We start from the raw sequence: 144,179 nt of genomic DNA on the forward strand, positions 1-144,179 counted from the left end.
GGTGTTGGTGATGGTGGTGCTGGTGACAGTGGTGACAGTTATGGAAATGACAATGATAGTGATAATGGTGTTGACCACAGTAAAACAGTGATGATGATGATGCGATGGTGACTGTGGTGACAGTGGTGGTAACAATAATTATAGTATTCTCAAAACCTCAGCCTTGTCCTGAAAAAAACACTTGCCTCAAAAGAATATACCCATTCAGAAGATAATTTGGTGAAAGACTGAGAAAGTCAAGCCTATTCTAATAAGCCAGCTGATCTCAGACACAAAGACACCACTGCTGAACCCAAGTCTAATTAAACACATGAACTTAGTATCTTTCCCACTGGTTAGTTCTCGGAAGTTGGGGCTGATGTCCAGGCACTGTGTAAGTGAAATCCTGCATAAAATGTGAAGAAATCATAGAAATTCAAAACAGAACCCACCAAATAAATCCAGAGCACCAATATGAAAGTGCACATGCATCTCAGAAGGAAGACCTCAGTGGTCTGTAGCCATGCTCAGTTCCGCATGAACTGCTCTGAGCTCATTGCTACATGGCGAGCCTCTCCGGCAGGCATGCAGGAATGCTTGGGCTTCCCCCAAAGCACCCTAAGTTTTGGCCACGTGCTTCTCCATCCTCCCAGTGATTGGGCAGACTCCTCCTGCATTTAGCATGTAATTTGTGGTGGAGTGGTTGCAAAAACAGACCCACACATTCAGCCACCTGTATTCACATCACTTGCAATATGGCAGCCTCTCCCACCGGCGTGGGATCTGCTCCCCACCCTCGAAGTCTGGGTGACCTTGTGAATTCTGTTGGCCAACTGGACGTACTCCTTTGCCACTAGAATGGGGGAGCATGGCCTGCTGGAGAACAAGACTCAGAAAACTGCAGTTGTCCCCACTGAGTCTCCCAAAACATGACCGGTCAGCCACGATGAGCAAACCCACCTCACGACTCTGCAGCTGACTCCTGAGGGTTGGATGATGCCCAGGGCCAGCTCATGTCAGCAAAGCTGGCCATCCAGGAGGTCCAAGGGCCCAGGAGCCTATGACCATTGCTGTGTACCACTCAGCTGTGCGGATGTCTGTCCCCTAGGCAAGGGCTAGAGCTGCCAGCATGGCCTTCTCCACCTCTGTGCACTTACACCGTGGCAGGGAACAGAGAATAAAATACACGTATGAATGTGACTCACGGTGGCAAGTTCTGCCGAGAGAACAACAGGTAAGGGAGCAGAAAGTGAGGGGCGTCTCCATTTTGGATAGACGGCTGGGGAAGGTCTGGAGGAGCGGCCTTTGAGCTCAGACCTGAACGAAGGGAGGAGAGGAGGAAAGATTCCAAGGAAGGGGCTCCCACAGCACCTCTCGTGGGAGGAGGGCGTCACCCACATCACCAGCCTCTTCCCAGGTCACGGATACACTGCGTGCCTGCTGACCGTGAAGTGGAGAAGCTCGGCTCCTATGGGCTTACAGGTGTTTCCAGGGAGACCCAACAACCAGGTGTCTCCCCGGTAGAAAAATGCCCCACCCCAGTTAACCACCTGCAGGTGGCCTGTCAAGCTTCCATAGAGAAGGATATCGAGATTTGAGACTCTAGAAATGCCTTACAAGCCTAGACCACCTACCTCTGACCTCGTGAACTGCTTTCCAGAATCTTCCATCATTCTTATTATTTAGTGTTGAAGGAATCATGCAGACCTGGAGTTGTTGTTGAGTGGCCTCAAAACTGCCCTTCAGAGGAGGGACTGACTCGCCCTGGGGGCGGGGCTCACCACGCTGGGCGCTGCGAGGGTCTCAGACCCCCTTCTTCTTGAAGTCACCTTTCCCAGCTCAGGGCACTTATGATGAAGCATCTGCACGCATTTACCTAATTACTGTGTGCATCCCCAAAATACTGGCAGGGCTCCCACAGTCTGACCTGCACCCCACCTGGGACCAGCAGACCACAGGTGCTCTTTGGAGCTTCGTGGAATGACGTGACTGGGCTGTCATCGTGCTAGGTCCTGTGCCACTCCCCTGCCTGTCAGTGAGTACCCCCCAGCATGTTTGCTGAAAAAATAATGAGTGAACGAGTTTGAAATCAGGGATTATATCCATGTGTGACCACTGTCTACCATCTAGTGGTGGAAGAGGGCAACTTCAGGACCACCACCATTTTGGAAAGCAATCAGGAAAATTGGAATATGGTCTCAGATGTTCCCTGATTCCTGGCTGGGCAGGCACCTCCCTCTGTCTTCCTGTAGCAGATATTCTGAGAATTCCATGCCAATCTGTGCATGTCAGGTGGTAAGGTTTGAGGGGCAGCCCTGCAGGGCCCCTGTGCCTGTGACGCTGTGGGGTCAGATGTGCACAGACGTGTCCTCTGAGGACACAGGAATGTGGGGCTCACATTTCCTCAGTCACCACAGAGAGAACTGGGGAGAATTGAAGTAAACTGAGAAGAGTGGAGACTGTAGAACAGGGCGGAAAGGCAGAGAAAGGCAGTAGAAATGAAGGAACATTCTGGTGCGAAGCCTGGAACATCACATTTCTTATGTAACAATGATACAAACACGTACTGAAACTGAATCACCAGGGGACACGGGCATTAACAAGAACGTGGGGGCTGGTGTTGTGGCTCGGTGGTAGAGCGCTTGCCTAGCACATGGGAGGCACTAAGTTTGAGTCTCAGTACCACATAAAAAAAAACAAATAAATAAAGTTGAAGTGTCCATCTACAACTAAAAATTAAAAAAATAATAATAATTTAGGACAACATGGTCTCTGAAGGGGTTTCCAAACTTCAGGTTTTATGACTCTGATTTTAGAGGTAACATAAGGAACATCCTAGCAAAAACCTGATTGTGTGTTTATAAGTGCAAGGGTTTTAGACACTTCTTTGCATGGTGGTTGTGTTTTGATGGTGGGTGGTAGTCCCACATCAAGATGATGTGATTAAGAATGTGGCCAACAGAAGCTTCTAGAAAGAGAAGAAGACACAGAGATCCCAGAGAGTGGACACTGCAGAGTGGGCCTGGTCTCCAGCACAGAGCAAGCGAGGTCCCACAGGTGGCCTACAAACTGCAAAGCCGCACAGCATCGTGAACAGCGCTGACGATGCTTTCCCACCTGTGTGTTCTGAGTCCGCCTGACTTCGGGCGATGAGGCCTGTGGGACGGGAGCCAGTTGCTTCTCTGGAAACCCGTGGGCAGCAGCAGGCTCCTGGGCTCTCGCCCTGCTGTGTCCCCTGACACAGTGACCTTTGCTCCATCACCATCTAAGGCACACGGAAAGCCTCTGGCCTGTCTGCCCCACTCTCCCTGCACTCCACTCCTCTCTGTGGTAGCAAGGACGGTTAAACCAAACGCAGGGCAAAAGCCTGTGTCCACTTAAGAATGTCCAGGGAAAATCTGAAGCAGCTGAGGACACTCTGGGTGCTGGAAAGAGCCAATAATGTGACTTGCAAAGGACTCAGACGATACTAGACTCTTCCTGCAGGCTCCTGTGAAAGTCAACGAGGCTGCACCCTGGGCCGGCCACCAAAGGCAGCAGGGGTGAAGATCCCAGGAAGCCCTGTGGGGTGCCTTCTATGGGCGACTCCCTCCCAGGAACCACAGGCAGCTCTTCTGGCTGGGCGTTAAGTAGCAGCAGACACTGTGTTCTCTCACTGGGTCACCAGCCCTCTCCTTGTGTTCCTGAAACCTGCACCTTTGTGGCTATGACATGAACTGGCTATATTTGGCAGGTCAAAACTCTTTGAACAAGGGACGACTTAAGTTTTGCATATCACAGATATTAGAAAATCCTGATTTTTAAGGGTAATAGTGTTTCCTAAAGGTGGCATCTAAAGATCAGGCCACTTAATGATAATTTTATAGGATTCAAAGTAACATTGTAACTCCAATTTCTCCTGAGTAATTCCAACTTACATTTGTGTATCACACTGAAGTTTGCCAATTGTACCATAAAGTGACCTGCCCAGGCCAGAGGTGGGCATGCCTGACGAGTGAGCAGGAGCTGGGGGGTGCGTGGGTGGCCTATGCACCTTTGGGAGGCCTGCGCTGGTTCACCATGGACCTGGCCAGGGAGCCCGCAGAAATGAAATCGGTGTGTCCACTGTCAGGTGGTGGACCTTGGTCCCGGAGGAGATGGTGGACAGGGTTTTTCAGTTTCCTATGGTGTAAGAAGTGCAAGATACACAGACTGAACACCTGGTGTGCACGAGGCCAGAGGGGAGGTGAGTGCCCACTCTGGAACAGGAGGGACGAGGTGCAGGAAGAGGGTATGGCCAGGGAGGGGTTGCCGCTCTTCCAGCGCCCTGTGACGTGTCAATCACGGAGCAGGACCGTGAGACACCCAGGGCAAACCACAAAGGCCAGCCAGGAACAACTGCAGCTGTTGAGTCTGCATGGTGGGCCACGTCTGGCGGGCAACTTTCCACTGAAAAGCCAAAATGAAATGTGGAATAAAAGGAGAAATAGCCATTACAGCTAACGACCTTGACACCCCGGCGGCGACAGGGGGACACAGGACGAAGGCTGCAGGAGCTGGATGGCAGCTGCTCTTGGAGGGTGTGGAGGAGCCGGGACCCGGAAGGGCACAGATGGCAGGGTGTGGTCAGGGTGCCTTGAGCACATCCATGTGAGCCAGGAGGTTGCTCTGGAGGAGACACACGGGGACCAGCAGACAGTGGGTGCTCAGGTCCACAGCCAGCCCCTGGACCTCACCGCAGGCCTGCAGAAAGGCCAGCCTTCCCGCCCCAGGTCAGTCCAGAGCTCACACAAGGGCACCTCGGGCAGCCTCAGTGCCTCTGGGGAAGCACGCCACCATCTGAGCCCGTGGCTCCGACCCGGGGTGGCCCAGCCCACACCCAGAGCAGGCTGACGGTGCCTTCCCCTCCCGCCTCGCAGGGCACTGGGGCCCAGGGTCAGCCTCGGGGGCAGCCCTGTGTCACTGGGCACCACAGCCACCTGCACAGCAGCAGAGGTCAGGAGGCCCACAGGCCTGGGCTCGCAGCACCCCTGCTGACTTCAGGTTCTCTCCTGTACAGTCGAGTCCTTGGCCCAGACCTGGAGCAGACCGCGTGAGATGAGGAGCATCTGAGTTCCCAGCATGTAAGTGGCCTTGAAAATGGCAGTTTTGTTCTGCTTCTCCTTCCCTCAAGCCTCAGAGTCACGTCTCCTGGAGGTGCGCGGAGGCCACTGCCACACAGGCCTGTGTCCACCATGACCTTCCTGTGCAGACTCCTCTCAGCTGCGGTCCTAACGACACCTTCACACCTGGCCCGTGTCTCAGATCTGGACCACTCTCATCCACCCCTGGCTCTCCTCTGCTTCCCTGAATTTCAACAGCAGACACAACCTCCCAAGCACGTGAGGTCAGCTACTGTGCGGCCACTACCCCAGCGCCACCCACGAATCTGGGCAGCTGGTAGGCGTCCCCCCGCTTGAAGGTACGTCACCGAGGAGCAACTGGCAACGTCCCTGTAGATCCGGCAGTTCACGTTCCACATACACCAGGTAGCTGGCCGCACCCAGATCCTTCGGACTTTTCTCTCCTTGGAGATCATCCGAGCCGCTCAGTGTGACCATCAGAGGGCAATCACTTCAACTCCAGGTGACCACCCCCATCATTGGAGCAAAGGCTTCAGGTTGGCGTCAACTGCTCCTGGTGGCACATGGGCACTTGATTTTATTGGATCCATGACCTCTGCCCCACGTGGACTCCATCCTCTTCCACCTATGTCCTCACCAGGACCCGCCTCCCTCTGGATTAGGTCCTCACTCACCCTGTGAGCAGAGCACATGTTCCACACTATTCCTTTCCTGGCCAGACCCAAAGTGGGTAGCATGTGACCTGTTAGGCAGATTTACATCACCAAACACCGTCTGCATGATTTCTATGATTTTAAGGAAGCCTGTAATCCTTGAATAAGGTGAGGCTTACACGTTTCTGTGAGCAAGGACTATGATCCTGCAGCCTTCAGGAAGGAACGGAAGTGGAGTCAGAGCTTGGCCCTCCCGGGGCCGTTCTGCACAGGTGGCTCTTTCCAGCACTGAGCCGTGCCGTCAGCACATGGCATCCGAAGGACACGTGGGCCCAGACATTCCACAACTGCTCACAGAGCTTCCTGTGAGCCCTTCTTCAATGCCACCTGTCTGCTGACCCCAGTGACCCTGTCCTGGGAACACTCTGGCATCAAGGTCCCCTGGTGATTTCCAGGGGGAAACCAAGCACAGCATAAGGCTGTGGAAGCAGTTGAGAGGCCAGAAGCTGTTCTGCTGCCAAGGCAGGACACAGAGGTGCCTCACCCGCTACAAGAGGGCACTGTGGGTCACCAAGCCAAGGCCTCAATCCTAGCAACGCGAAGGCCTTGAACAGAGACCTCCCTGTCCTCTTCAGCTGAGGAAAAGGAGCATTTTCTATGGTCTGCACATTCCCCAGACTCAAGTTGAAACCTAGAGTCCACTGGGCTGATACGAAGAGGGGGGCCTTTGGAGGTGACCAGGCCGCGAGGGTAGAGCCCTCCTGAAGGGGAGCAGAGCCCTTATCAGAGAAGCTGGCGGGAGCGAGTTCTCCCACCACGTGAGAACGCACGAAGGGGCAGCAGTGAAGCAGAGAGCTAGCTCTGTCACCTCACCCTCGGACTCCCAGGGCCAGACCGAGAGCAACACATCTGTCGCTTCAAAATCACCCAGTCTGAGCGGCTGGCGGGACCAGGACCCTGCTCTGCTTCTATCTCTGTCTCACTGGAAGAAATGCTTCGCTTCCTTTCCTCTTCCTGTAAATGAAGGCACAGAAGCGAGGGTCGTTCCCCGGCTTCCCACAGGATTCCCCTCCTTGGGTCCAGCTATGGCCTTGTGAGTCCACTGGCAGAGAGGGAAGCAGAGCTGAGGAACCCAGGGCGATCCGTGGTTCTGCTGGTGGTTCTGCTGGTCCCTGAATAGAATCCACCTGGTTTTCACAAAAGCGAGTCTGTCGTCAGTGACACATCAGCACTGCACACTGCTGACGCAGACAAGCCGCGTCACAGCGCACAGACCTGTGGATGCACTGCCGTCTTCCTCAGTGTTGTGTGCACACACCTGAGACCCAGGCCCCACCCAGGTCCTGCGTCCACGTCAGACACAGTGGGCACTCAACCGCGGTCCTCCACCCAATTCCCCACAGTGCCGGGGGCCCCTGAGCTCGCCCAGTCCTCACCCATAGGTGGCCAGGAGGCTGACAGGAGCTGCCTTCCTGGGGGAGAGCAAGGCGGCCGGTAGGCACCCCACTGCTGGGCCGAGGGTCGTCTGGGGTGTGAACACAGGGAGGTCAGTGCCCTGAGTCAGCTCCTGGGGGAAAGGACAGAGATCCAAGCCGGGTCTGACAACCACCGCCGGTGCCGTCACCTGAGTTGGCCAAGTGGCTGCTCTTAAGGAGTTTGGGTTGACGTTTCCTCATTGGTATCTCCCCCTTCCAGGAACCAGCGACCACGAGAAGGGGGCCTGGACACGCTGGTCACACACTTGGCCTGCACTGTGCGGCCGTCTGCATAATCCAGGGGCCTTTCAGAAAATCCCTCCAATGGCAACTCATCTCAGTGGAGCAGGGACATGCCGGGGGCTCCCTGCGCACAGAGGGCCCGGCACAGCCCACCCACGCTAGAACTTCCTGCCCTGGAACGTGCAGAAAGCCCCGTCCGGGTTCCCACCCGTCCCCTCCTCCGCGCACAGAGACACACACAGGCCTTCAACTCCACTCGGGCACCTTTCAAGGTTAGACCTGTCTGCCTCTGGTGGCCTGACAACCTTGCTTTTGTTCTCATCAGCGAGCCGGAGCCCCACCTTTTGGGACAAGGGTCTCACCCAGGGAGGTCGGCTCTGCATTCCCTTCGCAGCCGCTCCTGGGGCCTGCGGGCGGCAGGCAGGCACTGCAGCCCCGGTGTGCTCCAGGGGCAGAGAGGTGGGCTGGAAGGGGCGCTGGGGGAGAAGACACCAACATCTTCCCTCCAAGCGAGCGCCGTGTGCGCCTCCCCGGAGACTCGCAGTCACACACTGGTTATCCTGGATTCTCTTCAGGTGAATCACCTTTCCAACCTCCTAGAACTATTCTGCTGATGTAAATAAGGAACATTAACACTGTGGTCTGTATTCGGCCAACAGAAATAAATAAACCCAGGTCAAGACAGGCTGCTGAATGACTTAAGCCACCTTCTGAAACAGGGGAAAAGGTCTTACAAATCGCAAGAACTCCAAGATGTTTTTATTTATTTCAAATTCCAATAGAATGAATATGTTTTATCTAAATATTTTTATCACACAACTGAAACACTGAATTACTTTTTCAGAAATAGAGTTAAATACATCAATCTAGTTACAAATTCTAATATAAAGAGTACAAAATATAATGTTATAAATTGTATTTTAAAAAAAGAAATACAAATTCTATGGTCTTTTGCATTTTACTGTCTCCAAGTACAGTCAGGAAGTTGATGAAGAACAATGCTTCCCTTGGCGGGCGGCCCAGGGTGGGTCCCTCTGTGGAGGCGAGTCAGGGCTCTGGAGTGTGCGAACCTGGGCAGGCTAGGACCTCGCCACGCCGTAAGTCCTCACCTGTGATTTCTGTTTTCTTGCATAGTGAATAAAACATTCTGCAACTACAAGTCACCAAAGCTAAAAGCAGTGAAACAAACGTTGCTTCGGACACTGTCCAGGTGGGAAGGGGAAGCGCCCAGGAGCAGCCCTCTGTCCTGGGACCTCCTGGGGGCCTGGGCTGCGGTTCTGGAGGGTGTGACGAAGCCTCTGGTGCTCCCCTCCAGGCAGGCTGCGGGCACCGCCTCTGACCTGGGACAAGCCCCACTCGCTCCTCAGCTGCCCTCACTCTTCAAGAACAGGGAGCGACCAGAATCACCACCCAAGAGCCACCAGCGGAACCCAGGCCAGCCGCCTGCTCGCCCCAGAGGGCTGGAGGCCATGGGCACTCCAAGCACCCACAGAGACGCCTGGGCCTGCGCCCAGCAGGGTGGCTCAGAGGCCAGGCAGAGGACGCAGCGTGACAGCCTCAGCCCACCACATGGTCTCCCGCAGCTCCTGCGGCTGTGTCCTGGAGCACCTTACTTTAAAAAAAACCAGTGTTTTCCTTGGGTTAAAAAATAAATAAGTAAATATCGGGGGGACGTCTTAAAACATTTAATACTTTTTAGAACCAAAAAGGAAAAATCCACGTGGCTTCGAACTCTGTCTTGGTTGACGAGGGTGAAATGCACCCACCTAAGATTACAATAAGACTTTGCTGAAGGCAGGCAGGAATGTGGACAGTCACAGGGGCCAAGTCCCCAGAGAGGACAACTGGCATCTGCCCTGGGGAGGAGCTAAATGTTCATTCTTTGAATTAAGGACTACGAGTGAATAACCTGAAGGATTTTTAGAAGCTCATTCTCTGTGTGTTATGTGATTTCAAAGATGAGGAGGAGACTGAGTGGGGAAGCAGAGGGTCACGGTGAGCTGGACGCGCGAGCAGAGCCAGGAAGCAGCAAGCACGCAGGGCAGGCCAGGGGACACAGAGGAGCGGTGTGGCCTGCCGAAGCCTCTACTGTCGCACTAGACCCACACTGTAAAAACCTGTTGGGACCAAGGAGTCGGAAGGGGCAGAGGTAGTAGAGAGTTGAACAGTCAGAGGCAACTTACAGGAGCATATCGTGGGAGACCATTGTTCAGACAAAGTGAATCAAAACACAGTGGCTAAATAAATAAGAAAACATAAATCATATTAAATACTATGGTTGAAATGACATCCACAAACTCACAAACCAATACAATACTGACGATCAGCAGAAGGGAGCCAGCCCCCAGGCCCACCGCGCTGGCGGCCGAGGGGCTGGCCCGCGTGACTAGGGGAGAGCCTACTCTTGCACTCACACGCCTCATCCTGCATGCTGCTGTCCGCACGCTGCTCTCCCTGAAGCCAGACGCGGAGGCCGCGCAGCCACGGGAGCCCGGCACGCCCCTCTCCCCACCAGACCGATGGGAAGGAGGGCGAATCTGCGCTTCTCCAGGCCGCTCTGAAACAGGAAGAACGCAGACGACACCTGTGTGTCACTTTGGGTACAGAATGTCTTTTAATAACTAAAACACAGAGAACAGACAGGACCAGACTGCTAGTCCCTAAACGTCCCTGTCATCGTTTACTTTCAGCTGAGAAAACAAAAGTCAGAAAACGCAGAAATGATCACTTTGGGGAAACTATGGAAATGATCAGACATAAACCAACAGATGGGTGTTCTGACGCCTTGGGTGGACAGAGGAAAGTGCCTCTGCAACTCTGCTCCAAGTAACTTCCCAGAACCACCCGTGACGTCGCGGCACGGTATCTGTGCGGACATTCCTAAAGCACACCAACAAGACAGGTCGTTCCCGTACGTATCTGTGTAAGATTACCAGGAAAAAATAAGTAAAAAAAATAATATAGATAGATAGATATAAGCTAGCAGTTACGCTGTTTGCAAGTGTGGCAGTCACCTGAACTGTCAAGTAATTTAAACTCAGTAACAAATAGAATCCAGAGTCAAACATGAACTAACAATGACAATAAAATAATAATAATATAATAATCCAACAAATCACTAGAACAGGAAAGCACACTTCAGGGGTGTGTGTGTGTGTTTAAACAAGTCTTTGTATCAGAAGCCCATTTTCTACAAAAACTGCACTAATCCATTACTGTATTAAGTAAACTGTTGCTCTCACCAGTATTAAAGGTTAGGATAATTTCTGTACATGTAAAATTATTGCTTTTTTGAAAAATATATTTAGCATGCTCATTTTACTCCATTTTCCTGCCTTTACAAAATTTCACAATTAGAAAAAAAACTAGTAAAGCTTTTGCAAAAAATTTCACAGAACATTTTCATTCAAGGCAGCAGTAACTTTTGATAATGCATAAAATCATATGTGCAAAAATCTGAAACTTTCAGAAATATTACCATCACACATAGTGTCACGGCAATAGGAAAAGAAAATATTTATATCTGTGAAATACGATTAAGTTGCGTACACTGCATGGTCTAAGGTCCTCCGTCGTGGGCCTGAACCCCCACCACCGACCCTCGCAGTGCACCACGAGGAAGAGGTATATAGAGCGTCCCCGCCCGCACTCTGGTGACCCCCCTGGACGTAAGCCACGTTCCTCGCCCTGTGGAGGTCACCAGGCCCAAGAGGAAAGACACCTACTTGCTGGGGTGGTGCAGGGAGCGGTGGGGTGGGGGAGGGGAGCAGAAGGTTGCAGAGGCCCCCGCCCTAGTGCCCAGGGGCCCCGAACCTGCTCAGGGATTCTTCTGTCATTACTACAACAGGCCCAGACTGGGAGGCGTCGGTGGCTAGGTAACGGGTTAAGACGTGCAGCCCTCCTCTGTGAGCAGTTTGCAGAATGTAGCCCTGTTACAAAAAGGTCCTGAGATAAACAAAGAGGCCTGCCTGTCCTCGCGTCCCACTCGCTCTCCTTTCCAAAGCAGAGCGCCATGTTCCAGGGACGTGTTTCCTTTGCTGGACTCAGCAGAACAGTGGACAGAGCGAGCGCGCGGGGAAGGCGCTGGCCCGGCAGGTAAGGGGCCAGGCCTCTGAACGGCCAGAACCCCGCCGCCCGGTCTCCACAGCACCTGAACGCCGCCTCCTTCCTCTCGTGCTCACTCGTGTCGGCCCCACGAAGACAAGGAGAGGCAGCAGCACCAGCTCCACGGGCCTCAGCTCCACCTGGCCCCACGTCGCCGCGCCCCGGGCTCCTCCTCACTTCTCTGCTCCATCCAACACACAAGTATCTTTTTTCCAGTGTCTCAAACTTGTCTTGGATGTGCGGGTGCCTGGAGTCCCCACGGTGCCCGGGGCACCACGCTTGCTGAGGGCCGTGCGGCAGCGGCGCGTGTGCCATCTACACAGGCCTAGGCTGAGCATCTTCGCCTCCTAAGCATCCAGCGGGAAGAGGCCTCGCCACCAGGCTCCACTGCAGCGCCCAGGACTGAGGTGTCTGGTCGGGAGGCCTCCGGCTCTTCCTCCTGTGGTCACGGGCGCTGCGGGGAGGCAGCCAGGACGTTGGGGAGGACACTGTTGAGGGCGGCCACAGGGCACGCGGGTGCTGCAGCATGTCCTAGGTTCCCTTCCTGAGGGGCACTGTCTGCACGGTGCCTGTGTGAGCGTGGTCTCCACCCTGCACGAGAGAGAGAACAGAGCAGCTCAGTTCGGCCTTCCCGCTCCTCACCTGCTCTCTTCATACAGTCTTATCAGCTCCCAGGACAAAAACTGAGCTCCGAGAGCAAGAGGCCAGGCGGGCAGGGTCAACGAAAGTACCAGAGGCTGGGGTGGGTGCAGCGTGTGGACAGCAGTGTACCCGAAATGTGGGAAGCAGAAATCAAACCACCGATGTGCTGAAACTCCCCTAAGTGGCTAGTGAACTTCCCGCGGGGACGGAGGAAGATGGTCTAATTTTTGCACAGCAACATCATGCTGAGAGACCCCCTGGGGGCTCAGTGGGGTGTTCACCATCAGTTGGGTCCAGAAGGACCTAGTTCTGGGCATACTCACAAAGGGAAGTGGTCTCTGTTCGCTAACAAGAAAACTGGCATGCTAGCTGGGGGTCTGGCCTTGAAGACCTCCCAGGAGCATCTGTATGTAGCAAACAGACTTGTCAATGACCCCACGAAGAGGCAAGTGTGTGGATGAACAGTGTCCATGTGTCTACACTCTGTACAGACTGCAGCCCCGGCAGCACCTGCCTGCAATCGCCTTTGCACGGACCACAAAGACTTGCACTGGGCAGAGAAACAGGGACAGACAGTGAGCACCAACAGCCCCCAACAGATGAGACAGAAGAGGGGCTGGGATGCCAAACTGCAGCGCTCAGAGTTCTTAAAATGTGCATCTTAGGTCTGCAAAGCCTGGATAACCCAACAAGATGGCTAAGTTGTGTCCATGAATCCAGATGCACAGGTCCTGTTTCCTCTTTATAACAAGAGACATGTTCCCATGCCTCATTTTCAAGAGTCATTTTAGGTAACTGATCCATTGAGGCCACTGTTTTATTATTCAAAACAACACTGAAGGGTTCTTAATGAATAAAAGACAGAACCCCAGAAACGCCTGCATGAAGTGACACATTGTAACATTTTGACCACATGCAAGCTGCATTTTCCCCTCTGAGGGAAAACAGTGGCAGAGACCAAAGCAGGCTGTTAGGAATGTGGCTTTGCTTCTCTGCAGCTGTGCACTGTGGGCTTCTCGGTGATGCTGACGGACCTTTCAGGCCCTCCCGTTGCAGGGATAGACACGGACTTCTGCAACTCCGTTAGGTCTGGTTTCTACCCCCGCTCTCCACAAAGCAAGGGTATGGACCAAGGCGTGTTCCCAAAGAAGTCAAAATGCTCGGGGCACACAGGAAGCCCTCGGCCTGAGGGACAGAGACTGCATGGGACACGCAGGCATGAGCCCAGGCTCCCGACCAGAGCGCAGCAGAGCTTGCGGGTCAGGACCTCTGCACACCACACAGCCCATCAGCAGGGGCTCTTGACAAGGTGACAGTGCTGTGCATGACTTTTGGCAGCACATTATACTTAAGAGAAAGCAGAAAACAAGTCCTAAGATGCTCGTTTGGTTTTATGAATAAGAAAAATTTAAACAAATGACCTGCACTTTGAAATGTGATACATGAGGCTGAGAACCTAAAAGTGATACTGAAAACAGACTGCACTTATATTCAAATACACAAACCTACAAGATTCTCCATCTTTGCAATATAATATCCATAGCTAAAAATGAGACAAATTAGGTGGCCATTTATTTTTTCATTTCCTATTATTTTGATAATGGAATTATTACTCCAGCTTAACTATTTTACAGTAACATTTAGAATAATAAGAAATACAAGACTTCATGTTTCAGCAGTCATTCTGGTCTTTCAAAGTCCAGAACCAGCGGGATGAGGGGGTCATTTTCTTGGCTTCAGAAGGCATTTTAGTCCTTTATGTTTAAGGACAACATGATAATGATAAAGCAATTTTGCTGCAACAGTAAAAAAGTCTCCCAGTTTTATTTCTGCGTCCACAGGTCCAGAACACCTCGCCTAACCTCGGCGAGCCATTTCAGAAAGTGTAATCCCCAGTGCCTCCTGGGACTACCAGGGCCTATTCTCTGAGGCAATCTTGTGAAAGGGGAAATGCTTCTTGAAGAGCACTCCGGATGAACACTTCCTCTCACTGAGAATGTGGCTTCGGGATCAGCTAGCCCTGCAGACAGGTCCGTCTTCACCAAAAATACAACAGGCACCCAGTTGGTGAGGGTGTCCACTGGTTTGGAGGAGCTGCCCACAGTCACATGTGCCCACAAAGGAGCCGGCTCTTTGCTGCCAGCACCTAAATACGTCTAAGTCTTTCTAGTTCTTGTTTTCCTCCCCCACAATAAATTCAAAAGAATGAGAAGTGCAGGCAATAGGCACTGTAACCATGAGCTGCCTCCTGGAAACCCCATCTCTAACTCCAGAGCCCGAGCTGCCCCTTCCACACTCTGCCCATCAGTGGGATTCACGCCAGTTCTGGTGAAGTCCAGGCCTGTCACGGAGGAGGCTCACATGGGGCCACTGCAGAACAGAGACTGCTCCCAGAGAGCGACAAAGGACATTCTGTCACTTCGAAGTCCACGTGAGTGCTGGTGAGCACATGGGTTTTGGCCTGTGACTGACTACATCACCTGGAGCTCACACCTCCTGGACTATTCCACTGGAGATGCAGTGTGTTATTTAATTGTTAATTGTTAATTGTGAAAATTTTTTATAATTTTCAGTACAGAAAACACCAACACTAACACAGAAAGTTGGCAGCTGTTCTGTGGCTGGACACGCAACACCCAACAGTGGCCGTTCTCAACCAAGGGACTTGTGAGAACCACAACCAGGAGCAGGATCCATGTTGACAAAACTCTTCCCAAACTGGGTTTCCTCGTATCCTGCCCATATAAACAACTAGCAAGCAGTCTCTTACACGAGACACAAGCACACCTAGCCAGGTGGACCCTGAGAGAGCGAGGACACCGGCAGAGACCACAGGCCCCCGGGGGGTCCCAGCACCTGCTGGCGGCTGTGCAGACGTGGGCTCGTACAGACACGCGCTCTCGCGTCCCGTGCGCTCGTCAGTGACGCCGCCTGTGAGTGCTCCCGGGTTACCAGGACAGCGGCTCGTCTGCAGAACTACAGAGGAGACCTCGCCGGGTGTGCCGCACCTCTTCATTTACCTTTCGCAGTAAGTGTGCCATCACTGTCCCACAGGAAGGAAACCCAGGTGGGGTATCCAGGTAAGGCCAAAGGTGGGCATCAAGGAGAAGGGACGATACCCTAATGACTCACACCCACAGGTCCCTGGGTGGAAGTGGCTCACCTTGAATGAACTCCGTGCTGAACGCTGTCCAGCAGAAAGAGGCTCATCCACCACGGGGCATCCCCTGCCTGCTGGACATGCCCTTCTGGCTCACCAAAGGGGAGCTCAAACTTGAAAATCGCTCTGGAAAGGTCCGCCTGTTCCTCCCTCCAGGCTCTGCCTCACAGCAGCTGCTCAGTCAGAACGCTGGGCAGGGGCCTGGTCCCTTCCCTTCCCTCGTGGTTGGACCCCTGCACCCCACCTCCTCCCCAGTCTTTCCTGAATCTTCCCTTCTTTTCTCCAGCCCCCCAAATAGGCTGCCCGGTCTCTCACTGGGCTCACCCCAGGGGCCTCCGAAGGGCTGCCCAGCCCCCTGCCCAGAATCTCCACAAGTCCAGTCCCAAGGCTGGATCTGCAGTCGCCAGCCCTTAGCCTCCAGCTTCCAGGACAAGCACTCTGTGTCCCGGTGTGGAGCCTTGTCCCTCACTTCTGCCCGCCTGCTCCGATGTGCCCTCCTCCAGCCAGGCTCGCTGAGCAGACAGCTCCTACCACAGACCCTGCTCTTCCATTTCAGGTCTTTCCACGTTCCTGGCTCTCCTCTGGGAACGTCCACCCTCCACCCCAGCATGACCTTGCTGTTTCAAGGCAATGCACCTGAGACCTTGTCTAAACCTCCTGCAGGAACTTAAGAAGTGCCAAACAGGAAAAGCATTGGCCGCAGGTTGGCTGCTGTGGATACCTGGTAAGCACTGTTCATGGGGAAAGAGAGGATGACCAGAAAACTCAATTTGCAAGTGCTGTTTCAACTGGGCAATTCAGCATCTACTACGTACACACAAAAACATGCGTCACCTTGTGTCACAGCACATGATCTCTACATGAATACACAGCATCATGTGATCCAAAAGAAAACCCCTGTGATCTACAGTCCATAAGCTGCAAGAAAAGAATTTGATCTAAATATTAATTAATGTTAGTAAAGTACTCTAAACCTAAAAAAGGAAACGGTCAATAAGTATAATGAAGCATATTCTACACATAAATAGCTACCAAAATGTCATGGACGTCCATGATATATCCTTTATCTAACACTGCAGCTGTGATTTCTATAAATAATGAGAACGCAGAGTAGAAAGAAGAACCCTCACATTTAAACCTCCACCTATTATTGATGTGCTTTCCAATTATTCTGGCCCACAAGTCTCTATGGGACTTCTTAGAGACACATTTCCAAAGTATCTTAAGGAAAATGGAACAGACACAGAATACTCAGCAATGGATCAACAAAAGTACTGTCAAGGTGAGGAAAGACAAGAGGCACCACAAAAGGCCATGACCTCGAGTACAGGTCAACCCAACTGGCTGGCACAGAGAGGCATGCTAATTGAGCTCGGACTTCATGCCAAAGGCTGTGGTTCAAATGGAAAGCAAGCTGACTGGCAGGGGTCACAGCCCAGAGCTAATGCAATGACCGGGACGTAATCCACACTAACCAAGGCCACGGCACACAGTATCCGTAAACCTGATACCAACGAGGTAAGCAGCAGTAAGTATTAACTAACAGCAGGTGAGTTCACAAAGACAACAGTATAAAGACTTCTATCAGAATCAAGCAGGAGTAACAAATTCTGGGCATAACTATACATAACACAGAAACAATTTAAACTACAATCCAGTGATCTGCACTTTTGACCTACTTCCATTATGGAAGTTCTTAAAGAGGCAGAAAACAGCCAAGCATGGTGGCTCATGCCAATAATTCCAGCAACTGGGCAGCTGAAGCAGGAGGATCGAAAGTCTGAGGCCAGCCTCAGCAATTCAGGGAGACCCTGTTCAAAAAAAAAAAAGAAAAACAATAGGACTAGGGATGTGGCTCAGCGGTAAAGCCCTTCAGGTCCAATCCCCAGTGCAAACAAACAGGCAGAATTCCCAGGCAGCAAGTCAATGGAAACATGTTCTGAAGAATTTCACTGGGCTGTCCCTAGATCTATCTGCCTCAGGCTCTCCACCCTCTCAAACTTATCAAGAGCCAGGTTGGGTCAGGGCTATAGTTCAGCGGCAGAGTGCGTGCTTGGCACGTGTGAGGCCCTGGGCTTCGTCCTTAGCACCAAAAAAAAAAAAAAAAAGGGAAGGAAGAAGAAAGAAAGAAAGAAAAGAAAGCCATGTTGAGTCCGGTGGATTCAGGGGACAGTCTGTGTAAGCAGGCCACTCTGGATTATTCCTGCTGTGAGCACAGCATGTCAGTTTCTGACTGCATGACCACAAACACGGTGCAGTGGTTATTCTGTGGCAAGAGGCATTTATTTGTTAAAAGGACAGTGCTACTCATCCAAGTTGCAGCCACATGTATTTGGAAATCTTAACTCAGTGAGAAGTCATATTTATTCCATCCACTGTCGTAGCATCATGAAATTACGCTTTGTAGTCACAACTACAGGTTCCACTGAGAAGCCACTGATAAGAAACTGCCCCAAATGGCGTCGTGTCACTGACACCTGAAGTACAGACCTTGAGCAACAGACAGCATTCCAACAGAAGCGAGAATCAACACAGCCCTCGATGGCCAGCACTGGCCCCGAGCCCAGCCCCTTGGTTAGCCAGCAGCAGCCCTGATGGAGCCAATGAGTGAAATGAACCAGAAGAACTTGGCCTTCCCTGAAGTCCCCCTGGTCATGGGATTCATGGGCTCCCTGGGGTCTCGATCACGTCAGAGCATGCTCTCCTGATCCCACCTCTGATGGGGCTTGGGACATTTCCTCTGGACCACAGGACAGAGTCTGCAGCTAGAGACTTCGGGGGCAACTATCGGAGGGCGGGAATGTCACGTAGAGAATGCACATGCGCGAACGAGACAAGGGGAGGCAGAAAGGAGACAGGAGCCCTGAGAGTACCTGCTCTGCCTCCCGGGGGTAACAGGAACTCGGGGAATGCGCCAGTACCTTGGAGCAACCCCAGGAACCAGGTCACACAGGGCCCTGCCATTTATGCACACACCCACTGGCCCCTGTGTGAGAGTCACGAGCCAGCAGCAGCATACAGGTGCACACAGGTGCACATAAACAGGTGCATGCATGGGGTGCACACACAGGGGCACACCCAGGTGTGCATGCACACACAGGTACTCACAGGTACACACAGGTGCACACGGGCACACACACAAACAGGTGCATGCATGGGGTGCACACACAGGGGCACACCCAGGTGTGCATGCATACAGAGGTACACACAGGTACACACAGGTGCACACGGGCACACACACATGGGCATGCACACAAGTGCACACACAGGGGCACACATGCAGATGGGTACACACACTCAGGCAACACACAGAGGCACAAATGAGTGCACACACACTCGGCACATGCACGCACATGGGTGCACACGGGCACACATACATGAGTGCACACACACTCGGGCACATGCATGCACATGGGTGCACACACACATGGGCACACACGCACAGGGTCGCACACACAGGTATCCTAACACACCACCACCATACCAAGCAGTGCCCATAGCACAAGCAGCGAGGCACATGCCCTGCAACACCACGCGCACCACACTGGGCACAAATGCTCCCTACGGAGGAGCACAGACATTTTCAAAGGAGGCTGGATGTGATTCATTCTAAAGCGAACTCAGACTCCAACCACTTGGGAAGAACAACATGAATTTCTAGTGCTGTCCATCAGCCCCAGTCTCGACCAATCCCATCACCCCAGCACCACGGCCGCCCAGCCCTGTGCCCTGACCTCTTGATGCTCGCCCATCACCTGGGCCCTGCCTGAAGTGGGCCCTCAATCGAGGCGAGCGGAATCATCACTCCCTCCTGAAACAGCCTGGGAGCTTTGGTGCAAGTGTCGCGCTGAGCACTCTCCAGTGCCATGCTGAAACCCAGACGCCCGATTGTGAGTAGGACCTACTTGTTTGGGAGCATCCGTGGAGGCGGCGTGAACTTCAGAACCTCGGGGACCGTCACACTCAAACACCACTGTGGGAACAAGGTTTCTGTTAGAGGCTGGGCAAGCTTCCTGAGCACACACCGACTAGTCCTTAGGGATCCAGCACTCACAAAAGACACCAGCGCCTAGCCTTGGGCGGAAAACACCAACTTACTGCAACACTTACAGCAAGAGACTGTGATAATGGCTGCCTGGGGCCACTGCCCTCTTTAATTCAGACTCTGCTACAGAAGAAAGCACTCACTGACAATGTTCATTACCAGCACGTGTGTGAAGGGACCCTCCTCCTGCGTTATTTAACATCTGGCCCACGTCCCTTTGCATGAGGCTGGCTTATGTGTGTGCCCTTTTCCATCCTGATGAAGCACACCCCCATCTCTCTAATGTGTCTGCCCTGTCTTGACACTGTCTGCTGCCCCGTCGGGTCTCCAGCAAGCTCTCCACAGAGGGTTGAGGGCTCTGCAGGACACTACTGGCCATCCAGAGGACTCTAGGCCTATCCACAGTCCAGCCATGTCTGGCCACGGCTGGCCCGGTGTTGGGTTGGAAGGGCATTCTGATTTCCATTTGTGCTGGGGGCAACGTAATTCATTAGCATATCACTTCTGAAGCATCTTCTCTAATTAAAAAAGAACATTTGTAAACAGACTTATCTCACGTCAAACCGCATTCAGCTTGGGATGCAAAAAAAAAAAAAAAAAAAAGGAAGAAAAAATAAGAAACCCCTTGAGGTGAAAGAGGAGCACGCGCCTGCAGAGGCTGAGCCCTCCACACGCACACGGTGGACAGGCTCTCGACTGGTGGACGTGCTCCCACACCATGCTTCCCTGGGGCTGCAATACCTGTGTGCGCCCGCACGTGGGCCCTGAGGTGGCTTGGCTGGTGGAAGCTCTTCCCGCACTGGACGCACACGAAGTCTCCCGGGCGCGCCTGTGTCCGCAGTGTCCCTGCTGTGGCGTGGCGTGGCGAGGCACAGCACATTTGGTGTGGTTGGCATGGAGGTGAGGCATGGGGAGGGCAGAAAAGGGGGAGAGGAAACATCATTAGTCTGTCGAGCACGGCAGCGCGGGGCTACCTCCAGGCCCTGGTGACGACGGCCGGCCTTCATCTCAGCTCAGCCTTCAGACCCGGCATGCTCAGGACCGCAGCAGGAATTACAGGGAACTCAGAACCACTCCCAGGACAGGACGGGGACCAGGAGGCACCGTGAGCTGTGGTGGGCACGTGGCTCCGAGCAGCTGGACCCATGGCCAGGTCAGCACTCAGCTCACCAAGCAGCACATCTGTCGGGCAAATCAGAGTGACATGGGTGTGACAGAGATGATGCGTGTAGACAACAGGAAGTGACCAGGACCAGAGCCCAGCAGTGCCCCTGGCTCCTGCCCGAGTGAGCCCAGCCATTAGCAGCCATGCCCTCTGACTCTCCTTTCTACCTGCCCCTGTAGAGAGGGGACAAGAGGGACCCCCCAAGCTGGCAGCCAGAGGCAGACATACTGGGCCCAGGAGCCACGGTGAAAGGCGCCAACACCGGCCTTCCCAGGAGACCACTGACTCCCCGGGCTTCGTGATTCCTTCAGAGCCAAAGGACTCAGCTGGCTTTGGACAGGGACAGGAGTCTGCTCTCTGCACCTGTCCTGCCTCTGCTCTGGGTGCAGAGAGCCTGCTTTCCATGGAACGGTAGCTCCAAAGCATCTCCCGGTCTGCCTCTGCCAAGCTGATGGGAACGCAGCTCAGAGGAGGGGGAATACTAACTAGAGAAAGTCATGCCTGGAGCAATAAATTCTTAAAAGGACGTGTCATTTAGCTGAGTGTTTCTGCCTTCAAGTCTGACGTCTGAATACGAGAGCTAATGCAGAGGAAGACAAGGACCCACGGTCAAGTGGGATGAAAGGCCGTGCTTAGCCTGCTTTTCCTGCCCTAATTCACAGTGGCTCTGTAGACAAACCAGCTCAGAGTCACCTGATGTTACATAACACTGGGGAGACCGAAGGGAGGGCATGGGCGGCGCCGCAGGCCTTCTCCAACCTCTTATTTTGATGAACCAAGAGAAAGATTCTTAGAGAAATCTGAGAACTCGCCCGTGAAGCTCGAGATTTCCCTCTGCCTTGCTCATCAGGAACAGAGACAGCACGGGGAGAGAACTTCTACCGGTACTTGTCTCGGCAGCCGGAGGCCACTGCCCAGCGGGGACGGATGCTCACTCATGGCAGAACCTGAGTGGCGGTTCTGGCGGGGACCACCTGGGAGTCCTGGGAACCCGGGATGCGCTGCTTCCCAGCTCCGTTTCTAAGGCTTTTGGTCTGGGCGGCAGTTTGGTTCGGTGGATATAACCCCCAAAACAGAGGCAGCCAAAGCAAAAATGCACAGATGGGATTGCATCTAACTAGAAACGCAGAAGCGAGCCAGGGAAATGAGGGAGGCGGCAGCCCGGGAGCGGAGGAAGGTGCGGGTGTGCATCTGCAGAGCGCTCGTGCCTGACACACACAAACTCATGCTTGTTTGTTTGTTTGTTTGTTTGTTTCCAATGCTGGGAGCAAACTCAGGGCCGGTGTGTGCTGGCCAGGTGCTCTGCCACTGAGCCGCATGCCCGGCCCCGAGGAAGCTTCCCGTCGCCCGACAGGCCTGACGCTCACAGCCAGGGTTCTCGGACCCCACACCCGTGCGAGCCCCTCGGCCTGTGGGTAGCCGACTGATGCCAGCTGCTCAGGAGTGCCTGACCTTCCCCTCGCTCCCGACCAGGAGAGCTGGACCAGCGACGACTGCACTCCCCACTCAGCTTCCCCATCAGCACCCTGCAGGCGGCTGAGCTCCTGGGAAACCACCCCTGATGAGCACCCGGGTCCTCTGGGTTTTCCCTGGAACAGTCTGGATGACATCTAAGGGAGGATCGTGCTATGAGCTGCACAGCACACCTGCTGGTGAGGAGCCCCAAGTCCTTTGTGTCCAACATTCATGACGCCCAGAAAAGGTGACATCATTATTTTCTATATTTTAAATGGAAATTATTTCTTACCCAAACCAACAACAGAAAAATCAGCGCTTCTACAGCCCACCTGGAATTTCCTGGAATACGCACGTGCGCATGAGTGCGCCGGCCACTGATCTGCCTTCCCAGAACACCTTCTCTTCACTCCTAAAGAAGGGGGCTTGTCCTTCGCGGACACCAAAACTATGCGAGGGCTACGCCAAAATTCCGAGCTCATCCAAAAGGCCATCAACTTCATCTGAATGGAAGACTGGCAGGTGAGCCAACAGTTTGGACATGCTGACCTCGAAACTGCAGGTGTATGAAGAATGTGCCCTTGAAGCGAAGGAAAGGCCCAGGCGGGCCTCAGGACACGCAGCCGCATCCCGGGGCTCCGGTCACAGGGACCATGCCACCAAGGGGAGACAGGAGATCAGGACATCTCCACACACAGAGATGGAACTGCTCAGGAAGCACACACAATCGTCATGCTAATGCATCCTTGGTATGAGAAGTTTTTCTAAAGATACAAGAAGACCTTACATGTTATTTTATCTAGAATCATCTCATTTCATTACCTTCAAATTTCTATTCTGAAATCCACATTATCATGCGACACAGGCGGGCCTCTTGGCCTGGAGAGACGCACGTGGCTCGTTATCTTACTACTGCTGTATCAATAAATCACTACACTGCACTCATGCTTCCTGACTCGGTGGTCACACTGCAGCAGACCTCAGAAAAGGCAGCGGCTTTTACACCTCCTGCTCCCTAGAAGACGAGGACAGGCGCTTCTCTCTGTGCTCGGGCTTCCAGAGGACTCGTTCCTACAGAAGCATCACCCAGGGAAACCCGTGCAGGGAACACCTCTGAGAAGCAGCCTCCTAATGCCAGAGAAGAATGCGATGGCCCAGGGGCACCGCGGCACATCCTCTGCACACGTGACCCCCACTGGCAGGCCCACCACGGCCCTCGGCGGCCTAACACACAGCAGGCAGCGTCTGTCCTTTCAGATGCCAGGGTGCACTTCTGCCTGCCCCGCCTGCCAGGTGCTGCCAGAGTTGGCATCCAGTGGCCCCCTGCAGGGAAGCCGTGAGCATACATCTGCAGCAGACACCAACGAGGAGACACCCAGCAAATCATCAGGAGACGGAGGAAGACTCTGAAAGCACTGGTACACCCAGGCTGTACATCGGGAGGACTCGCTGACTAGGAATGAACAAAATCACGTGGATACGACCCAAACCACCCAGACCCACACGCCACCTCCACCCACTTCCATCAGAGGCCTCGCTCCTGAGCAGAAGCAGGTGGGAAGCAAACCTCAGGTGTTTTCAGTGCTAGGTGGCAGGTCCGTAATGCGCCTGCTCTGGCTGACTGCACCTGAGGCCCCCACGACAGACACAGAGCTCCAGTGGGAAGCGTCCACACCCTGCTCACCTCTCAAGGGCACCAAGTCTGCCACGCTGCCTTCTGGCCATGGCACATTATGAGCTTTAGAAACTGTTAACAAGGAGAAACCAAAGGCCCAGCTCGGGGGAGAGCAGGAATAGCAGGCTCAAGGAAAAATGGGAGTGGGCCAAGGGCACAGAGGACTGTCACGGGAGCCCAGCTCAGCTTGTGAGCAACCCAGGGACGCATGGCCCCACTGGAAGCACCAGAGCTCAAGTCACTGGGGTGGCGAGTCCTTCCACTGGGCATTTGACTGAAACTGGTCCGCACCTAGCAGCAAGAGATCAGAGACCTGGGTGAGCTCATCTCCGCTCCTTCTCCAAATGTGGGAGCTAGAATCCTAAAAATGCACATATTAATAAGTGTATTTAAGATCTAAAAGTCTAAACCACTTCTCCTTAAGAAACCCAATCATTTCAGAGGTTCAGGAGGCTGAGAAAGGAGGACTGTGAATTCAAAGCCAGCCTCGGCAATTTGGCATGGCCCTAAGCAACTTAGTGAGACACTGTCTCAAAATAAAAAATAAAAGAGGGCTGGTAATGTGGCTCACTAGTTAAGTACTCTGGGTTCAATCTTCAGTACCAAAAAAAGAAAACAACAACAACAACAACAAAAATCGGGGAGAACTTGAGGACCATAAACTTGCAGACTTAGTCCTGCAGTTCAATGTGCACATTAGAAGAATAAATAATCTGAGAACACACTTGCTCTATGGACTAGTAAGTATTTCGCACATTGCAAAGATAAATATTTAAGCTCTCTCATTAAAAAAAAAAGTCCTTAAAACCATTTTTCTTTAAACTTTTTAAGGAAAACATTTGAGGTCACTCACACTTCAAATTCTGTCATCTGAAGACCTCAAACCTTAACTTAGAATTCCACTTCTGTAAGAGCAGGAGGTCCTTCCCTGGCCCGAGCACCAGGGCCTTCTAACAGGAGGGCCTGCCCTGCCCGCCCCGGAGCTCGCCTAGTTCAACGACTTACATGAGGAGTCTGGCTCGCTAAGTGGAAGTCCTTGAGACAGACCGACACCCAACTCTGCAGGGAAGGACCAGGACAGGGTGAGCGGCTGCCGAGACCTGCGTACCAGCAAGGTGGCCCTCTCACCTGTCCGGAAGCTTCTCCTCTGTAGGTTCTGAGGAAACACACCCTCAAAACCAAGGGTGGCCTCCCACCCAGGGCCAGCCACAGCTGTCACTGCCCTGACAGCAGCCATCTGCAAGACCACACAAGACTGACCTCTCACCTAACTGCACCTGCAAAGGGATGGCGCTGGGCCCGGCCCTGCTGGAAGGACCCTGTGTGCCAGGGGTCTCAGTCCCCTCTGGAGGGTCAGACAGGCACAGCTGCCCTCTCCCAGGCTTTCCCTGCAGACCCACAGAAGTGGCCAAGGTGTGGGACTTTTCCCCTGGAGGAGGACCACTCCACTGCAGGAAGCACACCTGGATCTGGGAGCGCACTGACCCATGCACGGGCACCTGGCAGGTGAGCCCACATGCCTGCCAGCACCCATGCCCCCTCGCACGGCCATGCCACGGACTGGGAGGCCTCTCAGTCGGTAAAGATCGCCAGGCACAGGGCCACGGCCCCTACGGTGCTTCCGACTTCCAGGAACCTGAGGCACTGGATGCAAAAGGTCATTTCAAATGCTGACCTACTTTAAGAGACTGCAGGTCCAGACAGGCGTTCTGCTGGGAGAAGCACGGCGCCTCCCGGGTAACCAACTGAGAGCGCCACAGAGGCTTCACGCGCTTTCTCTTTTAATAGGGTCTAGATTTCCCAGTGTTCTGGATGTTAAGCGAGAGTGACCTTTGATTTACATTCAAGAACAAGAGTTTCTATCCAATGGGGCATGAGGAAAGTCTAATCTGAAAATCCAAAATCTGAAATGCTCCAATATTCAAATGTTTTGAGTACTCACATGATCCTACAAGTAGAAAATTCTACACTTGACTCCTGACGGGTCAACGTACACAAACCTCGTTCCATGTACAAACTCATTAAAATTACTATAAATCATGACCCTCAGACTGTGTGTATAAGGTGCACATGAAACAATTAAAATTTGTCTTTACATTTGGGTCCCATTCCCAAGATACCTCATTTTATATGTATGAAAAGATTCCAAAATCCAAAATCCTGAACACTTCTGGTCCCACCAGAGGCTAAGCCAGCATTCCGTCAGCTGTCCACACGGAGGCCCCAGAAAGAACGGGCGCGGGGTGCAGAGCAGCTCAGTGCCCCGGCTCCCTACCGCATGGGCTCCTGCAGGCTGGGCCACTGCTCCTGGAGGGCTGCTCAGCTGCCTGAAATCAGTGTGCAAAACTCACAGGGCCACTTCAAATGGACATCCTTCTCTGAGAAACAAGGACAACAAACTTCTACCAAGGCTTTGTCTAAAATGACAGAAAGGGGCCGTGGGAGCGATCCACCTGCCCACTCCCATCGGGTTCAGTGTGGAGCAAGGTGGCCAGTTTCCCAACAAACATCAGTAGGGAGCTGGGTCGGACGCCGCTGCCCCGGCTCCGTCCCTGCAGTGCCACGCGGGGCCTGGGAAAGCAGCTCACATCCTCCAGCTCCCGGTGGCTGGGGCCAGGAAGACAGCAGCACCGCCGTGAGATGGCACGCCGTGGCTGCCCTGACTCCCGGCAGGCAGGCAGGCACATCTGCGAACCTTCCTGGTGGCCAGGGAAGAGGGAGCCCGCAAGTCTTACCTCTGTGCTCCGGCCCGGGGCTGTTGATGCCCCAGCCCTGGTAGAGCGAAGCAAAGTCCTTTGGAATGTACGTCTTAAAGATGTTGAGGATGTCCAAACGCTTCTCGTGGCCCTCGGCTGCGGACTCCTGTTTGATGGAGTGTAAGATGGGGGCTGCCCCCGCCATTCCTGGCTGGGCCTGCAGTGCTGCGTCCCCTCTGGACCCTGCGGCACCGGTGGCCAGAGTCCTCAGCTCCTGGGCTGCCTTTGAGGGGGGCTCCCGGGGAGGTAGTGAAGGGCCACCTTCGCCTTTCGCAGGAGGCGGGCCCTGAGGCTGGGGGCTGAATTTGGCTTTCAGGGAGTCGGGGGCACTGTGCTTATTTGAAGGGGCCGAGCCAGCCCCCACTGAGGGCGCACCATGCTTCTCCGCCGGCCTGCTGTTGGTCAGTGGCTGGGCACCCACCCGGGTTATGACAGAGGGCGTGGGGGTGGCACTTCTGCCAGGGGCCCCACTGCCCGGGGCAGGCGCTGGCTTGGAGCTGGCCTCCAGTCGGGGTTTGGCTGGGGGTCCCTGCACTGCAGCACTGGGCGGCTCCTGACCGTGGCCGGGCTTGGTCTGTCGATACCCGTCAGGACCAGATGCCCACAGTGCGCAGGGGCCCCCAGGCTGGCTCTCCTTATTCTTAGGCATGCTAGCGGCTTTCGCAGTGGCTCCCAGGGGAGAAGAGCTGCCTTTGGGTCCGGGCGCACCCCCAGGCACCTGAGTGCGGGTGAAGCGAGCAAGGAGCAGGGGCTGGCACTCCTTGCCCCCAAGGGCGGGCGGGGGGCCCGTGCGTCCATTCCGGGTGAGGAAGACCAAGTTGCTTCTTATGCTCTTGTGGCCACTGGGCTGAGTCCACTGGGGGGCCATGGCATTGTAGCTGACCCTGTGCCAGATACGCTTGTGCATCCACAGAACCTCAGGGTAATAGGTCTTGTGGCTGCAGTAAGGACATGGGTGAGTGACCAAAGCAGCGTGCAGAGAGGGTGCCGCCTCCTTACTGCCCGGGTCATCCCGGGTCGACCTCATGCTCAGATCTAGCGGGATCAGGTCTGCCGTGGGGGCCCTCTTTCCTCCCCCAGAATGCTCTCTACTGTGCAAATCGGACAGCTTTTCTTTAGGGTGGCCAGCATGGCTCTCCAGTGCAGGCTGTAGGTCAGTTCCTTCCATAACAGAGGGGAAATCCACTCCGTCGCTAGAGCCGGGCACCTCCTGCTTGGGGTGAAATGCTGGCATCTTTAAGTCAAGAGAAAATCTATGTTGCTCGGGGCGTTTGGAAGTCTCTCTGCTACTGCCTTCAAGTATGGACACAGAAGCTGCGACCCCCGCCTTGCACTCGCTGGTGGTTTTTTCTGGAGGATTATTTCCACGTTTGTGACTCTGGTCTCCGTTGGAGAGCACAGTCGATGCTGCCTCTTCGGAAGAGCAGCAGCGCCGCGGCTGTCCCCCTGGAGGATGCAAAATGTGAAAGGGGAGGTTACCATTTCCAGAAATATCAGCAAGACAGGAATTCCAACAGTCAGAGCGCTCGGCCGGGAGCCTGGCCTCGCCCTGGCGTGGGATGGTGCCTGCAGCAGGACCAGAGGCTCCCGCATGGGTCTGCACCCAGGAACCCCGCAGGAGCCCGCCAGACAGCAGGGTGGCGCCGCGGGAGACGAGGAATACGACAGCCGGGCACCCAGCTGCATGTTCCTCCAGGCTGCTAGCCAACGGAAAGTGACGTCTCCTTCGCCGCGGGAGAGAGAGCCTAGTGGCCCACAACCACGGGGCACTTCCGTGGCTTTCAACCAAGGTTCACCAGGGCGTGTGTGGCGTCCATGATCACCCTGACATGTCAGGGTAAGAACACCAGAGCAGTTAGCCATAGGCACTGGTTACACGGAAGTAGGACTCAAAAGGCTCAGTCTGTCTGGGGACCCAGGACCTGCCCCCAAAACTGCAGCCTAATCCAGCAGCAAGTTCAGTCCTAGGAACCTCTTCCACGAAGGCCGTTTCCAAGTCCTAACCTGGACGCCACGTTCCCTTAGGAGGACTGTGAATGAAGAGGTAGCCACTCTATCCTTCTCTTCCGTCACCCATGGGTCACCCACCCCAAGGAAACTGGGCACGCCTTGGGTGCAGTGCTAAGCTCAGCGCTCCTGGAGCCGGGGCCAGAGAGCCGGGGGGAGCGCAGCCTGGGGAGAACCCCTCCTGCCGTGCTGGGGTCTGGGGCAGCCACCCTCGGCTTACGGGCAAGGGCTCCATGCTGCTGCTCGCCGCCACCTCAATTCCAAAGCATCTCTCTCCACAGCCAGGCGAGACGCACCACAGCTGGACATGTCACCACTAAACATGGAGTATGAATCTGCATCTGTGACCCTGGATTTATTTGCACCTGGAAACCAAATTTCACCAGAAGGACAATGTTCTGGAGATGGTGAAGCTTCCTGAAGCACAGAAGGTGCGACTCTGCATCCCCAACGAGCCCGCAGTGCCTCTTCCTCCCACAGCCACGCCACTCAGGGGACGATTAAGACTTGGGAGTCTGTTCTGAGACGCTCCAGTGCTACTGGTATTTCAATGAGATCTTTTGAGACTTTGACATTCTGTGGAACATAGGTATCTACTCACTGAGAACGTTCTTTCAATACGTCCTAGTTGTTATTTTTGTAGGTAAGACTTAGGAATTTGATCTTATTAGTAGAACAATCCACCCCAAGCTCCTCGTCAGGGCAGGAATGCCCATCACAGGAGACGCTAGCCCGGGGTGAGATGGGAACAAAGGCCCCTTTCCTCCAACAGCAGCTGGTGAGCCTCTCACAAGCCTTTTTTAAAAGGATGATGCTCACGTAAAAGAGGTGACCAGGACGCGGTGACCAGCAGATAGGGAGGAGGTGAGACGCAAGAAGACAGAACAGTCTGCCTCCAGTCACTCTGGGGGGCTGGTGTCGGCACAGGGCCAGGTCCATTTGTCTGTCATGGGCAGAAGCAGCCACTGCTCAGAAAGCAAAGGGGACCCAGGCAGCTTCCTGAGGACAGTGTCTTAACTTGGATGTCAACGGGGAAGGGAGGGCTCAGACTTGCTGGACGCAGGTGCTCAGAGCATGCTAAGTTCATTACTAAGCATTCACAGAGAGGAACACGTTGCAGGGGGTCCCTATGTTAAAAGGAACAGAATTTATGAAAACATAGGCCAAAGGCCACAAGTTGATTCCTACGTGGAAACAAGAGGCTGTGGAATCCAACACCGCGCAGGGGGTACGTCTGGAGCACCAGGGTTCAAGCCCCCGCAGTGCAGGCTCCAAAGAGGACCCTGGACCATGGGACAGAGCCGCCAGTACCTCTGCCAGGAGACGAAGTAATGAGTTAAAACCCAACAACATAACCCTGAGCAGATAACAAGACCCTGAGTCCTTAAACTCAGGGATGAAAGGAGACTAACAAAATGCCTCTAAGGAACATCGGCCCGGACTTGGGAGGAGCGCCCAACACACGTGGACCCACAGGGAGGCTGGGAGAGGCTTGGGGTCCTCACCGAGGTCTCCACTGCAGTGCACAGAGGCCGTTCCAGGAGGCCTGACACGAAGGACTGACTCCTCTCCAAGGGTCCCTCGTGGGAGGACCACAGGTGAGGAAGTGGATAGTCTGAGACGGGCCAGTCAGAACCAGGGCAGCCAGGGGCTTCCCACCCCAGAAGCAGGGGGCACCACACAGGGCCAGCAGGACCAAGGCCCAGGTGCCCAGGATCACTCACAGTGAGCACAGACAGACCACGTCCCCCCAGGACTGGGTCCTGCAGCCCTGGTCACCAACCAGCCCTCAGGGCCCTTCAGGGGGCCCTTCAGACACCGAGCTATCCAGGAGCTGAGGCACAGCAGACAGAGCTCGGCTACTCTGTCCCAGCTGTGTGCCATTGAGGCCAGGTCAGAGGAGACCACTGGCTCGACCAGGCCAGGACGCCACCCGGCACACTGCAGGGTCTCAGCCAAACACCCAAGCTCTGGGCACCAGCACAACCTCCCAAGGACACGCTGGGCGCGGCAAGACTGGAGGCGGCTCCTGGTTACGGCACGGCAGGGGACCCTCGGCCTGTGCTCCTGGACCCCAGCAGAAACAGGACAGGGACATGGGCCTCATCCCCGCCTTCCTAGGTGGTCTTAACCCTGAACATGGATCAGGCTTTGGCGGGCCTGCCTCTCCGTCCACAACCATGGCAACTTCACACTGAGCTCCCAGCAGCCCCAGGGGCTCAGAATTGCTTGTTTGAAGTCCCTGAGGACACCTCTGCAGCACAGGGCCACTAGGGTGAAGTCCCTGAGGACACCTCTGCAGCACAGGGACACTAGGGTGAAGTCCCTGAGGACACCTCTGCAGCACAGGGACACTAGGGTGAAGTCCCTGAGGACACCTCTGCAGCACAGGGACACTAGGGTGAAGTCCCTGAGGACACCTCTGCAGTACAGGCACACTAGGGTGAGGTCCCTGAGGACACCTCTGCAGCACAGGGACACTAGGGTGAAGTCCCTGAGGACACCTCTGCAGCACAGGGACACTAGGGTGAAGTCCCTGAGGACACCTCTGCAGCACAGGGACACTAGGGTGAAGTCCCTGAGGACACCTCTGCAGCACAGGGACACTAGGGTGAAGTCCCTGAGGACACCTCTGCAGCACAGGCACACACTAGGGTGAAGTCCCTGAGGACACCTCTGCAGCACAGGCACACTAGGGTGAAGTCCCTGAGGACACCTCTGCAGCACAGGGACACTAGGGTGAGGTCCCAGAGGACACCTCTGCAGCACAGGGACACTAGGGTGAAGTCCCTGAGGACACCTCTGCAGCACAGAGACACTAGGGTGAAGTCCCTGAGGACACCTCTGCAGCACAGGGACACACTAGGGTGAAGTCCCTGAGGACACCTCTGCAGCACAGGCACACTAGGGTGAAGTCCCTGAGGACACCTCTGCAGCACAGGAACACACTAGGGTGAAGTCCCTGAGGACACCTCTGCAGCACAGGGACACTAGGGTGAGGTCCCTGAGGACACCTCTGCAGCACAGGGACACTAGGGTGAGGTCCCTGAGGACACCTCTGCAGCACAGGGACACTAGGGTGAAGACCCTGAGGACACCTCTGCAGCACAGGCACACTAGGGTGAAGTCCCTGAGGACACCTCTGCAGCACAGGGACACTAGGGTGAAGTCCCTGAGGACACCTCTGCAGCACAGGGACACTAGGGTGAAGTCCCTGAGGACACCTCTGCAGCACAGGCACACTAGGGTGAAGTCCCTGAGGACACCTCTGCAGCACAGGGACACTAGGGTGAAGTCCTTGAGGACACCTCTGCAGCACAGGCACACTAGGGTGAAGTCCCTGAGGACACCTCTGCAGCACAGGGACACTAGGGTGAAGTCCTTGAGGACACCTCTGCAGCACAGGCACACTAGGGTGAAGTCCCAGAGGACACCTCTGCAGCACAGGCACACTAGGGTGAAGTCCTTGAGGACACCTCTGCAGCACAGGGACACTAGGGTGAAGTCCTTGAGGACACCTCTGCAGCACAGGGACACTAGGGTGAAGTCCCTGAGGACACCTCTGCAGCACAGGCACACTAGGGTGAAGTCCCTGAGGACACCTCTGCAGCACAGGCACACTAGGGTGAGGTCCCTGAGGACACCTCTGCAGCACAGGCACACTAGGGTGAAGTCCCTGAGGACACCTCTGCAGCACAGGGACACTAGGGTGAAGTCCCTGAGGACACCTCTGCAGCACAGGGACACACTAGGGTGAAGTCCCTGAGGACACCTCTGCAGCACAGGCACACTAGGGTGAAGTCCCTGAGGACACCTCTGCAGCACAGGAACACACTAGGGTGAAGTCCCTGAGGACACCTCTGCAGCACAGGGACACTAGGGTGAGGTCCCTGAGGACACCTCTGCAGCACAGGGACACTAGGGTGAGGTCCCTGAGGACACCTCTGCAGCACAGGGACACTAGGGTGAAGACCCTGAGGACACCTCTGCAGCACAGGCACACTAGGGTGAAGTCCCTGAGGACACCTCTGCAGCACAGGGACACTAGGGTGAAGTCCCTGAGGACACCTCTGCAGCACAGGGACACTAGGGTGAAGTCCCTGAGGACACCTCTGCAGCACAGGCACACTAGGGTGAAGTCCCTGAGGACACCTCTGCAGCACAGGGACACTAGGGTGAAGTCCTTGAGGACACCTCTGCAGCACAGGCACACTAGGGTGAAGTCCCTGAGGACACCTCTGCAGCACAGGGACACTAGGGTGAAGTCCTTGAGGACACCTCTGCAGCACAGGCACACTAGGGTGAAGTCCCAGAGGACACCTCTGCAGCACAGGCACACTAGGGTGAAGTCCTTGAGGACACCTCTGCAGCACAGGGACACTAGGGTGAAGTCCTTGAGGACACCTCTGCAGCACAGGGACACTAGGGTGAAGTCCCTGAGGACACCTCTGCAGCACAGGCACACTAGGGTGAAGTCCCTGAGGACACCTCTGCAGCACAGGCACACTAGGGTGAGGTCCCTGAGGACACCTCTGCAGCACAGGCACACTAGGGTGAAGTCCCTGAGGACACCTCTGCAGCACAGGGACACTAGGGTGAAGTCCCTGAGGACACCTCTGCAGCACAGGCACACTAGGGTGAAGTCCCTGAGGACACCTCTGCAGCACAGGCACACTAGGGTGAAGTCCCTGAGGACACCTCTGCAGCACAGGGACACTAGGGTGAAGTTCCTGAGGACACCTCTGCAGCACAGGCACACTAGGGTGAAGTCCCTGAGGACACCTCTGCAGCACAGGGACACTAGGGTGAAGTCCCTGAGGACACCTCTGCAGCACAGGCACACTAGGGTGAAGTCCCTGAGGACACCTCTGCAGCACAGGGACACTAGGGTGAAGTCCCTGAGGACACCTCTGCAGCACAGGGACACTAGGGTGAAGTCCCTGAGGACACCTCTGCAGCACAGGGACACTAGGGTGAATTCCCTGAGGACACCTCTGCAGCACAGGGACACACTAGGGTGAAGTCCCTGAGGACACCTCTGCAGCACAGGGACACTAGGGTGAAGTCCCTGAGGACACCTCTGCAGCACAGGCACACTAGGGTGAAGTCCCAGAGGACACCTCTGCAGCACAGGGACACTAGGGTGAGGTCCCTGAGGACACCTCTGCAGCACAGGGACACTAGGGTGAAGTCCCTGAGGACACCTCTGCAGCACAGGGACACTAGGGTGAAGTCCCTGAGGACACCTCTGCAGCACAGGCACACTAGGGTGAAGTCCCTGAGGACACCTCTGCAGCACAGGGACACTAGGGTGAGGTCCCTGAGGACACCTCTGCAGCACAGGGACACTAGGGTGAAGTCCCTGAGGACACCTCTGCAGCACAGGGACACTAGGGTGAAGTCCCTGAGGACACCTCTGCAGCACAGGGACACTAGGGTGAAGTCCCTGAGGACACCTCTGCAGCACAGGCACACTAGGGTGAAGTCCCTGAGGACACCTCTGCAGCACAGGGACACTAGGGTGAAGTCCTTGAGGACACCTCTGCAGCACAGGCACACTAGGGTGAAGTCCCTGAGGACACCTCTGCAGCACAGGGACACTAGGGTGAAGTCCTTGAGGACACCTCTGCAGCACAGGCACACTAGGGTGAAGTCCCTGAGGACACCTCTGCAGCACAGGCACACTAGGGTGAAGTCCTTGAGGACACCTCTGCAGCACAGGGACACTAGGGTGAAGTCCTTGAGGACACCTCTGCAGCACAGGCACACTAGGGTGAAGTCCTTGAGGACACCTCTGCAGCACAGGGACACTAGGGTGAAGTCCCTGAGGACACCTCTGCAGCACAGGCACACTAGGGTGAGGTCCCTGAGGACACCTCTGCAGCACAGGCACACTAGGGTGAAGTCCCTGAGGACACCTCTGCAGCACAGGCACACTAGGGTGAAGTCCCTGAGGACACCTCTGCAGCACAGGCACACTAGGGTGAAGTCCCTGAGGACACCTCTGCAGCACAGGCACACTAGGGTGAAGTCCCTGAGGACACCTCTGCAGCACAGGGACACTAGGGTGAAGTTCCTGAGGACACCTCTGCAGCACAGGGACACTAGGGTGAAGTCCCTGAGGACACCTCTGCAGCACAGGGACACTAGGGTGAAGTCCCTGAGGACACCTCTGCAGCACAGGGACACTAGGGTGAAGTCCCTGAGGACACCTCTGCAGCACAGGGACACTAGGGTGAGGTCCCTGAGGACACCTCTGCAGCACAGGGACACTAGGGTGAAGTCCCTGAGGACACCTCTGCAGCACAGGGACACTAGGGTGAAGTCCCTGAGGACACCTCTGCAGCACAGGGACACTAGGGTGAGGTCCCTGAGGACACCTCTGCAGCACAGGGACACTAGGGTGAAGTCCCTGAGGACACCTCTGCAGCACAGGGACACTAGGGTGAGGTCCCTGAGGACACCTCTGCAGCACAGGGACACTAGGGTGAAGTCCCTGAGGACACCTCTGCAGCACAGGGACACTAGGGTGAAGTCCCTGAGGACACCTCTGCAGCACAGGGACACTAGGGTGAAGTCCCTGAGGACACCTCTGCAGCACAGGGACACTAGGGTGAGGTCCCTGAGGACACCTCTGCAGCACAGGGACACTAGGGTGAAGTCCCTGAGGACACCTCTGCAGCACAGGGACACTAGGGTGAAGTCCCTGAGGACACCTCTGCAGCACAGGGACACTAGGGTGAAGTCCCTGAGGACACCTCTGCAGCACAGGCACACTAGGGTGAAGTCCTTGAGGACACCTCTGCAGCACAGGGACACTAGGGTGAAGTCCTTGAGGACACCTCTGCAGCACAGGGACACACTAGGGTGAAGTCCTTGAGGACACCTCTGCAGCACAGGCACACTAGGGTGAAGTCCTTGAGGACACCTCTGCAGCACAGGGACACTAGGGTGAAGTCCCTGAGGACACCTCTGCAGCACAGGCACACTAGGGTGAGGTCCCTGAGGACACCTCTGCAGCACAGGCACACTAGGGTGAGGTCCCTGAGGACACCTCTGCAGCACAGGCACACTAGGGTGAAGTCCCTGAGGACACCTCTGCAGCACAGGCACACTAGGGTGAAGTCCCTGAGGACACCTCTGCAGCACAGGGACACTAGGGTGAAGTCCCTGAGGACACCTCTGCAGCACAGGGACACTAGGGTGAGGTCCCTGAGGACACCTCTGCAGCACAGGGACACTAGGGTGAAGTCCCTGAGGACACCTCTGCAGCACAGGGACACTAGGGTGAGGTCCCTGAGGACACCTCTGCAGCACAGGGACACTAGGGTGAAGTCCCTGAGGACACCTCTGCAGCACAGGGACACTAGGGTGAAGTCCCTGAGGACACCTCTGCAGCACAGGGACACTAGGGTGAAGTCCCTGAGGACACCTCTGCAGCACAGGCACACTAGGGTGAAGTCCCTGAGGACACCTCTGCAGCACAGGGACACTAGGGTGAAGTCCCTGAGGACACCTCTGCAGCACAGGGACACTAGGGTGAAGTCCCTGAGGACACCTCTGCAGCACAGGGACACACTAGGGTGAAGTCCCTGAGGACACCTCTGCAGCACAGGGACACTAGGGTGAGGTCCCTGAGGACACCTCTGCAGCACAGGGACAATAGGGTGAAGTCCCTGAGGACACCTCTGCAGCACAGGGACACTAGGGTGAAGTCCCTGAGGACACCTCTGCAGCACAGGCACACTAGGGTGAAGTCCCTGAGGACACCTCTGCAGCACAGGGACACTAGGGTGAGGTCCCAGAGGACACCTCTGCAGCACAGGGACACTAGGGTGAAGTCCCTGAGGACACCTCTGCAGCACAGGGACACTAGGGTGAAGTCCCTGAGGACACCTCTGCAGCACAGGGACACTAAGGTGAGGTCCCAGAGGACACCTCTGCAGCACAGGGACACTAGGGTGAAGTCCCTGAGGACACCTCTGCAGCACAGGGACACTAGGGTGAAGTCCCTGAGGACACCTCTGCAGCACAGGGACACTAGGGTGAAGTCCCTGAGGACACCTCTGCAGCACAGGGACACACTAGGGTGAAGTCCCTGAGGACACCTCTGCAGCACAGGGACACACTAGGGTGAAGACCCTGAGGACACCTCTGCAGCACAGGGACACTAGGGTGAAGTCCTTGAGGACACCTCTGCAGCACAGGGACACTAGGGTGAAGTCCCTGAGGACACCTCTGCAGCACAGGGACACTAGGGTGAAGTCCTTGAGGACACCTCTGCAGCACAGGCACACTAGGGTGAAGTCCCTGAGGACACCTCTGCAGCACAGGCACACTAGGGTGAAGTCCTTGAGGACACCTCTGCAGCACAGGGACACTAGGGTGAAGTCCTTGAGGACACCTCTGCAGCACAGGGACACTAGGGTGAAGTCCCTGAGGACACCTCTGCAGCACAGGCACACTAGGGTGAAGTCCCTGAGGACACCTCTGCAGCACAGGCACACTAGGGTGAGGTCCCTGAGGACACCTCTGCAGCACAGGCACACTAGGGTGAAGTCCCTGAGGACACCTCTGCAGCACAGGGACACTAGGGTGAAGTCCCTGAGGACACCTCTGCAGCACAGGCACACTAGGGTGAAGTCCCTGAGGACACCTCTGCAGCACAGGGACACTAGGGTGAAGTCCCTGAGGACACCTCTGCAGCACAGGCACACTAGGGTGAAGTCCCTGAGGACACCTCTGCAGCACAGGGACACTAGGGTGAAGTCCCTGAGGACACCTCTGCAGCACAGGGACACTAGGGTGAAGTCCCTGAGGACACCTCTGCAGCACAGGGACACTAGGGTGAAGTCCCTGAGGACACCTCTGCAGCACAGGCACACTAGGGTGAAGTCCCTGAGGACACCTCTGCAGCACAGGCACACTAGGGTGAAGTCCCTGAGGACACCTCTGCAGCACAGGCACACTAGGGTGAAGTCCCTGAGGACACCTCTGCAGCACAGGGACACTAGGGTGAAGTTCCTGAGGACACCTCTGCAGCACAGGGACACTAGGGTGAAGTCCCTGAGGACACCTCTGCAGCACAGGCACACTAGGGTGAAGTCCCTGAGGACACCTCTGCAGCACAGGGACACTAGGGTGAAGTTCCTGAGGACACCTCTGCAGCACAGGCACACTAGGGTGAAGTCCCTGAGGACACCTCTGCAGCACAGGGACACTAGGGTGAAGTCCCTGAGGACACCTCTGCAGCACAGGCACACTAGGGTGAGGTCCCTGAGGACACCTCTGCAGCACAGGGACACTAGGGTGAAGTCCCTGAGGACAACTCTGCAGGACAGGGACACTAGGGTGAAGTCCCTGAGGACACCTCTGCAGCACAGGGACACTAGGGTGAGGTCCCAGAGGACACCTCTGCAGCACAGGGACACTAGGGTGAAGTCCCTGAGGACACCTCTGCAGCACAGGCACACTAGGGTGAGGTCCCTGAGGACACCTCTGCAGCACAGGGACACTAGGGTGAAGTCCCTGAGGACAACTCTGCAGCACAGGGACACTAGGGTGAAGTCCCTGAGGACACCTCTGCAGCACAGGGACACTAGGGTGAAGTCCCTGAGGACACCTCTGCAGCACAGGCACACTAGGGTGAAGTCCCTGAGGACACCTCTGCAGCACAGGCACACACTAGGGTGAAGTCCCTGAGGACACCTCTGCAGCACAGGGACACTAGGGTGAAGTCCCTGAGGACACCTCTGCAGCACAGGCACACTAGGGTGAAGTCCCTGAGGACACCTCTGCAGCACAGGCACACTAGGGTGAAGTCCCTGAGGACACCTCTGCAGCACAGGCACTCTAGGGTGAAGTCCCTGAGGACACCTCTGCAGCACAGGGACACTAGGGTGAAGTCCCTGAGGACACCTCTGCAGCACAGGGACACTAGGGTGAGGTCCCTGAGGACACCTCTGCAGCACAGGCACACTAGGGTGAAGTCCCTGAGGACACCTCTGCAGCACAGGGACACTAGGGTGAAGTCCCTGAGGACACCTCTGCAGCACAGGGACACTAGGGTGAAGTCCCTGAGGACACCTCTGCAGCACAGGGACACTAGGGTGAAGTCCCTGAGGACACCTCTGCAGCACAGGCACACACTAGGGTGAGGTCCCTGAGGACACCTCTGCAGCACAGGAACACTAGGGTGAAGTCCCTGAGGACACCTCTGCAGCACAGGGACACTAGGGTCAAGTCCCTGAGGACACCTCTGCAGCACAGGGACACTAGGGTGAAGTCCCTGAGGACACCTCTGCAGCACAGGCACACACTAGGGTGAGGTCCCTGAGGACACCTCTGCAGCACAGGAACACTAGGGTGAAGTCCCTGAGGACACCTCTGCAGCACAGGGACACTAGGGTGAAGTCCCTGAGGACACCTCTGCAGCACAGGGACACACTAGGGTGAAGTCCCTGAGGACACCTCTGCAGCACAGGCACACTAGGGTGAAGTCCCTGAGGACACCTCTGCAGCACAGGGACACTAGGGTGAAGTCCCTGAGGACACCTCTGCAGCACAGGGACACTAGGGTGAAGTCCCTGAGGACACCTCTGCAGCACAGGGACACTAGGGTGAAGTCCCTGAGGACACCTCTGCAGCACAGGGACAATAGGGTGAAGTCCCTGAGGACACCTCTGCAGCACAGGGACACTAGGGTGAAGTCCCTGAGGACACCTCTGCAGCACAGGCACACTAGGGTGAGGTCCCTGAGGACACCTCTGCAGCACAGGCACACTAGGGTGAGGTCCCTGAGGACACCTCTGCAGCACAGGGACAATAGGGTGAAGTCCCTGAGGACACCTCTGCAGCACAGGGACACTAGGTTGAAGTCCCTGAGGACACCTCTGCAGCACAGGGACACTAGGGTGAAGTCCCTGAGGACACCTCTGCAGCACAGGCACACTAGGGTGAAGTCCCTGAGGACACCTCTGCAGCACAGGCACACACTAGGGTGAAGTCCCTGAGGACACCTCTGCAGCACAGGCACACTAGGGTGAAGTCCCTGAGGACACCTCTGCAGCACAGGGACACTAGGGTGAAGTCCCTGAGGACACCTCTGCAGTACAGGCACACTAGGGTGAAGTCCCTGAGGACACCTCTGCAGCACCCCATGGCCCACGTGACTTTTCCTGCAGTGACACACATTGACAGATACCTGCCATCTGTACTAAGCTTACATCCAGCACCGGGACTGCTGGGTGCCATCCTGGTCTGCAACATCCCGGAATCAACTGCAGTTTGGCCCATGTCCAGCTGCTGGACACCTGCCAACCCAGACCAGAACCCACTCTGGAACCCGGCCTCCTGCAGCGGGCCAGCCCTCCACAGGCTCTGCGCCCACGCAGTCTCACTCCAGGACTTGTGGTGCTGGGTGGGAACAATGTGCAAACCGGAAGATTCAAAGCGGGACGAGTGCAGCAGCCTCCTGTCTCAGGACCCAAGTTCAGGTCTGTTTAACCCAAGCAGATGTGTCCCCACCAGCACTCCAACCAACACAGGACCCCAAGGCCACCCCGGAGCTTCAGGCCTGATTGCGTCAGGACTTTCTGACACCTGACCCTACTTCACTTCCTGGACCCCAACACATCTGCGAGCTCACAGAATAGCACAGTGGTTGTCTGCTGACACATCCACAGGGGTGGAAACACACCTACAGTGCACCTGCTGGGAGCAGGCTGGGTCCACTCTGTGCAACTCGGTGCTCTGGCTTCGGAATCATGGATAGTTGTAAAATGCAGCATCCCAGGCTCGTCAAATACAAAGATATTTTTAGAAACGCAGTATGAGTTCCTTCTAGTAGAGGGTTCCTAGCCAGGATCTCGGGCAGAAGAATGTTAGATGTGGCAGATGTGGAGATGAGAGGAGAATGTGGCCCAGCTCAGAGGCAAGCGGGAGCCGACCTGCAGCCCCTGCCCTGGAGTGGCAACTCCCAGATCCACCAGGACAGGGGAGCCGCTCAGAGGAACGCTAAAGCAACATCCTCCTGTGAGCCCACTGTCATTTTTACTGGTGAACGAAATGAGGGAATGAGTGTGGACCATCTTGTCAGACCAGGGCTGACCTTCCTCTAATGACCAGGACTTTCCCCGACAGCAGAGAGATTAGAGATGAACAAACCTGGAAAGTAACAAGATGAAAGCCCCTGGGGACAAGTACATATAAAGAGAACACAGTCCATGTTAAGAGATGAGCCACAGAAATGACCCCAAGCTCAGGGTGAGTCATATGGTCCCAGACTCAGATCAAACGAAAGAGGTTGGGTCACAATCCTGAAAAACAATCCCAAACACCATGATCTCCAATGTTAAAATCTGAAAGATCACAATCTCTAAAGTCCTAAAATCCTCAAAGCTCATAATCCTGGAAAATATTAATTCTGGAAAAAATAAATTTCAAAAATTCTTTAAGAGATATTTGTTAACATTCTAAAGGGGGATTTATCTGAGAAACATAAAAACAAGAGAAAACTAACACACAACCAAACAGGTCAAGGTGGCAGGTGCATCTTGATAAGCAGAAAGGCCTAGGTGTGCTAAAGACACTCACACAGGAGTGTAAGGTGTGAGCGGACCTCTGTGTTTGCAGACAGCAGGCCCAAAGGTGGAGCCCATGAAGGCAGGTGGCTGCAGGGCCCACTGGTGAACCTGCTTTATGACTGCAGTCACCTGATGCTGTGCAGGGTGAGAGAGCCTTCTGACCAAGGCCACCACAAGGTCACCACCATAGGCTCAGATGCCCAAAGAGCACGGATCTCAGGAAGTATCACCTTTTGCAAATGCAGATGTACAAAAAGGACTCCCCACATGCACTGGGGAGCATCAGTCCTCCCGTGGCGCCAACACGCCACATGAAGCCACCATAGCGGTAATGCAGTTTTGAGAGTCAGATTTGCAAAAATGCATAAAACAAACTAGAACTCTCTACAGGGCTTTGTACAATTTATACTCCCAACACTGAAAACAAAGCAAAGATGAAATACACAGCACTGCAGACTGTAAAAATATAATGCCAGCAATTTAAAACCTTGAAAAAGAACTAAAAGAGGAAAAATGCAAAAACACTAACACTGAAACGAAAGTCTGAGAGATGCAAAAGCAGGTTCCCGGAATTATGGGCAGCCGCACAGGGCGGGGCTGAGGGATGACCCACTTCAGAATCACTGAGTTTTGAAATCCTGTGCTGGTGAGGAAGCCGCTTCCCTCCGAGGGCCGGCTCACCTCTGATCAGGTTCAACTGCTCTCACGAGGTCTTCCAGTCATCTGTGCAGGCTCCCTTGCGGAGTGGGTGTGCTCCTGCCCCGGGGGCCGCCAAGCAGCAGGAATGCCTGCCCTCGAAGGGCGCTGGAGGCAGAGCACTGCCGAGCTGCGGGCAGGGCAGGGGAGGCTGCTCCTCCTCCGCCTGCTTCCACTGTGGGCTGGGAACTGCCGGGCTTGCATCTGGACAATCGTCCCGTCTACAGCCTGCGTGAGTGCGTTGCCCGCAGGTCTGCTCGCTGCCTGCTGCAGCCACGGAAGCATTTCTGTTTCCACAGTCCCAGGAACAATCCTGTCCTTCGCTCAGTGTCCAAGAAACCTCCCGTGGCACAACCATCCTGCTCGCAGCAGAAACACACCGACCCCTTCCCAGAATCTGGCTTTTTCCTCCCATGAGAATCATGCTTTCAGGAATTTGGTTTTGAGGATCTCGATATTTAGGATCTTAATCTTTCTATACTGTGATTTGGGGAATTTTAGACTTTAGGGATTTGGATCTTTGAAATTTCGACACAGGGATTATGATGCACAGGTTTGTGTTTTTGAGAGTGAGATCAGACCCAAAGCAAGCACGCTGGGCCACAGTGGGGGCAAGGCGGGTGGCAGGCCTTCCACCCCGGCCACGCAGGCCTCGTCCAGCTCTGGACCACACGGAGGGGCAACGAGTGCACACAGCTCATCCATCAGGCCTGGCAGTGGGGTCAGGGCGGTTCCAGAAGCCAAGTTACAGGAGGATGAGGCAACCGGCCGCCCCTCCACACGTGCGCTGGCAGGTGGGGCAGCCAGAGCCGTGACACTGCTCAGTGTGTGAACAAGTGGACAGAGACACGGGCTCCTCCGGGCAGCCCCAGGGGCACATCAGTGTGACCTGCCAGGAGCCTGGGCCATCACAGGCGAGAAACTACCATGGCCCAGGCCAAGAATCGGCCTCTGGGGCAGCGGCCAGCACAGTCGTGTCTTCTAAAAACTGCCTGGAAATTCACACTGCAGCCAAGACCAAGAGCACTGGCCACACAGGATGGATCCACAGGAGCCACGGAGTCTGGCTGCAGGGGAGGCCAGGGAGGAGGCCAGGGATCAGCAGGATAGGGCCAGGTGCATCAGTCGCCCTCCCACCCGTCCCTGGAGAAGTCAGGTGCAGGCTGGGTGGCAGCTCTGCAGAGGAGCAGGATGAGCCTTCCAGACACCTGGGGGAGGTGCCTCCATCCTCCCCTCGATCCCGAGGTTCTGAGTGACGTGCCGAATCCACCCACTAACCGCCCCAGAAACCAGGCCTAAGTGTCTGAAGCACTCTTCCTCAAAACCAGGGGGACGGCTGAGCCTTCATTTCTGCAGCAAGCCTCGCTCTGGATGCTTGTGACCCTGCGTGACTTTGTTCTCAGGGGCGATCACAGTTCTGCTCCTTTGTCCACTACGTGGGATGCCCACTAGGGGACGCAGCAGCACGGGAGCCCTGGGGCTGTCCATCGGTGGTGACTCTGGCCTATCTCCAAATTCTCACAACAGTCAGCAGGGCTGTGAACAGAGACTGCTGATTCCGACAGGAGATGATCCCAGTAAGAAATCACCAGCTGCAAGTGACACAAAGAACTGGCGGAACCCAGCGCGGTCCACTGGTCCTGCAGCACACCCACGTCATGCTTTCCCATGGCTGGCATTTCAACAGAGGCCTCAGGTGCACACGCTGGAGCTGGTAGGTGCCAGGCAGAGGCCCGCATGGGAGGTGAGAGGGCCAGGAGCGGGGACTGAGCACAGCAGCAGCGTTCGCCAAGACTGACAGGGGACCAAAGGGCAGGTGCCAGGCGCCTCCCCCAACCACCCCAGAGGCTTGCAGAGGAATGAGGAGCCGGCAAGAGTCGGGCCTCCTGCCATCTGGGAGAGCGGAGGCAGGGTCTCAGCCCGTGCACACCTGTTCTGCATGCAGAAGCCCAAACCACCTCGTGCTGGGTTTGCCAGGTGCCAGGAGTCACTCGAAGCACTCCCATCCGTGACCCATGGCTCTCAACAGCTCCAGAAAGTGAATGTTGCTGTCCCGTTTTGTAGATGAGGAAACTGAGGCACAAGGCAGCTCAGGGAGGGCATCTGGCTGGCAGGCAGTGGAACCTGTCCTCAGCCCGTGGCCACACCTGCCACACACTGAGGCAGCCTGAGGCCCCCTGGAGGGCGGGAGGAGAGGGAGGCTGACCCAGCAGGTCACTGGGTGGGGCTGGTCTGCAAGGAGGAACCTCTAGGGAAGCCACAGGCTCTAAAGAGAAAAGAAGAGTGACAGGGAGAACTCTGTCACAGGCGACAGCCAGGGCGAGCCGGCCAGAGCACGCCCGCTGCTGCCCAGGGACCTGGCACACTCCGGAGCCTGTCCCTGCCAGGCCCGCGGTCGGCGTCCTGGGAACTGAAGGCTCTGGCTGAGCTGCACCCACTCCTCAGCAGGGGACCTGGGTCAGAGCGGCTGTCCCCGAGCAGTCACGGCGGAATCCCCAGGCAGACGGAGACAGGTTCCAGCCTCCCCAGACCACAGGACCTGCGTTTCAAAAACAAAGGGAACAGAGGTCTCCACAGGTGGCCAGAGGCCAGACCAAGGACCACACGTGCAGGAAGACCCGGGTCCCCCACTCCACTGGGCCCTCCCGCGTCCAGACAGGCGAGCGGCACTGCGTGGGGCCAGGAGAGGACAGTGGAGTCTAGTGAAGACTCGGCCAGGATCCCAGGAGACGGCTCGCAATGGGCCCCTGTGGCAGTGGCAGACGGACCTCTCCTCCCTGTCCCTGGGAGTGGACAGGCTGGCAGGACGGGGCAGGAGCATCTCTGGACAGACAGGGAAGACTCCGTTTCCCAACTAGACTGACAGAGACGAACCGTGACGTGAGAACAATGGCACCACCAACACAGCCACCGGTCTGGACCCTCCTGTGGGCCGCGGGCTCCGGGGCTGGCGACAGTGCTGCTCTGCGGAGTGCTGCTCATGGGGCTCCAATGCGTTCCAGGGGGCAGCAGCTCCCCGGAGAACGGGGGACCCCGGGAAGCCGCTAAGCAGAGACTGAAACCGGCAGGTGGGTGGGGAGCGTGCAGCAGAGAGAAGGTGGGTCACAGGGACTGGCCCATCCAGTCCCCACAGCGTCCTTCCTAACCGGCCTTGGATGAGCAGAGGAGGGGCCATACTCCAAGGCTGCATTCCAGACCCGTCTGCTCCGCGTGAGCCAGCTGGGTCCACAAGGCAGGGTCTTACAGACTCTGCCACTAAGTCACAGAGCGTGCACGGAGGGCCAATCACATGCTAAGGGAACACATGCTGGGCACAACCAGACTTGCCGCTTTCATCTGGCATCTCCAGGGACCAGTGGAGCGAAGGGGCTTCCAACTTGAGAGTCCTGCCATGTCTCAGGCCCTTTGCATGCACAGCTTCCTCTGATTTGTTTCCAAGAGAGCAGGAGGCCTCACGCCCCTGAAGACCCACCCCAACCCCCCAGGAAGCACACTCTGCACCAGCTCCCAGCACAGCCGGCACACAGCAGCTGCCCATCGATGACGACAGGGTCACGTGCTGCAGGCCCACCGCCTGGAAACCCTGGGCTGGAGCTTGCTTTGGGCTGCCTCACTGGAAGGCCCACTCACACCTGGATGCCCGACACCCTGCTGCGGCCCAGGCGTCCTGGACTGTCCGACAGCACCCTCACGGGGACCCCCAGGCTACAGGAGCAGCCCTGCATCCTCCTAGAAACCCTGCTCCTGACTCTCCCTGTCCTCTGTTGTCCTTCATCCCCCTGGTGCCTGGGACAGGAACCTGGACGCCCATGCGACTGAGTTACAGGACCATGTGCCAGCTGACCAGACCATGTCACCGCAGCGACCCAGCAGACTGCTCCAGTGAGCTCCCGGCTGCTGCCGGATGTGAGGCGCACCACAGTGCTCCTTCAGTGGCACGCCCTGCCACCAGGCCGCCACTGTCGGCTGAAGAAGCCACCGGGGTCTGAGAACTGGCAGGGTGCACAGGGAAGGGCCATGGAAAGCACCAACGTGAGAGGAAGCAGGTGGCTCTGCAAGTGTCCACAGGGGTGGACGGGGTGGCCAAGCACAGGGACTCCAGCAGGGCACCTGGAACAGCTCCACACAAGGACCGTCTCTCCAGAAGGCTCCAAACGCCCACAAGGTGGGGCACCTCCATCATCACCTCCCACGCTGGTCACGCCCAGGCAGCCGAAAGGCCCGCCCACCCAGCCCTGGTCCAGGGCAGCAGAGGCAGACGCACCACAGCCCGCTTCCCCCGGGGGACCCCCGGATGCAGGTATGACATCCTGCTGGCAGTCGCCCCTGGAGGCCAGTGCTGCCCTAGGGTGGACAGTGCTTCCCTCTCCTGCCCTCCTAGCAGTTCCCTGTACAGAAGAAAGGCAGGTGCGGGGACGGGCAGCAGACAGGACGGAGACAGGAGCAGGCAGCCTCCGCCAAGTCGGGCTGGTGACTTCAGCCCTGGACGTACAGGAGGCCCTCCTGATGCCAAGGCCCAACACGTGTGGAGGGGCCACAGGTGAGAACTCCGCGTTACAGATAATCTCAAGCTCTTCGCGGCTGAGTTTAATGTCTGCGAATTCCTAGTGACGTGTGTGACACACTGCTGATTTCTGGGACACTCGATCTCAGAGCAAGACCGCCGGTTTCTAAATAGTCCTTCTCAGGAGAGCCTTCTTTGTTCTTCTCAGCCTGCCTCAAAAGCTGGCAACCAAAATATAACTGGGCCCAGGAAAGGAACTCGGGTCAGGGACCAGGGAACTCCCGAGGCTGAGGAGTCCTGGAAAGAGGCCCGGGACACGTGGAGGCAGCGCAGCCGGGAGGACATGGCGCTGTGCTGGCGAGCCCGGCAAGGAGAGCGAGGGCTCGGGGCCGGCGGGCCTGGCTGCCTGGAAAAGGGCAGGAACACACCTGGAGACCAGCCGGCACTGGGGTGGAGCAGGGCGCAGGAGGACCTGCTCAGCCGCACCTCGAGCCGGCGGTCCCAGCCCCGGGAAGGAGAGGCCAGCGAGGCAACGCCCGCGCTGAAGGCCACGGCAGGGCGGCCCAGTGAGCTGGGCGCGCTTCCTGCAGAACGAGGAGCTGCGTCCCAGCCCACTCCATTCCCCGGCCAGTGACCTCCACCAACACGTCCCCAAAGCACGGCTGGAGGACCACAGAGCTGCGCCTGTGCGCACGCGTGCGTGAAGTACGGTGGAACCGGCCAGGCCCACGCCCGCAGCGACTCCCCGAGACCCCGCCCAGGGCAGGCGCCTTCACGCCCATCCTCCCCCTCCTTTTCCCACATGTTTGAATACATGGGTCTCCATTTATGTTCTAGGTGACCTACTAGCATAGATAACTTGCAAAACTAACTTATTCGTATTAGTAGACAAATACATCTACATCTTGGCACTCTGAAAGCCATATTTTGCTGTTTTAAGAAAAGCAATTCCAGATTGGATGCAGGATTCCTGACTAGATAAATTTACCATGCTACATAAGACGATTTAAAACTTAACACTTAAGGCAGAATTACTTTTCAAAAATGTGCTTCATCAGGGAGTACAACATCACCAATTTCAAGGTTACTAAAATACCCCACCTTCCACAACCACTCAGTCACTAAACACAGCGTGTCGCCCTGAAACCTAACCACATTCTAGAAACCTAGAATTTACTGACTGCTCCCTCCTTAACCCAACAGTGCAAAAGTCACCCGGTGTGTTCTGTTCTGTTTTAGACGAAATCCACGCTAGCGACACCTCGGATACTCCTCCCTCCACCCCCAATCCTAATGGGTCACAAGACCTGGCCACCTGAGAATAGCCAACAAGGAAAACTAAAAGGAACTTCTGCAGAGGTGGACACACCACCCGACAGCGCGACGCCTGCCTCGTCACCTGCGCCAGGGCGGCCACCCATCCCCTCCAGGCCTTCCTCCCAGCAGGGTCCCAGCCACAGCTGGACGGGGCACTGACGCCAGGTTCAGGCCAGGTTCAGGATGAAGACCCACGAGGCCCGGGAGTGCCGGCAGAGGCAGGACGCCCCGCCCACCGGGCTCTGGTCATCCTCCTGCCGATGCCGTCTGCCTCCCGAGGGGCCTGAGCTGGCAGTCTCCTCGCCCGCTCCCTACAGAGCATGCACTCAGCACAAGCCACCTGCACACAGAATGCTTCTCGCACAAAAAATGTCTTAGGAGACAAAAGGTAATAGGACTTCAGAAGCAAAGTCACAGAGCACACTTTCTCCAACACAGAGGAGTAAATACAGCATTTACGTGGCTTAAAAAGCATTTTGGATGTGGTGACACATAATCATCCAAACACAATATCCAAATTCAGTTTTATAAAGAAATGATGATCCCTTTTAGTTTTGTTTTAAAAAAGGATTATTGTTAGTAGAATCTTGAGATTTAAAATCCAGCACGTGTCTGACGAGCAGACAAAGGCCATTTCATAGCACAAGAGGTCTATGTTCCCCAGACACAGGACAGCGGCTCCACTCAGCAGCCGCCTGTGCCGGCGCCCAGCGCGACGTGTGGGACACGCCACGAGAGGGCGCCTGTGTCCGATTTCCAGCCTGCGGCTGCCCGGATGCTCATGTGTGGTCCCTGCCTCAGACCCGGTGGGAGCCTCTGCCTTTGAAGACAGGCATTTATTAGCTAAAGCGCATCAAGAGCTTGTGTTCAAAGATCCTTAAACATGTCTACTTCTTTTGAAACAGCTCTGACAGTGCAGCAATGCATCGTATGAAAAGTACTTTATCCGAAGCTCTTAAAGCATCTTACATTTTATTCTGCATATTCATCGATATTTTCGGACACGAAAGACACAGGAATTTAATAATATACTTGAATGATCTGGTAAAAATGAATGTAAACAAAATAATATATCCAGACGCATTAGATAATGATCAACTTTTTGAAAATATATTCAACTTAATTAAGTAGCAATTGCCTTGAAATATCCCATTAATTTAGTGCCTGACTTAAAAACAGTTTCTGGTAGGTTTTACTACCTTGACTTCAAAGTAGCTCCTTATGAAGTTAGAGCACAGATATGATGGCGCATCTCCTCAGCCCAAGGGGTCAGCCTTCTCTGAGGCCTCTAAACTTGAGGTCTGAGCCTCAGGGCTATTGTGTGTCCTGTGGTAAGGCCTCCATCCATTCCGTCAGCCCTGGATCATTCCTCTAGCACTGGACACTGTCCTGCAGCAACAAGCCCAAGCCATGGCCTCCAGCACTGAGCTGGAAAACCAGCAGTCAACACACAAGATCAGGGATAAGAAAGAGATGGCCCTCAATGGGACGTTCCGGGGCCGCCAGGTCAGGGGTGTGCTTATCCCACCAAAGGACCAAGACCCCAGAGGAGAAACGACTGCCAGCCCCTAAGTGCGAAGCTGGGGCGGGGGCACCCCTCCCGAAGGGTCTTCTCTTCACACACCCTGCTTTAGCAACTCAAGGCAGGAGGGCAGACGGGGGCCTGCGGGCCGGCCAGAGAAGTGGGATGCATAGCTGGGAAGGGCTCCTCAGAGCTGCCCGGGGGAGCACAGGGGGGTGCCTTGTCTTGGGGGAGTACCCTCAGTCCCCCAAGCCTTCTGACACACAGAACTTCATGTCGCCAGGATTTCCATTCCTGGGAACTGTGGTGTGTGCTCTGATGAAACAGACTGAGCAGCTCTGGGAACTGCTGCTTCTGAGCACTTGGTGGGACTTGCCACCTGAACGTCCCCAAAGTTAGACCTTTATTATTTTATGAAGCTAAATGAATAGATGAACACCCCATCTGGCCTCATGGTACACCCACACTCCTCGGGTCACGTGAGCACCTGGCGGGTGCTTGGTGAAGTGTGGGTCGCGGAGCCCCAGCAGAGGACAGCCGGGTGAGGCCTGGCAGGCCTGTGGGCACCAGGAAGCAGGGCAAAGTTACAGCACGTCATGGTGGGAATGCACGAGTGGATGTAAAACAGACCTGCCAGATCTCCCGCATGCAGGGTCCAACTATTACATAAGCATTAAACCCACTGTGCAGACCTAGCAGAAAGGACCACTTTATGTTCTGCTTTAAAATCCAAGCAGGTAGAAGGCGCCGGGTGCACACCTGTAATCCCAGCAGCTCCCGAGGCTGAGGCAGGGGGACTGCGAATTCAAAGCCACCTCAGCAACTTGGTGAGGCCCTAAGTAACTCAGTGGGACCCTGTCTCTAAGTAAAAAATACAAAAAAAGAAGAAGAATATGAAGAAGGGGGTGCTGGGGATACAGCTTGGTGGCTACGTGCCCCTGAGTTCAATCCCAGTACAAAACAAAAAAAAATCTAAGCACGTCTTCCCAAGTGGTAATCCAGGCAGCGCGACCACTTGTCTTTTCCTCCTTCCAACTGCGTCCCAGGCAGACCCATGATCCAGCAGCGGTGAAGCTGCAGGCAGTCTCACTACACCCTGCCAGCGGCCCCGCCCCTCCACGCCAGCCTCAGCCAGCCTCAGCGGACAGAGTCGCGGGCTCAGGGCTGCTCCTCTGAGGTCAGCTGAGGCGGCTGAGCGCTGTGGGGGTGCAGGCAGGTCCCACCCCTGAGGGACAGGCAACAGGGGGTCCGGGCGCAGGTAAGCTTCCTCCCAGGGCTCCATCCCACCAAGGACACCGGGCTGCATATTCTGCAGCACCTCTGTACAGGTGACAGGCTCTGACAGAGACCGGGGAAGGCAGTTCGTTTTGTCCCTGCAGTGCTGGGGCCTGATCAAGGCCTTGCATGTTCCAGGCAGGTGCTCTGCCGAGTCTCTCTCTGGCCTCGAAGATCAGACTGTTCCGAGCACCGACGCTGTGGAGACAACTTGCAGACAATGTGCATGCTGTGTGACGGTGTGTGTGTGTGTGTGCGCGCGCACGCACGTGTGTGTGACGGGAACTCCCACCCAGCGGCGGGGATGGCGCCCCTGAAGACAGTCCCTTGGTCAACGCGAGTTGGTTTGTTCACTCTGAACACAAACCTCACCATCAGCTACCAGTCTTGTTGCTGAATTCAGCAGAGGATCATAGGAACGCTGAGACCCCCAGAGCCCACCCCCCAGAAAGGAGATCAGGAGAAGTGGCACCTCCCAGAGCCACTCGCAGAGAACCCGAGGGCTCCTCGGGCCCCTTCGGCTTGGACCGTCCCGTGCTGTCTTCACCTGAGGACGTCTCCCTGTTCACGCAGCAGCATCCACAGCCCCGCACCTGGACGGATGCCGCCTGTGCCCCGGCCACTCCCACGCAGGCAGAGGCCACGGACGAAGCCAGCTGGGACGCAGGCCGTGAAGATACCCCTGAAGGGCTGCAGGACCAGGACGCCCGATCCTGGCCACACGCCCCGGTTAATGTGACAGTGTGGGTGGCCAGCACGGCACAAGGGAAGCCCTGCAGGGCCAGGGTCCGTCCCCGGGAACATTCAGAGCTGCCGCGACGTCACGCGGGAACTCCCGCACTGGGCCACCTTCCTAAGCGCCTCCCCAGGCACCCCTGCCCTCAGGATGCGGAGGCTCACAGGCTGCACCACGTGGACCAAAATTCACCTGCATGTTTCAGCCACAGGGCAAAGAGCCATCTACCCAATTTAAAAAAACACAGACTGCTTCACGCACAGTAACTCAGACGCTGCTGCCCAGTCACCAGCCTGGAAAGCACCTGTCCACCATGGCCGCACCCTCCACTGCCATCCCAGTGAGCTTCCCTGGCCCATGCCGTCCGGCCCATCGCCTCTCCCACACACGCAGACACACGTGTGCGGCCTCACACACACTCCACTGCCATCAGTCACATGTGGACACAGCACAGCATGAAGCCATGCACGCACATGCACACGGGAAAGGCACGCACACACATGGACCCACGCATGCAGTCACACACGTGTGGTCATGCACACATGCACTGGCATAAGAACAGGTGCATGAGCGCAGTCACATGCATAGGTGGTCACACACGCAGTCCACATGCATCCACAGGGTTCCCGTGAGAGCTGCAGCATGGTCTGAGCTGGCCAGGTGCAGGGGGCAGTGACTGTCCAGCTCATTGTCACAGGCGACCTGGGTCCTGCAAACGCACTCTCCCTCACAGTCACACGAAGGCTAGCGTCCAAAACCCAGAGAAGACACGTTTTTTCTAAAGGAAGTAAATGGATGCGTATTTTGAAGCAACTTTTAAAGTTGAAAGCATCAAATCTGTACCCTTGATAACTTAGGGAAAAAAATCACACACACTATGAGCTAAGCAGAATTTCATTTTATCATCTTCTACTGATCTTATGACTAAATAAGATACAACAGCAAGCCCAGCGTAGTGGTGCACACCTGTGATCCCAATGACCTGAGAGGCGGAGGCAGGAGGATCACAAGTTAGAGGCCAGCTTGGGCTATTTAGCAGGCCCTGCCTCAAGATAAAAAATAAAAAGGGCTGGAGACGTAGCTCAGATGTTGGCTAGGACCAACCCCCAGTACCAAAACACACAAGAGAAGATGACACATAAAAACTAGAGGACCTGCTTTTAAAACCTGGGGAAAATTACAGTCACTTTGGTGGTCACAACTTCTTCAAGGCACACAGATTGCAGGGAGCTTCCTAAGAGGGACAGGCCCGCAGGCCACACTTTCCCACACACTGCCTGCGGCCCTGAGCACCCACGAGCCTCAAGCCTTGCCAGGGCCTGGGAGGCTCCCTCATCCTCCCCATCATCCCACTCCACCCTAGTGGCTTCCGCAAAGCACCCAGTGGGTACACAGCAATTCTGGTGATGACTGTCACTGAAAAGTGGCCAAGCGCACGCAGCACGCAGTGAGTGCCCACCAGGCAGTCGCCCCCACCATCGAGGCCCATGCTGGGGCCGCCCACAGGTACGGGGCACCGGGACCTCCACGTGGCTCCTGAGGTCCACGGAGGAACGAGGGTAAAGCCTCCAGCCCTCTGCATGCAGGCCCTCAGTGGCCCTGGGGTCTCCTCTGGGGCCACCCCTCCTGGCTTCAGGACAAAGCAGCAACTGAGGGAGAGGAAGACGAGGCCTTGGGGACAAGTCTGTGTTTCAGCCACGCAGGGACCGACAGCAAGGGCTCTTCCTCCGCCAGGCTGTTCCCACATGTGGAAATGGTTCAACAGCGTTCTGCCCCCGTCCATCTGAACGCCCGGGAGCACCCGCGCCAGGAGCCCTCAGGTCCTCACAGATGGGGCTGCGCCAGTCTGAGGCTGACCTGAGAGCCCGTGGACGTGAGCTGGGTGCAGGCTTGATGTCCTTCCCCAGGCTTCGGCTGGGGTCAGACAGCCCACCACAGCTGGGCACCACCTCGAACACACAGCTTCCCCTCAGCGGCCTGTGCTCTGCTCTGCCGCCTGACGCCACAGACCACGCAGGAGGTGTGCTGGCCTCCCCTGGCAGACTCCTGGGTCCTGTGGAGCAGAAGGTGTGGGTGGGGCTCTGCAGCAGGCAGCACGCTTGCTGCTGGGGAGCTCCGCATGCTGCCCCTTCCAGCACTGTCCCTGCAGAGTGGCCTCCACATGTGACCCCAAGCGGAGCTTCACCACCAGCCACGCCTGCTGCTCAGGACTCTGAAGCCTGCAGGATGCATCCATCTGACTCTTCTTAAAAACAAAAACAGGTCTGAACACCGCCGAGTACCGCACGTGCTCAGCACGTGGGGGCCTGGGTTCAAGCCCCAGCACCAAAACAAAACAAAGACAGGACAAAGCCAGTAGCGCAAAGGCCCAGGAACCTACAGCCTATGGCAACAGCCCCGAGGCTCCCTCATCCTTCCCATCATCGGTCGGCCCGTCTGCAGGCAGCGTGGGCTCGAGGCCTGCACAAAACCCCAGGGACGCGGCGGTGCCCACGGTCAGTCACGTTACCCTTCCCACCACGCACGCCGTGGTCAGTCCCAACAGAAGCCTGTCAGCCCAGGCCGCCGAGCCTCCACTCCTCAGAGACGGGACAGACCACCGCCAACCCCACATCTACCTGAGTGTCCCTGCCAGGCAGAAGCCCTCCCTGGCCAAGAGGAAGCTCGGGTGTGTGGCCCAGGGCCACCTGAGTCTCCCGCGCCGTCAGGAGAGCCCCTGCAGGTGGGAGCCCTGAGGCGGGCAGGCGAGGCCGCGCCTGGGGGCCTGGGTTCCTTCTCTATGAAGGGGCCCAGCCTGCCTGTGGCGGCTCGGCCAGGACAGCCAGCAGCTGTGTGTGGGAAGGGCTCTCAGGCCGCTGTCCCCGTGGGGCAGCCTTGGCCACATGGCCCAGGGGACTCAGCCTGTCCCACCGCACACCGTGCAACTGTGGCTACAGGCAGGTTCTCCCAGACGCCAGCCCACACGCCCACTCCTCCACCTGCAGGGTCGCCCACCAGGGCTGCCGCGCTCCCCTTCGTTTAGTCAGCCATTTATGGTAAATAAAACCAAGGTGTGGAGAACACGCGGAACACGCACAGGGTGGTGACCTCTGCTAAGGAGAGCGCCTGCACCACACCCTGTCAAGACACGGAGCACGGCCCCAGCCGCAGCCCTCCACGAGTTCACACCCTTGAGGGCCCACTGTCCACAAAGCAGGGTCAGCCTGACCTCACGGCCACGGCTCAGCCACGTCACCTTCCAGTCCCAACTCCACAGCTGAACACGCATCACCAGACACCAGTCTCGCCAGGTCCGTCTCAGGGACACGGTTCTTTCTAGAACAACCCAAGCCCACGGGTCCCACCTTCCAGATTGCTGACTGCCTCCCGGTCCACCTGTACCCTTCGTTGTCCTCTCTGTTTCTGGCCAGCTGGCCATATTGCAGTTTTTAAAAAAAACAGAAGGCTTTTTTCCCACACAGTCACCAAGTCAAGAGGGACAGAGGCATTGAGGAAGATGAGAGGGTGGGAGCCTTGGGGGCGCCAAGTGGCAGGAAGAGGAAAGCGCGCTTCACGTGGACACGGCCAATCAGGCCCCACGAACGCTCTATCACAGGGCCGTGACCACGCACTGTTGTCATCACATGACCTCCTAACACAATCACGGCTCCCAGCTGGACCAACGGCTCTGGTCACAGAGCTGCAGCCAGTCACTGCCAGCACGAGCTCAGACGGGCTACCGCAAGTCCACTCTGAGCTAACAGACGGCTGAGACCAGCGGGGGACCTGCATGGCCCTGTGCATATCATGAGGCCCCCGGGAGAGCTGCCGTCAAGGACGAGTCAGTCGTGGCCACCACCGAGCCTGGAGGAGCCTGGCAGAGAGCAGAGCAGAGCAGCGGGGGACTTCCGAACCCGAGGACACTGTCCACTCATGAGTCCGCGTGAAGCACTGCCACAAAGCTGTGCTGGGACTTGCCCCACGGCACCACATGGATGTCCTCCTGTGGGACATCTAGAGCCCATAGCTAGCTAGCCGTCTGCCTCCTGTGGACGGACCGCAGGACTGGCACACAGGACATGGACCTCAGGGGCCAGAGCCAAAGGCACAAAAAGGGAAATGCATTCTCATCCGCCCGTCCTGCAGGAGGCAAACCCATGAAAGCCGCAAATGCTTCAATCCTAGAAAAACATGCAGCAAACAACTGAGCATCATCATCCGTGAGGGGACATGTCCAGATCACCACATGCACACCCCGTGGATGCCACAATGCTGACACTCAAATCCCTTCTGTGAAACAGAGACCTGCATCTGACTTGCACACACCCTCCTGTGTGCTGCAATCATCTCTAGATAACTTGCAACACCTAACGCGATGAACCACGTGTAAACAGCTGTCACACGGCACTGTCCAGGCGATGAGGAAGCAGCAGCAGCCTAGCCATGTTCCGTACAGACGCAGATGCAAATGCTCTTCAAATATTTCCAACCCATGTTTCAATCCACAGATGCAGAATTCAGACATGGGGTGCTGAATCTGTGTGCATGTATGTGCACCTGTGTGTATGCTGTGTGTGCACCTTGTGCACGTGAGTATGTACATTTGTACACATGTGCTGCACGTGAACCTGTGTTGCACTGCACCTGTGTGTGCGCCTTGTGTGCTTACATGTGGGCACATATGCACTGTGCATGTGTGCTGTGTTTACGTGTGTGCATGCACATATCTGCAACCTACATTCACACAGCTGGACAGCAAAGAGCACCAAGGGAGAGCCTCCAGAAAACCAAAGTCGACAGGGCACTCGATGTCACTGTCCACCGTCCTCTGCCTGGGTATCTGCGTAAGTTCATAAAAACTGTTTTCTCGTGGATCAGAAATACTACACTAAAACTCTGCTGACTAAATTTTCTTTATCAGATTTAATGACAAAAATTTCATTATCAAAATTAATTACAATGTATTATTAAAATTAATAAAATCCTAACTTCCTCAACTTTCCTTCAAAAGACTGGGAAATGTTGCCACTGGCACAACTAATTTGCCAACTTAAATCAAAAAGAAAAACCTGAGAAGCTAATTTTGAAGTTAATTGTAAAAATTAAATTGTGCAAAAAGAAAAATGAAAAGAAAAAACTAGCATTTGAATATCATCCAACCAGAAACTAAACAAGACTGCAGACAGGACTCGCTGCCTTCCTGGTAAGAACAGTACAGGAACCAGATCCCATCAAACCGCAGCCTGCCCCACGCCCCACGGCCAGCCTCAAGTGGTGACCCCGCATCAGTGCTGTTCTCCAGGTTTCCTCCTGCAGCCCTCGGCCCAGAGCCGCGGCCGAGACCGCTGCAAGCTGGAGACGCGTCTTCCTGCTGCCCTGCCCTGCAGCTGGGATCTGAGGGAAGAGACCCTGCGCTGTAGCTGCCAGCAGGCCGTGTACACAGGCTGCTGGGGCCCCTGCGGCCTGGGGGCTGCCACAGAACAGGGCCCAGGAAGAGCTGCGGTGGGCCTGTGACGAGGCCGGGACGTCAGCGGTCCATGCTACGCTGGGAAGCAGCGCCGGTCAACACAGCCTCCCTTTTCAGCCCGAGGTGGAGCAGCACCGTGATGTTCTGGGATTCGCAGTGCCCGGCCCAGACAGGCCGCTCCAACCGCCTGCAGGCTGCGGGGCCACCCTGCTTGCCTTCCAGCTGGAGAGCCTGCTGAGGCTCCTGCCCACCCTGAACCCTGACGGGAGGAACTGCCTTGCTTGCGAGGGGAACACCCCAATGTATTCTGATAGGACAGGAAACTCTCTCTGGCAAGTTTATTTTTGGAATCAAAAAGAGAAACCAAAGGTGATTTTTAAGCCAGACAAAGTGGAGGAGGAGAAATTTGTGGCCCAGGATCCTCCCTCACCTCCCAATGCTCAGTGTGTATTAATAAGCAGTACAAGCCTGACCAGCAAAACCCTCCCTGGGAACTCAGTAACACGTCAGGTTCCAAAACACCCACACTGGGCCCCTGGCTGGAAACAGCAGGGTGCTCACACTCAGTGCACTAGAAAGAAGAATTGCAGGTCCTAGGAGACTAAATTTTCAGACATCACAAAAGACAGATGTCAGAAAAGGGCCTCCAAGAAAGAGTCTGACCGCAGAAGCTGTTCCCCACAACAAGTAAGGGCACTCCGAGTCCCTCGGCACTGCCCAAGAGCTCTCCCCAGGCACAGAGATGGCTCACGAACCTGCCTGTCTACGGACAGCCTCACACGACCAGAGGTGATGGCACACAGAACAGTGAGGCTTGGTTCCATGTCTGCTGTCCTGGGTAAAAAGCATGGCCCTTCCTGACACAGGTGTGACAGCTGAGCGTGTGTTTGACAGCACGCCGGCACGCAGCGTCCAGCATGTCCCTGCTTCCTGACTCCAGAGGAGAATCTTCTAGATTCCCTCAACTGTCCCCTCAACACCTTGCAGGAGCACTTCCAAATGGCTAGGCACACAAGGTTCGTCCCACCAACACTGCTCAGCCAAAAGCAGAGCGCAGCCTCAGCTCGGCGCGCAAGACCCTGGTCTCCGCGCACCTGCGAGAGGCCATTCCACCTGGATGAGCAGCGGTGAGCAGGGGCGGGCCTGCAGCCACCCACCTTCGCCCAAGGAAGGAAAAGTAGAAACTCTGATGGCACCCCCAAAATCAACAGTATGGGAAGCACCAAACTGAACAAGTCACAAAGCAGGTGTGGAGAAGGCATCACTCTGGACTCGGGAGACCCAACACCTCCACTGTCACCCACCAATGGAGTCCCTGACCCACGCGCTTTCCATCCACTCTGAGGCACGTAAGCCCCTCCCAATGCCGCAGGCCCGCCACACTCAGCAGAGGAGGCAGCACTTCAAAGGCTGCAGGTCTCGGCAGCGGAACACGCTAAGTATTTGAGATGGCTTCCTTTATTTCTTCATTTACTCACTGGCAGTGCCGGGGCTGGAGCCCAGGACCTTGCGCTCGCAAGGCCATGTTCTACCACCAGCTGCACGCGAGCCCTCGCTTCTCTTACCAGATACTCAGATAAGGAAGTCAGTAGACACAGAGGTCACCTAGCTACCACGATCTCAAAAGGTCTGCAGCTCCGAAGAGGCTAGCCCAAGACTGCTGCAGACGACGAATCCACATCCTCTCCACCACCACAGTGGTATGTTCCAGACTGTCCAGGGATGGAGATGCAGACATCTACAGCCCAGCCTGGGGCAGGGAGGGGGCAGTGCAGCATGGTTGCTGTGAACACCAGAGCCACCTTCAAAGCAGACAACATCCATGGGCGCTGCCCCTGACCAGGCTGCATTCCTGAGACCAGCAGGCAGCTAGCTTCCCACTGCCAGCACCTCCAGAGGAGGACACTGACCACAGATGCTTGAGCGCTTGCCTGGGGGTGGAGGGACAGAGTGCCCAGAAGGGCTGTCCCCACACAGGAAGCCTGAAAGGGCCCTGATCCTGGGAGGGGTGGAGGTGATCCTAGTCCTGGACTCAGCACCATGCAGCACACCTGTGTGACACTGGGTAGCCCCTGGCCACTGGGAAGCTGGCAGGGAACCCCCAGGCACCCTACCTGGCCCCTGACCACCAGGAAGCTGACAGGGAACCCCCATGCACCCAAGGTCATAGGAGTCTCCAGAGAGCCTGCAGGAGGGGGACAGCGGAGGAGCCATGCCACTGGAGAAGAGGAAGTTGAGTCTGCCAACGGTAGCCCAAGTGACAGTGGTGACAAAGGGCACTCAGAGCACTTCTCCCACCGCCAGGCTCTGGACAGTCACGGGCAAGCAGGGAGGCTAGAGTCACCACAGGTGCATCGTGCTCCCTAGAACTCTGTGTGCCTTCGGGCCGTTGTCCTCCCGCCCTTCTGCTAGGGTGCAGAATGGAAAGGATTCGTGTATTCCACAAAACACACGCAGGAGCCCATCAACAGACGCGCCTTTACTACTGCATCAAGATAAAGTGCGCGTTACTGAACAAAATCCCCTCGAGTAACGCAGCACTTCCCAGCACCCCAGCTCTGCCGGGCCACTTCATCCCTCAGGAACGGATTTCACGCTCAGGTATCACACTTGTTCCCGATCCAGCCCACTCTGCACTAAACTAAAAGAGAAAGAGGTCTTTAAAGAACGCTGCAGGTGAACGCGAGCCAAAAACAAAGGCTGTCGGGAAAACATCCGGCCACGTCATGTATGCAGGGCTGGGAGCACACCCTGCTTAAATGTGCCCCTGAATATTTTCTCAAACTGATATAACATTTAAACAGTGTGTGATTACTGAACAGATCACAAGATTTTAGGAAACCTTTTGGGGGGTGCTGGGGCTGGAGCCAGGGCCCGGCAGGCCTCTGCCCCTGTGCACATACGCAGCCCCTTCCTGTGAGGTTGCTTTTTTTTAATGTATTTTAGTCAACGGATCTTTTAATTAATTAATTTAGTTATCTGTGGTGCTGAGGATCAAACCCAGGGCCTCACAGGTGCCAGGCAAGCGCTCTACCACTGAGCCACAACCCAGCCCCATGTGAGGTTCTGTATCAAACACTGAAACCAAGCTTTTCCTCGAGAAATGCAAATGCCAACCAAACCATGCTTTCACCCTCACTCTGAACAACTTTCACTCTAACACCATTATTTCTAACAAAACTCTGAAGATTTCCAAGGACACACAGACACATTGATTCCTAAGTATTCGCATTAAATAAGCTAAGTCATTCATTATTGTTGGCTTCCAGCATACCAATGGATTGTTTATAAACCAGCTGTTTAAAAAATAATTTGAAAAGAATTTTAAGTTCTGTAATAAATAATTTTCCTCCCTTTCTTCAGTGGCATCCGAGCATGTACTTAAGTAAGATTTCACTGAAAAACAGCTAGTACACTAACTGCAGATGGGATTTTCCTAGTCATTTTTTTTTTTTAGCTTGCACCCCTGAATTCAATGTAAGTTCTTAAGCTGCTGCTCATCAGGGGACAAACACCTGTCGCTACGCACGCCACCTGTCAGGTAGGGCAGAAGGACTGGACACACATGTGGTCACTTCTATGTGAAATGTCTGGGCCTCGATCCCCGTCCAGCTGGGACCCACGTACATGATCTCAGCGGACAGATTCAGCTGGCTGCAGATGGAAAGATGTGGAAAGACGCCTGCACACTGAAGGCGCAGTTTTCTCCCTCTTCTCACCCCTGAGGAATACCTGGTCATGCATTCACCCCCCACTTACCTGTGTCAGGCGCCACGCGTGATCTAGAGGCGAGAATACCAGAGGACACGGGGTTTGTGCAGACACCGTGCCGTTTTCCAAGAGACATGTGCGGATCTCAGCACCCGAGGGGGACGCCCCACAGACACCCAGGAAAGGTGCACGTGACTGTCCGTCTAAGCTTCAGCCACGAAGGTTCCCTACTTCCCTGAGCTACTGAAGGGACTTTTCCAAACTGGCTTACTGAAGAGCCATTTGTGTGAAAGATAAAACAAGCCTCTGAATTCCAAATGTTGGCATGAAGTTATGGTCTTAAATTTCTTAAAATGACAATCATGAGGATCTGCTGCTCGTGTTCCCAGGAAAGGCTTGATGGGAACCGTGAATCTGGCTTCTGCCTTTGTAGAAGGGTGAGCAGTAAGCACCCCATGAGGACTCTCACATACACACTCTTCAGCAAACAGTGCCCAAGAAGGATCATCCGGGATCCACTGTGAAAGTGACAGGAGAGAGCCAGCCAAGCAGACGCCCTTGGAACAGCCTGATGAACAGCATCCAGGGCCTCCAGGTCCGGCCCGCAGCTCTCAGAGCACCACGCAGCACGGGTGACCAACGCCGTGCCAGTCACAGCAAGCAGGGCTCGCTTCTGATACAAGAGTGTCTACCTCCACTGAGGATGTCCACAAAGAGAAAACCGCCTGCCCGAAGCACCAGCACAGCAGAGGTCTGTCTCTCCAAAGACCACCCCTGGGGCTCTGCTGTGGTTGGTCCCACAGAGCATGAGGGCTTCCATGGAGGGCACTGGGCTCTCAGCACAGCATGGTGGAAGGAAAAGCCTGTGTGGCCATTTCAGCCAGGACACCTCACCTGCCCAGGAAGAAAGCATCAAATACAAGCTCAGGAGGAATTTTATTTCTTCATTTCACTTCAAGGAGAACCTGGCTGGAAGAGCAGCAGAAATACAGATTCTGCCTGAAGACGCCTCATCTCAACACTTCTGATCCAAGCTCCCAGTCTCCAAAGCTCAGCTCCCATGAAGAGCGAATGAAGCCCTGAGTCTCTGGACAGAGTAATTCTTTGAAAACTAACATCTGTCTTATCACCAAAGGCATGGCTTCAAACAGTCGCTCCCATTCTGACTACCATTAGCTCAGCTGGCAAATGAGTCAATATACTGCTAGTGGCCACTTCCAAGAACTGCAAATTAAACTCGTTAACTTATACCAACAGAGTAAGTTGTTTCTAACAGTATATCCCTTCTATACTGAATGCACAATTATTCTCAAAAAAGGTGAACTCTTACCTCAGGGTCCTAGATCCCAAATCTTGGTGAAAGGAGGGACAGACCCAGAGAAAACACAAATTCTAGCCGAGTAATGAAAACCACTGTGCAGTAAGAAGTTCTAGGAAAATAATAAAACATTAATAGTTGGAAATGGCACTCCCCTCCCTGGAAGGGGCCACCTCCCCAAAGGAGGAACCTGTTCTGTCACACCCCCGCCTCTACCTCTTAGGCAAAGCTGGGAAGACCCAAATCTATCCCGACCACAACAGGTCTGGGACAGAGCTGCCCTGCTGTGCTGCGAGCCTGTGATGACCTTCAAAGTCACGATCTCTTCCCCCATCAAAGGTGTAAGTCTAAGTTGTCAGACTTCCTGTCTGGGGTTTGGAGTTGCGGACCCGTAGGAGATCCCGTCTCAGATCCCGAAGGTGAATCCAAGACAGCATGTCAGATCCCGAGACTGCAATGCTGCTTTTTCTGTGGGCCTCAAGGAACAGAGGCCTGCGATTCCTGGAACAGTTACCAGGAAGGCCTCGAACGCCCGAGGGTGGACATCGGGGTCTCATCCACAAGCCGGCGTGTGAGAGTAGTTGAAGCTAGGGCTTAAAGTCTCACATGAGGCAAACCAGATTTTGTCATTGTCAAAGCAAAACTAACAAACAAAAAGATGGAAATACACATTCGGCAGGTAAAAAGAACCTGCTCTTCTTTCACGCCTCGCTCTCCCTCTTCCAAATTAAAGGGGGCAGGGGTGCTTTCGTCTCAAATCTCCGCTGCTGTTAAGAAGCAGACAAAGGAGGAAGAAAACTGAACGCAGAAGTATCGAGCTGTTCTCACGCTTGGCACACACGACACACGGGACCGCCACGAAGAACCTGGGGAACACAGGTCAGGGCCGCGGGACGCTGAGGAGCCACCGAGTCCACAGTGCCACTTGCCTGCAGCCAGGGGACGCTGCTGTGAAGTCCCAAAGCGGAACTCGGCGCACGGTCTCAGTGAAGCACCTCTGGAGCGGCCATGCCTGGCTGCAACGCCACCCAGCGCTCAGGCCTCAGCTCCGCTTCAGAGAAACGGCTCTGCCAGGCAAGGCAGGGGCTTCGGCGGCTATCAGCCCAGAGGACAGGGAAGTCAGCCGAAGCGCCCACCAGCCCCAGGGACTCAGTCTGCATGCTCCCTGCGCCCCAGGCTGGGCCTTCCCGTCTGAACCTGAGTTCCCGGCAAGCCATGGGCCGTTTCCTAGCAGGCACAGGGACCCCTTTAACAGGTGCGCAACCCCAACACCAGAGCCTGCTTCAGAATTTACATCTGGTAGCTCTTTGTTACTGAAAGCCAAGAAGCAGTAACACTGGAGAAGAGAGTTTTCCCCTTCTGTGGTGTGACTGACATACAAACCTGGCAGCTTTCAGTTAGAAAGACCACAGCACTGAAGGCCCTTACTGACCCACAGACGCTGCTTCCCTGGTGGAATGACTGCGGCCATCAACATCTCAGAGAGTCCCAAGTTAATAAATACTAGACCATCTCAACCTCAGAAGGAAATGGCAATTAAGTCCAAAGGGCAAAAGAGTGCGCACCTGTCACACATAAAATCCACCACTGGGTCTGTTACCAAGTGACGAAGGGTGCTCAGCCTGGGGTCAAACGCAAGGAGGAATTTAACATTAAATTCTAAGCAAGATTTTGAAAATGAACATGTCAGTAAATATAATAGTTTTAGACTTCACTGCTTGGGGGTCCCTAGTGGGGCACTCCACTCCCACATACCATACAGGCTGACCCCAGCCCACCCTGGTCACACACTAAAAAAAGTGATCTGAGATTTGAAAAAAAGTAATTAAAAGACTGTGTTTTGTTGGACCAGCCCCAAATATGAAAAAAGAATTAAAGTAGAAGCAAAAATATCTTCAGCAATCACTTCATTTTAAATGTAATTGTAATCCCCATTTTTTCTTTGGAAACCTACAATAGGTTAAGCCAAGAGAAAAAGGAACAACAGCTTTAAAATGTGTAACAATCTGGGTTTGAAGCCAAAATTGAACAAGTAATGACGGAGCCAGTCGGCCAGTATATGGAAATAAAAGAACTGTCCCGCTTAGGGATCTAAGGAAATACAGTGTGGGAGAAGCAGCCCGTGGAGGGCCTGGGACCCCTCCCCGCCAACCACCTCACACCCAAGGAAAGCAAGAGACGAACTCTGAGGTAAGTCCAGCTCTCTGGGGCTGGGGTCCCCTTGAACACTCCACACTGGAGAATTACATCTCTAAATGCCAGAAATGTGTTGCATTTCTACTTTCTGAACTCCCAGGAGAATTCTGTCCAGAATTATATAAGAGGCTATGTACATAGTAAAACCAAAAATTCATAATATATTAAATTTTTTAAATGAGAAAAAATCATTTTCTAGCTGGATTTATGTGTATGTATGTATGTGCACCCAAGATAAAAATGCATTAAATTGACACATTTTAAAATATGTAAACTAATAACATGTACAAACAGGTGTAGCTGAATCAAAATATCAACAACAGTTCTCTCTGAACCATGATATCATTTGTTTTTTGTTTTCTTTACATTTTCTACAATGATTAACATACACATAATAATAGGTTTAAAAAATGCACCTATATCTGGGCTGTTTGCCAGAACATAAACTATTAGTCATTCCATGAACATCACTCTTTCTGTGTTCATTCTTCACTCCAACACCACGGAGTACCCGCTGTGTGCAAGCGCAGGGAAGGGGACTCCAAGGCAGCCCTAGAGGGCTGCAAATCACACCAAGAAGATGGACCGCGCGCAGGAGACCATGCTGGAGCCAACTCTGGGTGCCCAGGGATCTAACAGCTCCTGCCTCAGTCAGGGGGCTGTGATGCTGTTTGCTTAGTTCGCATTCCACACCTGCATTTCTGCAGTTTCTCACCATAGGCTGTCTCTGGTTTCCAGAGGTTTGATGTGTGATTTTTTTGATTCTGAAGGTGCAAAAGTGTGCCATATCACCATTCTCTTTTTACTTCAGTGCAGTATTCAGTGAGTCACATTCAATGTTGAACACTGTATTATAAACGAGGCAGATTAAAGGATCTTGCCCCACTGTGAGCCAAGCAAGGGTTCTGCGCACATTGCGGGTAGGCGGGGCTCAGCCATGCCCTCTGCCAGGTAGGCCCGGCAAGACATTTTCCACTTATACAGGGTTCACCTAGACACGGAGCCATCGCAAGTGCAGAAGCACCCGAGTCTCTTATTCCTGTTCTTCCTTAAATCTGCAGGGAGCTGCAGTCCAGGTGGTGCTGCTGAGAGGGCGCCCTGGGAGGGGCAGCCCCTTTCCTGCCACCAGGGACAGACGTAAACGATGCCCTCCAGGCAGTGCAGCCGGTCTGGCCATCCTTCTTTCCTGCTGCTGCTCACTCAGGTTCTGACTTATTTCCATAGAGGTCACCTGCCACACACCTGAATTCCACGACAGTGGGCGGTCACCCCCTGGCATTAGCATAGCCCTGGACACAGGGAGACCACTCGACCAAGAGCCCGCGCACACACTGCTCCCCCTGGGGGGAATGCACGCTAGCTGGAGGACCCTCAGTGTGGCGAGTGGACAGGTGATATCGTGGAAGACAGAGGCGGCGACAGACTGCACTTTTTAATATTCTCAACAGAGGGACGATTGAAACACTCGGGCCAAAGGCAATCCTACCCCTTCAACTCCACCCTGACCTCTCAGATGGGGCAGGGACCTCCTGAAGGTGTAATTTCGTTTAAATTTATTTATAAACTGTCCAAAAGTGAAAATGCATTCTTCACTGAAACTTTTAGATGAGCAGGTCAGTCCCCTACAGGCCCACAGAGGGGTACTCCATCAGTACCTGTAACTAAAAGCCCACAGATCACGTCTTTCGATAACAGCAGAAACAGAGCACAAGCTGGGTATGTCCTAGAAATCATGAATTCCGGGGTTCCCAAGGGAAGATGAAGAGGAGAGAGCACTCCGTGGGAAAGTTTCTGGGAAGACCTGGGCTCGCTGAGACCTGGAGGTGCACAGTTCGCAGCGCACCTGAGAAGCGGAAGGAGCTGTCCTGCTGGACCACGGTGACCAGAAACTCCCTCTCCTGCCATTTCCCGTGTTGGGGCCAGCTGTGGCTCATTGAAAAATGACAATTGTGGCGTGTGGGGTGTGCCCAGTGGTAAAGCACTGCCCACATGCACAAGGCCCTCCTTGGGTGCCACTCCTAGCACCACAAAAAATAAACAAATAAAACGACGATGGATTAGAAGGTTTTATCCCAGGCTCAGACTGTGCCTGTGGGCGAGGGAGCAAGTGACAGGGTCTGAGGCTCAGCAAGTCAATCGTTAAAGACGGGAAAGCCACCCCAGGTGTGGCGACTAGCAGGCAACACTGGGCTTTCTGCTTCTCTCTTTCACCCTGGGCAGACGGCTCAGCCCAGGGCCTTGCACAAAGGAACAGGAAGTGCACAGGGTGGCAATGGAGATGGGCCATGACCACAGGCAGGTCCTGTCAGGGCACGGGGGTTTGAGAGACACTGCTGCAGCCTGACCCTGAGCCGACAGCCACATCTGATCTGGGTCCCAGGTGAGTCTATGTGCGAAGCTGCCCCTGAGTCCCTCCCCGGGCTCAGGAGAACCTGCACAGCCCAACGCTACCAGAGGAAGCAGACACACCTCCCAGTGTCCTGCAAGATCAGCTAAAGGCTGCGGCTCCTCGCCAAGCCAGGAATGCGCACGGTTCACCACGACAAAGTGGCAGTGTCAAAGTAAGGGGCTCCAGCAGAACCACGTCACCGACCCCAAGCCAGCAAGCCCTCCTGCGGGGGTTGGCAACATCCGTGCCAGGGAGGCGGCATGGCTTCGCTCTTGGCGATTTCAGATACTGTGACATAAAGCTTCCTTCCCCTGTGAACTGAAACTCGTCCGTGGCCCTGGCCCAAGAAGCTTTCTGGACTCTGCTGGCTCTTACCAAAGAAGGCTCCGGCCTCCTCCTCAGCCTCCTTCGCTGCCCGCACTGTTCCGACGGGTCCTCGGTGGAGTTGAAGCATGTGCTGGCAGCACTGGCCCAGGTAAACTGCTAATGGAAGTGGTGGCCACCGGGAGGTCCCCTGTCCACCTTGCTCCCTGTTCCTCTGACGTCTCCTGCCCGAGGAGAGTCACGCAACAGGCTGCAGTCAGTCGACAAGACCAGACCCTTGCTGCACCACATACCCTGCCACAAGGGTCACCCTGAGATGCACCAGGTGAAGTACAGGACGTCCAGTCACCTGACATACACGATTTCAGATAAACAACAAATAGCGTCTTAGCACAAATATATCCCCAATATTGCATGGGGATATACTTACACTTCCTTCTAGAAAGTACTCGTTGTTTAGCCAAACTCTGCATTTAACCAGGTGTACTGTGTTTCTATTTACTAAACCTGCCAAACCTAACTTCCAAAAATAGCACATTATTTGGATGAGTTACTGCAAGCAAAGTGCTTGAGTTAAATACATAACCCAAAAAAAGGTGTAAAAGCTGACGCAAACACATGCATTATGTATAAGGGGGGATGATTTTGCATCTCTGTACACATCACTGATTTACTGAGTGTAATATATTCATGGCAAAGGGAAAGAAATCAGCAAACCAGAGGGCCCCTCCTAAACATCCCCAGATGGCCCCGGGGCCCTGTTCCCCGAGTGAGGAGGGCAGGTGCCTCTGGAGGCTCCTTCTAGGCAGGCAGGGGTCCTGGAACCCAGGCAGCCACCGTTAGGGTGTTCTGGACAGGCTGTGAGCCGGCCTCCCCCAGCTCCTGCTTGAGGCTCCTGCCAGGCTTCGGGGGCACCGCACAGCTGAGCAGAGGCTGCACCCGACAAGGATGGGGAGGAGGGCCCAGAGAGGAATGGGTGCAACGCCAGTCGGGGGCTGGGGACGCCGGCACCCCCCCGCTGCTCCTCACAGAGGCACCGAGCAAGCTCCGCTGCTAGAGCCACGTGCTGCTCACACGCCTACGCCGTGTGGTCACGAGGAAGTCTCTTGACCCTCTAGACCTCAGGTTTCCCTCCAGAGTTTACAGACAAGCAGGGGCTGCATCCCACTGAGTCCAGGGAACGCTTGCATGAAGTGCCGCTACAGCAGCTCCCCCATGGACGTGCAGCCCAGGACACGGGCGCCCAGATCAGTGGAGGAAAGACTGAGGCTGAACACAGCAGGTCAGAAAGGCCCAGCACTTCCAGAGCAGGGGCAACCGTGACCCCGGGAACGCAGAGGCAGAGGCAAGGGGGGATTTCAAGTTCCAGACCAGCCTGGAACTCAGTGTCACCCTGTCCCAAAATAAAGCAAAACGGCTGGGGGTGTAGCTCAAATGGTAGAATGTACAAGGCCCTGGCTGGACCCCCAGTACCACAGAAAAAGTAAAGAGAGAGAAACAACACAGCAATGTGGGAAATGAAGAAACAAGGTTCCACGCTGACCATGCACTTGTAAGAAAATAAACCAACTTATTCAATAAAAGATCTGCACAGTAGGGGAGGGATGTGTTTCTAAAATGCTGTGTAAAATACAACAACCATCAGGAAAAAGTGAACAATTCTGACTTTCTAGAATGCCTATAATAAAATAATTCATAAATAAGTTTAAAGAAATGGGAAACGAGGAGAATAAGCATTTGAAACACACATAATGAATGATTCAAATTCACAACCGATGAAGAACTCCTGCAAGTTAACAAGAAAAGGACAAACTACACATCAGTTACCTGTGCAAAGCCCACGCAGGCAAACCAAGCTGGGCAAGCCTCAAACACTGAGCTACAGCCAGGCCCTAGACACCTACAGACTTGCTAAGGAACGAACAGAACTTAGCAGGTGCCTGGCATGGGCTATCCTGGGAGGGTCAGTCCCAGCTTCTCCCCTGTCCACAGCTGCCCCCATATGTGTGGCCCTAGGAGAGCAAGCAGAGGCTGGACTCTAGGCCACCCTGCCTCCTCTCCTCTCCGCCAGGGTCAGGTTGGAGCAGAAGGGCCTGGCAGAGGAGGAGGCAGCCGAGGCCAGAAGATCCTAACCCGTTCTGGAAGACCCTGCCCTGCCACAGAACATCAGAAGGGGCAAGGAAGTGACAGATTCAGACACGAGCCAGGCGGAGGAGCGCCGCCGGGAAGAGCCGAGGTAGAAGTGATGTAAAAGATGAGACCCAAGGCCCACTGTGTGCTCAGAGGGTGTGGGCGTGGGCAACGAGAAGACCAGCTCCTGGTCCCCACCAGGCACACCTGCAGAGCTCAGTCCCAAGACCTCCCACAGACACCAACAGCAACAACCCAAAATCATCACATTCAAATAAGATCTTCAAAAACCTAGAAATTCTAGCCCAGAATGGAAAACAAAGGTACCAAACGGTGGCTATCTAAAAGGCACCCGGAGGCTGAGGTCGCAGGATGCTGCCCACACCCAGCAAGCCTGCACGTGAGCTCCTCCCCCATCCCTAACCTGCACCCCCTTTTGTGACGGTTTCAAAACTCACATGGAGGTAGAGCGGCCATCGCCATGGAAACTGCAGAGCCTCCAAAAATCACCAGCCAGCATTCTGCAACTACTTCCTCAGGCCTGAACTCAGGAACTTCCTGTGTCCCCTTCAGCCAGGAGGCTGGCAGGACGTGCCATGTCCACCTCACAGGCCTCTCCGACTGACATTTTTCATCATTTTTGAAAAAGCAATACCCAACAATATTTCCTAATAATGAGAAATTTCAATCCACTCCACTCTTACTCCTTTCTAGTCTAATACCAAAATAATCTACATGAATCATAGTCTCATAAATCCCACAGTAATCAGTTTTTTGAAAACCAGTAACACTATAGATTCCTTTTCAATCACAAGAAATATGGCAACTAGAAGCCAGACTGGAAACCCGACCATCATTTCTGTATCAAGAATGTCCTCCGACTGTTCAGTGCCTTAAAGTAATATTGCAATGACATTATACTGGAATCTCGACAGTACATCTCGAGTACAAAGCTCGACTGCTATGTACATAAAAAACTGATTTGACGATTTTGAAGGCACCTGCCATCTGCGTCAGGTTTCATCTGCTCCCAGCATGTACGTAAGTCATCACATGGCACCTGAATTACCATTCACGTGACACTTCTCAATAACCAATGATCACACCGACGTGAAACCAGTAATCACAATGGCTTTGGAATACAGTTTATTCATCACACTGAAAGCAATTATTCTGCAGTTAAAAGAAAGAACATGAGTAATACTCAGATTTGGCACATCTTTTACAGCAACATAGTTGGCAGCTAACAGCCCAGATGTCTTACTAATCTGTGAAAATACCTCTTTCCAATCAATGGCTGCCTCTATGAATACAGCAGGGGACGAGGACTCTTCACATGGGTCTAACTACGTAAAGACACGCACAGAATCTGAAATTCCAGTAACACAGGAACTACTTTCCAACCTTTAATCCAGAGATAAACATTCCTAGTCTTTTTTACTTCTAGTAAAATACAGATCTAAAACTGCAATTATTTTAATATGCAAAGGCTTATACAAACTGTATACCTGAATATTGGATCCTCTCAGGAACCTACAAAGCCCTCAAGGAAAACTCTCAGAGTGGATCCAGTGCACAGGAAATTATCTAAGGAACACCAAACCAAAAAACAAGCAAACCTACTTACAAATGAAACACTGAGGACTTGCACCAGAGATGAACACACCACAGAAACTCTCCACAATGAAACCTACAGGCTCCAAGCATCTAAAAGAGTCACACTCACTAAGTAATCCAGCGTAGCCACCATGAAAGCAGACAAGGGCGACGCAAACCCGTCAACCAGCTCCAACCAGCCCCAGGGCAAGGAAGCCCAATCCTGAGAGAGGAGGGTCTCCCCAGAGCAGGGCAGAGTCCCCGCCCGGGGCCACCGCCCCCAGGGTCCTGGGGGAAGGACAGCAGCCCCCATGCCGGCAGGGTCCAGGCACGTCCTCGTGGATGAGAGGATGTGAGGAGGGTGTCTGCAGCTGGCCAGCAGCACAAGGAGTGCCCACGGGAAGCACAGGCCCTGGGCTCTGTCTAGGGGTCCATGAGCTCTGAGCCCAGGGCTCTCATCCAGCAGGGATGGAGCACGTCCACCACCCTCGCTGCTCCACGGTCAGTGGCCCTCAGGCATGGACACCAAGGCCACTGGGACCTGCTCAGAGCTGCCATCCTGCCCAGCTGAAGGATGAGCACATAACTGCCCTGGTGTGTGCGGAGGCCCAGGTGGGGGCCCGCAGCCCATGGCCTGCACTCTGGTCACACCGGTGAGACTTTCAAGGTCTCCCAGAGTCTCTGCAGGCGACCAGACAGAGCCTCTGTCCCGAGTGGGAAACCGGTGACTGGATGACCTCTTTCCAAGAAGCCTCTGTGAACCTGCCTGAGGTCTCACGTAGCAGAGGCACCATCAGCCCTTGTGTCTTAGAGTCAGGATCGGCCACTTGCTGCTCCTAGTCCAAGGTATGCATGGTTCACAGGAGAAGGCCCCAGGACACAGTGACCATGAGTCACAGCCCCAACAGAGGACGCGGAGTCAGAAGTCAGAAAGCAACCTCCAAATGAGTCTGATCTCTCTCAAAAAGCGCCAAGTCCTGCTCACCCCAAACAGCAGCAATCCCTGCCCTCCACCCGCTCACGAGGCCCCTCCCACCTGAAACTCTGCAGGAAGAGGAGGCATCACAGCGAACACTGATCGGAAGCTGAGCCACTGCTGCTGCTGTTAGCAGGTGCCACTGTGCCACGAGGTCTAGCTTCTAGACGGTCCATCAAGTGACCTGAGAGCTTCGACTACTCAGCAACATCATCCCTGCGGAACACAGCATCTCTCCACACAGCTAGCTCCTGGTGGACTTGAGGAAGACCTTACCCAACAATGTGGAGCATAATCGTGAGGTTCGCCAGTGTGCTGCTCCTCAGGGCATCTGTCAGAGTGCACGGCCACTGCCTCGAAGAAGACCTCGCTCAGACAGGTGACACCCCACTGAGGGTGTCCTACATCAGACAGAGCAAATGCAGAGTGCTAGGCACAGGGGTCATCCTGCCCTGGAGTACCAGTCCAGGCTGGAAATGCGGGAGGGCTTGGCAGTGGTTCTGTGGGGGTGAGACTCTGCTCACATAGGAAGGGTCCCAGGTGCCACGGAGCAGGGGGACAGCATCAGTGCCATAAGCACGGGACAGGACACGAGGAAGGGGTACGATCAGGGGTGTCACGCCCATGCAGAGTGACAACTGCAGAACACAGGCAGGGGAGGTGGGCACAGTGACTGAGATGTCTCCAGACTGTCTGCCAGAGGAACCACCTCAGGACGACACCACGGCCCAGCCCCCAGGACCCCCACGTCCCCCACTGCTGACCAGGACTCTTCCAGGTGCATGCAGAGCCTTGGCTACACCTGACCCAGCACAGCCTTGCTGCTCTGCCTGCCTGGTCCCTCATGCCTGCTGATCAGCAGCGGACAGCTCGGAGGACACAGGACACACATCTCTCCGCAGCCCTTCTTGCCAGGCCGCTTCTCCGTGCTCCGTGGAATGCCACATCCCACAGGGAGGGAGGGAGAGGAGCCACTCGGAGTTGCCTCACTCACTACGGACAGATCAAGCCCTCAGAGGGCCCTTCCTCCAAGTCAGGATAACGAGGAACAATTCAAACCAGAACCAGGCTCAGAAGCACCACTTCAAGACAACACAGCCACGGTGACATTCAACCACAGGTGAGATCCACAGCACACAAAATACAGGCTGGCAACTTGAAGCCCAGCAGGGCAAGAACTAAAATAACCATGGCCATGCGCCTCTGTGCCCCATGACAGACCCGCACAGGGACCCTCCCAGGACCTGTGCACTGCAGGCTCTGGCTCGGGGACAGACTGCACCAACACCAAGCGCCGTGCTCCAGGACGTGCACAGGAGGCCCGGTGCAGGAGACAAGGCCACACGTCACCCTCCACCGCCACACAGGGCTGAGGAGCTCAGGTGTGTGCGCTGGTCCTCAGCAGCCACACAGAGTGAAAACCCAGGCACAGGAGTCCAAGCTCACTTGCACACAAGCACAGTAACCTTCAGCAAGACTCACCCACATGCACTAGGGCAGTGACAACCTCCCTGTGCCTCAGTTTCCCACTGATAGAACAGATGAGACATCTCTTAGTTCCCTCCCACTTCTAAAATTCTATGATTCTATTTTGTGTACAAAAAGAGAATCAGAAATAAATCATACATTTGACTTTTCCCAGCAAACCAAAATGCATGCTGTGTTTCCCAATACTGAGCCTCTATACCCCGCAAGCCTCTCACTGACAGGAAGGTACTACCGGGGTGTAATCTCTAAGGTGTAGCATCCTTCACGGCATAATAAACTTATTCTGCAAGGCCAGGGAACAGTCTTCTGCTCAAACAAACATCAGGACGCAGGCCATGTGCAGACCTGAGTGTTTAATGAGTCAGCAAACAGTAAGACAAACTTACAAGAAGCCATTCTCAGTGAGATTCTGGAAGCCCCCAGGACTTGCACCCAAAGCAAGCAGCACTATGCTCCTGCGTGCACAGCACGCTGAGGGGAAAGCAGACCAGATGCCCGCTGACCCCGGGCGCCCTGCCTGTGCCTGCCAAGGACATCTAAGCCTTCCTTTCAAGATCACGGCGGCGTCTCCGTCCTGCATAAGAACTCGACAGCGGGTTCCACTCTGCGCATCATTCCCATCACACAGGCCCCCGTGCTCCCGGGGGCAAAGCCCCCGAGTTGCTCAGCCCTCCACTCTGTGTCCATCTGCAGGTCTCACCCGCTCCCTGCAACCTGGGAGCTGCTGCCGGCTTCATCATCATCTCCCTCGTCCAGAGTCTCTGTCTCCAGTCCCCCCTTGCCTTGTCCTCTGCTTATTCTGCACTGGGAAGAACATCCCGAGAGTGACAGTCACTCGGGGCATGGCACCGTCTATAGGCCTCTGAAACACGCCCACAGGGACCCTCAGGATGCCAGCCTGGTGCAGGGCCCGTGTGCAGTGAGACCATGACTCTGTATGGAAACCAGAGAGATGCTACTGCCGTCCACCCTCCCTCTGCAACAGGGCAGGCTGGGGCTGAACAGGCCCCTCGCAGACCATCCTCGGAAATCGCCGCTCCCCACCCTCAGCCCTCGAGGACGCGCCCGTGGATGGACTCCAGGCAGGCGCATCCACCCCAGCTACACTTCCCTGGTCTCAGCAACTGGTTCTCCCCTCTGCGTCCACAGCCCCCTCCTCTGGTGGCACAGCCCCTCCGCGGGCCCAGTGATGCAGCCACATGTATGGCAGAGGCTGCGCCTCGGCTGACACGGTGCCACGGGGAGCTGCCCCAGTGCCCGGGCCAGAGGACAGGGTGGGGATGTGGTCACAAGCCCTGTCCTCAGGCTGGGCAAACTTCCCGATCTCACAGCAGGACAACAGGGGAAGGCTTCCTGAGCGTGCCTTCCGCGGGGCCCTGAAGGGAGCTCTAGAGTAAGCAGAGCTGCCCGCAGTGGCGAGCTGGCCCCGGGGACGCTCCGGCGACCGGCCTCGCACATTCTTACTTTTGTTCCCAGGATTCACCCTCAATCCCGTGTCAATGGGCGACACACACAGACGCTTTTCCCTAAGCTGTGCTAATTGCCGACGAGCTCTATTAAAAAGAAAGAAGAAGGGCTGCTTAACCTTCTGGCAGCTGCGGCCGCGGCCCTGCTGGGCTCCAGCGCTCAGGCGGCCACCCGGCGCGGCTCAGCCTTCCTCCCGCCACCGGCAAGGCGTGGAGCTCCTGGGAGGGGGCGCTGCCTGCCAGGCCCGCTTCTGTGACCGCCCTGAGGGCACCCTCGCCGGCCCTCCTGAGGACCCCGGACCCCACACCTGTGACGGCACGCGGCCCTTCTCCCAGGAGCTCGGCTTCCCTGCCCTGTCTGAACATGGGACTGCCTGCGACCTCTCTAGAACCCGAAGGTGCCTACGGAGGTCCGGGGAGCACAAGGCGCAGTGGGCGCCCCAGCTGGGGTGCTGGGCTAACAGGGAAACCAAAGCAGGCGGCGCAGCTCCTCTGAGCCCCAGCGAGAGCACAGCACAGGACCCGCGAGGCTCCCGGTCGCCCGCTCATGGGGGCGGCCCTTCTGATGCTGGCAGCCTCTTGGGGCTCCCGCCACCCCTGCTCTGACCCCTCCAAGCACACGCCTTCCAGCCGCACACGGAGGCCACAGCACACCTGAGGAGCAGCACCCGCTCTGCCAGGGAAGCCCTCGAGGCCCTTGCTCTGCCTGTGGAAACCGCTAAAACTTCACGAGGCCCTCCTGCCGCTCTCCTCGCTAATCAAAAACATGAATTTCCACCGTCTCCAAAACCGCTTCCTGCCACCTTCCCAATAGGGGTGGACCCCAGCTCAGCAGCACGCCTGCAGTTACCTGTGGATGTAACTGCACATCCATCAAGTCAGTCAGGTGATGTGGCCCAGACCTTCATGGACACGAGGTGTGCCCACCAGAACTTTCCAAAGGCCTGGGCCCAGAAACAGCACCCACGCAGACCCTGGAAGTTGGTTCTTTTTTTTTTTTTTTTCCCAGATAAAATCACTACATATGGAATTTACTGGAATAGGCACATAGATCTGAGCTCTGAACTTCGACTCTGCTACGCATGGGCCGGCTGACCCGCTGGAGAACTGCAGCCACCTGCTGCCCCACAATTCCTACAGACCTGCTGGAAGGACTGCATCAGGTCCCACCATCTGCAATCTGAGGATATAAATGGCCTGAATGCTCAAGATCCAGGGAATGTCTTCAGAAACAGAAAGGCGCACAATCTCCAAAGCTACGTGCAAGACTCACGGCACGCTGCCGACCGGAACGCAGCACAGGTGCCTGGGCTGCTCGAAAGCAGCTGCTCCGAGGGCCTTGCCCAGACCCCACAGGCCTGCAACGAGAGCAGCTGAATGGATGTGTGTGGTACCTCTTCTTAAGATGGGTGACCCATCCCTCGGTCACCCAAGGCCACAGCAAACCCCACCCTGCCAGCCAGGAGGGAAGGGTCTGCATCAGCAGGAAGAAGTAGCCTCTGGGGTCACGGGGCGACCTCAGTAGGCCCGGCTCTGCAAGGCTGTAGGCTACTGTCCAACACCCTTTTTTTTTATGGCCAACTTTGCATTAAATTCAAATAGATGTTAATATGTCTTGTCACAGAATCATGTGAGGCCTATATGAATTCTCTAATAAAAAAAAAAAATATATATATATATAGTGCCTGCAAGAACTAACACTAGTTTCCAAAATTTAATGACCCCAAAAACGCAGACTAAGCTCCACTTCATAGTGAAAATAACCTGATGCTCCCAGATTCTCAACTACCAAGGAGCAGAGGACCCACTCAAATGTCACCTGCCTGCTGTCACAACGGAGGGTACGGCCCCACCAAACAGCAAAATGTTCTCATAAAGTGGAAATAAGAAAGCCAGCCTAGCATTTTACCAGCGCAGGCTCCACAGCGGAGTCAGTGTTATCAGAACATAACCAGTAAAAGCCAGAGCTGTAAAAGTGAGAGAAGAAAACCAAGAATCAAACTCCCGAAGGGCCAACCAGGACTGCGACTGGGCCAGCGGGCTCAGAGCACGAGGAGCGCGGCCGGGAGTGCCCCAGGACGACCCTCCCGCAGAGGGCGCGCCACCCGCCACTTCGCCGGGTGCACACCGAGCGCGGGGCAGAGGTGCGATGGCTCACCTGCACCTGCACGAGGCGCGGAGACCCCCAGGCTGGCAGGGCTGTTATAGCCCTGCTGGCCACGCTGCTGCTGCTGCTGCTGCTGCTGCTGCTGCCGCTGCTGCTGCCGCTGCTGCCGGGGCTCTGGGCACAGCACAGCACACACAGCACACCACGCCCCACAGGCCTCCAAGGACTAACCTGCCCGATGCCCACCAAGGACAAGCAGCACGGCTTCCTGCTCAATCTCGAAGAAAGCGCACCAGGGTCCTCGACCTCGCTGCAGAATCAGACCGTTCTGCCCGTGGGCAGATTCCCATCGTCCCTGAACTTTCAGGTGAAAGCAACACCAAAGGCTTGCGGGGAGAAGGGAAAACAGCCCTGGCCGCACGGGAAGAGGTCTGAGTTCCGTGACTGCAACGTCACCTTCCCTTCACAATCACCCCAGCAGAAAACAGCAAGGGAAACATCAAATGTCTACGGTTTGTAAACGGCAGGAAATCAGCCCAGTTGACCAAGCAACTTTAAATCTCCACATGAGTTCTATTTGGAAAGTAACCAGTTCCAATTGACTGCCTAAACCCAGAGGTTCACCTGAATCTGCACACGGACTCCAAGTTACCTTGACCCAGCTGCCTGGTGTTGAGAGCGGAGGGAAGCGCTTATGTGTTGAAGTGTGTGTATGTGTTCAGATTGTGTGTTCATGTGTGTGCATTCAAGTGTTTGTGTGTTCAAGAGTGTGTGTTCAAGTTGTGTGTGTGTTCCAGGGTGTGCGTGTGTGTTCCAGGGTGTGTGTGTTCAAGTTGTATGTTTGTGTGTTCAAGTTGTGTGTTCGTGTGTATCACATACATTCATGTGCATATGTGCATGCCTGCAGGTGCATGCATTTGTGTGTATGTATGTGTGTGTTTGTGTGTGTGTGGTGCTGTGTCTGTGCTGTATGGACCTGAGGCACAAAGGAGAGAGGCCCGCTGGGCGGGCCAAGACTGCATTCCCTGCTCGGACACCACTGGGGCCCAGGACAGACCGCCCCCTCGCTGTCACCTCGAGAAAGCACACAAGGACACGCAGTGAGGGGCGGGTGGACCCGACGGTGCCTGCGCCTGCACGCAGCTCCAGCCGCAGGGCACACTGGCTGCAGGACACCGGGGCACGTGGCCACCCAACACAGGGGCTCCGTGCAGGAGCTGCCTGGGGTCCCTGGGCACAAAGTCCCAGGCGCGTGGGTCCAGGCCACCCAGGAGAGCCGCCTGCGGTTGGCGTGCTCACTCACCTGCGGCAGATTCAGACGCGGCATCCTCTCCACTGTCCTCGGCAGCCTCGTCGGCCAGGCCAGAGCCTGGGGAGTCAGCAGTGGCGCAGGCTGAGCCAGGGCTGCTGGGCTGGGAGGCCGAGTCACCCTCGCTGAGGGAGCCGCAGCGGGCACGCGCTGTCTGGTCCCCGTCGGCCTCCCTGTCTCGGCGTGCGCGGCGGTGCACACGAGAGTGCAGCACCATCTGGTGGTAGGTGCGGAAGATCTTGCCACACTCGAAGCACTCTGAGGACTTGCCTTGGCCCGCCGTGGCCGTGGCCCGGCGGCTGGGGCGTGCAGCTGGCCTGGGGTCGAGGTGGCTGGACAGCAGAGGGTCCCCAGGCACGCTGGCCCTCTTCCTGGGGGGGCCCTGGGAGGCCGGGGCATCCTGCTCACGCTTGCGCTTCTCTTGGCTCACCAGGATGTACTCGCGCCTGTCCTTGTCGAAGGCCACGTCCCCTGCCAGCGCCTCGTCCCAGGCCCCGGACTTGAGGTACTCGGCGGGCTCGGCCACCTTGCCCCTGGTGGCCAGCTGCCACGCCTGGTAGCTGTTGACGGGGTCCAGCTCAGCCACCCGCCGTCCAGCCGGCCCACTAGGGGGCACGTCACCAGCCACGGCTGGTTTCAAATTCAGGCACTGTAGGAAGAACTGCTTGGAGTCCAGGGGGCCCTCTGCGGCCCCCTCCTCGGCCAGGGCTCGCGTCCGGCTGGCTTCAACCTGGCGGTGTATGGCGTTATGGGCGTTCAAGCTGTCCAGGTTTGTAAACAGGTTTCCACACTTGGTGCAGACTTCATAGAGGGACAGGCCGGCAACAATGACCTCCTCCTGGACCACGTTGTTGATCGTGGCGACGGGGCCCGGCTCGCTCTTGGGTCTGCTCTTGCTCCCGGCCTTGGGCCGTGTGCCTTCATGTGGTTCTTCAGGAACCACGGCTCCTTGAACCTCCGGCCGCAGACGTGGCACCCGTGGTCGAAGGAGCCCCGGTGCTTCTTCATGTGCGCCTTCAGGAACCAGGTCTGGCTGAAGGCCTGGCCGCAGACCTCGCAGGGGAACTCCCCGGCGCTCAGCTCGGGCTTGCCGTTCTCCACACAGGCCTCGCTGCCGCGCGGGCCCTGCGCAGTGATGTGGTCCCTCTCGATGTGGCTCAGCAGCGACTCCTCCCGCAGGGTCACGAAGCTGCACAGCCGGCACTTGAAGGGCTTGTGGGCTTGGTGCACGTGCAGCTCCAAGTCCTTCTTGCGCTCAAACTGGCTCCTGCAGAAGGAGCACTGGGCCAGGGGCCCGGCCTCCCCCGAGCCGGGGGCGGCCCCCTCAGCCTCCTTGCGGCTGCTGCGCAGCAGGATCTTGCTGCCGTCCGCTGGCGCGGCCCCGTTCAGCATGCGGTTGCAGGCCGACGCGCTTCTCGTGGGGCTGGCGCACCCGTCCAGGCCCTCGGACACTCGCACCTCGCCCAGCGGCGTCTCCCCCGCCTCTGGCTCGTGTCCCTGAATCAAGGTCCCCGTGCGGTGGCTGCGGATGTGGATCTTGAGGTTGCCCTTCTGGGAGGCCCTGTGGTCGCAGTAGGGGCACTTGTAGGGCTTCTCCCCCGTGTGCTTGCGCATGTGCTGGGACAGCGAGCTCTGGAAGGGGAAGCTCTTGCCACAGATGCAGCAGCTGTGGCAGGCGGCCCTGTCCCCGTCCACCTCCTGGCTCCGGCTGGCCCTGGGTGGGCTGGGCCCTCTCCTCAGCTCCATCTCGGCCTCTCGGCTGCGATCCATTGGGAGGATGGGGCGTGGTGGCGGAGCGGCTGTCGGTGGCGCAGGCCTGAGGGACGTCTTACCTCTCCATCCTCAGAGGGGCTGCCGCTGCCCAGCGACCAGGGAGGGGCCCACGAGGAGGCAGCACACAACCCAGGTGGAGAAGCAGGCTGACGCAGCAAGCACCTGGAAGAGACAGAGACCTCGTGAACAAAGCTCCCGCACCAGCGAGCCAGCAGCAAGGCCACGGGCCAGCCGGCAGGCTCGCCAGGAGGCACAGTCCACCTGAGCACACAGAGATGGACACCAACCAAATGCAAGTCGATGAACATGGTGCTCTCTGACCCCCTGAAAACCAGGGGTTACAGTCTGAGCAACTTGGCAAGGTCCTGTCTCAAAGTAAAAAAGAAGGCCGGGAGCAGCGCCGTGAGGAGCCCTTGCCTAGCACGTGAGGCCCTGGGTTCCAGCCCCAGGACCCACAAAACAAGAGTCAGCAATCAAACAGCTACTGGCAATCACCTGCATTAGACAATTCAAGTAAATAACGACCATTTTTTTCCCAAAAAGATTCCAAGTCCTTAAGAGAGGCCTGTGGGTAGAAAGTTTGCAGACCACAGAGACACAGGCTACTCCACAAGAAGGACATGAGGAAATGTGGACAGAGAAACTGAGGCAGGGAGCAGAGTGGGAAGGAGAGCCGGCTCAGACGTGAACGGATGGGTGGGGAGCTGCAGAGACTGCGCTGGCACTACCCACATGCGAGCCAAGAGGTCAAGCAACAGTCTCTGCTGGGCACGAGGTGGTTGGACGAAGGAGCAGCAACTGGACGGGGAACAGTCTGAGACCCCAAGGTTCAGCCGCTGCCCAGGTCCAGAGCAGGTGCTGCAGGTCCGCCTGGTCACATGGTCATACCCCTCACACAGGCGCTGGCCAGAGCTTAGTGACACCTCAGGAAGCCATGCCTCTCTGGTGTGGCCTTCCATGTCCTTCCCTCCTGGGCTCCTGCTGGAACACTCACAAGGCAGCCCCCGGCTCGGGTCACAGGACCTGGTCCCAATCCCAACGCAGAGCCCTCTGCGCCTGTGAGTCCGTGCAGCATCGGCCCCGACACCCCATCTCCCCAGTGCCCAGAAGTGGTACCAGAACCCTGATGACGGCACACACCCTCCTACCTAGTGGTCACTGCCACCACCAAGCCCATCTGCCTGCCAGAGCAAGAGGGGCAGATTCTGCCCTGAGTCCCTGGCTCTGGTCTACAGGCCAAGCCAGCCCATCCCAGTGGCCCACGTCTGCGTCCGGGGCAGGGCGGGCAACATGGGTGCAGCCCTGGGACTGGGCCACGTCAGTCAGTGTATCCATAGCTACACTCTATCAAAGATGGCGCTCTTGTCCCATAGAACCTGGAGCGGCGCGTCCAGTTCACCCTGGGCATTCCACCCGGACATCTTCACTGGAACAGATGCGGAAAACCAGCCTGAGGGAGCATGGGCCACACGTCAGGGGCCGTGGCAGGACCGTCCCCAAACATCCTCCAGGGAGCAGGGATTCTGAAGGCAGGATGTCTGCCTGCTCCGGAGGACGCCAGCCTCGCCCAGAGAGAGGCACAGGTGGGACTCTTGCTGAGAATCACAGGGCGTAGTGTCTCAAGAAAGCCCCCAACCAGGTGCCAAGGTACCCAAAGAAGAACACGAGATGTGAGCAGCAGATCTGAAAAGAGGCGGCACCTAACTCGCTACCCCAGGGTCACACCGGCAGCCCCAGCCGACAGGCACGAAGCCAAGGAGTCCCTGACCCCAAGAGCAAAGCAAAAGAAAAAACCCTAACACCAGAAAAATATGGCGTGCCCAAGACCCTGTCCTCAGCAGTTCAGTCGACACTAAGTTAAAGTACTTGGTCCAACTTTCCTGATCCTGATGCAAATTCTGCGTGGCTTTATAATTCTTCATGATGATTTATTAAGGCAAATGATTTTCATGAAGCCTTATCGCATTTCGCTACCCTCCCAAAATGCTGAGTTAGGCATAACATGTACAATGATCCATTGAACGTATTATTTATATGAAACTTATTGACCAAACTTAATATTAAAAAATCTTACAAGTTTAAAGAAATATATGGAAATAAATTTATGGAGAGAAAAAAATAACTGAACCCCTGGGTGACTCAGAAGTAATTCTGCAGACTCTGCTGCACACTAATGTTTGTCCACAGAAGACATTAACCAGTGCATTCTCTGATTCTCTTGAACTGCAGCAAGCCAGCACCCAGTCCAGACTCAGAGTCAAAGGCCTGAACTGACAGGGGTCCCAGGCCGCAGCCACAGTGTGTGGACATCAAGTGACTTGTTCAGGTGCTGACTGGCCAGAATCATCGCCCAGGTGTGCTCTCTGCTATTTGTCCTGCTTCTCCAGCAAGCAGAGTGGCAGCTACCAGGGTGGCCTTGAAGGCTCAGCTCCGTGTTGGCAGGGTCCTCGGCCACGGTCCCCCTGGCCCCCCACTAACCAGCACGTTTCCTGGGTGGGGCTCCTGCACACCCTCAGCCCATTCCCGGTCAGGAGCTGAGCCTGGTAACAACCTGAGGACACTGCATGCACCAAGAGCCCCCACACACCCTCTCTTGCAAAACCCACTGTGCCTGCTGACAGGGGTCTGCTCAGCACCAGGGAGGACACAAATGTCACTAGGCCCTGCTGCTGCAGCGGGCCCCTCTACCTGCCCCCGGCACACTGGCCAGCACAATCCACAGGAGTGTTGGGGAAATGGGCCACAGGCCTGTCCCATGCAATTTGAGCTCAGCTGTCTGGTCAGGTCCACAGCCGGGCCACTGGATGCGCACACTGCTGTGGTCCTTCCCAGGGCCCTCGGGAAAAGGACCTGTGCGTCTTCGTTCCCTAGTCACCCTGACTGGGTTGGCTGGGAGGGTCTCCGGCAGCTCTGCCCATTCCCTGGGGGGCAGCGGCTCACACACAGCCGCCGGGTGGCAAAGCATGCACAGTTCAGGTCCCCCCGACCTGCACTGCTATTTTCCTCTCAAACCTTCAAGCCAAATGGGAGCTGGCTCGCCGGCGTTTCCTAAACTTCACGGGCCTGCAGATACAACCCCTCACACAACCAGTCCACAACTGGTCACCCAAACCAGAGCAACTGGAGCACAAGCCCGCAGTCAGGCAAGGGCCAGAGGGTGGCAGGGCCGGTGCATCCACCATGGGCTGCTGCCCACCTGCACACAAGCACGTGCCTCACCAGGCACGGGGCCACGTCAGCCACGGGGCCACACCAAGCACTAGGCCTCACCAGCCACAGGACCAAACCAAGGACAGGGCCTCACCAGGCACAGGGCCACGTCAGCCACGGGGTCACATAAGCACTGGGCCTCAGCAGACACGGGGCCTCGCCAGGCACTGGGCCTCACCAGCCACAGGACCAAACCAAGGACAGGGCCTCACCAGGCACAGGGCCACGTCAGGCACAGGGTCACGTCAGCCATGGGGCCACACCAAGCACACGGCCATGTCAGCCATGGGGCCATGTCAGCATGGGACCACACCAAGCACAGGGCCATGTCAGCCATGGGGCCACGTCAGCATGGGACCACACCAAGCACGGGCCACGTCAGGCACAGGGTCACGTCAGCCATGGGGCCATGTCAGCCATGGGGCCACACCAAGCACAGGGCCATGTCAGCCATGGGGCCACGTCAGCATGGGACCACACCAAGCACGGGGCCACGTCAGGCACAGGGTCACGTCAGCCATGGGGCCACACCAAGCACAGGGCCATGTCAGCCATGGGGCCACGTCAGCATGGGACCACACCAAGCACGGGGTCACGTCAGGCACAGGGTCACGTCAGCCATGGGGCCACACCAAGCACAGGGCCATGTCAGCCATGGGGCCACGTCAGCATGGGACCACACCAAGCACGGGGCCACGTCAGGCACAGGACCGTGTCAGCCATGGAGCCACATCAGGCACCAGGCCACATCAGGCGCAGAGCTCATGGGAAAGCGCTGTTTCTGTTTTATTACAAGATGCATTACAAACTTTCCAAGGCTAAAACTGGGAACTTGCCGAAGAGGCTGTAATTTAATTGTTTCAGCATAAAAATGACTTGCTGGTGTCAGAGCGGATCTCCAGTGGACTTCCTGCTCTGTGGGCATGAGTTTCTCCGCAATGGGATGAACAGCGTGAAGCTGCGTTTTAAAAATGCCCTGTGTAATTTTCAACCTAATATATTTCATTTTGGAGAAGCTGGGTAATTCAATCACACTCATAAAAAATGGGGAAAAGTAAGATGTTTACTAAGGAAAATGTATCTTTGTTACACAAAAAAATGCATGAAAATGGCGAAGAGCAGAGGAAGCCCAAGGACGAGACAGAAAAGGTGGAGGAGAAACGCCGCGGCCCTCCTGGAAGACCTGGCTGCGCAGCCCCACGCCTCGCAGGCCAGGCCAGCTGCACGCTGCCGCCAGCGAGCCCTCCCCTCGCCACCCAGACCCTGCAGTCGGACGAGGCGGAGGCCTCCGACACGGCAGATCCAGGATAAATTTGACGTGAGGGCCACCTGTCCGACCACCGGGTCCCTCCAGGTGTGCAGAACCCGGCACCAGCACAGCACACACCTGTCGCTCTAGCGCACCCATGGTGACAGGCTCCGAGAGCCCGGTGCACACCCACAGCCAACACCAGACGCAGAGGCCAGAAGAAGCACTGTGACCAGCCACAGGGCATCCACAGCACGACCGTGACAGCGAGCCTCCCTCGGCGTAGCCCGGCTCCCAGCGAAGCATGGCCCTCACAGGCTCCAGCACCTTCTGAGGCAGGTCAGGCACAGACAAGGGCCCCCTCACCAGCGCACTTCCCTTCCCTGCCGAGCACACTGGACAGGTCAGGAGCTGAGCAGAGGAAGATGCAGAGGAAGAGGCTCAACCTCACGGCCACCGGCCACTCCCAGGCCAGGCAGGAGCTGCACCTGTGCACATGCCTCTGGGGGTGCGCCATGTGCCCTGGGACTGGAGAAGCTCCCAGAAGGCCAGGGAGGGAGGGACGCTGTGTTTGCAAGGAACACCTGTCCTCCCAGGGCATGTGTCTGGGAATCAGACAGGGTGGGGTGAGCACTGGACTCCAGGAGGCTGCGGGCCCCCGTGGCCTCTGCCTCAACTCACACTAAGCCCCTTGCAAACCCCTGGAGACGCCCAACAGGCCCTTCCCACCCTTAACATGAGCCCAGTCACCTTGCTCAGCCTACAACAGACCTAAACCCCCACCATCTGCACCCCCAGTCAACATCCCCGTGCCCTGACCCTCCTGCGGCCATCCTGCCCACCAACACAGGTGTGGTCTCGCCACCCAGATGAAGAGACAGTTGGTGCCCCAAAACAGCTTGTGAGGGACACTCAGACTACCTCAATCAAAATCCAGTTCTGCCATTAACTCAGATGAGCTGTGTGACCCCAAGAGAGTGGCCTCTCTGTTCCTCACTCTGTTTCCTCATCTCAAAGTGTAACGACAGAATGACACCTATGTTGTGATCCTCTTGTGAGGCTTAAATCAATGCACGTGAAGTACAGCAGGAGCCCTCAGCACACTCCAGCGCCTCCAGACACTGCCGGCGATCGCGGGAAAGTGAGTGAAGCATCGTGCGGTGTTCAAAGACAGCTGGTCACTGGCACTGGCAATATCTGACTGAATAAATCCAAAGAGGCAAGAGCAGCAGCTTGGGAAGCCAATTAGAAACATCTACATGGTACTGCACGTGCCGTGCTGGACAGGGGACCTAGTGCAACTATAATCATCTGCAACAGACACGTCCACACATCTGACCTCCAGGCCTCTTGACGAAAGCTAAGCTTTCACACGGTCTTGGTGTCCCACGGTATTTGGGAATCCCTGCTACTCTGTTAAGCTGGAGATACGGTCAAAAGCTCCTGGTTTTTGGAGATGTGTCATGAAGTATTCAGAAATGGCTTGCAAGAAACAGAGATGGGAGACAGATATACCGCTGGGCCTGGAGGGTCAGCATGCAGGTGTCCGTGTTCACTGGCTACTCAGGCCACTCTGCACTGGTAGGGTTTGGACTTTTACACAGGAGTCAAATGAACCCCACTTGCTCCTCTGGAGAAACAGGAGGAGGCAGCGCTGCCCTCAACCAGCCCCAAGGAAGCTCCAGGCCCCAAGGAATGCGGTTGGGAAACTACCTCCCATTCACCCCAGTTTTCTTAAGAAAGAAAAATCATCCAACCAACATGAACTTGTTCCAACGGATTCTTCTTTAAAGACGCATTCTGATTTCTGAAAGACCTGCCCGAGACAGTGGAGAAATCACCCAGGAGCCCCAGCTGCAAAGCCATCCTGGAAGGCCAGCAGCACAGCCCACGAGCAAGTCTGGCCGCTGGTGGCCTTCACAAAGGCCCTTTCCCTCTTCCCAGCGTAGAAACAAGTAGCGCTGTGAGGGTTTCCTTCCATATTTTAAACAACAATTTTCTGACCAGTTAAATACAGCATTGTCGGGGGAAACGTGAATACATTTCTAAAATCAAGAGTAAATCTTACCACTTTCTGCTGTGAATCACACCGGCATGGAACAAAAGCTGAAGGGTCTGTTCCCAACCTCTGAACCTAGGAAAGTCGGCACCCTCAGAATCTCAGCCTGAAAAAGGAACCCCAGACTAGTATCCAAACACACCCTAACACGCAGAGCAATTTCCAGAACAACCCTTAAGTGCCGAAGCACCCAGGCGGACCCCTGCAGGAGCAGGAGCAAGCTGAGCCCCAGCCAAGGGAGCACTGCAGCCCGCGAGTCCACCCCAGGGCGCCCTCCTGCTCCATGCCACACTGCTCTGGCTTCCTGCCCGCCTGGCTCTACTGGCCCCTGGCTGTCGCCCCTCCAGCCCCCTTACAGAGAAGCTGGGCTTCCAGGTCAGCGAGTCCAGGGGCCGTGGCCATGTGCACACATCTCTGGGGATGGGTACTGTGGGAGTGGACTGCAGGGGAATCGGATGGCTCCAGGAGGGCAGGGGAGAGCCCCACCAAAAACTCATCCAAAAAAGCTCAACACGGGAAGAATGGCTGAGATATTTACAGGGTCGACCGCCAAGGAGTAGCACAGCTCCCAAGGGCGCGCCGCCCAAGGAAAAGGGCAATCCCTCTCAAGCACTTCATAGGGCGATTCCTGCCAGTCCCAGGGACCTGCCCTGCGGTGGGCGCAGGCCCAGTGGGTGCAGTGGGCCAGGCTGCGCACTGTGCCAGTTTGTTCCCCTGCAGACAATGAACGGCCTCTCGAGCTGCACTGTAGCATTATGAGCCATGAATTAAAATACATCATTAACATCCTCCACCAGCTTATCTTACCACTGAGACAAAAAGCCTATTATCTGCCCAAATGGGGGAAGTTCCCGAACAACAATGAAGAGTTCCTCTCCCTACAAACCGTTCCGCAGGAGATCAACAATTGAGGCTCACAGTGCCCAGACCAGGGTCCCGCCAGTGCGCATTCACTGCTGGGAGAACAGGCAGGGCTGAGGACAAGGCCCGCGGCTGCTGCTGTCCTCAGACCAATCAATAATCCATTATGGACAAGCCACACTCCACTCCAGCAAGAAGGAAGGAGCCAACGGCACCAGAATCAGCCGCATTCACAAAAGCCCCACCCGCCTCCCCACCGGGAAGGCACAGACCCCCAGCACAGGGTGCAGCCCACGGCCAGGAGGAGCAAGCTGCCAGTCACCAGCCTGCCCAGGACTTCACCAAGCCTCGCTGCAAGGGCGGCCTGGCGTGGGCTTCCTTCAGAAAGGAGGTGTGGGAGAGAGGAAGACAGAACCGCTGCCTGAACAAAGGCTTCCTCTGAAAGCTTCAGCTCCCCTCAAACAAATCCAAGCCAGCACCAACAGGTCTGTCCCCAAATGCAGAGAACTGCCTGCACTGTGGCTTTATCAGACTCTGATCCCTCAGACCCGATTCCAATCTGCACCTCAGACCACAGCTTTGGAGCCACTGTCTACTTAAAGCAAAAGTGCACAATGGCTCAAACGTCCTTCTTCCAAGTAGGTTACTTTCAAGAAGTCGTTTACCATGAACTGTCAGAAATAAACAAACTCACGCCTGGTTCAGGAGAAAGAGATTCCATTTTCCAGACGTAAAGGAAAAAACATTTGCTAACAGTGCAGATGAGAGCAAAATATTTCCCAAGAAAACACGAAACAGCATTCACGTTTAAACCACCCCAATGAACTTTTACTAAAATATAAAGGTTGGTACTCAAACTTGACTTTATGGGGGGAGGGCAGCTGACACAGTGTAATCACTGAAAACATTCCGAACGCCCCAAGAATGAGTGAGGGAAGGTGTGGGGAATTTCTTCCCTGGCTATTAGTACCCCGGGAAGGCTCCCCTGGAGCAGCGTCGGGGTGATGGGTCCACCAGGGGGCAACCTCGAGGCCCCAGGGCCCCTGGACCTCCCTTCTGCTCCCCAAAGCCAGGTCCTGCACCTCCCATGCCTCAACCACCTGTCACGAGAAAATCAACGTCAGGTAGTTTCCTGCAGATACATGAACACGTTGTTTTCGCCCGTCATCCTGCACAGAGCAGTGTGAGGAGTGGACAGGGAGGGCCAGGCTTCCTGGAGCAGCCTGGGAGGGTGCCCCCAACCGTATCAGCACTGCCATTAAGAGGCCCATTTCCAGAACTGCAGTCCTGCATCACCCAAACTGGGCCCTGTGGCCACTGAGGGCCACTCTACACTGCAGACCCCTCACTACCACGAAATGAGCCACAAAAGTACTCGGTTGCTACTTTGATCCCTTTACATTCTGCACCACCAATGTCAACGCCAACACTGCAAATAATTCTGAAACACTGAAAGCTTGGAGTAATACCAGAGAAAAAATGAAGACTCATAAATATCTATTTTTAAAACATGGAAAAGCAGAGGGCCTTCCATGCACTACAGAGAGATCCAAATTAAAAAGTGGTGAGACACTGTCACTGAGCCTGAACGTGCAGAAACTGGTACCAATACAATGTCTAACACATTTTTTTCCAAATTCTTTTATAATCAGCAACAGAGAAAACAAAACGATGCAGAACTCACATTTCATTTCTAGGGAACACTTCCTAGTTATTGCCAGACATTTTTGAAAATTCTATTAGCAAAATGCAAAATTGACTTTCCCCAAAATCTGCTTACACACAAGTTGTATGTGTGATGCCACATGAACCAACACAGAGAAGAGTACCTGCCCCTCCCAACACGGGGACTGTCCTCCTGTCCAGACTCACCAAAAACAGCATACGTCCCCAGCACAGGCCTGAGAAAGAGCCCACCGGCACTAACCAACGCAGGTGTGAGAAGGCAGATCCCCACTAACCCCTACCTACCGTGGGTGTGAGAAAGAGCCCACCAGCACCTCCCCAACGCAGGTGTGAGAAGGCAGACCCCCACTAACACCTACCTACCGTGAGTGTGAGCGTGAGACACAGACCCACCCTCTCCCCGACATTCTCTCCTTCCTCTGCTGTTTACAAAAGCGCCTAGAAGTCCCCACCAGGTAATGAAAGAAAGAACTGCGTCCAGGAATACAAAGAGAGGCCATCGTGCGCAGTAAGCCACAAACAGCCTGTGAAACATTACCTTGCACGCGGTCCTGGCAGCGGCCGCAGCCCCGACTCCTCCACCAGGCGCTCACGGGGGAAGTGAACACTCCCTCCGCCGGTCCTACTGGAACCTACGCGACCCTGCATGTTGCCTCTGGAGCAGGGAAGCGCGCACCCAGCCGGGCCACCTCTGCCAGCCTAGGACACCAGCTGACCCTCCAAGAAGGCCGGAACCACACGGGCGACTGTGCCCGGACGCTGTGTGCAAACAGCGCCTCGCCGCCCAGCTGGGTTCCCAGACCCACTCTGCCAGAGACCCTGGCGCCCACGGCCCATCTGAAGACCGCGCGGCTGCAAGCACCCAGCCTGGAGACAAAAGACGGCCACGCTTTCCTCACGGGGAGCGAGAAAGGACGAGCAGGTGAGCATCTATGAAAACCACCCATGCACACGCCTGGCTGGTGAAAGGTCACTCGCACGCTCGCCGCTCAACACACCGGGCGATGCACGCTGACCAGGTCTGTGGCCCAGAGGCGGCTCACAGCTACCTGTGGGATGCCAGACCCACCGGAGAGGACACCACCACGCTGGCCCTCCCACCCCGCAGGGAACCGAAAACACGGGACGGCTCCCAAGTGCCCGTCTCAACACAGCACCTGAGGGGACCGAGGGAGAGGTCACTGTCACCCGCCCTGGCCACCCGAGAACGGGCTCCTGTCCAAGGCCAGCCACCAAACCCACCTTTTCTGAGGTGGAGATGGGCTCACCCCTCGCCCCTCTTTGCAGAAGCCCAGCCAACGGGAGCAAACAGGTGCTCGCTTCCCCTCTGGCTCCTGACCGAAACCCTTCCTTGGCTTAAACCGCTCAAGCAGAGCCCTGTCCTGCCAGGAACCTCGTTACAAAGCCATCTGGACCTCAGGCTAGGAATCGTGCGCAAGGAGCATGCGGGAGACCCAGCTCCACCAAAGGCCCAGAAATCTCAGCCATTTTTATCCATGGGTCACGGCTACCAGCTAACCACCCGCGAACTCGAGTCAAAGTCGAGTGGCCTCAGGTAAGCGGCAGGGTACAGCTGGGGCACCTGGACCTCCCGCCACGACTTCCGCTTCCCCAGGCGCCACCAGGCATCTGGACCAGCAGGACAGTCTCAAGGCCACCGTGACTCAGGTGGCTCTCACCAGCCAGGCTAGCTGGGAGTGCGTGAGTGACAAGTCCTGCCTGGGACCCGAGAGAACCCAGGAAGGGGTTTAAAGCATGACAGCACGCACCTGGAATCCACCGCTGGAGGCGAGGCAGGAGGGTCCAAGTGCCAGGTAGGCCTGGCCAACCTAGTGAGAGCCTGAGTTGGCATAAAACAAACAGGGCTGGGAGTGTAGCTGCGTGCAGAGCACCATGGGGTTAGGTCTCCGGTACCAGAAAGAAGACGGCTCAGAGCCAACAGGGTTAGGACTCCACCTAAATGCAAGTACCACTGGCTTCCAGGCCCTGCACGGAAATCTCCTATTTCTAGTTATTCAGGCAAACATACATCTCAATGCTACAACTTCCTGGTTTCTATTTACTGAGTTTGCTGTTCTCAAAATCACTTTGAGGTGCCAGCCCATCTCAGGTGCTGCCTCCTTTGTCTGTGACCACGGCAGCCACAGGATGGGCAGCCACAGTGCCTCGGGCTGTGCCCCGGCTAAGCCACGCTGACGGGGTGTGAGGGAGGAGCAGGAAGCCTAGGGGGCAGGGGCACACAGACAGCCGGCAATGACGTTGGAGCCTGGTGGGAACCCACGACACCACGCCTCTCCACCACGTCACGCGAGTCTATGACAGCACGTGCACGACACTGTGCGTGTCTGTGACACCATGCACGTTCACAGAAGACAGGCCTGCCCGGCTCCTGGCACCTACGCACATCCTTCCTGGAACGCTCCAGACGAGGAGCTGGGATTTGCGCCCCATGTGCCCCTTTTCTCCTCTTACACTGAAGCCTCCACTTCAGATACACACCCCCATCTGCCCTGCTGGCCAGCGAGGTCCCAAAGCAGGTCTCCGCTCTCACAAGAGAAGAAGAGCACACGCTGCTCCGCCCCCGACGGGGGTCTCAGCAGAGTACGGGGCAGGACAGTCCACAGGCACGTGCTGGCCCGGTCTCAGATCTGGCCAGGCCACTGCACACCTCGGTGGCCACTTCCCGGGCATGACGGGAAGCGGCTTCCTCCTGGGCAATCCCAGGCCCGGGCGAGGCCGGTGGGGCTGCTTCTCCCCGGGCACCACTTACTTAGCTGAGAGCTACGCGTGGCCCCCACTCCTGATGCGTCCACCACCTTAGGAGAGAGCAGCCCTGACCGGAAAAGCCTCAGGAGGACAGAGGGGCAGGTCCCCTGGCCGGTGCGGCTCGCGCACCCCAGAGAGCATGAGCCAAGAGCCCCCACCCTCACCCGGGACACGTTCCAGCAAGAGAGCTCCCTCTGGAACGGAGCCACAGACCCACTGCCCAGGGTGCGCCGGCTCGCCCCGCGGCAGGGGCCTCGCGAGGCAGCGCCAGGGCAGCGCGGGAAAGCCACGCGCACAGGCACTCCTCTGGGAGAGCGGAGTGAGCCAAGGAGACGGGGACCCGCGGGGCACTGCCGTGGACAGGAGGCTCAGGCGGTGATCGCGAGGAACCCCCCACGGGGGTCTGTCACACAGCGGCTTTCTGGCATGGGGCAGGTGGGACTCATGGTCCCAAAGAAGGTCACTGCACACACATCACCGCGCTGCCTCGCTACCACTGTCAGAACGACCCGAGCGGGAGCAACGCCCACGAACAGCACGCTGAGTCTCCATGCAGGGTCCCACGCAGACGTGCGGACACCTGCCACGCACAGCAGGAAGAACTGACGCCACGCTGGCAGAGGCTCAGCTCCACTCCCGCGGAGCACGGGGTCTGCCCGCCCAGCAGGCCTCCGTCTCTGACGGTGCACCCTCGTTGAGACCGGGACAGGAGAGCAGAGTCTGAGCACCTTCCTCACGGCCACAAGCCCGTTCCTTTCCATCCTCCTGTCCCCAAGCCCACCTGCAAGCTGTGGGGACAGTCCACTCAGGTGGTGGACCTCCCAACACGGCTGCGATCTAAATGCAGAAGGACCTCAGGACAGGGTCCCAACTCTGGGCCTCCACTGGGTGTGCTGGGCCACCAGGAAGGCCCCGAGGGCAGGAGCCTGAACCGAGAGGCCACGGTCAGTCACTGGCACCTCGGCCACCCACCAGCGACAGAAATCAGGGCGCTGGTGCATGGCTTTCCCTTCTCAGGGAGCCCCACAGCTCAGGGCAGGGAAGGAGACACCTTGGCCCCGCCTCACTCAGGGCTGAGAGCAAGGTCCACCGTGTCAGAGCCACCAAGAGAGTCACCAAGACAGAGACACAGTGAAGCACAGGCTGAACTTCCCAGCCCCCGGAGCCCATGCTCTGTCACCTTCTCCTTGGTGCACGGGGGATGACTGTCTACCCCTCTGTTCTTCAGAAATAACGGAGGGACTTCTATGACAGACTGAGTCAGATCCTGGGGCTAAGACTCAGCTTCTCCCTGACACTGCCCATGACCGTCTGGTAACTGTATGACCAAGAGGTTACACCTGTCCTGGGAACACCGTCACCAGCAACAACAGGCACCACCTTCTCACACCACAGGGACCTTGAGGGCTTCCTCCAATCCTACAGCCACCCCCGCCCAGGCCACACCACGAAGGAACAAGAAGGCCAAGGGGACCAGTGTCTCCCATGCCTATGGCCCGCTGGGTCCTGACATGCCTTTCAGAAGCCCTGGATCACTCTCTTTAAAGTGGCCCCTGAATGAAATGGAAGCAGGAGGTGTCACCCACATTTTGTGCAGTTGTCAGGATTTACTTACAGACTAGTGAACATGACGCACCAGCAGAAGCAAGTGCAACGCGGGAAAACGCAGCTGGAGGGCTCGGGCAGGGTGGGTGCCGCCCGCAGCTGCAGGGGCCTGCTCTGGTGGGGAGGCTAGGGCAAGTCACCAGACTCAACAGCTGTCTCCCGAGCGCCCGCCAGGAGCCGCGCCAGCCGGAGGCACGAAGCTCCGCCCAGGGCGCACAGCCAGGCAGGTCCTGCCTCACCTGGGCCTCCTCCCCAGGCTACGGAGGGGACCGGCTCCCCGGCTAACTCCCCCAAACCAAGACAGAACATGCAGCTTGCGCTTCTCCCACCGTCCATGGAGACATCGCGGGACGGACACTGAGTTCAACACTCACTTCCTCCCAGAACCTGTCACCCAAGGGTGTCTGCGGCCTCTGGTGAGCTGGACCGTGACCAGGCCAGCGCACCCCTGCTGTGCACTGTTCTGGAGAGCACCTCAGCCAGAGGGCCACGGGGTGAGAGTGTCCCACCACTCAGCATTCCAAGACCAGAGACTGCTTCACGCAAACCCGTGTCAACACTCAGTCAGGCAACGGCACACGGGAGCGCTGGGCAGGAGACTGTGCGCCACTTCCCACGCTCCTCCTGCTCACTGAAAGCCTGACACACTCCCACGCCCAGAACGTCCTCAGGAGGGAACACGGACACCAGGGAGGCACGTCTCGGCACAGGGGCACACGGGACAGACGGGGCCCCACCCTGAAGACCTGCCTGTAAAACCCCAAACCCTCCCGTGCTGACGAGCACACACCTGCTCCACAGCCACACCTCCCAGGAGGGAGCACGGCCATCTACACCCTGAAAGCTCCCTCCCCCAACAGCAGCACGCTCTGCAAACTTGGTAAAAAGAAGTCCAAGCCCGACGCGGTGGCACACGCCTGTAATCCCAGCAGCTCAGGAGGCTGAGACAGGAGGATCTGAGTTCAAAGCCAGCCTCAGCAATGGTGAAGTGCTAAGCAACTCAGTGAGACTCTGTCTCTAAACAAAATATGAAAAAACAGGGCTGGGGATGTGGCTCAGTGGTAAAGGCCCCTGAGTTCAATCCCCGGTAACAAAAAAAAAAAAAAAAAAAAAAAAGAAGTCCATCTGCCTGCCATGCAGAGGAAGTGCATCCCACACACAAGCACCAATCCAGAGGCTGCCCGCACAGGCTGCTCCCAGGAAATCCAGCCCGCGCACTCCAGGGACCATGCTCTCCCAAAAACCCAACAGTAGAGGCCTCACCGCGACCTGTTCTTATTTAATAACTTTTATAATCATCATTGAACTCTTTTTGACTTTTTTCCAGCTATGCTAATAAAAGTGATCCAAAGCCAAGGTCAAAGCAAACACTTGTTTTTAACTGCACTGCCACCCCAGGACTGAGATGCAGAGGCCACAGAAGGAACACAGGTATTCTCACCGGCCCAAACAGGCCTCTCCAGCACACGGGCAGCAGAGCGCACATCCCAGGAAAGTGCCACACTCTGAGGAGTCCCTGCTCAGGGGAGGACTGAAATCAGAAGTCCGGTGCGAAAACAATCACATTCCCAAGAAAGGCTTGCACTGCTTTTAAGAAAACGTAATGATGCACATACCCAAGGCCTTCCTGAGCCACAGCAGATGCTTGGAGACAAACCAAAGCCCCCACGTGCAGCCACTGGCAAGTCACAACAATCAGACTGTCCCACATTGTGTGGGCAACCAAGTCAGGAGACAGCCCAGCAGAAGCTCAGTGCAGCACCCAGAGGCCCCTGACGTGCAGTTCTGATCAGCCAGACAGATGTCAATCCAGGCTACCAAGACGTCACCGAGGACACCCGCCATAGTCCAAGCGCCTGCACACCGCCTTCCACCAGCCATCTGCCTGACCCTGGATCTCAGGGCAGCCCATTCTCCTCCACCCACAGCATTCGCATCCACAACACAGACGGACGGACAAGGGGCAGCTTGTGGCCGAGAGCTGACCTACCCATCAAAATCTGCATTTCACTGAAATCTGGACTCCACCATCCTCAAACATTACAGGTCCTCCCAGACCTGGAAGTCACTCCTACTGGATCTGATGGTGAGTTTCAAAAGTGATACTCACACAGCATCTTGTCACCTAGACAGTTCACTGCATGAGCAATAGGAAGTACGTGACGGCCTGTCTTCCGATGCCAAATGAGACATTTAAACCCATTTTTTAAATGAGATTTTTTAAAACAGACTTCTTTTAAAAGAAAAGAATATAGATCCACCAAAGTGTCCCTTCCTTTACATGAGCACCCAACGCTCCTTCACATGCAGTCTCTGGAATGGGGACCACAGGCTGCTTGAAATGATGTCGTGCAGAGCCCCCAAGAGCCAGGCGTGTGGCAGGCGACCTGCAGGGCCAGGACGCGGCCTCCCCAGTACCACCTGCAGGGCCAGGACGCGGCCACCTGACCCGCCGGCCTCCCCAGTACCACCTGCAGGGACAGGATGCGGCCTCCTGACCCACCGGCCTCCCCAGTACCCATGCTGGTCCTTTCAGGAGAGGTTAAAATGTTTCATTTTCTTCTAACTTTGTAGTGGTGGGTCTCTAAGGCCTGAGGATGTGACATCAGACCCTCAGGAGGCTGGGGCAGGGCCAGGAGAGAGGTGACCTGGCCAGGCATCCCTGGAGAGGCAGGGAACTGCAACTGCATCACTCCGAGGACATGCCACTTAAGGACACCGTCCCCTCCTCATCTCGGCCCCCGAGGGAGCCACGGCCTCAGCAGAGACCTGAAGTGCACATGTGAAGGTGACCTGCTCCAAACACTGGAAGGGCGATCGTGTCCAAGGCTGTCCAGGCGCCGCGTCCTCAGGGCCACTCAGTGTCTAGAGCACCACGGGATCTGGCCCCCTTTCCCCTCAGCGTAGGCCCAGAGACCAAAGCCAGCATGCTAGAGTCACGTGTGTCCAGAGCCAACTTCCTGCCCCGCACACCTGGCTCCAGATCGGCAGTCACAGGGGAACAGGGAAGAAGAAACACAGGAGGTTTTATTCCTTGGTGGCAAAGGAGGAGTGATGCTTTAGTCAAGGAAACGCGAAGGAGAAAGAGCCTTTTTAAAAGCCCTGCACCCTCCCCTCGGGCCAAGGGAACCGACCTACATCAGAGAAATGCCGCGTCCAGGACCTTTCGAAGACACCCAGGGAAGGAGCTCCAGGTCCAACGGGTGGGCACGACCCTCAGACCTTCACTCTTACACCTGCCGGGCAGCAAAAGGCAAGGCAGGGGGAGCCGGGAAGACCAGGCGGGAAGACCAGGCGGGTGGCCGAGCTTACAAAGACCAACCCCTGACCAGGCCAGAGAGCAGGGACGCCCCCCAGGCCTTCCCACTAAAGGCTTGGCACATCCAAACCGGGGCTCCTTCTGCAAATCAACTGGAGACTCCTCCCTAGGAGAGCCACCGCCACAAAAAGCAAGGACAGATCGAGGATTGGCCACAGGACAAGCTCAGAGCAGTGCCAGGGACAGAAGAGATGAACTCCGGGTGACACCTCAGACCTTGGCGAGCCGACCTCCTAGATACAGCAGGTGCTGCCTGGTAACTCAGAGGTCAGCCTGCGGGGAGGCTGGTGAGTGGAGCAGGGAACTCTGCACGTCTGAAATCATTCCAAAGTTTTAAAGTCACACTGCACTGCATACAGTACACCATGAACTCGTGCAAACGAAAAGTTTTATTAGACAACAGAAAGCTGTCTCATTTGCAAAAACTTAAAATAATAATGAAATGAAAATTCAGAAAGAAGAATAGAATAGGTTAACACATGAGGGCTTCGGAAGCAAGGCACAGCGCTGGCCTGGGACACGAGGATAGCAGTTCCCTCAGGGCCCTCCTCACAGTCACCCGGAGCCCTGGAGGGAAGCCACCTCTCGGTGCTCAGGTACCAACAGTCAGTGCTCTCAAGGGCTCACCGCGACCACGCACCGTTCTGGACACAGGGCAGGGCTCAGGGTGCAGCTCAGGGGTGGAGCACCTACTTGGCATACCTGTGCTCCTTCCCACACCACGAAAATAGAGTAGCAAGATAAACACACTGTGCACATAAAATCCACTCGATCCCCACACCTCCCTGTGAAATCATCACAATTATCCTCCCCACTCATAAATAAGGAACACGGGCACAGACAGGGTAGGCATATTGCTGAACACACAGCTCAGATGTGGCCAAGCCAGGGCCTCTAACCCAAGCTGGAGAGAACAAGGAGTTTGTTCACACTTCACTCTGGTTGTGGTCCACTCAGGCATTTAAGAAGCCCTGGGAAAGAGGCTGTGAGGTGAGGGTGAGAAGAGGCGGGGGTGGGCAGCAGCGGCAAGGGAAGACTCGGTGTGCAGGACCCTCCTAGGGCAGGGCCGACACGAGCCACGGCGGGGCCAGCACACTCCACTCACACACTCCCCTCAAACCAAGGAGGCAAAGGCACCTGGCTTTAACTGAAAACGACCACGCTCGAGTGTTTTCTGAGGAGTGGCTACTTCTCCTCCGTTTCCAACATCCTCCCGTGGCCCGTCTACACCTCGCTGGAAATCACAAGTTCCCTCGGAGCAAATATCAACTCCAGCGCTGCAGGTTTTACTTACAATGCTAATCACTTTATTCCTAGAGAGGTGCCACTCAATGCAGCCCCACCCCGCTGGCATGCACGTCCTGGGCCTCTCCCGCCCACCGGATGCAGTCGATTTGGGGACAGAGAAACCATGAGGACACACTGACCACAGACCTCATCCCAGGAGCCGTGACCTCCACCCTGCCCAGTCATCACCACTCCCCTCCCGGTGTCCCTGAGGAGCAGCCACACGTCACCTGCTACTGAGCCCTGCAAGGTGACAGCCCTGCACGTCTGTAGCAGGCACTGTGAGTATCTGTGAGGATCAACCCGCAGGTGGCTGGGGCCACTAGAGAAGGAAACCGCCCCAGGCAGCACCGGACCCCAGGCCCACCCAGCAGAGAGCCAGGCTGGCACACGCCATCCTGCAGGGCCCACGCCAGTCCTCCAGAGGCCAGGCAGCTCCCGAGGGGCTGGAGGGCAGGCAGGGAGCCGGCGCAGCGGGAGTGCACGCCTGGGGTCTCGGTGGCGCCCGAGCGCCGGGCACATGGCTAAGAGCAGGCACCAGGGCAGGGAGGCAGGCAGAGGGGAGGGACGAAGGGACACACGGGTTGAGGGCCATCACACCAGACGACTGCACGTTCCCTGGAAAGGAAACAGGAAGCCACCCAAGTCCCTGGCCAGGAGAAGCTGACAAACAGGAGTGTAGTGTGGCCCCCCTGTGCTGTGAGTAGCAACCAGGAAGGGGCATGCAGGAGACCTGGGTCCTCAGGCCTTACCAAGGAACAAGGACCAAGAGCCAAGGCTGGCCAGGCGGGCGGGAGGAGGCGGGGACAGGGGACCATGGTTTGGACCTCTGGAAGCAGAAATAGGGCAGTGGAACTTTGGGCCCCACAGAGTGCACACCTCAGAATCTCTGGGCAGGAGGGACTTACGGGATTCTAGGCCTGCCTCTCCTGCCCCAAGGGTTCCAGGACTTGCACAAAAGCAATTATACTGGTCCTAACCAGAGTGCAGGCTGCTTGGGAGAAAAAGTGGTCTCACCACCTTCCACCCACACCAGTCTATCAAAAGCTACAGGTAGCTGCTCACAGAGGGAACAGGCCAAGAGGTACACTGGTCAGAACCCCATGGCACACAAACTCTGCTCCCTCCCAGTGTGATCCCAGGAGGACAGGACAGGACAGGACAGGACGGGCCCACCCACTCTCAGAGGGCCCAGTCTCAAGTGTTGTAATCTACATGGGCAACCTCATTTTCTAAGCAGAAGTTTAGCAATTTCCTGCATCTGCGAACACATTCAAACTCCAAGTGCGTTCAATTCCTGATTTTCTTTTACCAGATATATTCATTTTATGGTGTAAAATAACAGCATGCATGTTCATCTCTGAAGGCAGCTGCACACAGGGACACACAGAGGACAGACAGGAGTGCCTCTCATCCCGTCTACTGAGCCAGACACCGCTTGAATAATCGTAATCAGCAGAGAAAACTTCTGCTTGGAGAAGAGGCACACAGGTGATCTGCACAGGGCAACCCCTCCGGCCTGGTCCAAGCCCCAAGGACCACCGCCCGTGAGTTCAGGCGTCCCTGAGGACTCTCCACTTCTGATGGATCAGGAGGTGGAGAGACCGAGAACTTCTGCTTCCCACATACACACAAATGCACGTGTTTCCGTCCCCTGGAATCAGAGACATAGAAACTGAGACTGGCACCATCCTTCGGTATTTGCTGAGGCTGCTGGGACATGCGCCCTTCCGGGGAGATCCACTGAAGGCTGATCCCTCGGCCCTCCACAGGAAGAGCCTGTGTCCTGAGGACTTCACCCCTCGCCCTGCACAGACCCTCTGTCGGGGAAAGACCTAAACCACCAAACACCACTGCCTCAGACAGGGCCAAGGCCCCGTGGGCACCCGGGCTGAAGCTCCCATCCACCTTTCGGGCTTCAAAGTTGGTCCCCCAGTGCTTCCGTTTCTTTTAATGAAGTCACAACGTCCTCACAGGCTCAGCTCTACGTGCCCCAGCCTAAGTCCTGACGCGGTCAATGGGGCCTGCTTCCAGCCTTTCCCGACTGGAAGACTCTGCCTTCCCCCCGCAAAATGTAAAATTAGTAAACTGGGCACTTGGTGAAGTCACCAGCCCCAAATTACCCCCAAACGTATGATTATTAAGGACTTGATGACCTATTTTTTATATGACTAAAAAAGCCACATTCATTATATCTTTATATTTAGAGGCTTTTTAAAAATAAGCTGGAGTGACGGTCTGAGTGTATGCACGGTGCCCAGGACAGCTAGAGCACACGCCCGGGACTGCAGTCGCGGCCTCTGCGCCGAGCAGCCAGGCCGGCCAGACTCCACAACTGCACGGGGACAAGAGCGCCTTCTTCAACACCAGAAGACGTCACCGTCACTGGGCAGGGCACGGGGAGAGTTCTGGGAACTTCAGGTTTCTGACCGAAAACTGCAAAATTTTTGAGAATGTCATTTAATGTTGGGATTAAACAGATTTCATTTTCTGAGTCCATCTTCTGTTAGAAATCCCTGGAATCTGAGAGGCTAACCCGAAGTACGGGGAACACCAGTCCTGGCTGCCGTAGGTTTCCTTCAACCGACAGTCGCTAATGACAGTAACACCAGCACAGAACTGTACTCAAAAGAGGCTAAAATGGCAAATTTTATATTTTATCACAATAAAAAATGCAAAATAAAAACATATCACTTAAATGCTTACAATCATTTAAGATGTTTAACACTGTACTCCCCAAGACATCACAGCACAAAACGTGAAATACCGTCTGTAAGACACCCGTAAACAATACTATCAAAATCGCACCAAGTGCGTTAAGCCTGAAATATCTAAATTTTTTCCCAGATCATCAGGCCTGTAGACGCCAGCGGCCATCACCAGAACCCATGCACTGTTTTAAAAGGCAAAAGAAAACAACTTTTCTGGATGACCCATTTTCCTGCTCCCGACCCCAAGCTGCCACTGAGGACCACCCGCTGCATGCCTCGTTCTGCTCAGGTCTCGGGGCCAGCAAACTGGAAGGAGAGTCCCTTGGTTGTTGGCAATGCTTTCATCCCAACTTTAACCTGGCTCTGGAACAAGCCAGGAGTGGTGAGGATGCAGTTCCGCTCCTCACACTTCCAGGAGGGGTCCCTACGGCTGAGGGTCCGATGCAACAAGCTTTCAGAGCCTCTCGGGCGGACGCAGCCTGGAGTGACACAGGGTGTCCGGACGCGAGGGGCTTCTAGACATCGGCTGGGAACGCTTCTGCTCCTTTCTGCCTAGAAACGCGACACAGACACTATACTGGGCTCTTGTGTGTATTCTGGGAATTTTAATCCATTTGATATTCGTTACAAATAACTGGCGACAACCCTCAGCCCACAACACTGGCGTTCCGATTCAATTCACATTAAGGGCTCCTTACCTGTGACTCACCGCAAAGCCGTACACACTGCAGCGCTTAGCCTGCACCTGAACATCATCCCAGAAAGTTAAACAAGGCTGATTTTAAATTTCCTCCATGTTCCTTTCTTCTTCTTAAGCAGTTTTTGTTCTTTGATGGTATTTTTGCTAGCTGATTAATAAGGAAACACCTTTCAGATGCTTTACCCATATCAAAGATGATTCTTCAACAACCCACTGACCAGAAGAAATGAGAAACACAGATAAAAATACTATTAACGTTGAAAACTGTAAGGAATCCTTTCGGAAGTATGCAAGACAGCTAGCAGCTGTGCAGATTATTATTACATCATCAAATGCAGAAGAAAGGACACACAATTTCAAGGTGCTCTCCACCACGCCCCTCCTGGATACGGTGGTGGAGCCACCCACCACAGCTGCCGAGTCTCATCTGCCAAGAGGGAGTGACTTCTGGGCCTGTCAGGCAAGCGTGTGGCCATGGATTCACCATTTAACCTCAGTGGCCCTGACTGGTAATGGAGGAAAACAAGAATTCTCCAGACCGAAGCTCTGTGTGGTGGACCCACAGCGTGCTGAAACCGTGCAGGCTGGAGGGGTCGGGTCTCTGGGCTACAACAGCCTCATGAGATGAGATCCCCGCACTGTGTGTCGATGAGGTGCCAGCGAGTCACCTGAGATTGCTAGGATCCTGGGCCAGCACCCAGGGACTCTCAGTGAGCTCCTCCAGCCCCAGAGCTGCCGGATCCTCTGGGCCACCACCAACATATGTACCTATCACATCTCCCCACACCCTGTCTGCTCTAGGTGCACACGTCCTGCCACCTTTGCAGTCCCTCCCCAGGGAGATGACTGGCAGCTCCCAGGCCCTCCTCCCCTACGGCACCCACAGACAGCCAAGTCTTCCTCCTTCCAACACGAGCCAGAGCAAATCATGCTGCTTTTCTCCAGGGTCTCAGATGATAGCCTAAAGCTCCACCCTTTTCCCAGGACCACCTTGCCTTTGAAGGCTCCTGGCTGGGCTCTCTCCAGCCACTGCGGCCAGTGCACAGACCAGCGGAGGGATGGCACAATGCACCCTCCCCACATCCTTTCAGCTGTCCTCAGGATGACTCTGTCCTATGCACTGGTCTCATGACCTCTCAAACATCGGCTCTGAACACTGCACCAGCGCCTAGCCAACCCGGCACTTATGCACTCTGACACACACGTGCACATGCACACGCTACACCTGTGCTTCAACACATGGCTACGTGCACACACATGTGCAGGTCTGCACAACTGCGTGTACTTGCCCATGCACATCTGCACATGCACACCCAACACACATGCGTGCTTGCACAGTGAACACACACACCTCTCGACTCTGGCAACACCTGATTTCTTGTGCTATCTCGGCTCTGACCTGTTTCTGTTCCTTGGATTCTCACCCAAGCTCTCTTCTCTACTCCTCCACGAACACCAGGTCCTCATCAACATGCCCTTCAAATGCACTCAGAATTTAATCTGGTCAAACAAAAAATGAGTCTAATTAAAGAAAAATGAAAATGAAAAAAATATCCAGCAAAGATCACGAACTCTAGGAAGCAAAGTATCAAATCTAAATAAGGGTGACTACACATGAAATAATGGTAATAACTACATTTCCTGAAGGAAAAGCTACATAATTCACAAATAATAAATCCACAACCACACATAAAACAGCCAAAAGGCACCAAGCGACAGGGGAGCGGGCAGGGTGACTGAGCGGAAGTCACCAGAGTCCCAGGGTCTTCCTTCCCAGGCAATCTGAGAAGCTGCCACTGAGGTGCACCTTCAAGCGACACAGGTCAAAGACAAAGTTACAACAATAACCGCTGAAGCAACCCAAGAGGTGGTGCTTTCCATATGCCCCGGGGCTTTGAGAATCAAAAGAAAGAAGCTGAAGTCATTCGAGAGCAAACAGAAAATAAAGAGGAAAAGCAAAGAAGCATAAAAGAAAAGATTTTTTTTAATCACCAGAGAAGAACAAATAAGTCTGTTTCAGAAATAAACGTACGTGGAATAAACTCAATAGACCCCATGACGGGGTTAAGACCTAAGTCCAACTATTGTGTTCCCTATAAAAAACAGAACCTCAAACCCAGGACCTCAGAAAAGCTGTACAAGCAGACAAAAATAAACCAGAAAAATGCAAACAAGCAACAGTGAAGATGAAAACAGCAGGGAAATGCTAATCCAGGCCGAGCCAGGCCAAGCACGCTGGAGGCCTGCGCTGTAAACCCCACTCCAAAAAGGAATTTTTAAAACTGTATTTCCTTGTTTAAAAACAGAAAAATCACTAAATTACACAAAGGTCATCTTACAATTACAAAGGGTGAATAAATCATAAAGATATCCTTGTCATAAACTTGTGGGTCAAACAGCAAGAAATAACACAAATAATGCAGAAAAAACTGCAAAAGGCAAAATCTGTACTGAATACATAGAAAGATCAACAGAAAAAAATGGATCTGGGAAAACCAACAAACCTCTCTTAAGCCTGGCAGATAAAGTAAGCAAACAAATATAAGAAACAGAAGATATGAAGAATAAAGTAAAGTTTTCTCACTCTGGAGTATCAAACTCCGAACTCTGTACTCTGCCACTTGCTCAGCTGGCAACAGAATTAAGGCCTCCACGCTGCCTACGGAGGCCCAGGAAGGCGAGGGAGAAGCAGCACAGAGCAGGAGCTCCAGGAGGCTGAGTCAGGACACCAACATCAGCCATGGGCACAGGGACAACCTACCAACAGCTCAGCCATGTGGGAAATCCTAACTCCACAGCAACTCTTGGAACACATAGGAAATCAAAGTGAAACTGTCACCCCATGTCAAAACCCACGGGACAGAAGACAGCTCACAGCACAGCTGGCTACAGCATCTAAGTCAGCCAGGGAACGAAACCAAATCCACAAAGTAACAACCAAGAAAAAGGATGCTTGAATTTGGTTTTAAAAAGTAAAATAAGTTGGAAAATTAAAAAAAAAAAAAAGAACAGTAAAAACTGATATATAAAACCAATTGCTGGCTCTGTAACTGCCCCAGTGACCACGACAGATGCCTAACCAGGAGAAACAACAAGCACGGAGTGAGGTCTGACCACCTCCAGGACGCAGGACACAAGACAGGACTGTTTCTCAAACTGGGGGGCAATGAATTTGTTAATGAGGATAAAAAAAAAAAAAAGAAAAATGAAATATAAATATCCAAAAGGTACTCAAGAATGGACAGAGAAAGTAAACAGACCAAGAGTCATGTTAAAAAATGTAGAGTTCATACCCAAAACCTTTCATGCCTTTAAAAAAAAAAAAAAAAAAGGCTCTCGGAATGTTTCTGGGGCAAAAATGCATGAAGAAAGGTTCAAAAAAGACAACAGGTATTTGGAACATAGAAGTAAGTAGGAATCATCCAACAAACAGACGTTCTTACCAACCAACAAATCACAAGTATCTCAGCGGAAAAGTGGACCAAGTAAAGGGACAGGTGATTCACAAGAGAAGAGGTGATCAATAAGCGCTAAGAAAGGCTGATCATTTATGGCTTTTAAACGTGATGGTACTTCTCCCATCGGGGGGCCAGACTGAAAAGACTAACATCAGGCCCTCCAGAGAGGCCCTGTCCCTGGCGCCCGTCCCCTGCAGGAAGGGTGCCTGAGGTGGTCTCTCGGTGTCGCAGTACGGGGATTCCGCCTCAGGGAACTTACTCCAGGAACTCTTCCCACAAACAAACACACTGGGCATCGGAAAAGCCCCTGCAAACCAGGAAAAGCTGGGAGCAGCCCACCAGCAGACGACGGGAAGAGCACTTCCTCCAGCAACATGCACCCAGCACCCGGGCGCCTCCCACTGGCTACGAGGCCAAATACGCAGCACCTGACGCACAGACGGCGCTCTGGCCACACTGGACGGGGCAAGAGCAGACACTGACGGTGTGTGCACGCAACCATGCCGACCACAGAGCTTTAAAACTAGGCCGTAAAAACAGTAGGTTATGATGTTATTTTTTTAAAGTTATAGAAAATAATATATAACATGGTACCATTTTAAGTTTTACAGTAAAATTACATATATATTAAAAATCTTAATACGCTCATTAAGTCAAAAGTATACACATCTAATACAGTGACTGGCACATAAAAGTCACTCAATAAATAAAAGGTAGCTTGCATAAAATAAAATTACATCCATGTTGTGAAACATCCAGCTGTTTTTCCTGAAAATGCAATTTCCCCTTTAAATCGTGACTATCATGATGGTAAAGATGAGAAGTCTCTAGAGTCTATGACCTCTGCATTTTGTAGAACTATCTAAAAAGAAATAGTTTAATTTGGGCATGGAGAATGCTGCCCTATATGGCTCTAACTAAGTTACCAAAATAAATTTGTGGTTGGAAAACCAAGTCATGAGTTATCTGCAGCAAACTCCACAACCACCACCCCTTTTTACTATAGGAAAGAAAAAGTAGTGCATCTTCCTGCCATTTTGTGACATTCGACCTCACGTTGAAAATTTTCTGAGTGTATCTTAAAAACAAGTACCTCCATCTCTCTTCCCTCAGGCAGGAAAAACAGACAGTAAGGCCCTGGATACAGCTTCCAATAATTAAAATGTGTCACTTCGTATTAATTCCCTGGGATAATGGCATCCAGATCGACCCCCTGCCAGCTAAGGACATTCTGGAGAAGAAACAAAGCCCACACCACAGACCTGCAGGGACAGACCAGGCTCGCTCTCAGCCACAGTAACTCCTCTCACTTAAACAGGACACAGCCCACTTTCTAAGCGCCAGGGTCAGACATCCTGAAGTGTATTAAACAAAGTGGCTTTTCAAATGCACATGAAAGAAACTCTGCCCCGAGTGATTAACTGTGCAAGTCTATAGTTCTGTTTTCCACTAAACCTCCAAAACCAGTTGTGGTTTGTCTAAGAAAGAGATGTTTTAATCAGAACACTTTAATTTATTGTGATTCTAAAGTCCCATCTGACCAGCAGATCCTAAGGCAATCAAGTAGCCATAAATTTCACACGACTGGAAGGAACGGCCTAGGCTCTGGACCCCCAGATGTATGCCTAAGAGGGGTGACTGGCTATGGAGGCTTAACATCTTCAAAGACAAGGACCCACTGATGACACCTAACCTACTAAAACTCTCGTGGACTTGCCAATCCATCCACTCACACACCGCAACAGAGTAAAGGTGCACCTCTCTCCTTCAAGCAGAAACTCGTCCTTGGCCTAAATGTGCATCTGTGCACAGCACTATTTTGCTGAGCCACTGAAACAGAGAAGGATAAATGGCACTTTCCATCCCAGCTGAACAATACAGATTTGGACTTCGCTGCTCTATCCAAGGGCTAGTCAGTTTTATGTTAAAAAGTCTGATGAGTTTTCTGAACACAGATACTGCAGTTCCAAAAGATCACAGCCCTGTCCATTCCCAAAGCCCTTCACCTCTGGAAAGGAGCAGTTCCGTACTTAATCCGGCAAGAATGGAAGCTGACCCTCTGTTGAGAACAAACTTGCCTGTGAGAACGTGTGGATCTACAAGCAGAAGAGTGAGTGACCCCGAAATCACTTTTGGGGCCAGCCCTAAGATAAGGAAGCAATCAAGGAGGTCGCACCTTGAGAAGGTGACAGTTAACCAGTCCTAAGACATGCAGAACATGGCTGGGCTGGCTCTGTCCCAACCCGGCCACGGTAGGGCTATGCACCTCGGGCGCCCCCATGGGGTGCCCTCCTTACGCTCAGGCCTCTCCCCAGCCCTCCACGTGGCTTCCAGTCCACGGCCCCAGTGCCTCACGACACCACCCACAGTGAAATGTGGCTCTTTGCATCTCACTAGGATTCCCAGCGGCACGGGAATAAAATGATGCTTTGACACCCCGAGACTAGGCGCCAGAGCTCACTGCACCTCTGGCCCTCGCTTCCCACTGCCTCCTGAGACTGCTTTTCTGGACCAGCATGGTTACCCCCTTTTTATTATTTAATGCCCTATTTTCAGAAGACTGATGAATACACTTTGCTTCAGAGCATCTGAAGAGAAGCGAGAGGCTTGCTCTTCCACAGTGGAGTCCTCCGTAAGACCCCCAAACCTGAGCGTTTTAAAAACTGACACAGAACCGAGAGTGCACTGATTTCTAATCCAACAACCATACTTCACGTTTCCAAGATCCAAGAGGACAAATGAGAGTGACGAACTCAACAATGCAAAACGAAGAAGGGGCCCGGTACCCCTAGAGCATGCCGAGCCTGGGGGAGCAGCCTGCTGTGCTCCACAGCAGCGGCTGTCTCAATAAGCTCGGCGGGGCTGGGGGTCTCTGCTCCAGCAGGACCTCAAGCCCAAGCCAAGGTCACAGTCCCCACATTTTGCAAAACTGCTTTCCATACTGAAAGGTTAATGACAGCATAGAAAATTATGAAAAAACAGGTTTAAGGCTCAGCATATAAAGAACATCAAAACGAATGAGACCATAATTCTCAACTCTTAAATCAACAGAAACTCTTTACACCTACAGAAAATAGGAATAACCAAATCCCATGAATTTATATGTTGAACTAAAATTGTGATCAGATAAAAACAGAGAACACACACATACATATCCATGGTTCAAAACTACTAGTCAATACCTAGAAAACTTAATGCATTTCAAACTGCAAAATCATCCTTAGGACCCCTTGACCTGTCAATCAAGTTCCCGGTGACAATTTTAGGTAATGTGACTTCTGAGTGTTTGAATACGGGGAAAGAACTGGAGGCAGGTGACATGGTGGGCAGGGGCTCCAGCACACAACAGGGGCTTCCTGGTGAATGCCACACCTTCTCAGCAAAGGACGACAAAAACCGTTCAGGGCTGGGCACAGTAGCACACACCTGTGATCCCAGCCACCCAGGAGACGGAGGCAGGAGGCCATCCTCGGCAATGCAGCCAGACCCTCAGAGACTTAGCAAAACCCTGTCTCAAAATAAAAAATGAAGAGGACAGAGGGGTCCCTGTTCTAAGGGAACCTTAGAAGGAGGTTCTTAGTTCCAAGAAAAAAAAAAAAAATGTACAGGAAAAGAATGAAGACAGCACTGTAATTTTCCTTCCGCTTTCTGAAATTCCCTGGCGTCACTTCCACCCAGGCTTCAGGCTGCGCAGTGACCACTTGGTTGCAACTGTCCTGCTGCCCATGCACAGCTGCCACGCGCTGCCCAGGATCTGTCCTGGCCCCTGCTGGGCTTCCTGTCCCGTGTAACAGGGAGTGAAAGGCATACAGCTCCTCTGTAGTCAGAGTGCTCCCTGGACTGCAGCCAGCAGCGAACGTCCACCCTACTGAGTGTTCTGCACAACTGCAACACCAGAACTAAGAAATCCAAGTCATCACACACGGTACCAGGGTGGGCGTGGGCCCAGAGCAAGGAGGGAGGCAAGGAGGGTCTCTGTTTCCAGAGCAAGAGGAGGGAGGTCCAGGTCAGGCCCAGCTTCGGCATCCCGCTGTCTCCCAGGACCCTGAGATATTTCAGAAGTAATATATTTTCCCTTTGACTGAAGAACAAGAAACAGACCCAGACAAACCTGCAGCATGGGGGTTCTGACTCAACTGTGCCTGGCCTGGGCCCTGGTGGGGCTTCCCGCACCAGGTGAGCCGCGGCTACCCAGGGCAATGTCAGCCAGAGGGCAGCCCAGGGCTCGTTCACGCCCGCAGGGGCCACACGCGTGAAACACACCAGTTTCAAAGACTCATGCGAAAGAAAGAACAAAAACTGTCTCAGTACAATTCCTGTGTCACTCGTGTGTTTCAGAAGCATTTTAGATATATTGAGTTAAAAAGAACAGGATAAAATTAAAGTTGGTTATTTGTGTTATTAACCTCTTTAATGTGCTAACTAGAAACGTGAAGTTACAGATGTGCATCACGTTCTCTCTCTCTCTCTCTCTCGCTCTCTCTCTCTCTCTGGCAGAAATGGCTCAGCAACAGGTGGGCCTGGCCCCGTCCTATCTGCAGCCTGCTCCTGCACAGCCTATGAGCTAAGATTGGTTTTTACATCCTTGGGTGGTTGAGGAAAAAAATCATAATATTTTATGACACATGAAACTACATGAAATTTAAATTCTATGAGTCCATAAATGTCATCTACTTGCTGAAGCTTCATGCTAGGAGGCCAAGGTGAGCCGCTACAAGATGCCGGAAGCCTGAAACACCTGGGTCCGCCCTTTGCAGAAGCAGTGGCCACGCCCCGCCCTGCAGTTTTGCAAATACAGACCCACAAGTCTGCAGGTAAGGAGGGAGGGTGCACCTGCCCCTGTGGGCTTCACTGGTACTAGAAATTAGGTCAGGGCCAGGTAGGACCAAGGCCCCGCAGGCCATGGAGCAGGGAGTGCACTCCCCATCACTCCAGGAAGCTTCCAGCATCAAATCCTCCTTAGACTGTTCCTGGTGGGCTGCTCAACGCCCTTGCTTATTTTCAGAGCACAGAGGGCCATACACAGACGGGGGCCCCAGAGGCAGCAGCAGCCTGCCCTGGTAGAGCAGCTCCCCAGCCTCTCGCAGGAGATTCCACGGATGCAGGGAGACGTCAGGACACCGTGTCCCACGGCATGACCTCCAGTGTTCTACACTTCAAATGGTTCAAACCACGAGAGAAACAAGCTCCACAAGCATTGAAACAGTACGAGGTGGTCACAAACCCAAAAGCCCAAAAGGAGTCCACTCAGAGAACTCAGCTGTGGGGCTTAAAGCAGGGTTCAGCATCCTTGTGGGAAAGAGGTAAAACTCAGACTGTTACGAACATTAAATAATGCGTAAAGAACTTAGAGTAATCAATGCCTTATCCACAGCAGACACCCATAAATGTTTGTTGAAAGAAAATGGTCCTTCGTTGAACAATTTATTTGGGAGACTGGCTATTCAAACATTCACCCAATTTAACCCGCCTATAATAAATAGTAATAAAAATCCAACTTCTACTATAACAGGATACGGCGAGGCTCGCTGACTCGCTCGGGCTGCCACGGTGAGGGGCTTCCAGAGCACTGCGCTTGCTTAGGACCTCAGCACTCTGCACCGAAGGAGCAGTCACCTCGAAGGCCACCAGGCGTAGCAGGCCTCCAGGGTGTCAGAGAGGCGCTGTCTGTATAAAGACGCACAGTCTAAAAATGGCCAGTATTAAAATCCATGCAAAAAGTTTCTTTTAGTGCTAGGTACTAAAAAAGACTTCCCTCTCCTGAGACAACTGGTGTGTTTTCTCTCAATGGTCCACACGTTCCTTACAAATGGTCCTGTTGTGCTTCGGCTTCGGTTGCCAGAAAGTTAGGTTCTAGATCTTGGTTCACAGGCAGCCACTGGAGGGAATCTCACAGCTGGCACACATGAGCGGACTCTTCCCAGCCAGGACCCTTCTTGCACTTCCTGTCCTGTACCGGCACTTCATACATTCTGCACAAGGGACCTCAAGGGCACCTCGACCCTTAATGGGAGGAGATGGGTATAAACAGGCAAGCTGTTACTACCAGCATGCCAACGTGGGATTCAACAACAGGTACTCAGCAAGCCTTGCTTTCACACGGCACGAACAACCAAGTTCACAACTGCCGCCGTGACTGGGTCATAACACGTTTTGAGAGACTTCTACAGAGGTAGCAAATATAGGCTCTGGAAAATAATGGAGAAGTACCATGATCCTCTTCAGAAAAGGGAAATTAGTTTTAAATGTGGATCAACTTAGTGATGTCACCCCCTTAAGAGAAAATATAGAATGTTGGCAATGTTTACTTACGTTGAAAATGCAAAAGAGCCAGGCACACTGGCGCACACCTGTAATACCAGCGGCTCCAGAGGCTGAGGCAGGAGGATCACAAGTTCAAAGCCAGCCTCAGCAACTGATCGAGGCTCTAAGCAACTCAGTGAGACCCTGCCTCAAAACAACATACAAAAAGAGCTGGGGATGTGACTCAGTGGTCAAGCACCCCTGAGTTCAATCCCTGGTACAAAAAAACCAGGAAATGCCAAAGAGGTCAAGTTTTCTGTGGCTCCTGCACAACAAAGAACTGGTCCACCTCCCAACCTCGCTGCCACAGCTGAGAAGAGACACCTCCACAAGGTGGTTATCATCTGCAAGGGTCCATACATACATGCACCAGGCACCCACCAGTGTGACAGGTCAGTGACGCTGGTCACGAGACTGGATGGCCATCAGAAAAAAAGAAGGAAAGGTCCTGCTTCCCCAGTTGCTTGGTCCTGTCCACACCACGTCCTTGGCTTGCACAGAGAACATGCTTAGGGACAGGTGTCCACTGCGGCTGGCCAGCTCTCCACCTCTGCTGCCAGCCTGCTCCCTCCCAATCCTCTCCTCCCTGTCATCATCTGGCCATCTGCTTCTCCACCCCAAGGACCACCATGCTAGAAGCTCTCCACCTATGTGCCCCCTCCACGGCTTTGGAGGAGAGGAGGAGAGAAACCGGCCATCTACAGCAACAGTCCTTGTCTTCTCTGACCCTCTTCCTACTATTTCTGGTGACTGTCTCTTTAAGAGCTTTCTTCGCCGGTGCTGGTCATTCCTTTTCTATACTTGCTCTCTTGCTGACAGTGGTGCTGGTCCTGGTGGTTACCACTGGGCTCCCCGGGAACAGCTGTGCTCTGGTCCCCATTGCTGGGCTGGGAATCTATGCCCAAAGCAGCCTGGTCTGGGAGACGCTCTCGGCTCCTCCTGGCGGAGCCCTGCCCTTGCCTCGGGAGGGGAGTGCTGGCCCAGCCAACACAGACTAGGTGTCCCCGGGGAGACGACAGTTTTCTTCTCTCTGAAGCTAGTGCTGAGCACCACGGGAGAACCAGCCAGGGCGCGCCACAAGCCACTCTGACCACTGGTCTCAGCTGTGTGGATGCTGCGTGCTAATTCAGCATCCGAACACTCTATCAAGGACTCTTCCCACCCTCCCTCTGTGCATCCAGCATGGTGCATGGACACAAGGACTCAGCCGGGTCTGAGCCACTGATCTGCCTGCATCTCAGGACCTACGGAAGGTCACGCAAAGCTCATCGTCATGTTTCCTTCAGTTATGACACGCATCTGACCTCTGGACAGACTACCCTGTAAAATAAGACCCAACAGAAATGACGTAAATTAACAGGAAAGTGGAAATCATCATGAAGCAAATGTTTACCCTCACGGTCATTACGCTGATTCAGCTGAGCACTCCCCACCAGCAAGAGCAACACTCCTGGACAGCAGACCACTAACCCACTCAGACCAAGATGGCGCAGTTTGACAACACACCCTTGGGGCTGGGGAGGTAACTCAGTGGCAGAGTTCTTGTCTAGCACATGCCAGGCGCTAGGTTCCATCCCCAGAACCTCAAAATAATAGCAATAACAACACCACTTACCCCATCTAAGCACTTGACAGAGCCACTGAGGCCCAAAAGACGTTGAGAACTTTCCAAAGGGACGACCACAGCTGGTTGTATAGAGGAATCTCACAGCTGCCTACGACCACACTCAACAGCTCCTCAAGCTTTGCAGCTAAAGGAGAAAACTGGCTACAAATTATCTCCTGTACACACGCAAAATCACAACTTCTAAAGATGGTTAAAAATGTGCAGACGTTAGGAAAATCCACCTTACTTTCTAAAGTTCACATTCCACACAGCCGGTAAACTTTCATTAACCTAGAAATAACTGATTAGCCAATCTTCCTGCAAAACTATTAAGAGATTCTGCTCTTCTGTCCCCAGGACAATTTACAGAGGCTGATTTTAATCCTACCACTACACCACTAATCCCATGACTCCACAGAATTGTCCCCAAGTTTACCTTGCGACAGCAAGTGCTTTTACACCAGAATTCACTCATTTACTTGTGACTGCATTTTTAAAGTTACTTTTAGGAACAAGATTGTCTTTCTTGCCTCTTAATTTAAAAAGTTAAAAGCCATTTCTAGAAAACGGAAGCCTCTTGGCACCTGGGCTGTACTGTACTCTTCATAATCAGGTTAATTTAAATGACACTGGGTGTCACTCAAAGCGACAGGTTATCCTCATCACGCTAATGGTCATGCTAAAGACATGGAAAGCGTGGAAATGATTCATCTAACTCTGGAGGGAATACAATCATCAATGAATAATGACATTTTCTCAAAGTGGCATTAAAATGTGCTCTGTGTCACTGATAATGTCAACGTGAATCACAGGTCACCCTGCAGCTTACATTCACATGCATTCACATGCATTCACTCAGCTCAGGGTCTCTGAGCAACACCCAGCCTACCCCGAACCCCCGCCCCATCCTCAAAGACCTTGCCTGGGGGGCAAACGCACGACTGAACATAAATGTGTTTACTTTCTTCCTCAAAGCAGGAAAAGCAGTGTGATTAAGACTTTTGAGCCAGGCACAATGAAGCACACCTGGTAATCCCAGGCGTTCAGGCTGAGGCAGAAGGCTCAGGGTTCAAAGCCAGCCTCAGTGATTTAGTGAGGCCCTAAGCAACTCAGCAAGACCTTGTCTCAAAATAAAAATTTTAAAAGGTTGGGGTGTGGCTCAGGGGTTAAGCACCCCTGGTCCAATATCCCTAGTACCAAAAAAAAAAAAAAAGACTAATGAAACCAAGTGAACAGGAGAGAGGCATCTAGAGGCAGGGCCCCACTGGTGGCTACTCCACAGCTAAAGGGGACGTTAGAGACTGGAGGTACTCTGTGATGCTCCCTATTGTAAAGCCTGTGTGTGACACAAGAAGCCACCTGTGTGAATTAAATGCATTGAATTAAACACTTCAAACGCAACACACTGAAGCTCCACGAAGCTACAACACAGGCATGTCTGTTGGTGGATGCACCCTCCAGGGGAAAAGCCATGTCTCCAAGGGGAAGCCTCTATTGCTTCACTATAGGTTAAAATCCCTGGAACAGCCAGGACCAGTGGTCCTCTCTGATCAGCCCAACTTCCACTTCTACTTGCAACCAGAAGTCTCAGCCACTCCTACTGGCTGTCTGTTCTCCTGAATTAACACAGTCACTCAACACTTCCTAGCGAACGACTGCCCAGGAAAAGAACAACATGAGACCTGCGTGCTCCCCTGAAGCACCAGCTGACTGAGAAGCTGCTAAAGCCGCCGCAATCCCTCCGCACTACTCCCAGTGCATCACTGGCTGTACTAAATTTCAAAGAACATTCTTGAATGCCGAAATAAATCAATGCCTAAGCACAGTGCCTCGTCAGCTCATGCAATACAGGTTAAATGGTACCATATGGCAAAGACAGACACATGCTGCCCTTTGCTGAAACAAAGGACAGAGACTCCTACACAAATGTCCCTTCCTGACACATGTAAGAGCTGAGACTGGAGGAGTGTCCCAGTGTCAACGACACTGAAAGAAATTACTAATCGGCCAGGAGCAAGACATTAAGGGTTTTAACAGAGAACCTCAATTTTTAAAGCCTTGCTTTATGTCCTGAAAGCTAACACTATGTCAATCTACACACATCTGAGCAAGAAAATAGCAGGACAGCTATGTGCAAGACCCTGCTTGACAACCCAGGGTATGGGAAGCAGCAGGCAGAGTCTACCTGCTTCTCAGGAAAGAGATACCTGCCTAATTCTGCTGAGAACCAAGGGAACAGCTCCCTCTCCCATCCCACTCTCCCCCTCAGCTGAGGAACTGCCTCGACATCACAATTATACAAAAGGTGTCTCTCCACAGGTAAAAAACGATTTCCAACTACAAACAACAATCACCAAAATAAAGAAAGAAAGAAAAAAACCCTCCCAGAGCGAAAGAACATTTTCAGTTGATATTTCTTTATTCTCCTGAGTTAGGTCTTACTCATTACTTAACATATATTTATATGTTTGCTTTCTAAAAATAGTTGCAATTCTAATTACTGTGCTTTGTAATCTCTGGTACCATTTGGACTGAAGATTAAATGCCAGCTCTCTTTTGGAAAACTACTTTTAAGGCATGTTGAGAGCCACAAAATTACACTTCTTTACAGTTTGAATGTGAGCATGGAAAGCATTTCACACTGCACACAAACACGACAGCTCTGGCTCTGGCAGGGGAGGACACAGCTGCTCACATCACGTGTGGCCAGATGCAGGGCATGAAGAATGAAAAATGGACAGTTGCAACTGCCGACAGCCACCAGTCCATAGGAAATCCACTCCCCACACCTCCGGGCAGTTCAGCCTGTGGATGCACCCCTCCTGTGGCTTCCAAGGTCATGCCCCAAAACTGCACCTCCCAAAACTGGAAAAGCAATCTCAAAGATGCTTTCTAAAGCCCTGAATGAGACATTCTGAACTCACAGTAAGTCTTTATTCTTCCTCCCATGACATTAATTTTATTAACAGATTCTTCACAAGTGGAAAGAAACACCAGATGTGATTCCTTTCTTGAAATGGGTTCATAACAACTTTCCAAAATTCCTAAAAATTCAAAGAATATGGCCTCCAAAGATAAGGACTCCCCTGACCTGACAACTCCAGGCAGAGGTCACTCCTCTAAGAGAAATGTTCCACCTCCCCCACCTCAAACTCGTCGTTCCTAGGACAAGAATGAACAGAGGCCAGGGCTGGATGTGGACACGCTGTCTCCTCCACTGCCCTCAGATACACTCAAGCCCTGGCAGGCTGGGTGGGGAGGGGGACACATGGAAAGGAGAGGTGCGGAATGGCCCCCAGGGAGCCCAAACCACAGTCCATCTCCACTGGCAGTCCTGGCTGGTCTCCGCACTGGCCCCTCTAAGACTTCCACCTTCCTCCCTGCTGGAGCACCCAGGGCACAGTCCAACCCCCACCGACTTACACTCACAGGAGACCCACACCCAGCAATGCAGTTCACAGGACAAGGCAGACTGAACTGAGCTGCAGCGCCCCACGGCATGGAAGGGCCGCTGCCCAGGTCCCATGAACTAAATGCGGTATTAGGATCTCCACGCAGCAGCACCCTCAGTTCTGGAAGCGCCCGGAACTACCCAGGTGCCCGGACCTACCCAGCCCAGAGCAGACCCTTGTGTGAGAAGCAGGGAGGCGACCAGGGTGCAGAGGTGAGCACACGTCCAGCCCTGTGCGCACTGCCTGGGCACTTCCTCGTGCAGGCAGGAATGTGAGAGTTAACTGGACTCTTCCCACTGCTGCCAGCGCTTCGGAGGGGAGGGATTAGGCTGCAAAGCACGCACCACTGAAAGGACTGACTGCCAGAACAGCTTCTCCAGGCACTGAGACGTAAACACACTCACAGCATGGGAGACGCCTGCTCTGGGAGGAGGAATGCTGCACCCAGGTTCAAACGCTCATAATGCAGATCTCTAATCCAACAAAGTCAGGTTGCTGCTTGCTTCTTCCCTTGGTTCTATTAATTATGATTAATTTGCATCAGTCACAAAGTTGGACGGCTCCAGATCAATGAGGCCTATCAGAAACCAGAGAAAGCTGATATTTGAGTCCTGCACTCCACAGCAATGCTTTGTCAGTAGAAACCTGCTCTGTTATAAGCAAAACCCCACTTGCAATCAGATAACTAACACATGTCCACACATCTCTATCTCCTCAGTCAAAAGCAGAATACACAGAGAACGGCACAATGTCCCCAGGGCCCAAACAAGCACGGTAAGAGGAGAGCAAAGGCCGGCCAGCTCCCTCCAGCCTGGTGTAATCAGCTTATATTTCAGCTTCCTATTTCCATGGCATTAAGGTAAAATGCCGCTGAAACTCTAAACACAACCAGACTTACAGCCACTCCCATGACATTCTTTTTCTGAGGCTCCTTGTGGTAAATTATAAATAAGACCAATACACATCCTGGGAAAATGGATAAATAAAAGCCTAAGACAATCCCATAAACTGAGTCCTTGTTTTCAACAAGGATCTAGGACTAAACTCTACTTAAATTGCCAGGTCACCAGGTCGCATCTTCAATTTTGCCCCTTTGGGAAGAGGAGAAGCCATCTGTTAGAGTATTCCCCACTTCAAAATATTCCATGAAGAATTTCCTTCTCTTTTTCACATAAAAATCACTAAACTTAATCACATCAAATGCTTCACTTAAAAAACTCAAATATCTCCTCCTAAGATTCAGTAAGGTAAACGGAGTTAAAAGTTTCATTTATGGAAATAGAGACAAAGTGCATTTAACACTGTGACCTGTTTTAAAAGAACTCCCTCACTCAACTTACTGGATTTTGGTTTCTGGAACATTTTATAAAATCAGAAATGTAGGAGTTTAGAATCCTAGAAAAAATTTTAATCTCTAAATCAGCTACCTTTAAAAGTTATCTACAAATAACAATGTTAAAACACTGTGATGTAAGCCATTCTTGGGACATCAGTAATTAATATCAGGTACACATCCCAAAGTCAAAGTTCTTGATCCTAGAATTTTTCAGTATGTTAGGCTATTTGGAAAGATTTCTATAGAAGCTTTCAGAAATACAAATAAGCAAATCTCCCTTCGCTCTATCCACTGTTGAAAACAATGAGATGCAACCAAATACTTTAGATAGGAATGTCCGTTTCTCTTGGTTAGTTTTATTACAGATCATTGGGACTGCTATTTTTTTAGAATGTTTATACACTGGATGTTTCCGTATATCCATTCAAATTAGCCTAAGTAAGAAAACAAAGTCCCACTAATAAAATAAAGAAATATAAGGCACATTCGTATCTTAACACATCAAAATTCTACTCAAGTACAAAAATACTTGTGTTATACCAAGCTACTTATCCTAGAACCCATTCTAGAGGGCTGTAGGGTCACTCTGGTGAAACTAAAGATGTCCTCCTCCTGTTGTGACCCAACTGTGAACACCCTGACCCCAGGCTGAGCTCCTCAACTGCTTTCTCCATTTTACCAAGGAGAAAAGGGGGGTCCTCGGTCATACACAATCGTGGCGTGTCCTATATTTAAACTGTGGCCAGTCTGTGTAAATAAAAATACAGCTATTTTGACGCCAGGATTAAGACTGCAAGAGAAGACAGAAACGAATGATAACATGAGCTCTTTTCTTACATGGCAGTAGCAAGTATCCTATCAAATAGCAAGCATGCCTAGTTCTTTAAAGTAACACATTCCTAAACCGAAATACTTCAATCGTAATAGGGTGGTCTAAACCATAATCTGGAAAATACCCTGTCGGGGGGCTATCCACTTGTTTCTACTCCAGTCAACGCACGTCAATCAATTTTTAAGTCACCTTTAATCAAGATTAGACTTAATGGCAGGTTCATGGGAAATGCTTTATGTTTAATTAAGACCTCGTCTAAAGTTCCTCTGTAACTTGCTGATTAAGTCAGCGAAGTGACTGTTCTAGGGGTCCAAGCGCTCCGTCCTTTGTTGTGCAGTGGACACCCCGGGAAGGCCCGGCCCAGGCAAGGGGCACATCTGGGCTTCTAGAAATAGTCCAGAGTCTACTCCGGCCTCCTTATCGCCAGACATCGATTGGATCACACACGCAGGACACAAACCAACACGCGGCAGCCCCTCGTCGAGATGCCCAAGCCCAGGTGCCCACCGACCACTGGCACCCCAAACTTGTGCCCATTCCGCACAGGACGCAACTCAGGTGGGAAGACTTATGTAACCTCCTCGGGGGACCACGCCTTTCCCACCGCCCCACCTCCGCCAGAACAAAGTGAAGTTTAAAATAGAAACCAATTACCTGGCCTCGCCGCCTCTGCCCGGGCGCCGGCCTCGCGGCCCGCGCCCCCGCGCCCCCCGCGCCCGCGGCGCCCGGCCCGCTCGGACCCCCGCCTTTGTTACGGTACGAAGTTGGGCTGCGGGTCCCCGGCTCTTTCACTTCTTGGGTTACAGTGCAGCGTGTGACGTCCGCTCCGCATGACGGGGGCGAGGGGCGGGCACGCGGGGCGGGGGCGGCGGGCCGGCCTCCCGTCCCCGCCCACCGCCCGCCCTGGAAGGCCCGCAGGACGCACCGCCCCCGCCCGGGGCGGGCAGGTAGGCGCCCCGCCCCCGCCGCTCGCCCCCCGGGCCGCGCACTCCGCCCCCGCCCCCCGGCGGCGCCCGGGGCCAGCGCCGCGGCGGCTCCGAGACACAGAAATAGGAATGATTTAATCCAACGACGAGCCCATTCCTCCCGCCGCGGAGCTCCCGGGGTGGGGGAGGGGTCGGAACCCGCAGGACTCGGGCTGGGGGCGTGGACCGGGCACCAGCTCGTCACCGAGTGGACGTTTCGGGGCAGGGACGACGAAGGGCGCTTGGGGCCACCGGTGGACCCTCGAGGTGCTCTGGGTGCGGCCGGGCGCGGACACACCCGGGCGTGAATCAGGCCCCTCCAAGAAGAGGGAGGCACAAGGGTCCTTAACCCATCGCTGCATCAACACCAACCGGCGTGAACAGAACGGCACCCACGGGGCTCCCCAGAGACACAGCGTCTCCAGCACTCAAACGAGCAGAAGCTAAGTCGTCCAGGTCGGTCCAGGCACTTCCTGAGCGCGGGCTACACTGACCCCACGGCACTGCCGATATTCCTGGGAAATTGCTGCAGATAAGTCCGTAGGAAGCAGTGGGGTGGCCCGTGACGCCACCCATGAATACGCCCATTGTGCAGAGCAGATGCGGCCAGGGCGCAATGTTCATTAAGTGGGGTGGGCAGCAGAACTTTCACTGACTGTAAGCAGTTCACGTTCTAGAATTTGCCCTGGGCTGAGTATCAACTTCCAGTGAGAAAAGTAAAATCAGAAGTTGGAAGATACATGGTGCCCTTCACTTTTCTACGGAGTTAACATCTGTTTCAACAATCCGCCTTCTCCGTACCCTTTACTCCCGGCTAGCGGGCTCCACCACGCAGACCCCAAATGCTCCAGGGTGCGCCTGCCCGGTAGGAACCAGGCGGATGGAGCTGCACTTTTCGATTCGCCAATTGCTAAGAAGCATTATCACATCGTTCCTCTCTTCCCCTTCCGCAGGTTTCGACTTGAATCCGAAAGTACCTCTAATGCCCATTCTTCACAGGAAGGCATTGGAAGGGGGCAGGGTCTCCACTTGGATTGCTGTGTGCGCATCTAGGTGGACAGACTTGAATAAACGCGTGTCCGCGTCCAAATCACACATCTGTGCAAATGCAGGAGCCTGCGGATGCGCGGGTCTGGTAGGACTTAGTGTGCAGACACATGGGCGCATGCACACGCGCGCGTGCGCGCTCACACACACTCACATCCCAAATTACCTCCGGGATGGAGAAAACCCGTGCGGATTGGCCGGCAGCGCCGTCACTCACACGCAGGGGGCAGGGAGACTTTGCAAGGCAGTTTCTTTTCTCTTTTCTTCCTACTGCTTCATTTAATTTTAAAACAACAGGCAGACCCTGAAAGTTAGCCATCTCCACATGGAGTCTACCTCCTTTGACGCGGGGGCATCAACCGGTCTCCATTTAAATATATCTCATACTTTCACAATGGTGGAAAAGGGAAATTAGCAGTCGGGTGAGGCAGCTCCATGTAAGGAGGAGGGGGTCATCCGGGAGGGGTGGACGCCAGTGAAGAGTTGTTCTCACACCCAGAAAGGACTTTGACCTTTCATCGATTTCGAAATTAAAAAATGTTTTTCACAGGTCAGTTTATAACAAACGCTCGTCCCTAATTTTTTAGCTCATTATTTTAATTTTATTATTTAAGCATGCGCCAGCAATCATGCTTCCTTAAGAAAGAACTGACCTATTTTTGGCTGGAGATAAACGACCATGTTAACAGATGTTAATCTTGTAATCTGTTTTTCCTGTAAGCACTTTACATACCCGGGTTTCAGACCTTAAAAATAACATCTTTTCCAAAAAGACCTGACGTCACAGTTCACTCACTGAAAAATCACACTCCCTCTTCCAGTTTTTTCCCCTGCAATGATTTCAAAGACATTAAATCTTTTTCACTTTATAAATGCTGATTTGTTCTGCCTCAACTCCCACAGGCTTTTATTTGCATTTCAAATTCCACAGGTTACACCAGTCGCCTTTTCAAAAATGTAAACCAACAATGAAGCAGCAAATGGCTTTTTGTGCATCTGGATTAAATAAGGCACAGAATGAATATATTTAAAAAGAGGGCTGTGCAAGTTGATCTTTGCACACCCGGAGACCAAGTGACTCTTTATCAGTAAGTCAGCGGAATGAGTGAGATACAAACAGCCCCAGAGCTCCTGGGCTGATCCTGGTCTGCTGCGGGAGGCTTATTAACTCCAGTAATAAATGGGGCTGACTTACAGACCCACATTTTTCGTGTAAAAGGCGGGTTCTCTTGGGTCTCTAATTGCAGCGATCCACTGGCTTCCTAGGTCACAACGCCCGATTGTCATCACACACCAACCTTCCTCCATAAACCGCTGGTTTAAATACCCCACTCGGCTGGCTTTTAAACTTATTCATACAAAGTTTCCTTAAAACTTGACGAGGTGGTTTAATCGCTATACGGATCGTAACTATTCTCCCTGAAAATGGCAGAAGGTGTCTCTCCAGCCCCCGCCCCCACCCCCACCCCTGCCAACGCACACCCCACTGCATCCTTCTCTTGCACACCCGTGTGTGTGTGTGTGTGTGTGTGTGTGTGTGTGTGTGGCCATCGCTACTCCCCTACCCCCACTCTTCTCCGACCCCAGCAGGACCGGGCGCATCTCTGAGGAGTCCCTGCCCCCAGGTCTCCTCCCCACCCCACTCGGAGTCACGGCGCGAGCCCGCCCCCGCCCCCACCCTGCCGAACTTCCCTTCCCAGAGCTCCCACTTCTTCAGGGTTAGGATCACTCAAAAGCTCGGGGCTGACGGGCAGGCAGCCGGGGAGAGGGCAGTAGGAACGACCCCCGCCCCCCGCAAACACGTCCCTTAGGCAGCGGCGCCTAGTGCCCACAGGCATCGATCCCATCCGCCGAACCCTGAATAATTGAAGCGGCTCCTCGGGCCCACAGCCCATCACCCACCTTCATTAGCCAGAGCGTTTTACTTTAAAGTAAGGCAATTTGCTCTTTGTCTCCTAATGGATGAAGAGCGCATCGGAGCTCCCCTCCTCCCGCGTCGCCTTTGACGAAGTGTACAAAGCCGGAGTCCTTCCGCGCTCCCATCCTGGCCCCCACCCGCCCCTCCACTGCGGTAAAAACCACCTCCCGGGCGCTCGCCCCGCCGCCCGAAGTTGCATCTTCCCTCTCCTGGAATTGCAGAGAGGAGCAACTACCGACAGGAAAAGCCGAGTCGCCCCCCCGCGCCCAAGAGCCCCTCCTCAGTGTGCCCCCACCCTACGACGCACACCGGGGTCCCGGGCACGTCCAGGCCCCTGGCCCCTGCGACCCCCGCCCGCGCGCGGGCGCCGCAGCGCCCCCGCCCCGCGGCCCCTACCTTGGCGGGGAGGCGGCGGTACCGGGGAGGAGGACGCGCACGCCCCGCGCATCTGAAGGTGAAGCTGAGCGCCCGCGGCGCGGAGCCGAGCGCAGCACTAGACCGACCGCGCCAGCTGCGCCCCGGCGCGGGGGACGCGCGAGGGCGCGCGGGGCCCGCCACGCTCCCGGCCCCCTCCCCGCGCCGCCCGCGCGCGCCCTGGACGCGCCCGCCCCGCTGGGGCCCCGGCGCCCGCCCGGCACCGGGGGCTGCGCGGTGCAGGGAGGGGGCCTAGCGCCCCCCGCGCGGCGCAGGCCCCAGGCTTCCCCCAGCCCGGGAATGGTCTGCCCTGTAGGAAACGCACACGCTCCACTATTGTCTCATCAGCACAAAGTTCTGCCACACTGCGGAGAAAGTCTGGAGGCTCGCGATGACTCAGACCCAGATAATTCTTCCCCTAATCGCACTGAATCACGATCCCGGCGGCTAGTGGTCGCCCCCTCTTCTCAAGGTCTCAGGCTGCCGCAGCTCGGGTTCCTGGAGGCTGTTTACGCGCGCACACACACGCACGCGTCCATACGTGCAGACGTGCTCGGGATGCAGGTCCAGCCGGCTCACGCACCTGGACACCGAGCCTCAACCCAGATCTAAGCCTGGAGACCCTTCCAGTGGTCCCAGGTTTGTGTGCGTTCCTGAACTTCCTGGCGAGTGTTTCTGGGAGTTCGGGTGCAGAGTATCAATACACGAAGTCCTGAACCGAGAGCAATGGGCGTGCTGGAGAGAACAGCTGCTCTGCTGAGTGGCGCTTGAACACGATTGTCACTGTGGCTGTTTACTTGTATCCTTGAAAGTTCATCTCGTTTTGCTTTTGTTCTTAAAACTTCATTTCTTCACCTCAACTACTCTACGTGGGCCATAGTTAGTGACAATAAATTGAGTCTGGGAATAGAAATCCTAATTTCACTCCGAAGAGCTTTAATGGTACTTGGCAGGGAGGGGCTGGAGGGGGGAGGGGAATTGGAGGAGGAGGGGGAGGGGCCGGGCAGCGCGCCCCGCGATCCGTGGTGACGTAGGCCAGGGGAGCCGTGGCCTGCGGAGGGGCAATACTATCTTCTCCCACCAGGCTCTTGGCCATATTGTTCTGCTTTTCCGCGTGATAACTCCGCAGTGGAGGTGGATTCTGGCCAAGACGCCAACGTGGCTCTGCTTAACAATCGGCGCCGCAATCCGGGCGGCTACCTTTCGCAGTGGCATTTCTCAGTGCCCAGCGCTGGCTGCTCTGCTCGTGCAGTCCGAGCCCTCCCCAGCTAGTGGCATTTACAACAGAAACTCCTTCAGTATAGATGAGCTGCAAAGGGCGGTGCTTGTGCCCTGGCAGAGCTGGAAGTCGGCGCGGGGCCGTTCTGCCTGTGTGCTGTTCCCATGTGCGAGTGTGTCTCATCAGAGAGGGGAGCAGAGGGAGAAGAGGAGGAAGGATGCGCGGATCATAAAACGTAAGCTCGGCGTGACTAACGATCGGCACTAATGTGGAGAGCAGGCATGTTAAAGGTCATGGACAATTGTTGCTGGTTTCAGCCTGCTTGCCTAAATGGGGTGTATTCTTGAGCAATCCCATTTAAGTCTGATTCACAGAAAAGTACTCAAGTACCCACAATTCATCACAGTGCACAGTGAAGACTCACAAACGAGAGTGTTGCCCAATTCAACTATTAACATGAAAATAAGTAGCATGTATGAACATTACGTGTGTATATGTATGTAATCTACAACGGATTAAAATTCACACGCCACAGATTTTAACGTTTGGGGTTATATTTTTATGAAATGGATGAGACGATGAAAATCTACTACACTCATCTGCATTCTTGGGTCAAATTTCAGACTACAATGTTGCACTAATAATTTCCATGTGTTGAAAATCCACACGTTAGATCAACAAATGGTAAGCAAAACTTCCAAACTCCACGTAGTGTTGTAAAACCTCGGTGACTTGCCTCTTCTGGCCTGGATAAGACCCTTCTTAACCCACCCGCATGTGATTTTACTCAGGGCTTTGTCTGTCACAAGAATATTGTGCTTTTTAAACGATTTGATTTCCTTCCTTCCACATTTCTCTACAATGCATGTAAAGTCTGAGGATGTAATGTGATGGATGGGCAGAAGTCAAATTCTGGTGCCAGTGAGGCAGGCAGAAGCAAGGGCAGCTGGAGGGCCAGCCCTGCTTTGTTATTAAGTCGAAGTGTGTTTACATCAGTTGTAGCAGAGTCCTGGCCTTTGTTTACTGGTAGAACACCATTCCCATCTTGTTCTAGACACTAAAAACAGGTATGAAAATCAAATAGTGAACATGTTCTCATGCTGTTCCTATGACCATATTTAGCATTGCCAAAATTTCAACTGTTTAATCGCTTCAAACATCTACAGTAGCCATGAAAGATTCAGGACCCTTTCTACACATAGTACGAGGCCCTGGTTGCCTAAGAGTGGGTCTCCTATGTTGAAAACTTTAGGTAAATGATGGTCCTTGGGCAGAGCAAAGTCAGCAATATTCATGGTTGGTTTCTGGATATTTATAGCATAATAACAGACAGTAATTCTGGATGATGAAATGGATGGGGGAAGAAAACACTCACTTTCCCTTGCCATTGCCTAATGAATTATTTGTTCAGCATTTGGGACTCTGCTCCTTCCAGCAATTTGATGAGGTAACCTTCAGTGATTGGAGACATTTCGATAAGAACGGCTCTCGAGGGATTCCAGTAAAGAATAGTTAAGATTAAAAAACAAACAAAAGACAAAAAGAACCCTCCCCCAGAAAAGGCCCTGCCTGTGTCAAAGCCCGAATGGAAACTGGCCAGAGTGCGGCAGGAAGTCCAAGGCAGGCTGTAAGTGAGTGTGTGACTGCTGCCCACGCAGGTCAGTGCCCTCCTTAGCAGTGAACCCTCTGTGTTCATTCTCTGTGACTTTATCAGGGTCTTCTAAATTATATCTCAGAAAGAATGACATGTCCCTAAGTAAAGGGACAGTCATTTAATCTCTGACCTAATGTAAATTCACACATTTCTGAGGGGATTAGGGATAAATTTGATTTAAGTTGTCAACGAGTATTCCTGGGTGAAGGGAGAGTGAGGAACAGGACTGTGTTGTTTGGAGCGAGAAGCTTTTCACATGTAAATGAAATTGGATATTTAATTGCTGATATTTCAAAATTCTTCTTTCCTGAAATCTTCGCCTTTCGTGTAGCTTAAAAACTCAGAGCCAGTTGCTGTAATCCCAGCAACTCAGAGGCTGGGGCAAAAGAATCACAAGTTGGAGATCAGCCTGGCAACTTAGCGAGGTCTTAAGCAACCCAGTGAGACCCTGACTCTAAATAAAAAGTAAAAAGGGCTGGGGATGTAGCTCAATGGTAATACACCTCTGGGTTCAAGACCCAGTTCAAAAAAAAACAAAGTCATCCTACTCTGCTGAGAATACACAGGAGAGAAAGACCAGCATGTGAGCCGGGGTGCCCTTGTAGGGAGCATGTCCCCCAAGGCTGGCCGTGACATTGTGACTATACTGCGGGAGTCCTCTGAGAAGTGAGTTCAACCTCCTGGAATCCAAAGTTAACTCATGGAATAGTTCGAATCTTGGTTTGGAAACCACCTCGGTCCCATTTCTTAGATTGGACTGTGGAGGTAATGAAATCGGTGACACGGGTTCTCACGAGGCACCTCTCCTGTAACGGTGCCAGAGTCTCCATATCGGCACTAAGAAGCTTGCCAAGGAGCCTTCTCCCGGGCGGTCCTTTACACACAGGACACGTGAGGCTCCCGCTGCTGTGGTCTGACTTTGGCAGGGTGGGGACTTGCATGTTCTTTGTAGCACTTCTACGAATGGGAGTCTAAAGCTACCTTCAGAGGCAGCCACCTGAAAATCCTGTGCAAAGTATATCCATTAACTTGATAGAGAATGCCTGACTCCTTTTTCCCCATGGTGAAAATCTTAAGAATTTTCCCACAGAATCAGCATTTTTAACAATCTGCCTTTGTTTTCTACACAGGGAAGAAAAAAAAAAAAAAAAAAAAAAGCCTGCATGACAAGTGACAACCCTCACACTGTTCTTACTTCTTACCCAGCTCAGGTTTTCTTCCACTGATTCGAGAGAGAACGTCACATTTTCTCACCATTTGCAGGTTTTGGTAACTCCATCAGGACTTCACAGCAGGTAGACAACCCTCAAATCTGTTCTTAATTTCAGCTTAAGTAAAAGACTCTCAGCAACAGCTGCCTTCAGAATAGCTGGTACAGAATTCCACAGATGTGGTTCATAAGAGTTTAAAGAATAAAAGGAACTAGGCCCCAGAGCAGAATTCACTTAAGGAGAGACAAATTCAATAAGGATTCCTCTTTTGAAAGATTTCCCATGTCCGGGAAGAGAGGGGTCTGTTTTTCTTACTCCCTTTTCTTCGAGTCCTCCATTATATTAATTACTTTGCCAGCAGGTTGTGACCTGTTAACGCCACACATTCTTACCACCGCAAGATCATTGGCGCCCTCAGCCCTCCGGGCTCATGATGTTTCCCGGGGCATAACTGATTGTATGTGCTCATTTACGTAAACTTTTCTAACAGAACTGAGAATAAAATGAGGGAAGCAGCAGCCTGTCTTCCACTGCGGGCAGGCTGTGTACACTTGTAATGAAACCAACAGCAAAGAAGTGCTGAAAGACCTCGCGCGATCACACTGGACACACACACACACACACACACACACACACACACACACCCCGGTCCGGGCTTGAAGGAGGGCAGACAGGGCTCTCCGGAAGCTCAGTGAGGGCAGGGACAGTAAGGTCCGGGCTTGAAGGAGGACAGACAGGGCTCTCCGGAAGCTCAGTGGGGCAGGGACAGTAAGGACAGGAGCAACCGGTGAGGAGGGTGATCATGACCAGAAGTCAAATACTGTCAGTGGAGACTCTGGGTGCAATTTTGGGAAGGATTTTTCTAATACACATAACAAAATGTATCATTTTAACCATTTTTAAGTATACAATTCAGTATCATTAAGTGCTTTCACAAAGTTGTGCAACCATCTCCACCATCCACGGCCAAAACTCCTTCATTATTCCAAACAAAATACACCGTTAACCACCATCTTCCTGCTCTCCCTGCCCCTGGCCCCTGACATCCAGTGCCCTTCTGGCTGTCTCTGTGAATTTTACTATTCTAGGGACCTTGTGTATGTGAAATCCTACAGCACTTGTCTTTGGGACTGGCCCAGTGTAATTTCACTCAGGATACCTCAACACCATGTTGTAGCAAGTAATTGTGTGTATGTGTGTGCGTGTGTGTGTGTATGTTATATGTGTGTGTGTGTTTATGTATGTATATTGTATATGTATGTGCATATATTATATATATATATATTTATATACAATTTTTTAAATTTCCTTGAAACAGTCTCCTGGCTAAGTTGCCCAGGCTGGCCTCTAACTCACAATCCTCTCACCAACTGGGATTATAGGGGTGTACCACTTTGCCCAGCAGCTGAATATAATTTTGCCTCCTTTATAAAAAGACAAAGGTGTGCTAGGGGTGTAGCTCAATGGTGGACCACTTCCTTGTAAGCATGATGCCCTAGGTTTAATCCAGAGCACTGCAGAAAATAGGGACAGATTATAAACAGGCAAGAGCTTTGCAAAAAAGAAAAAAAATCCTTGTAAGCTGGGCACTGAGGCAGAAGCATCACAAGTTCATGGCGGTCTCAGCAACTTTGCAGGACTCCATCTCAAAATTTAAAAAAAAAAAATTTTTTTAAAGAACTGGGGAATATCCCTCTGTGGTAAAGCATCCTGGGTTCAATTTCCAGTACCATTAAATAACAGGCAGGCAAACAAGACCTTATTAGTGGAATAGCTATGATTTTACCAAAAACAGTCCTCAGAGTTTTCTTCTGCTCCCTAAAATGGTGGGTTTCCTTCCCTAGCTGCTTAGTCTCTGCCCACCTTACTTTAGGTTTCAGCAGAAATCGGAAAAGCCCTATCTTCTTCCTCAGGGGAAACCTCAGTGCTGACTGGGGAACCTCATGGAGCCCGTCCGAGCCAGGCTTTGAGGTAGTTCTCTGCAGGTAGTATTTCAGAGCTCATTGATGACTTATAACCACGTCACACCCAAAAGAGAAACTAAACTAAACTAAACAGGAGGAAACACAAAAAGTCAAGGCATATTTAGAACTCAGATAATGAAGGCCAAAGTAGAGAAACAGAGGAGCTGCTCTGCAGCACGCTGGAGACCCGTGGCTCAGTGCAGACCGGCAGGTGACCGGCGTCCTGCCCGGAGGAAGAGCCTCTGCCAAGAGCATGTGTCTCTCTGGAAACTGGCACGGCCGGGTCTCTGGGGCCGTGTGCCGGTGTCCTTCGGGAAGCAGGTTCGCCACTGCCATTGCAGACAGACGCCACAGACATCAAAGGCCTACGTGGAATTTTGTTGAGAGACACGTGATCTGATCTCCCATTCTGTGACTGGTTGCAGCGTCTCACAGTCCTGCGCTTCTGCCCTACGGTGAGGAGAGGGTGTTCGATTGTTAAACAGTCTGCACACCGAAAAATTCAGCCTTTCACACTGACAGTCGTCCCGTAAAGAGGCTCATGACGGACATTAGCAGAGCATTCAAATCCCGATTTTCCACAGCTGCATTAATTCACCCCACACTGACTGCCAGGCACCGGATCCAGTCCTCTTTTTAAAAGCAATTGGTTACATGCTTCAGTGTGGGATCTGTGTAAGAGCTGCCATTTTACGTCACTTGCTACGTCACAGTAGTCCCTCAGGAAAGCCACATACATCCCGTGCGAGGCATGCTGGAGAAGAGGCTGAGTTCGCAGCCTGGCCCACGGCAAAGAGCCGGCTGATCTTACAGACACCATTTCCCGGTGATAGGAATTGGCTGATCTGGAATTGGCTTTCATTCTCTTCATGGCCCGGCTGCACTTACGGAGGTCACATGCATCTTCTGATTCAGTTTTGGCCACCCACCTTGGCATCTACCACAGTCCACTGAGTGCTGCTGGCCTTCCATGTGCCCACTGTGTGGTACACATCTGTGCAAGGGTGCCTACTCACTGGAGAAACAGAATCTCTGCGAAAGTCTTTGCTGGGCACCGTGGCCACACCTGTAATCCCACCCACTCAGGAGGCTGAGGCAGGAGGATTGCAAGTTAAAGGTCCAGACTCAGCCTCTTAGCGAGATCCTGTCTTAGAATAAAGATAAAAAGGGCCGGGATGTGGCTCAGTGGCAGAGCATGCGTGGGTTCGGTCCCTAGTGCCAAAAAGAAAGAAAGAAAGTTGTATTCATTTAGTTTTTCAAAGGATTTGAATTGATTTTTAAAAATAAACAAAATACAAATGGATCATGGGGAAGTGAAGGGAATCAGGTCAAGAAAAAGGGGAGAAGAAAATTGGTGAAGTCAGGGTCCTGTAAGCTGACCCGACTCAGCCCAAGCACATGTGATACATGGTTCATTGTCCCACGATTGTTATAGATGGCAGAATTTTCCTCTGAGCTTCCTGGTATTCAAAGCAAAGAGGGAAGCACTATTCTTTACAAGACCTCTACTGTGTATAAAATGAGAATGTCAGAGACCATTCTCAGCAACACTACTGCAAAAGAAAAAAAAATCTGGCAGTGTTCCTCATTATAGTTTGAAAGCAAAACAATCAAACTGTAATTCAATAATAATTCATACTAATTACTTTATCTGAAAAATGAGAACTACACCATTACTATGAACAAGAAGAGTGAAAATCACAGAATTATTTCCATGGAAGTCGAGGGTTGTACGTTTTCTCCTGTGGGTGGAAGCCAAAGAGAAAATGTGGAAAGGGGGTTTTCATGAGCATAGAGGGGAGACTAGTAGAGCAGAAGGGGAGCCTGGGGGTTGGGGGGTGAAGGACTGGCCCTGAAACCCGCCAGGCGTCACGTGCGCTAGGAACATAGCACAGTGAAGCCCCCTTCTGTGCGCTCATGACGTCCCACAGGAAAAAATGAGTGCAGCTGTCCTCAAGGTACGTCAGGTGGACAGAGGCGAGTTCTTCCTCAGTAGCAGACTCCCCTCTCCCACCGTGGCGTCCCCAATGTCGTCCACACAGGTTATCTGTCTGTTTAAGACATTATTGTAAAGCGTCGGAAGGTGCAAGCTCGCCATCCGACTGCGTCAACACCCTTGAAGTCAGATCGTCTCTGGAGTTACACCTGTTTTTCCCACAGATTTTTATATTTTGTGTTCAAAGAATGCCACTCACTGGTATGCTCATCCTTAGCAGAAGCTCAGATTTACGCCCTGAGCACAAATATTTACAAACTTTTTCTGTCGAGACCCAACGAAGATGTTCCCACCACAGAAGGAGCCTGCCCCTTCTCCCACGTGCCCTGCCCACTGGGCCAAACTCTGGTTCCTGCAGCAGACCGGAGCTGGAGGCAGCACCCTGCTTTTTCCTGTGGAATTCCAAAGCTGACCAGCCGGGCCTCCGCCACGGGAGCCTCCCCGCCTCGCCCCCAGATTGGCAGAAACTCCGCGGTGTGCACTTCAAGGCACCGTAGTAACCTGCTGCTGGGGCAGGATTCAGACAAGCACTTTGACTTCTTTATTTCCTGCAGCTTAAGCCCTCCAGCGTCTAGAAAGCCTTTATTTAAAATAAATACAGAAAAGATGTGTTACATTGTGAGTCACGATACAATACAATCCTCCATTAAGTACCAAACGCTGTTCAAACAAAGTTCATGGATGGACTGACAAATTGACAAAAGCAAGGGACCCCAGAGGAGGGGCTGCCTCGCCCGCTCTCCCTGTGGTGCTGGGCAGGCCGCTGTCCCTGGGCAGCAGGAGGAGGGCGGTGGGCTTGTCTTTCGTTCCCACGTGCCTGGAGTGACAAAGCCTCTGTAAATTCAGGTGTGTAAAAGTGAAGGGGAACCCAAAGTTGAGGCCACTTTCTGTATGTCCCTTTTTCTAGAGATGGATCGTCCTCCTCGTGCGGGGTGGAGAAGACGATATTCCACTCCTCAGTGGCTCCCAACACCTCTTGTTCTTAATTGCACCTGAGCTTTTTATCTAACTGTTAAAATAGGACTTCGCCAGAATGGGGACTTGTAGACAAACCAATAATGAACTTCAGTTCCAGGTTTTGCATTCTTTAGGAAGCCTTATTTTATTTTGTGGAGTGAGGGGTTTGGTCCAGGGCCTACACTGAGCCACACCCCCAGCTCCAGGAACATTTGTTATAACGTGATTGTACTAACATTTCCAGTTGTAGAGAATTCCATCATTTGCAAAGCCATCATGGTAACGAAATCCTGGGCAACAAGCTACGCACCTTTCCAGTGCCAGGAAACCTCGCCTTATCTTTGAATGCCGCAGCATGCTCTCACAAATAAAGTTTCTTTCAATTACCTAGAACAGAAGAATCTCAAACACTAAACTGCTTTTAAGAACCCATAGCAATACTGTTTCCATTCAGTGATGCCCTTCTCTTTCCCGGTATTCATTGTCATGCAGTCTTGCTTCCCCTGTCTTGCTGTCCTCAACTACAGGAAGTCGATGGTGCAAACACCTTTTCATCTTAGTGCCACTCCTCTCTGGGCAAGCCAAGCAGGGGACCAAGGAGCACTGGTCTCCGCAGGAGGGGACTGTGCTGGAGTTGGGACCTGGACTGTCCTCCAGAGGCCCAGATGCTAAAGGGCAGCCCTAGCCAAGGACATGGAGGAGGCAGTGCTCGAGGCAGGCAGGTAATCACCGGGGTTACCCAAGGGGCACCGTGGGACCCTGGCCTCCTCTTCCTTTTTCACTCTCTGACTGCCATGCATTGAGCAGCTTCCCCTGCCACACGCTCCCACCATGCACTGAAACTGCAAAGCTGTGATTCAGGAGAAACCTTTCCTCTCTTCAAGTTCATTATCTCAAGTATTTGTTATAGTCACAGGAAACTCACTAACAGATTGTAAAATATTTGGTTACCTAAAGCTCTGAGGGAGAGAACCCAGAAGTCAGATAACAGACAATTTCTGATTGAAAAGTTTTAAAATGGTACATCCAATAGTTATTTCCGGTGCTGTGGGTGCAGCTCTGTCGTAGAATGCTTGCATCGCATTTGTGAGGCCCTGGGTTCACCCCCAGCATGTCAAAAGAAGAAAGAAAAGAGGAAAAGAAGGAAATCAGAGTGCGCTGGGCGTCCACATTTGGATGGGGCTGGGGTTGTAAAAGCTGATATTTGCTTCTGTGCTGGAGATATCCCGTGTTCTAGCTCAAATACGTTTCTAAGAACCACGGGTCTTCTTGCAGTTCCCGAAATCCATCCATCCCATTGGCACACGGAGGAGTGTTCCTGCCGCCCCATGAGCGTCACCCTGAGGTGTCTGGAAGCCAGTCGGGGCAGCGTCTTCAACAGTCATTCTGCTCTGCCTGCGTTCTCAATTCCCTGAGAAAATGTTCTCTACGGAATCGTAATAAGAGAGGCGAGTGTAGAAACAAGATTTTGTCACAAACTGTAGCAATGCCAAGCTGCGCATTTGTGAGAATTCTGTGCAGACTCGGCTTGGCCACCAATGTCTGGAGCATGCGTGATGAGAATAGCCTCAAGTATGGAGTGATGTCCCGCAGTGGTTAGGGGCCAAGGGATGCCGGGAGCATGATGCCGGGTCAGTAAAGCCACAGGTCGAGTGACCCAGAGTACTGACTCAGAGGTAGTGGGCACGATGGCAGGGCTCCATCCTGAGCATGAGCAGAGGTGTCCCTCGCACTCGCTGGGAGCCCCTCGCTGCCTGAGTCCTCTCGTGAAGGCACAGTGGCTGCCAGCTTCTGCAGAGAGGCAGGACCTCTGGGTTGTCCGTCTGGGCCAGGAGCCTGTGCACCCCTCCTGTCCCACTCTGGCTGTGGAGAGGAGGTGGCCTTCACAAGAAGGGTGACCGGTGGCCACTGGAGGGCTTAGACAGAACATTGGCAGGACCAGATATGTTTGGAAAGCTTGGAGGCAGAGAATTGACCAGGGCTAAGACATCACTGAACCAGGTGTTCATCACCACAAAGCCTGTCTCCATCAGCACTCGCAGCGTGCCACGTGAAAGGAGCCGGGCACGAGAATACCCTGTGCCCCTCCCCGTGGAGAGCCAGAGGCCACCCCCGGAGGCTGGAGTCGCCTGGGTGGGACGGGGGCCGGGGGCGAGTGCTGATGGAGACAGGCTTTGTGTGATGAACACCTGCGACCCCATGTCCAAGCGCTGGTTGTACAAGACTGTGTACACACCAAGTCACTTGAAAGGGGTGTGAATTGTATGGTGCGCCACATGTTTACTGACGTTCTTCTCAAAAATGGCAGGTCTATTAACAGTGGCTTCCTTAGTCATACATAAAAGGAGGTTCCACGTCTTAAAGACAGTGCCCATCTTCCTTGGTACTGCTCAGGAAGAGGTGACAAAGGAATGTCCTCTTGAGCTGACTGCATTTACCAGCTGTGACAGGTCACTTCACTTCTCTGGACTTGAGACAGCATATCCGAAAAGAGACCCGAACTAAATAAATCCTGCCGCTTCAGAGTCCTGTGGTCCAGATTCAGCGTGGATCTGTGCACACGCATATGTAGATAGGTGGGCGTGAGAACAAAACCCACTGCATTTACTTACTTTGAGCTGCGTGGCCTTGTTTAACTGCGGGCGTCTCGTGAGAGGGCGTTGCGCTTTCAGGCTATATGCTTTTCATTTTTCCACAACAAGCACATTTGATTTTATATTTGGAAAAACTTTTATAAAAACACACCATTGTGTTGCATAGGATCTAAGTGCATTGGGTCTGTAAATACAAATGCAAGTCCTTGTCACTTCCCAGGGGCTACAGGAAGCCCTGGACCTTTACAAGTTGGGATTCTCTGTATAGAACTAAGTTTTGTTTAAAAGTGCTCTGTCTTCAAATCGAGCGTGGGCCTCGACAGCTGTCTGCGGGGCTCACAGTGTGACATGCTGACCCAGTTTGCATGGGTGGCGAGGGAGGCCCAAGGGCCCCTTTCCCATTTAAAGGGAAACAAAAAGGTACCAAATTCCAAGGTGCCATGTGCAAAGCTTAAAGGTGTCTGGACTAAGACCCAGAGGAAAGCTGGGGTTGCTGAGCCTCCTTCGCAGCCAGTAGGTACCAGGGAGAAAGTGGTGGTGTGGCAAATGTCCCTTTGTATCTCAGATTCCAGGCCAGAAAGTACTACCACATGCGCTGCAGCTAAATGGAAATAAGTTCTCTTAACTGTGATCGTGTGTCCATCTGAAATGGCATTGTGTGTCTTTGAGTGTCATAAGATGTGACTGAACATACAGCTGAAGATCTAAGGTCTGATGGTGTATATTCAGGGACATCAAAACCCACCCACATGTGCTGCCAGCTGTGGGCCTGTTATGACTGACAAACAATCTAGAGGTCACAGTGGACCTCAGAACTCCCTGAGCAATGGACTACAAGTGGCCTTTTACCCTGGGAGACAAACTGCCTCTTGCAGCAAGAAGGGACCCAAGGTAAATGTCAGGTCCTGTGCTTCTTGCTGTGTACAGTTAGAGGCCTTTGGCAGGACTTGAAGGTGTCTGTGTGCTCGCTGATTATTTCTGGGACTTGGAGCATGAGAGATGAGAGGAGGAGAAACCAAGAAACTTGCAAGTAGCGTCAGGAGCACCCACTTCACCAGCTTCTTCATCGTCTTTGTTATTTAAACGTCCAGTTGTGCAAGTAAAGACAGGAAGCAGGTCACACCCTGGCACAACAGCAGAGCTGGGATTCAGACGCCCAGATGTGCCCGTGTTCGGGGTTCCTGTAGATTCAGCTTTGGGGCAACACCGAACAGGACTCTGCTGCCTCTGGGAAGAACGTTCCCCCTATTTCAAGAGGCCCTGACAGCCCTGCAGGGACACCTCCCTGCCAACAACTGCCCCTGGGACGGGGCTGGCAGGCTCTGATTCCTCGGCCCGGAGCTGCCTTGGTGTATTTTTCCAAACATGGAACCTGAGAGGTGGGAAGGTGGGAGAACTGGCCTGCAGGGAAGACCCCGCTGCATCATTCTGCCTGGCCCTTTGGGGCCTGCCAAGCTGACCAGAACCTCTGCGCACGCAGGAGAGGAGCCTGGTGCTGGGCCCTGGGCGCTGGTGGCCCGTGTGGAAGACTCAAGGGCTCCCGCCCTCCTCGGGAGGACAGTGTAGAACTAACTTAGGATATTCCCCTCCTAAGGCTGGGGTTGGACTCACCCCCTCTGAGTGCTTCTGCTTTTCCTTTTGGTTTTAAGGTTTTTAAAATCCGTACATGTTTCTAAGGGGAGGGTCTAAAGAATATGAATGCAAAACATGTCAGTGGCTTGAAGATGAAGCTTTGAAACCTCGTGTTCCTGAGACCAGCCAGTGGGGACGTGCTGAAGTGGCTGGCTCTTGAGGGCATTACAAGAATTTAAAGCTTAAAGAGAAAAGCAACCCTTTCTCTGGCCTCTGGCAAAGCAGGGACCCCTGGGAGAGGAAGTGGAGGTGAGGCAGGGGCAGCCGGCTCCGCAGGGGTGAGCACTGAGTCCCCCTCCCCGGAAAGCCAGGCTCCCTCCTCGCTGCTGCACAGAGGGGAGGTGCTGTGCTCTGCCCTGGACTCGTGCACAGCTTTGCTGCACTTAACTCTGCAACCAGCACCCTGTAAGGACTGCGAATCCTGTGCTCAAGCACAATAAATGCGGCCACTGCTTTAGCAGGGGACAGTAGATCTTCTGTCAGCTTCTCATAGAAGGATCTCGACATCCTGATGAACTTTAAAAGACTATAAATCAAGTGTTCTGGGGAATGGACTACGTCTCCTACCCTGGTTTCAGTCTGTAGACAGCGCAGGAACTAATTTGTGGGCAAACTTTACTTGAGACCTACTGCACTTTCAAAGTCAGGTTAAGATTAGAGGAAGATGGGTGCGTGCTATTTCAAAACAGAATCCTCAGCAACCTCAGTTCTTGTCGCTGTTTTCGGTTGTATTTTTCCTTTACCGTTTTTGCTTAGGCCTGTGAAGATGATTATTTTGGTGGCGGTGTGCACATTTTTGAACAAACCATTTTAAATGGCTATTTGTATAAATCCTAAACTTAATGAGCTTAAGGGCAGCATTGTTCCTTATTTGGACTGCAGTGGCCCACCCTTTTCAAGTGGCATTAGCAGATCCCAGCTTTAAAAGCTTAATGAACAGGCACGTCCTACTTAGTGGGCAGCCTCACTGGAAGCTACAGTTAGGCTAAAGTCAGCGTTTTTACTATTTGATTTGCTGATTTCTCAGTTACTTAAACCATTGCTGGTCATACTGGTTTATGTTGGAATCTCTAGAAAACATTATTTGGCCTGCCCATGTCCTAGAAAGCTTAGCTTGGTCTCTGTTTCTGAGTTTTCTCAAACATAACAAAAAAAGAAGAAGAAGAAAACAGACAGTGGTCCTGTGGCCGCGTGAAGCCTTGTCCTCCTCACCTCCCTTAGGCAGCGTGGAACCTGCACACGCGGGTAGCACGCCCGAGGTGTTGATGACTGAACTTGGAGGGCCGCGGCCTGTGGACCAGCTTGCATCAGGATTCCTCCCTAGAGGTACCGTGAGAGCAGGCGCACTCCTAGAGCGTCATTCGGGGGCCTCTGGGTTTGGTGTGACAGCTATTCCTGTGTTCAGTCACCGCCTTTGTGGCCAAGCGCAGGGCTTACCCTGAGAAGCACTGGTCTCCACGGAAGGAGTGGCTGCTGGCTTCCTAGAGTTGAAATGCAGGAGGAATGACTGGCTTTAATGTGCAAATGAAGCATTCAGGAGGAAAATTCAGCTTTCCTTCTACCCATCTCACTTAACCCAGATTCTCTGTGAACAGAGGTGCTGGTTGTCTCTGCCTCAACCAGCAGGGCCAGGAGGTTTCTAACTGGATTTTCTGGGTGAAATAGAAATTACCAGGAAGAACACTCAGGAAAATGGCGCGTCTGCGTCCCACCAAGACGCCACTGTGATTCCAGAGCCATTAATGATTAACTCCAAAGGCCGCAGCCTGGGCCTCAGTCTCAGACTGGAAAGCTGACAGCCCCTCTGCAGGGGTTTGGCCTTGAGGTTGGCCCGTCCACCTGGAACAGGAGGGATGGGCAACCTCGGGCTTCTGTGTCCCAGCAAGGAAGCATGGCACCGTTCTGAGCAGCCTGGGGAGGCAGCTTTTCCCTGAGCACTAGGTACTGTCCCTGCCTGCCCCAAGTGCCCGAGCACGTTCTTAGCCAGCAGGTCCTAGACTCAGTCAGATGGCTTCCACTCCCTGCTGTGTGCCCGGTTACACATCAACCCCACACCAGGTGGTTTCAAGCCATCAGGTCTCTTTGCAACTGGAAAAGGCACTTTAAACTGTAAAGTTCAAAAGAGCCAGCGTCTGTGCCTCTGCCCCAAGAGATCTGCTTTGCAGAAGGGTCGGCTGTGTGGCCATGTCTCAAGGGCTGACACTTCTTCTGTGAAATTAAGTCCCTCTCTTTCTTAGTCACCCTTTTCAAATAACCACCTTCCTGCCACTTTGTTGGGTTTTCAGTGTCTTTGGTCAATTTATTTATTGTAGCATGCAAGACTGATTTGCAAGCTTTATTTTACATTTTTGTATGTTTGGATTATTCTCGGGCCTCAGTAGCACAGGTTTCCAGGACACATGCATCAGGGACAAGGAGGCCTGCACAGTGTGTCCTCAGTGTGAGCACACGCCTCCTGTGGCCGCCAGGGAGGTGGCCGGACACGCTGCCCCCGTCCCGAGCTCTCCCACCTCTGCCAGCCCTCCTCCCTGTCACGGTGAGCCCCTGCCACTGCAGGGAGGCACAGTGGAGCTACTGGGACTTTGGCCTTAGCAAATTGCTTCTAAGGGGCGCTCGGTATTTCCATAACAAAACCAATTAAAAGGGACTCCGCTGACCTCTAATGATCAGAAGCCATGTACTGTCAATAGTCTTTGAGAAACAGACGCCACGTACGAGTCACCCCTACACGCCCTCCTGGTGGTGGGTTCAGATAGCCAGCCAGGAGGCACGGTCCTACAGACGCAGGTTTAAATGGACACGGTGTCCCGAAGAGGGACAGAAAGCGTCTCACTGTGGCACACACTGGGACCTTCAAACCTCGCCCTTGGCTTTAACCAGTATCATCCCTGGGCACCTGTGAATGAAGACCAAGCCTCCTTGTGGTGATCCCCAGCCAAGGCTGAGGTGTCTGTGGACAGGGTGGGGAGTGGAGGGTCAGCCGAGCAGGGGTAGGGCCTCTGGCTCCCCCAAGGCCTCCGCCAGGGCACCTGCAGGCCCAGCCCCGCGTTCCTCTGAGGCGGGAGCCTGGTTCTGGGGGTGCAGGTAGGTGCCCCTCATCTGCTGCAGGGAAGGGTCCAGGTGCTTCTCTGGCACTTCTTTTTCTGTCTGTTTCATAAAGCAAGCACAGTGAGTCTCCCTGGAAACCCGTGAACACTGACATGAAAGGTCAGCTTCACGAGGCCAGGTCACAGATGGAATAGCACCAGACGTCCTCATGGACACAATGCAGATCATTTTAAAATCACGTTATTCAAAATAATGTAAATAATTATTCCATATGGCCACAATGACAAGAGCTGGATCCATTTCCTTCGTGGATATTCTTAGTTTCTGTAACGCACATCTGATACGTGAGAGGTTGCCAGGTTGCCAGGAAGCAGGTGTCTACCCTGGGCGGCACTGAGCATTTGTCAAGCGTCAGCAGTCTCAGCAATCCCTGTTGCATGCACCCTGTCCTCCGAGGCATCCGAGGGCCGAGCCCACTGGTGCTGCGTCTGTCAGCAAGGCCTCACAGAAGGTTTCCTCTCCTTTAGATGTGCCTGCAGAAGGGACAACTCTGCACCCTCTCAAGCCCTGAGGTGACGCAGTGAGCCCCAGATTGTGAAGTGCTGCCTCTTTCAGATAAGAACGCTGCTTCCCATGGAGGCTGCAGATCTGCCTCAGGACTAGCCCACCAAGTCTTCCTCCTGAGGAGTAGAGGTGTGCCCCAAAGACTGACGAAGCATTCCAAACTAGACAAGGAAACGCAAGTGGACTGCAGCATTTTCTTACATGATTTCTGCTCCAGGGAAGCAACTTCTAAGGGAAGTTAAAAACAGTTTGGCTCTTTTAAACCTGAGTGGAAAATGAGAGTAGAAAACAATCTTCAAAGATGAAAAGAATACTATTTGTAAAAAAAAAATAATAATAAATTTAAAAAGCGCTCTCTGCTATCTGTAATTCTATTGAATAAATATAAAAATATTAAGTGGCTTGGAGACCAACAAACTGATACAATTTTAAAATGTCATTGAAAAGCTCGATGTAGGACCCCTGAAGCTGCTAGTCCCGTGTTCTGGTGAGGTGAGGGTGCTCCACACGGCTGGGGGCTTTTCAATCCTCTCATCAACTAGGCTTGAGAGGTTGGTGCACACGGCAGAATTCAATGAAGTTTTGCAAGAAAAGAGACTGAGATGGGCCATGGACATTGGGCAAGGAGGGCAAGCACAATCTCCCAGTCAGCCATGGTCCACACGCCAGACATGGCCAGCTTAGAGAGCACGTTAATCAACACCTCAGTTCAGTGTGCCACGTGATTTTTGCATTTAGAAAATCTTTGCAGATTGCGTACTTTAGCCCACTGACTCCATGAAATGAAAATTTCCATTTACTTCTTTAACAAATATTTAGGTCTTCCGAATTTTTATCCCCCTGGAGACTGATCAGTGGTTCTTTAACCAAAATCAAAACACACAATTGAAAAGATAGAAAAGATACTGAGAAAACCGAAACTTAGAGGCCTATACATCTGATACTCAGATGGTTGGATGGATATCTGTTATTTTAGGAACCATCATGGAGAACTGTGTGTTAGCAAATTAACTAATTCTTGGAGAACTTGCCCTGTGAGTGGCGTCTGATAGTGTTAGAGACCGATTACCACTCACCCCACCACGTACGTGGAGTGGGATCAGAGGGAAGCCCGGCTCTCCAGGGAGTCCTCGCTGGTGTCCACTCTGCTGCTTCCTGCTCAGCAGCAAGACCATGTTCTGGGGTCAGAACACTGGTGTTCTCATAAGAGGAGCACTGGCCTCCCACACTTCCGCGGTGGGCAGTTCACTTGCTGGCTTGGTCGCACCACGCGCAGTTTGGGGGAGTGCTGCGCACGCGCAGTTTGGGGGAGTGCTGCGGCTGCTGTGTCTCCAACGAGCCACGGTCGGCTTTCACGGGCCGTTTGCACTTTTACCTCTGATCTGATGGTGGGGAGAAAAGGAGAACCAGGTCATCCCTCCCCAGCACCCTGTTTCCAACAGCATTTGTTTAGCTAGTAATTCTATCCCAGCCGGACTTCTCCCATGGCCGGGGCTGTGGCGCTGTGTGCATAGCTGCATCGCCATGGCAATGGGAAAACACGATGCTGGAGATGGAGAGGAGCGAGGGCAGATGCCACACTGCCCTCCCCAGCGCGCAGGAGGGGCGGCTAATTTATATGTCAAGCGAAGGGATGTTGGAACTCAGAGATCAAAGGAGGTCAAAGGGGGCCCTTGGAATGGGAGATGTTTATTGTGCTCAATATAAATACAAATGTGTCCAAGAAGAGAAATTGAAACCTTAAAAGGCATGCAGACTGTGGTTAGTAAATATAAATAACACATCTGAAAATGGGTAGATTGCTAAAATTAACAGGCATTTTAAAAAGCTGTCTTCACTTAAATTGGGATAAATTAAGGCAGGGACCACCTCATAGAAATTGAACATACAAATCACTTGAAAACATCGATCAAGATTTCCAACTACACTTCAGAAATGCTTCGAAGGCCTTCTGGCCGTGGGTGCTGAGACTGCCAGAGGAGCTTCAGAGGGCCCTGGCTTCCTCCCTCGCTGCGCGCCTCGGCTCCTGAGGGCGTTGCCCCGACTTTCCAGTTAACACTGTGCCATTAAACAGCATCAGTTTGACAGATTGTGGTGTGGGGTGTGAGTGGCTACTGGAGAAGGGGGCTTTGTGTCTGGGGGGCACAGTGAAAGAATTAATAAGCCTACATATAGTAAAGCTGATGTGATGGGAAAGGCCTCCTATCCAGCCCCGCAGTGATCAGTGCCCACCCGGGAGAGTTGAAATTCACAGATAATCCAGAGACCTCCGTTTAACCATCAGTAACTGCACACTTCTTCCCACCAAACCCATTGCCAGAGGAGCCAGCACACAGGAAAAATGGATTACACTGGACTTCACTTCCCCAAGGATGACCACTGCGATGTCTTTATCGATTCGTTCAGATTGGGAGCTAAAGATGGACTGTATTCTAGAGACTAAGTTACCAATAGCCCCCAACTAGTAAAAAGGACAAAACTGTATTCCAAAAGTTTGTGATATTCTGAAGCTCAGAATGCTTATCTTCAGAGGACAAAGCCAGTCATTGTGTCTGGATGTGAGGCGACCAGAGGTGACCTGACAACATTGGCAGTATATCTAGAATTCCAGGTGCCTTGATCAATGTCTTTTGAATCTAACTCCTTACTCTCTAACCCCTAAACCTGTCCTAACTTTTAGCCTGTGTGTGAGAGTGTTTCTCTAATTCCAACAAAATTAAGCTTTTAATTTTTTCACGTTTGCAGTCCTGGAACCCAGGGCCTGGCATTCGCCAAGCAAGAGCTCTCTGAGCCAGGGCGCCAGCCCCGGGCTCACCATTTTGAAGTGCGAACTCAGCGGCACTTGGAGCCTTCACAATGCTGTGCAGCTCTCACCTCTTTTCCTGGTGAAAAAGAAAGCTCTTAGGACGCATCAGCAGCTGCCCCTCCTCCAGCCCTTGTCAGTCACCGACCCGCCTTCCCCTCGGGGTCTGGCCTGCTCTGAACCTTCCGTGCAGGTGTAGTCCCGCCACGTGTGCATCTTCATGCCTGGCTTCTCTCACTGAGCACCGTCTACTCAGGTCTATGCACACGGTGGTGTGCAGTCGTTCCTCTTCATGGCCGAGTGCTATTCCACTGTGAAGATAGGCCACACTCGTCTATCTGCCAGCCGATGGGTCTGTGCATTCTTTCCACCCTGCGGCCGTTATGCCTAGTGCTGCTATTAAACTTCAGATTTCCCTGCCCACACCCGCTGACCCTCAAGGAAGCCAGGACTGTAGTGGACAACGAACACAAGTCTGGGAAGCTTCAGTGGGCTGGGGCTGCTTTACGCCTGGGCCCTGGAGACTGGGCCGGGCCGGGCCCCACGGCCCCTGCATCAGTGGGAGACCTTCCTCAATGGGCTTCCTGACAATGGGCTACTCCAGACAGGGGCCGCCTGGTGGAGAAAGGGGCTGGGGTGTGCTTGAAGTGCCTGGACCTGGGGTGGGGTGAGCAGCCAGGGGCCATGCTGAGGAGGCAGAGCAGGCCCTGCCTCACATGGACGTGAGCTGGTCCACAGACAGCTGAGCTGGGGGACCCGGGAGTGAGAGGCTGTGCAGCGTGGCGGCCCACGTCCTGCTTCTCTGAACATGAGTGCCCGAGAGGATCGGGCAGCAGCTGCCAAACTCAGCACCCAAGTGCTGCTCCGCAGGGAATTCCGTCACCCGATGTGGTGTCCCCGTATCAGGAAATCCATACCTCATGGCAAACTGCCCAGAGCTCCAGACCCTCCTGCCTGCCCCACTGACATGCCCTCTGTTCTGCAGCCTCGCCGAAGAGGGGGTACACTTGGGAACCACAGAGGCAAGCCCCTCCTCACTTGACATTCCCAGGAGCCTCCCCTGGTGCCTGCTGCTCATGATGGAACCGTGTGCAGCTGGGCATGGTGTCGCATGCCTGAACGCCTGTGAGCCCAGCCACACTGGAGGCTGAGGCAGGAGGAGCACAAGTTTGAGACCAGCCTGGGCAACTTAGCAGGACCCTGTGTCAAAATCAAAAAGCCTGGGTTTAGCGCACCGGTAGAGAACCTGCTGAGCATGTGCAAAGCTCTGGGGTCAGTCCCTAGTCCTGGGGGAGAAAGATGAGAACAGGATGAACTGTCTAGCTTCTGGTTCAGCACTTTGGTACATACAAATGTGTTGTTTTACATACATTCTTAGGTATATAATGTATTTAAGTACATACATAAAATTTAATGAAACAACACATATTTATCCCTATTTGTTTTACTTGTTCCATAAACTTCATTATAAATTCAACAAATAAAATCTGTCCAATATCTAATCACACCAACACATTAACATTTAATTTTTCATATTTCCTTCCCACGCATGTAATAGAGGGCTGGGGTGTAGCTCAGGGGCAGAGGGCTTGCCTAGGGGTGTAGCTCAGGGGCAGAGGGCTTGCCTAGGGGTGTAGCTCAGGGGCAGAGGGCTTGCCTAGGGGTGTAGCTCAGGGGCAGAGGGCTTGCCTGGCACGCAGGAGGCCCCGGGTTTGTCCCAGGACTGGAAGGAGGAAGCCCACAGCAGTGCCTGTAGTGGAATAGTAAGCCTTTGTGCTTGGCCTTTCTCACTATTTTGTCACATTCCTAGGCATTTTGTAATAAAAGGTATGTGTATATGGCAACTTCTGGTCGTCACAGCCTTGAAGATGCGGCTGTCTCGGCAAGGACAGTCCTTGGGGACCCCATCACTGGAAAGTCAGACTCTACAGGACAAGCCAGGAAAGCGGGAGCTCGGAGAGTCCACTAGAAGGGGCGTGCCTTTCAGACCACAGGCCAGTGCTTGAGAGGCAAAGGGTTTCAGGCTCCGCGGGAGGTGGCTGTTCTAGAAGTCTCCAGGCCTGCTGCTGAGTCCTGGGCAGGCCACGCTGCTGCCACCGCCTGCTCCACTCCCTGGTGGCCAAGTGTCACCAGAAATGGCCCATCCGCGGCTCAGGGCGGGGGACTGATGCGGAGACGGTGTCTTAGCCACCTGCAGGACAGCGACCGGGCTCAGGACACCTTACCTGACCTGCAGACGGCTCCGTTCCAGTGTGGGGCTGCAGCAGGACGTTCAGGTGGACAATACAGTAAACGTGGATGGGCAGGGCATTGCCCAGCTGCCTCCGCCTGCCCGGCCCTGGGCCTCCAGCCCAGCTGACCTGAGTCAGTAGGACCTGCCGTTCTCATGCCAAGTCTGGGATGTGAGAGCTGGCAAGGCTACAGAGGTG

At 54.0% G+C, this 144,179-nt stretch overlaps 1 protein-coding gene across 1 annotated transcript; it reads right to left on the reverse strand.

The window, feature by feature from the left end:
• Positions 1–8,213: 8,213 nt before the first annotated feature.
• Positions 8,214–118,577, reverse strand: Znf516 (zinc finger protein 516). Its single transcript, XM_047526580.1, is given in 7 exon segments — positions 8,214–12,147; positions 19,264–19,331; positions 20,145–20,252; positions 26,434–27,900; positions 77,546–78,457; positions 78,460–79,486; positions 118,419–118,577. Coding segments are annotated over 6 exon segments (3,477 nt in total). The 5' UTR covers positions 79,322–79,486; positions 118,419–118,577; the 3' UTR covers positions 8,214–12,087.
• Between the last annotated feature and the right edge of the window lie 25,602 nt (positions 118,578–144,179).

Source organism: Sciurus carolinensis, chromosome 15 (genome assembly GCF_902686445.1).
Source record: "Sciurus carolinensis chromosome 15, mSciCar1.2, whole genome shotgun sequence".
NCBI classification, from domain to species: Eukaryota; Metazoa; Chordata; class Mammalia; order Rodentia; family Sciuridae; genus Sciurus; species Sciurus carolinensis.